Genomic DNA, 144,179 nt, shown 5'->3' with positions numbered 1-144,179 from the left:
AATTGGATATTCAAAAAAATATATCAAATCTGATATTTTCGGTCGGTAAATAAACAAACATGTAGGAATATTTGTACGATATGAAACTTCAAGGAAGCTTCCTTTAAACTTTAAGCTATACTCCCACCACCTACCCACAGAATATCACATTTATTCTATGTTTTAAAAACCAAACCAGACTGGCTGGTCCAACCGGTTGAACTGAAGTCAGTTCAGTTCGGTTCGCTAAAAATGCCTAAAATCGAGGTTAAATTGGTCAAAACCGAAAATTAGAGGGAAAAACGGTTTTGTCTCTAGTCCAGTTTTAAAAACCATGCATTTATTACTACTCTTTTTTATTTCCAAATCTCATAAGCTATCTTACTTTTTAGTTTCCCATCTCAAATAAGTTTTAGGTGTAGTCGTTGAAGAATAACATTTCAGGCTTAAGCTTCCTCTAACACGCTTGTGAATTTTTGTTATCTTCTTTTTCCTATTTTTCTTTGCATACCATGTAGCTATGCTTCTTTTAATTTCTTGATGGATCTTCCTCTCTTTTTTCATTAGTTTTTAGTGTTAAAGAGTGTTCAAATTTTTTATTTTAGGTGTTCAAAAAAAAAGTTTTAAAATAATATACTTTTTTTTCTTCAGGTTAGGGGGTTCATTTGAAGTTTGGTTTAGCTTTTTGAAATTGGACTTTTTGAAAAAGTGAGGTTTTCAAAAAGTATGATATGAAACTGGGTTTTTTGAAAAAATTGAGTGTTTGGTAAAAGCTGTTAAAAAGTGTTTTTTGAAAAAGATAAATGTTTGGCTAGCACTTATAAAAGTGATGGTTTAAGTGGTAAATTATCAAAAAGAACAATGTATATATAAGAGAGTTTATTTCATTTTTAAATCAACTACTTCATAATACTTACTCAAAAAAAAAAGCTACTTAATAATAATTATAATAATAAATATATTATTGTCATAATTATTTGTTATTACTGTGGGGGGCAAAAAGATCCTGATGAGAATGTGGGCCTTTTGGGCCGTGTTAAGGAAGGCCGACCTGCTCCTGGGTTTAGAATTTGTTAGTACTATGGGTCGGCCCATACGCCGAGGATCCGAGGAAACAGCCGAGGGTGAACTTACCCTCGGATGGACATCGAAGAACTCGGAATTTTGTGGTAAAGATTAGGGGATGACACGGTTAAGGCCAATGGTTAAAAGGGGGAAACCCTAGAATGCCCCAGAAGCACTGGTGTTGAAGAAATGTCAAAGATAAAGGCTGCCACCTCCACATTAAAGACCCTGCACCTACCACCCTGGCCGCATTTATGGGGAAGTGACACCGAACAGGAAAAGAAACTTCTGGTTACTATTCAAAGGCACTGAGAAAAGAAATATCTAGGCTAAGGGGGAGGTGAGGCAACACGTGTACAAATTATTCAAAAGAGTAGTATTTAAAGAGCAATCTAAGACAGAAAAAGGGGATCCCCTCTTGGTAACCTAAAGGAAAGAGAAAAAGAGAGAGAGAAATAATATAAGAACAGTTCTCGGCTTATGTCCGAGCAGATTGACTTGTAGTATTCTTTGTTGTTTTTAAGTGTTTATAATCTTTAGCTTGCCATTTAATCCTCAAACACTTTAACCTGGGTTTCAAGCCCACACTCTATAAATTACATTGTTTAAGGCTTGTTGGGCCTGAGCCCGTAACTGTTCTTGGGGTCAGGTGCAATTGTGCACTTACAATTGGCGCCGTCTGTGGGGAATCTAGTCTAGAAGTGGTAGGAATATTATGGCAGGCTTAGGCTCTCACCATGCAGAGTCACAGGGATCACAACCGGAAGACCATTTCGAACGCCTTGAACGTCGAAGGGATCGTGAAGGGAGTGTCCATACAGAATACCCTGGTGCTAGCCATACTCATGGCGGGGGTAGCACCACCCACGAGGAGGGATCTAAATCCATGCAGAGGGAAATCAATCGTTTGAAGAGGAAGTTACGTCGTGCTAAACGCAAGTTTTCACTGTCCTCGTCTAGTTCTTCTTCGGAGAAGGATAGGGGAGTTGGCTACGGCTCAAGGTCGCGCTCCCCCACCAGTGTAACGTCCTCCGGTGAGGAGGGCGACCAGCCAACCCGTAGACGTAAGAAGCTTCGTTCTAGGGGCTTAGGCAACGATACTATGAGTAGGGCGTTGCACCAACTCTCTAAATCTCCGTTTTCGCGGAGGATTGAGAAGGGGAGGCTTCCCAGGAGGTTCACCCAGCCCACCTTCACCATTTATAATGGCCGGACTGATCCGGTGGAGCACGTGAGTCACTTCAACCAGAGGATGGCGGTGCACTCTCACAATGAGACTCTGATGTGTAAAGTTTTCCCATCCAGCTTGGGACCTGTGGCTATGAGATGGTTTAACGGTCTCAAATCTGGGTCCGTAGGCTCGTTTGGGGAGCCGACTAGGCACTCGCCTCGCGGTTCATTACGTGTAGCAGAGTACCTCGGCCATTGGATTCGCCGCTATCCATGGCCATGAAGGAAGGGGAGACACTCGAAAGCATACTCCGACCGATACCGTGGAGATGTTTAACGAGATAGATGGTGACTTTGACGAGGTGGCGCTTAATACCTTTAAGGTAGGTCTCCCTACCGACCACGACCTAAGAAAGTCTTTGACGAAAAAGCCCGTCCGTTAGCAGTACGCCGCCTTATGGATCGTATTGATGAGTACAAGAGGGTAGAAGAAGACCAAAGAAGAAGGGAAGGGAAAGGAAAAGGTTATCCCGCCAGAGAGAAGGGATTTCAGTCGGATAGATACCACAACAACAAGCCGACGAGGGATTACTTCGGCAATCCGGCTCGCGACCTCAGGCCGTAAATATCGTGTTCCGAGAACCGTGCATCGTACTAGAGAAAGTTCGTAAAGAGCCTTTCTTCGATGGCCAGGCAAGATGGCAGGGACCCCGCGAAGAGAAACCAAAATCTCTTTTGTCAGGCACCATCAGATGTAGGCCACACTACCGAGAACCGTCGGACTGTGGAACCATCTAGAGTAGCTCGTCGTTGAGGGAAAGTTGAAGCAGCACTTGTGTCACCATCAAGTGTGCTAAGTTGGTTCAAACAACCAGAGGAACAATACATCTCGGCCAGCCTGGGAACAATTAATGTTATCTTCGCTCGGCCCCCGGCAGACCGGCTCAGTCCCACTAGGGTGATGGCAGCTTCCCATCCTCGGTCGAGGATGTGGGTAGTAGGCCGAAGAGGATGAAGGGCACCTTGCCCGTCCTAGGTTTCTCCGAGGAGGATAAGGTAGGGACCATCCAGCCCCATGACGATGCTCTCGTGGTTACCCCAACCGGGGAACTACGACGTGAGAAGGGTGATGATAGATCGTGCGGCGGTGCGTATATCATGTACCCCCGATCTATTTAAGGGGTTAAGGTTGAAGTTGGAAGACCTTACTCCTTATGACTCGCCACTTATAAGCTTTGAAGGGAGAGCCGTTGTGCCGAAGGGACAGATCCGTTTTGCCCGTTGATTCCGGCTCGAAACGGTGGATGTGGACTTCATAGTGGTTGATGCGTACTCTCCATAGACGGCCATCCTCGCCAGTGCCTTGGCCGCATGCGCTTGGAGCCGTCTCCCCTACCTTACATGTTAAAGTTAAATTCCCCTCGGGGAATGTGTGGAGGAAATCCTGCAGCCAATCAGGAGCAGTGCAAGGCATATCGGCCGCAGACGCATCGGTAGACAGCGAGTCTTCGGCTTTGATCAACAAGGATTTATAGCAGCTTAACGGCTCCCGATTCATCTGGAGTGGTGACAGGAGATGAGACACAGTGCGAGGGATTAGAGAAGTTTCCAGTGGCCGATGACCCGGAGAGATTCTTCCAAGTCGGTGTACTTTTACCACACCAAGAGAAAATGGAGTTGTTAGAGTTCTTGAAGGATAATGTTGATATTTTTGCGTGGGATCCTTATGAAGCTCCAGGCCTGGATCCGGGCTTCATTTGTCATCACCTCAATGTCAACCCGGCTATCATTCCGAGAAGGCAGCCACCTCGGCGATCTTCCAGGGAACATTCCGAGGCTGTGAAGGAAGAGGTGCTTAAACTCAAAAGGGCTGGGGCTATCAAAGAAGTTTTCTACCTTGAGTGGTTAGCCCATACAGTCGTCATTAAAAAGAAAAATGGAACGTGGAGGGTATGTGTGGACTTTACTGATCTGAACAAGGCCTGTCCCAAAGATTCGTTCCCAATGCCACGTATTGATCAACTGGTGGATGCCACTGTCGACATCCTCGACGAGTTTCTTAGACGCCTTCCAGGGTTATCACCCGCATTCCTTGGCACCTGAGGATCGAGAAGACCGCATTCATTACACCGACGGGGAATTACCATTATAAGGTCATGCCGTTCGGTCCGAAGAATGCTTGGGGCTACTTATCAAAGGATGATGACCAGAATGTTCGAACAAATGGGGAAAACCATTGAAGTATACGTTGACGATATGGTGGTGAAAAGCAAAACAATCCCCTCACATGTGAAAGATTTGGCCGACACTTTTCGACATCGAGAAGGTACAAGTTGCGCCTCAACGCCTCAAAATGTTCTTTCGGCGTGGGATCTCGGGAAGTTCTTGGGATACATGATTACTCATAGAGGCATAGAGGTAAACCCTGCGGTGCCAAGGCTATTCAGGACTGGCCTCCTCGAACCCAAAAGAAATTCAAAAGTTGACGGGAATGATTGCCGCTTTGAACATGTTCATATCTCGGTCGGCCGACCGTGTCGTCCTTTCTTCCAACTCGCCTGAATAGGTGGAAAGGGTTTCAATGGACCGATGACCGCGAGTTATCCTTTCAACAGCCTTAAGCAATATCTATCTCGGCCACCCATTCTTTCTCGTCCGTAGGCACATGAGATTTTGTTTGCTTATCTGGCAAAGGTGGCCGTCCACGCGGCCAGCCGGTCCCGATAAGAGATGATAGCGGGGTGCAAAGACCGGTATATTATGTTAGTAAGTCTTTGGGTGATGCCGAGGTGCGTTATCAACCCTTAGAGAAAGCGCTCCCGGCCGTGGTTCATGCCACGCGAAAGCTTCCCCATTACTTTTCCTACCCACAGTGGTTGTTCGACCCAATTGCCCCTCAAGGGCTTGCGTAGCGCCGACTACTCAGAAGGATAGCAAAGCGGGGGACCATCCTGGGGCTTTTGATGTAAAGTATAAGCCTCGCACCTCGGTGAAGGGCCGTGTCCTTGCCGACTTGGTGGCGGAATTTGCCGAGCCATTGCTGGAAGAAACTCTAAAAGAATCACACATGGATGAAAAATCAGTTGGTGTGATTACAGCTGCCATGCCTCCGATTTGGAAAGTGTATGTGGATGGAGCGGCTAATCAGAGAGGATCTGGTGTCGGACTTGTTCTTGTGTCCCCAGAGGGAATTGTCTTCGAAAAATCTTTGAGATTGGCGTTCTCGGCTACTAACAATGAGGCCGAATACGAAGCGGTCTTGGTAGGCATGAAAATGGTGCATAGGATGGGTGGAAGGGAAATCCACATCTTCTCGGATTCTCAACCGGTGGTCGGCCGTGTCACGGGGACCATTGAGGCCGAGATCCAAGGATGCAGGAATATTTGGCCCAGGTTAAGCGTCGCAGGAAACTCAATTTGGCTCCTTCGCCTTAACTCATATCTCTCGGAGCGTAAACACCCATGCGTACCCTTAGCCACGCCTGGCAACGTCCTCGGCTCAAGGTTTACCTAGGGTTATTCTCGTTGAGGATTTGCTAGAGCCCTCTCTTGTCATTACCAACGCGCCTCGTATCCATCTAATAAGGCCGGACCTAGTCGGGATCGACCTGTCGTATCCTTTCTTAGGGATGATGTCCTTCCCGAGGACAAATCCGAAGCGTAAGATACGCCGAAAGGCGCCACGTTTCCGTCTGTCCGAGGATCAAAAATCGTACAAACGATCCTTTTCGGGACCGTACTTGTCAGTGTGTACACCTCGATTTAACCCAGGGGCTTCTAGAAGAATTGCATGAAGTGGATTTGTGGCAGCCACACCGGGGGAAAATCCTTGGCCCAGAGCTCGACTCGTGTTGGTTATTGGTGGCCCAATATGCAAAGAGAGGCCCAAGACTATGCCAGGAAATGTGATCGTGTCGAGGTTCGCTCCTAATATTCACCAACCTGGTGGGTTCTTAACCTCTTTCCACTCTGGCCTTTCGCACGAACGGGGCTTGGACATTGTAGGGCCATTTCCGAGAGCCGCCGGCAATAAAAGATGGCTTTTTGTGGGAAACGACTATTTCACTAAATGGGTTGAGGCCGAGCCCTTAGCAAATATAAGTGATATTGACTCCAAGAAGTTTGTCCGGAAAAACATCGTTACCGTATTCGGTATACCACACACACTCATCTCGGACAATGGTGTTCAGTTCGACAGTAAGGCTTTTAGGAAGTATTGTGGTAACATGGGTATTATAAACAGGTATTCCACCCCAGCTTATCCTCGAGGAAACGGGCAGGCCGAGGCCGTTAATAAAGTCATTGTCAGTGGGCTAAAGAAAAGGTTGGATGATGCGAAAGGCAGATGGGTAGAAGAGCTCCCTCATGTTCTGTGGACGTATCGGACCACACCGCGCAGGTCCACTAGAGAAACTCCATTCTCTATGACTTATGGAGCCGAGGCGGTGATACCTCTGGAATCTGGTTTTCCCACCCTAAAGACTAGCTCCTTTAGCCCTGAGAATAACAATGGACTCCTGGAAAAAGGCCTAGATTTGCTTGAGGAACGGCGCGAGGCAGCGATGGTCCAGATGGCTTACTATCAACAGAAGCTAAAACAGGGTTACAACGCCCACGTGAGGCTAAGGCCACTTGCACCTGGTGATCTCGTACTAAGAAAGGTTGTGGGTACCTCTAAGAACCAAGCTTGGGGTAAGTTAGGACCCAACTGGGAAGGCCCCTACCGCATTGTATCAGTAGCAGGCATAGGGTCATATCGGCTAGCTGACCTAGATGAAAGAATTGTACCACGCCCATGGAATGTAAACAATCTTAGAAGATATTATTATTAATAAAATGTGCTTTTATCGGTGAACATTTCAAAGCTATGACTACTTCTGATGCATGAAGTTACTGTTCTTAAGAATCAAACAGAAACTTGGTTAAGTGCAGTCCTCGGACCAAAAACCTTGTGGAAATTGATGTCTTGTCATTTGTTAAACAGAACCTTAGCTATGTCGGGTCTTCGAACCTCCTGCTTTGGGAAAATTAACGTTTGAAGTTATCATTTTTAAGAATCAAACAGAAACTTGGTTAAGTGTAGTCCTCGGACCAAAAACCTTGTGGAAATTGATGTCTTGTCATTTGTTAAACAGAACCTTAGCTATGTCGGGTCTTCGAACCTCCTGCTTTGGGAAAATTAACGTTTGAAGTTATCATTTTTAAGAATCAAACAGAAACTTGGTTAAGTGCAGTCCTCGGACCAAAAACCTTATGAAAATTGATGTCTTGTCATTTGTTAAACAGAACCTTAGCTATGTCGGGTTCTCGGACCTCCTGCTTTGGAAAATTTTACATTTGAAGTTATAATTTTTAAGAATCAAACAGAAACTTGGTTAAGTGTAGTCCTCGGACCAAAAACCTTGTGGAAATTGATGTCTTGTCATTTGTTAAACAGAACCTTAGCTATGTCGGGTCTTCGGACCTCCTCCTTTGGGAAAATTAACGTTTGAAGTTATCATTTTTAAGAATCAAACAGAAACTTGGTTAAGTGCAATCCTCGGGCCAAAAACCTTGTGGAAATTGATGTCTTGTCATTTGTTAAACAAAACCTTAGCTATGTCGGGTCTTCGGACCTCCTGCTTTGGGAAAATTAACGTTTGAAGTTATCATTTTTAAGAATCAAACAGAAACTTGGTTAAGTGCAGTCCTCGGACCAAAAACCTTGTGGAAATTGATGTCTTGTCATTTGTTAAACAGAACCTTAGCTATGCCGGGTTCTCGGACCTCCTGCTTTGGGAAATTTTACATTTGAAGTTATAATTTTTAAGAATCAAACAGAAACTTGGTTAAGTGCAGTCCTCGGACCAAAAACCTTGTGAAAATTGATGTCTTGTCATTTGTTAAATGTGAACCTTAGCTATGCCGGGTTCTCGGACCTCCCCGTTTTGGGAAATTTTACATTTGAAGTTATAATTTTCAAGGATCAAACGGAGAATTGGTTAAGTCTTATCTTCGGACCATAACTTTGATCAAAGTTATCTCCTTATTATGTCTGGATGTTAATGCGTTACTGTTTATTAACTCGGATCTTAAGTTCTATATCTTTAAGTGTTAAGTAAGTTTGTGTAAGGAATGGTCCTCGGATCTTACATCTTACTAGAAACAGTGCTATGCATTACAAGGGTTTAATCGTTATATGAGGTCCTCTCTTCTTTTTAATCGAGGCATTGTTCAAATATATTAACCATGTCACCTTTTATTAAATCTTTAGTAATATGCGCATGATTATGTGGAAGTTATGATTGTGCAATCCTTGGAGTTAGATTTGTGTACTCTGAGAAACTTTTGTTATGACTTAAGGGGAAACTTTTGTAATAAGTACAAAAAGAATAAAGTAAAAACAGATACAACCCGAGTGGAAAGCAAATGAAATTGTTCTTCATTAATCACCAAATATACATTACGATATAATTCAAATATGGAAAAAGAGAAGTCCTAAAGATAAGTCCAAAGCCAGTGGAGGCGGGTCTTGCTGAGAGGTACTTTTTGGTGCCTCGGTCTTTTCAACCTGACCAAAAGGAGTCAAAACTTGCTTTCCTTTATCTCGCTCGTCTTCGTGGGAAGGACGTCGGGTTCAATTGTTCGGCTCAAGTCCTTTCTCGCATCCCCTCCTCCTTCCTTCTCTTTGTTGGAACCAGAAGGCTCTGTAGGATCAGGAATTTGCTCGTGGGACCACCGGAGGTAGAGCAGAAGAGTTGTCTCGGGGGTAGGAGGAGCAACAGGAGCCTCTTCAATCTCCCCCGTATTTCTAGGGGAAGCCAAACATTCTCGGACTTTCTCGGACATCCGAAGATTGGGAACTCCCGCTACGTTTAAAGCTTCCCCCCATACTTTTTGACAGGATTCCCGCACAAAGCCGCGAACTCCTCAGCCTCCTCGGTAGTTGCTACCCCTTCATCGAAACTTGCCTGTGCAGCTTGGAGAGAGAGTTGGAAGGAGCCGGGCTTCTTCCTTCATCGCCGATGTCCTTTTTCGATCCGAGCACTCCCTTTGAGCTTGGGAGAGCTCTTCATCTCTTTCGCGAGGAGCTTGCGCTCCTTCTATCCGGGTCTTCATGGTCTTTAAGTTTCGACTCGACCCCATTTTTCTCTCTCCTCGCATCAGCCACCTCTCAGGTCAGCTTCTCATTTCCGCAAGGGCTGTGCCCAAGGACTCTCTTCAGCTCGATTTCGAGCTCGCCCGGCTATCTTCCGAGTGTCTTCTATAAACTTCTCGGCTACAAAGACCTCCTGAATAGCCTGTAACAGAGTATGATGGAATTAGGAATAGTAAAAACAAAAACTTACTTATAAATGTTGTTAAAAGCGGAATCTTCTTAAAAAGGGAAAAGAACTTACCAGCGCTAAGTCTCTTTTTAGTGAGAGGAATAGTTGTGGCTGGCCCATCTTTTCCAAGGTCTCCATGTCCTTGGGCAGCAGGAGAGGGCGTTCCAACACTTTGGCCAAGTGGTGGGCATGGCCTTGTTGAACCGCCCTTATACTGGACTGGCAAGAGATGGGTGCGCCGTCTAGTCTTAGATCGGGGGACCAGGTGGTCGGTGCTCGGCGCACTTCAGCCTCGTCCCTGATTTCCCCGATTTCAACCGAGCGGGCCCTACCCTTGCCTTTGTCCAGCTTCTTCTGCTGAACCGGTAGGAGTTGTTGCCTTGGTTTCTTGGGGTCTTTACTGATCGTCCCCTCAGTATCCCCCTTTCTCTTCTTCTTGGGGTCCTCGGCTGGAGGTTTTGGTTCAGCTGGAGGAGGGGGAGGTGGTAAGGATGGGGGAACTTGGGACGTCCCCGTCTTTTTCTCTCGCAACCTAGCAGCCTCTATCGTGAGGAGACCCTCCATTCTTCCCATATTTTCTTCGGATTCGTCCTCGGGTAGGGCAACCACCAGCCCTTCAATTCCAGAGGCCTCGGTGGCTTCTTCCTCCTCGTCGGAGAGTACAACAAACTGATTCCCGCAAGGTCTCTCGGTGTCTTCGAGATGGAATTGATCTATCTCGTCGTCAAGAGTATGCGCTTGTGAGTGCACAGTTAGGGGAATGGCTGCTATAGGCCGGTTGTATAGAACGGTATTAGGAGCATCCGGGAGGTCGCGGTCGTCCAGAAAGTGGGGCCGAGCTACGTTTATCCTCCTTCGTCTTCGGTCACCCGCAACTATGGCGTTTTCTATCTCCTAGAAGTCCGAGGAAATGGGAGTGTACCCTAGAATGAGATGAGCAGCCCGGAGTTGTAAGTCTTCGCTAACGAACACCTCAGAGCGAAGTACTCGGTTTAGATCTGCGACGTTACAGTGACTCAAACAAGGACGCACGTGTTGTTTATCTGCAAAAAAGACATCAAAACAAACAAACCTGGTCAGATTCACACAGATATTTAACAAGTTTAAGTATGAATATGCATTTCTGGGTGTGTTATAAGAAGTTGTGTTGTGGGGAGATTAATCCTACGGCATCGCACCTGGATTCCCCCACTCAATTGGGCAGTGGAAGCCGTCGTGCCAATTCCCAGAGACGATCAGGTGGTCGTCCTTCATGCCTTTGTTGGATTTGGGCAGACAGGAGATTAACCTAACGACACTAGAACGGGACTTGATGTAGTAACCTACGTTGGAAAGTTTATGGGACTCATATAGAAACACGACATCGTGCCATGTGAGGTTTAAACCCATCTGCTCGTTCAGAGCATCTACGCTACCCAAAACTCTAAAAACGTTTGGGAGGCACTGATCGGGACACAACCGGTGGTTGCGAAGGTACTCCCTAGTTACAGGTTTCATTGGAAGGGTCATCCCACCCTCTATAAAGGCTATCATTGGGATGATAACCTCTCCCTCTTTCCTAGAACCGGCCACGGCTTCTGCCGGGCAATATTTTAACCCCACATCACTGGGAATATAGTATTTGGCCCTAAAGCCTTCCATCCCAGCGGCGGTATCAACTAAACACTTAAACCTACCCATTAGAAAGGAACGAAAGGCTAAACTCTAAAAGGGAGAATATTTACGAAGACAGCCGAGGACTGTATCCGAGGAGAAAATGTTAAAAGTAGAGAGAGCAAGAACTTACAAAATTGAAGGTACAGGTTTCCACGGTTTTCTGCAGGTAAAGTATGATTGTTGGTGTTTTGATGGGATTAGTCCCTGATGAATTAAATGAAGGCGCAGGTTCCCGAAGCGTCACGACGTGCGAAAAGGCGGGCTCGAAATTATATTTGTCCCGCCTAAAATTTCGTGGAGTAACGAGGACCGTTGGATGCCCATCTCACCGTTGAACGTGGGAGACAAAATGTAACTTACAGTAATAAATACACGCGTTGTTGAAAATAAAACCGCCAAGTGGCATCTTCTGGGACGCGAAACGATTTCCACACGTGCCATCACTCACAAAGTGTGTGAAGTAGGTTCTTGTCGGATCAAAACCCTATTTTTCTCATCGGACGTTGAAAATTAGAGTTTTGAGGGGCTATTGTGGGGGGCAAAAAGATCCTTATGAGAATGTGGGCCTTTTGGGCCGTGTTAAGGAAGGCCGACCTGCTCCTGGGTTTAGAATTTGTTAGTACTATGGGTCGGCCCATATGCCGAGGATCCGAGGATCTAGCCGAGGGTGAACTTACCCTCGGATGGACACCGAAGAACTCGGAATTTTGTAGTAAAGATTAGGGGATGACACGGTTAAGGCCAATGGTTAAAAGGGGGAAACCCTAGAATGCCCCAGAAGCACTGGTGTTGAAGAAATGTCAAAGATAAAGGCTGCCACCTCCACATTAAAGACCCTGCACCTACCACCCTGGCCGCATTTATGGGGAAGTGACACCTGAACAGTGGAAGAGAAACTTCTGGTTACTATTCAAAGGCACCGAGAAAAGAAATATCTAGGCTAAGGGGAGGTGCGAGGCAACACGTGTACAAATTATTCAAAAGAGTAGTATTTAAAGAGCAATCTAAGACATTTAAAAAGAGGATCCCCTCTTTGTAACCTAAAGGAAAGAGAAAAAGAGAGAGAAATAATATAAGAACAAGCTTTTCTTATGTCCGAGCAGATTGACTTATAGTATTCTTTGTTGTTTTTAAGTGTTTATAATCTTTAGCTTGCCATTTAATCCTCAAACACTTCTAACCTGGGTTTCAAGCCCACACTCTACAAATTACATTGTTTAAGGCTTGTTGGGCCTAAGCCCGTAACTGTTCTTGGGGCCAGGTGCAATTATGCACTTACAATTACTATTACTATTATTGGTATTATTTTAAAAAAATTAGTTTTTTTAGCATAAATGATTTGTTATTCTAAAATTTTTGAATCATGTATGTTATCTGTCTTACTTTAATAATGTTATCTATTTTTAATAATATTAATATCACTATTTTAATAATGTTTTTGTCTTATTGAATATGGTGTTATCTGTTCTGGCATGATGGTCTGAAGGAGTTTTAAAGGGTAAAGTTGGGTTTTAATGAAACAAGTGAACAATTTAGTAATTGAACCAACAATTCTTGAAAGTTGAAGTGGTTTTTTTGCAAAAACTGGCCGAATGTCCTTTGGGTTTTTGGGGTTTTGCACTTTTTAAAAAAACAACTTTATTGCTAAAGTAGTTTTTTAATACCCACCAAACATCTAGCATTTTAAACTTTGAAGTAAAAACTGCCTTTTGCCATCTGAAAGTGCAAACAAACGGGCACTAAACTACTGCCTCCACCACTTTAGTCAGTATCAATGTATTGTATTAAGCTTAACGTGATTATATATATATATATATATATGTATGTATAAATAAAAGGTGAAAAACCCCTGATAAAATACAACCACCCCTTAAACAAGTCTTTTTTTTTTTTTTTTTCTTTTGGGAAAAATGCATGAGAGCGATGAAAGCATTATTTTTTTTATGAGAAATTTATTGATATATAAATATATAGCTGTAAAATAATGTTAACGTCAGTTAGTACAATCTATACACTTACTGTCATAGACTTAGAGTTAAGTCATTTCTTAAACCCATTGTTAAATACTAGAAGACAAAAATACAATTAAGAAACAAAAACAAACAGTAGACCAAAAAAGAAGAAAGAAACAAAGAGCATTGTTAGGAATTCCATTCCGTTCGGGCCAAAATGACTAGAATTTTTCATTCAAATTAATTAACCGGTACAAATCACTCCTATATTTCATTTCGTTTTAAATTCTGGTTCATTCTGCTCAAATACACCCGTTTCAGTCCATTCTACTAAATTCCACATGGTATGGCGATAGTCGGTATATAAATGAATTATTAATTTTTTCCTAAACCCCACATATGAAATTTTATTGTTATTTTTCTTAATAATGTGTTTTTTTTTTTTTGAGAAAGTTTCAACCTATGACGTCTACTTCTAATGATAGTTCTTTATCATCAAACTAAGACACCAATCAGTTTTTGGTGTAGGCGGAGATTGAACTTTAAATCTCTTATACAACTATCAGAGACTTTACTAGCTAGTTGAGCCAACTGGAACCTACACTAATGTGTTTTTCTTATTTACTATGACATGTTTTTTTCTTTATTAATATATTTTTTTCTTTACTTATTTATGATATGTTATATATTTATATTATGTAATGGTGATATTAAGAATATGCATTAATTTATTTTCAATTAATAATTTGGTATGGTATAATATCATATGATCCACGTAGACTTAGGCATATAAATTTTTCTATATATATATATATATATAAAAGTTGAGTTCAAATTGCACATAGTGTAATTTTATGCAATGTTGTGCCACTTAATATCTTTAAATTGGATGCGAATTTTAGCAAATTTACTATTAGATTATATTATTTTTGTATATTCTCCATACTTGCAAAATTTCAAGATTATCAAATATCAATAGTGATGTCTTCAATTAATTGTTTACATTCCAGTTTTGATAGTTTAAAATAATGCATCAAAGATGAGCTCATTAATCGAATAATAAATAACATCCAATTTACATGAAAATTGAAAAGCATGGTAAGAAATAAAATAGAAGAGCTAATCCAATAGTAGAATTTTCAAAATATAAATTCATAAGTTATTAGATGAAGTAACATATCTTAGAGTTACATTTAGTGTAACTAGAACCCAAATTATATATAACTTTAGCGGTAACCTTGAAATGGTATATAAAAATAGGTCGATATCAAAATATTTCGTTCTAATATACAAACTAAAATGGAGTTTGAAACAGTATTTAGAGCATGTCAAAGAGGGAGCAATAGAAATAAGAAGAAGAACAAGAGAGTGTTTGAGAGAGCAGTTTAAGATAGGTTGTTTAAGTATTCTTGATATATATGTAAGTAAAAAAATATGTGAAAAAATGTATAATATTGTTTAAAATGTATTAAAATGTGTTAAAATAATGGTGCCAAACACCTCAAAAAGTCGTTACGATGATGGTAAGTTCAACATCTAAGTCTGACAAGATTCTCACGGACGATGGTTGAAACTTCAAGAATGCAGACTAACTGTTGCAAGTACCAAAATTTTTAACAAAAAAAGAAAAGAAAAAAACTCATTTGAATCTGGTACAGTTCAGTATTTAGGACGGTAAAAATCAGCTTTGTTATGTACCATTTCAGGTATCAACACGACAAATTCCAGTTGTACTAGCCTATACAGTACGAATTTGAATTCCTTACTTCGATTTGAATAGGTAGATTAAAATAATGGTAAACAAAAATGCCTCAAGTAGAGGACAAGTTGTAGTAGGATCTTTTTCATTTGAAATAGATCCATTTTATGATTTAGATTATAGAGATATTATTCCACAAATTTTAAGAAATATTCAATGTCATTTTATTTACAATTTTAAATAAAGTGATAATGCATCGTTAGATTTAGGATATAAAATCTTAATCGTGAAATGGAAATGATCTATTCATTCAAGTCGAAGTTTTGTTTATAGGTAGTCTTGTGAAGAGTTTATTGTTTTTGTCAATGGAGAAATGACAAAATTAAACTCTAACAAATAACATGGATTAAGTTTCTTTGTAGAGTAATTTGATTTTTTTTTTTTTTTTTGGCAGGTAAAAGACACTCATATGTAAAAGAGAGAGAGAGAGAGAGAGAGAGGGAAAAACATTATCATTTGGGAGATAGCACGAAAAGAGAAATGTCGAGTGCTGAGTTTTAGCAGTGTGCAAAAATGAAGAAACATTTATGAGAGCTTGTTTATTATGTTAGCAGAAGATTACCATTTGGTGTTTTATATAGGGTCTTAGACTTTAGCTAAGAGTGTGTGGTAGAGCAAATAAAAATAAGAGTTTTCTCTTTGGGTGAGAGACACATGAGGGTCACAAATTGAGTTTTTCTCTAGAATGAATTAATTTTTTGATTCTATTACTAGAGAAAGTTCAAGAATTTAGACTAGAGATCCCACTTTGAAGTTGATATTCTTGTATTTATTGTGAAACTCGGCTTTTGACTCCAACTTTAGAGTACATTGTAATTAATTTTTTCATAATGGATTTGTTCGGAGCTGATTCCATACTTTTTCCCTTCAAGTGAAAGGATTTCTCATGCAAATTTTGGTGTTTATTTTGTGAGTGGTTTATTTGCTTTGTAGGTAAATTGCAAATAAACTACTTAGGTTGAAACTACTTATTATATATTTTTAATCAAAATTAGACTTAGGTTGCATGAACATAATCTTCAAAAGCAGCCTTAAAAGATTGGAAGAATTAGAGTGTTTAGAGAGGATTGTTGCTATCAAGCTTGATATGTTAATAATCAAATGAAGTGATCAATAAACGTAAATGTAACAACAACAACAACGAAGATTTAGTCTCAAATATTTGAGGTTAACTTTGGATCTTCAATATGGAATAGTATTTGATAAGAAAAGCAAAGTTCATAAAAGTGATGATAATTAAAAAAAATTAATAGCTATTGAATATGATCCTAACTTCAAAATATATTAATATACCCAAATGACGATAAATGTACTATTAATTTTATTATAAATTACAACCAAGTTTAATTGATGTAGTAATTTTTTAAATGATTTAATTAATATTTACAAATATTTATAGCCATATCTTGATTTAAAATATTTAGTATTATTTACAAATCAATGCGAAAATTTGTTTAAGATGCCCAATTAACAACATAGTGAACATACTAAACAAAATTTTTAATACGCAAATAGGACAGAAATGGGTGACAAAAGAATCACATATTTAGAAACTTTTGAAAGATACAATCATGTTTATTTCCTTTATGTAAAAAAAAAAAAAAAAACCCCTTCCTATAATAGGAGTTTACGTTTGCACTGATGGTTCAGTTGTAAGGCCAAATCCAAATGGGAAGAGTGGATCATATTTTGGATCCCCAAGATTCATTGGGAGTTGATCAACTCGTCTAAACCAAGTTCTAGCCAACTTGCCGGTGAATCCATAATCACCAAAAAGAACCTCAGCCACACCTTTGCCTTCAGTGCCTGGGAGCCATGCAGCCACAAGACCATCCATTGATTCAACATATGGTTCAATCACAAGGGGACGCCCTGAGATGAGAACTACAACACACCTGATATTGCTGCATGTATTGTTTATTATACTTGGTCCGGGTTCTGGGAGAGTGAGGTCCATATTATCACCATTAGTCTCTGCATATGGTGTCTCACCTACTACCACAATGGCATATGAGAAGCGACCGAAACGTATTTTGGTAGGGTCTGGGTTCTCAATGAAGACCACCTCGGTGCTTGGGTCAACAGTTTCTTGAATGCCTTTGAGGATGGTGGTTCCTGTCATAAAACAAGTAGTTCTTTCAAAGAGATAGATTACTGAATTATTGGAGGATAACCAAATGTAATTGCAAAGGGATATAATTTTATAAACTTGAAAATCATCCATTTTTATTAATGGCACTTTTTAAAGTGAGCACTTTTTCTTTTATGGTGAACAATGAAAGCACCCCCAAAAGAACCAACTAGTTCCCACTTTCCAATATGGATGAATATATAGAGTTAGGGTGTTTCATGTAAAAATGTTGTGTTGTAACTTAATGGCAAGTTCATAACTACATCAAACACCTACTACCAAGTGATAGACAGTATATTTGAAATTATATGGGTATAGAGGGTTTTAAAAAAGAAAATTTCACAAAATAAAAATAATAAATAAAAAACAGTAACTATCAAATGATGGGATTAATTGGGAGAATTGAACATTTGGTAATTCATATGAAAGAGAGGGTGAAAAGTAAAATTTGCTCCTTTTTTTTATATTTCTCCGTATGAACTTAGCTACAAACACAACAGTCACGAAGCACACATCTAAGACCGCATGCTAATGAGTATAGTTCGTATAACCTTTTTCTTTTTTTTGGTTTTTGAGTAAACAGTTCATGTACTTATAATTTGCACACAAACCTAATTGAAAAGAATATAGTAAGAAAGTAGATCATTGGGGAAAAAAAATTGTATAGCATTGGTAGTATATACGTACCAGGTGTGAGGTCATTGCCACTGAGTCCTTGCCATTCGATTGTCCATCCACCGCATTGGTAGCCCAAGTTGTCTGCATGAGTTCCAACAACAAGAATCCTTGGCTGTTTCTTGAGGAGGGGCACAACAAACCCAGCATATGTAGGCTTTCCATTTTTTAATAAAACGAGTGATTTTCTCACAGCTTCCCTAGCAATATCTCTATTTTCCTAATGCAGTCATGGAATGTGATCAAGAGTTGGCCAATACAAAATATAACAAGACATTTATGTCAAAACTATAGACTATATGAATTGGACAGTGAATTATAACTTAAAGCTTTATATCTCAACTAAGCATGTTCTTGTATTTCTAATAAAAATATTCAGATTCAAATACCTTCTGTCCAACTATCAAATTATAAAAACCAAAAAAATAATGAACTATATATTTTAGTAGTTATTATATAAAGAAAAAAAAAAGGAAATAAAAACTCATGAAAACATTAACCAGGTTAAATAAAGAAATTATAAAGCCCACCGGAAGTTATTCATTTTTAATATATTTTGTCACAAAAAATATATTTTGTTGTAGTGCATTCCTAGCTCAAATGACACAATTTCTTAAGGTAGAGGACAAGATTAGGGTCGAAGACCCTCTAAAATTAGGTATATGATTACCAAAAAAGAAAATATATGAAAAACAAAGATTAGTTTGGGATATTAAGTAGCTAACCTGGGCTCCAAGCATATCAGCTAGACTGGTATCAGCCATAGGGTTCTCAAAGAGACCCAAGGTGAACTTAACTAGCAAGATCCTACTTACGGCATCATCTATTCGGCTCATGGGAATGACATTCTTATTAACCAGATCGGTCAAGCCATCAATAAATTCTGGGTAATTGTAAGGAGCCATGACCTGCAACAAATATGAAATCAGGCATCTCTCTCAACCACAGCAATTTTTAAGACAAATTTCGGTATATATGTGAAAATAACGTTTCTAGATTTTCATGCTACTTTTTAGGGTAGTGAAAATAGATGTAAGAAGAAGGCCTAAGGGGGTTTTTGAATGATTCTAATATTCTTCTTAATTACATCAATTTGACAGTATCCTCTACTCGGGACTGGTATTTGGTGTCGCCGTTAGACATTTATCAGCGCTCACAAGATAGAAGGTCCTACATGTGAGTGCCGCCATTACATATCATATGTAACGATGACCCATAAAATCCTTTTTTCTCTTCTCTCCAAAAACTTTAAAAAAAAAAAAAAAAAAATCCTTTCATTGTCATAAACGGATAAGGAAAAAGAATTCTCATAATGGTGTACCTAAATTTTGAAGACTCATTGTCATAAATTTGTAAAAAATTAGAAAATATTTGCAAGACTACCCAAAGGTTTCCAATGATATAGGGATAATTGTAGGCACTCAGTTTAACCCCCAAAAAAAAGGGTAACCATGCATATGACTTGATGAAATCTTTAGCTGAGTTTTGTAACTGACCATGTCAATTCCAGCTAGAATTGCAGCTTGAATAGAATATGTGTAGTTTGCATGTGGTGGAGAGGTAATCCTGTCAATTCCTTGCGAATCTGAGATGACGAAACCCTGAAAGGTTCGACCCATAATTCAATTAAATATTCTCATGAACACGAGAAATAAAGGAAACTTATTTATTATGTTATTGAGGTGTCAATAATCTATTCATAGCCATGTCAGTTTATAAGATTTATGAATTAAAATTGACAATAATTTAATAAAAACTACTAATAATAAATTAGAAATTACCCTGAAATGGAGTCTTTTCTTAAGAAACCGAGTCACCAACGCTTGGTTTGCATGCATCTTCACTCCGTTCACACTCGAGCGGGATACCATGATAGTAGAAACACCCTTAATGATTGAATGATAGTAAGGAGGCATGTGGATGCCGTACAATACTCGCGGGGTAACAGCGGTGTCATTTTCATTAATGCCATTCACTGTGCCTCCATCACCAACGTAGTGCTTTGCACAAGCTGCCACCTTTTTACTGTTTGCAATGCAATCATAAACATTGGTGTGGATTTCACATATATTTGACACTAGTGGCTATTGATTTCTCTTTTTGTAATTTTTTTTTTTTTTTTGAATTTACCATCTTTGAAACAAAGATCAAATAAAGTAATGTAAAGGAGACATTGATTCTTACTTTCCTTCAATATATGGATGGGACACATAAGAATTATTAGGGAGTTCTCCTTGCAACCCTGAGATGATCTCAGTCATCATTTTGACAATCTTGGGGTCCTCACTGTAGCTCTCGTAGCATCGACCCCACCTCGGATCTCTGCAGACCTGCATTATTCAACAGAGAATACAGCATTAATGAAAAAAGCATTGCTCATTTACCAAAATAAAATAAAATAAAAGTTTAGCACACGAGTGATTTTAGTAAAATTATTTCATTTAGTCTAACGTAAAGCGATCAACTTTAGTTCCTAAAAGACTGTTAAAAACCCATTTTCCTCCTCTCTTGTTTGGGTGTGTATTTGTTTTTTTTTTTTATGGAGTGATGTTATGTCAATTTTTTATTTGATGATGTCATGAAAGGGACTAAACCGATCAATTTAAATTTCAGAGACAAAAATTGTTCATGTACTAAACTTTAAGGAAAGATATTATGTTTAAGAAAGTCGAAAAAAAAGAGCGAAATTCAGTTATTGAGGTTTTCTTCTATATATAGTCCATTTCTATATGAAGAAATTTTTACTTACCGCAACACATGGAGCAAATGCATAAGGAATTCCAGTGGCTCGAAGTTCACGTGCAGTTGCACTCCCGATCCTCCTTATAAGGTCAGGATCTCTACAGTAGATCACAGAATGTGCATAACAAGTTTAATTCATGCACTGTGGAGTGCCACAGAATAGTGGATTGATCTTATTATCAGTTTACATGTTGAATACAAAACAGAAACACTGTATCTAAAAACTAAAAGCAATGCATTTCTTATAAGGCTAAATTACTCATATTTTAAAAAATAAAAAATAAAATTAACTGTGAACCTCAATCAATATAGGATACATAGCTAGCAGAATAACAATAATTAAATGCAAAATCAGTATCTGATGAGTCAGAAAGGGGAAGAGTTGTTCTAATATCTAAGTCATCCTAAAAGAAAATTACAATTAATATTATACAAGCAGACTTATAATAAAATTTTGAAAAATAAGAAATGAAATATAATAAAATACATTGGCTTCAGCACACGAGCTCTACACATACGATGAGGCTATTTTTTATTTATTTATTTTGAGTTTAATATCATAATTTTTCAATTTGAATATGTTTATTGTTAGTGAAGTTACACAAGAAAGGGTTTTTAAAAAAGCTAAAATTTAGGATTTTGAAAATGAGTAAACCGATGGATTTAGTATGTACTAATATTTAGAGGAACATGTATTAAACGTGTGTGAGATATATTTAAATAGAGAGTGTGTTCTAACTTTTAGGAAAAGTATTTCCAGTAGTTTTCTGTTTTTGAATTTTGTTGAGTTATAATTTTAACCACATTTTTTTTTAGGAATAAGGATTATCTAATTAGATTAGAAGAATTTTAAACATTTTTTGAAGTCATAACTAACTTTTTGAATCATATTAATATTTATACTATTTATAAGAGGATTCCCCTTTTTAGATTGGACTTTTATGTAGTTTAAAAATACCCCTAAACCTTAGCTTTACGAGGGAAAAAATATGATCAGGACAACTCGGTAAAAATATATCTCTAACTCCACTTAAAATGCCTACAAAATAGAACACTTTCTTACTAATCCATGTTTTCAAAACAAACTTATCCAATTTTTTAAAAAGGAAATTATGACACTAAACCGAAAAAAAAATAAAGCCTCATTGTACGTGTAAAATGCGTGTGATGAGGCTAGTATAGAGATAATATGTAGAGATATAAATGAAATGTATCCCTGGTTTTACCCAATATTGATTATATATGCATTTTGAAATTTTCAATGTAGTTACATGGGAAAAGATTTTTAAAAAACTAAAATTTAAGATTTTGAAATTGAGTAAACTGATGGGTTTAGTGTGTGCTAATATTTAAGGGAAAATGTATTAAACGTGCGTGAGATATATTTCAATAGAGAGTATGTTGTAATTTTTAGGAAAAAGTATTTCTAGTAGTTTTCTGTTTTTGAATTTCGTTGAGTTACAATTTTAACCACATTTTTTTATCTTTTAGGAATAAGAATTATCTAATTAGATTAAAAGCATTTTAAACATTTTTTGAAGTCATAACTAGCTTTTTGAATCATATTAATATCTATACTATTTATAAGAGGATTTCCCTTTTTAAACTGGACTTTTATGTGGTTTAAAAATAACCATAAACCTTAGCTATATGAGAGAAAAAATATGAGGACAAACTTATCCAATTTTTTTTAAAAGGAAATTATGACACTAGACCGAAAAAATATAAAGCCTCATTGTACGCATAAAATGTGTGTAATGAGGCTAGTATAGAGATAATATGTAGAAATATAAATGAAATATATACCTGGTTTTATCCAATAGTGATTATATATGCATTTTGAAATTTTCAATGAGGTTACATGGGAAAGGATTTTTAAAAAACTAAAATTTAAGATTTTGAAATTGAGTAAACTGTTGGATTTAGTGTCTGCTAATATTTAAAGAAAAATGTATCAAACGTGTGTGAAATATATTTAAATAGAAATTGTGTGCTAATTAGAGGCATTTTTAACCTTTTTTTGAAGTCATAACTAACTTTTTGAATCATCTTACTATATAGAAATATAAATGAAATGCATACCTAGTTTTATCCAATATTGATTATATATTTATTTTGAAATTTTCAAGTGAGTTTGTATTAGCTTTTTTATTTATTTATTTATTTATTTTAATTTATAATTTATTTTTTTGTGTAAAGCATTCAAAACTTCATTTTTTAGGTATAATTATATTTTTGTTAACTTCTAGCAAATATACTTTCAGTGAAAAAAACTAATAAAAAAATTCATGTTAATCATGCACTTGCCTGGTCACTCCAAGGCCCACATTATGAGGGAAAATGGTTGCCTTGTACACATTGTTGTGGCCATGAACAGCATCAATTCCATATATCATAGGGATTCCAAGACGGGTGGAAATAGCCCCTTTCTGAAGATCGTTCACTGCATCAATCCATTGCTGTGCAGTAGCTTTAGGAGCAGGGACACTCCCTACACCACTTAATACACTTCCTATAGCAATGCCAATTTTTTCATTTTATTAAATCTCAAAAACACAATTCCTGAAATTATTGCTCACACAATTCAAGCAATGCAATAATAGAAGTCATTCAATCACCAATAAAGAATTTATTCATGATTTCAGCAGAGGCATTGGCACGTTCAATTTGGACCATCTGACCAATCTTTTCTTGAAGAGTCATTCTCATCATGAGATCCCTGATCCTAATACGAATTGGCTGGTTCGGGTCTGTGTATGCCGTGTATCCTGTCACTTTTGCCATGTTGGATGCATAGCAACATGATACTAAAATCAAAAATCCCAGGAAGGGGTTTGAAATTCTTGCCATTTTGTCTCCCTACAAGTCCTGCAAAAATAAAGAATGAAAGATGATATAGGAGTCCAACAATAAATCAAGAACCATTAACATTGTATCCAAATGTGTTGTGGTTACCATCACGCTAAAGATGCGCGATGGTAATTCTACAAGTAAATAGTTCTTGGGGATGGAAAGAGTTGAAATTTAAGTTTTAAGAATGGAGTTTCACGCATATATACGCTTAGATTAAGTTATAGTAGAATTTCTATTTTGTTTAAAATAAAAAAAAGTGTTGTGGTTGTTGATCTGTTTGATGAGAAAATTAACGCACAAGAAGTCTGGTTGAGAAAAAAGAACCTTCTAAAACAATGGATGTATAATGTATATGTGGATATAAAAAGTCATTGAAAAATCATGGTTTTGTTTCTAAGTTCTACATTTTATGGAAGCTAAAGAAGAATATGATTATGAAAACCCAAGAAGTATATATGTGGAAAATAAAACTACCAGCAAAAGTCACAGGAAAAGAGGGACAAATAAAAAAGCAATAAGAGAAAGAACTTACAGAAAAAACTAACTGCAGTTTAGAAGATTAAAGCTGGGTATAAATAAGGAAGCATAGTGGCGTAGTGCTTGAAATAGACTGGAATAGGATTAGTACAGTGTAAATATGGAAGGCATCATTTGCTAATATTTTCACAGGGTTACGTATTGTCTGTTTGAAGCTGGGTGTCTACTATAATATAGCGGGAGGTTAATGCATTTGTTGAATTTTGAATCGCAACTCTGTCATGACTAAGTAAAGCTGGTCTTCTTTGCGAAAATGTATTTAGTATCAAATGATACCTTGTCAATGGTATCAAAATCCAAAAAATGAGACATGTCTACAAAAATAGCAAAATTATTAACAAATAAAATATATATGTTAGTGGATAGTTATTTTTGTACCCATTTTTCTCGTTAATTTCATTTCAATGCGAATAATATGGTATCATTCGATACAAGATTCTTTTTCCTTCTCTATCCACAAGCTCAACCTGCTAAGTTTGGTTGTTGGCTAAAGATTTTTTTTTTTTTGATACAAGATAAAATTCTACTCTAGCCTAATTTAAGTGTATATGTGTGTGAAGCTCCTTCTTGGAGACTTAAACCATGTCCCTTGCCCCCACACTCTACAAGAACTTATACTTGTGGAATGACCATCGCACCAATGATGTGCGGTGGTTGGCTAAAGATTTTGGTTTTAGAGAATGTTTGTATTGCTTTAATGAGTCATTTATGTTGACAAGTGTGTTCTAAAAGTAAAAGTTAAAATGCATATAATATTTTATTAAATACATTTTTTATATATTTTAAAAAATAAAAAATTTTCTAGAAAACAAAAAAACACACAATCTCTCTCAAAAAAAGAAAAAAGAAAAAAGGACACACAATCACAATAAAGTTACGTGTTCAAACTAATAATTTATTTCCAAGATTCTTTTAATAAATGTTCAATAACAAGGTTATAATGCCCTTTTATTTATTTTTCAGAGATAAAAATCTTATTTTAGTTTAATTTAAGTGTATATAAGTCATGTGTGTAAAGTTTCCCTTTTGGAGGCTTAAACTCCGACTCTTATCTCTTCCACAAGAACTTATAGTTGTAGAGTAACCATCATGCCAAGAGTTCAAAGTGATAGTGCCAATTTTCAAAAAATAAAAATAAAATTCATTTATAGATAATTTACTGGTTTACATGTGCAAATTTATTATGGTTGTTTGTTCTTCTCTTAAATAGACGCATTAGATGCATCTTAATTGTGCCCTTAATTAATTGATTGTCCTATTTGGGTTTACAATTGTTTAATTTTTTTTTTTTTTTTTTTTTCAAATAGTATAACTTTTAGGGCATGTTTGGTAAACTGTAATAGATATTGTAATATAATAACTATTCTTATGGTTTAAATGTTTAATAGTTTAGTTATGTTTTTATTATAGAGAATAGTTATTCTTTATGAATAGCTATTCTTTAAAATCAGGAATAACAATTTCTCTCTAAAAGTAGGTGTAATAATTTCTAACATTAATATATTTTAAATAAACAAACTTTCCATATCCACGAAACAATTATGGAAACAAATAAAAAAACATAAAAAATAACTCATCTCTCTCAAATTTAAAATATATTATTTTATAAGAAATATAATTGTATGAGTGATCCTAAAATAAATCTTAAATTTTATTCTAATGTTACAACTCACAACCAAACTAATGAATAAGTTTAGTTATTCCATTACAGCACATATTATTTCTAGTAATAAATACTACCATTCCTGTTGTAATTCACATTCAGTGTACCAAATGTGCCTTTATTTATTTTTATTTTATTTTTTGGAAATAACTAATAAGCTAGTTTCTAGATTTTTGTCACACATTTAACATAAAAGTTACAAAAAACTATGTCTATTGATAAACATTGAATGAGGATTATGACATGAATAATAATCTTTATTACTAAGAATTAAATGTGTTATAATTGAATAATTAAAGAACGAAATTTAATTACAAAATTGGTTATATCCTTACTCAATATCTTTCTATTGGAAGTGAATTTTGACAAATCCACCATTAGATTACATCTTCTTCTTATATCCTTCATCTTGGCAAAATTTTTAGAAAATTAAAGATCAATAGCAATGTCATCAATAAATTGTTTAAATTGCAAGTTTTTGTAGTTTAAAATTATGCATAAAATTTAAGTTTATAGATTATATAGTAAATAATATTCAATTAACACAGAATTTGACCTGTGTATTAAGAGTATAAAGAACATACAATTCAATAGTTAGATTTTCAAAATATGTAATAATATTTATTTTTATTGAGTAAGTTTACAGCTTTAGGTTATAATCAATTTTGTACATGGGCGACTCTAGGAATAGTTTAGGCGGTTCAAATGAACCCCCTGAGCTGGCCAAAATAAAACTTGACCCTCCAAAAATTTTATTTTGACCCTCCTAAAATAAATTTTTCAACCCCCTAGACCTAAAGTTTTTTAAATCCTAGCTGAAATGAACTTGATTATGATTATCTTGACAATATCTTGATCTTAAAAAAAAAAAAAAACTCAATATCAAACCAAATTTACCTAAAATATGAGGGAAACAATAAGCCTAACAACAAAAGTATAAATTTATTCCTCTTATTTTTTTTAAATCATTTAGATCTTAAAAAATTTGAAATAAACTAATACATAAAAGTTTATTATATTTAGATCTTGCTTGGAGTTTCTTAACAACAATAATTCATATGTTTATTGTATTTAAAAACGATAGATGATTTCCAAGATTTAATCTTAGCAACAATAATTAGTATCATCATCATATTAATAAACTATTATAAAAAAATTGTATTAGTAAACAATATGCATTAAACTTATAGTTTATCTTATATGAGAAACGCTATGTTTATAATACTTTCATAACAAATCTTAAGTAACCAATTGTTACTGATGGAAAAAAAAAAAGTAATTTTAGTAGTGAGTTTAAATTAGAACTAATAATAACTTATCACCTAAAATTGTTAAAAAAGTGTTATGGAAATTTTGTAAATATAGCACTTTGTAATAAAGAAGTCACGTAGATTAATTGCAAGATTCATTTTTTACCCAAAATGCATCTTCTTCCTGACCTCCCCTAAAAATATATCCTGAAGCCGCCATTGGTTTGGTAATCAAACTTTGTCCATAACTAAACCTATCGATAAGTTTGGTTGTGAGTTGTAATTAATATTAGAATCAAACTTAAGATATATATTTTAGGAAATATCGTACTTATACAATTATATTTACTAAAAAAAATCATATTTTTTAAATTTGAGAGAGAGATTAATTGTTTTTAGATATATATTTTTTTAGCTATAATTCTATTCCCCTATTTAGAATCCTCATTTTAAATTCCCAAAGTACCCTCAAATTCATATACATAGAAAATTTAAATAATATGTTTAGACATATAAAATTGCAAATTTTAAAATTCCTAAAATTTAGCTAAATTAAAATATAAAAAAATCAGTTTTTTCACTCTCTCATGTTAGCCCCACTCTCTGAACATTGAATAGCTACGCCATTGGAAAACTATTACATTAACATGTCTATTACAGCCTACCAAATGTACTCTAAGTAATAAACTACCAAAAACTATGGGTTACCCAAATTGAATTTGAATGTTTGTTGTTGTTTAACTTGTCACGCACTTCAACACAACTTGGACATTTATCAATGTGTGATTGGATTATATTACTCACATATAGGGACCACCATTGATACTTGTGAAAATTTATTCAATCATCACTTGACATTTGTATTAGGTGTGACAAGGTATGTGCAGGAGCATGTGCTTCCAAACTTTTTGAATTTTTAAATCTACTAAGACTATTATTGTTTGGAAAGAATTTGTATTTTATACCTCATATACTCGTATCCAGCCTGATTATCCATTCAAAATTATTAAAATTTCCCTATTGATTATTTTATTTACACACATAAAAAATAAAAAATAAAAAACTAGGGTTTCTACCACAAAATACATGTGATACTCTTTTTCTTTTCAAGAATCTACAAAAAAAAAAGTACAATGGAGTAGCGGAGGACAAATCTTTAAATGCTTTTGTTCTCCTTCAAATTTTTTTTTTTCTTCTGAATAAGAGGGGGGGAGGGGGTGGGGGTGACCATGTGTGACTTACCCTTTGGGCGTGACCATAGGGGCACCCCCGTTAGGGAATGTTGGATTGAACCATAGCTATTGTGAATGGGGTGCCACAGACCTCACCTTAGCACCCTAAGAGAGCTAGCAGTACAGGACGTGATGCATGAGTGTTCCGACCTCCCATCCTCGGTACTCACTAGTGTTCAAATGAGGGATCATTGCGCATGCGCGTGGGAACTTTACCGCTAGGCCACCCTTCTTAGGATTGTTCTCCTTCATTCTTGTAATGCTCTTTTATTGGAAAATGTATCATATGAGATCTCTCTATCAATACATGTGAGATCCAGGTATATGTGGTTCTTTTACTGAGAGATTTATTGTTCTTTGTCAAATTGTGTTTATTGGTTTTATTTTATTTTTTTAGTTAGGATTTGAAGGTTGGTAACTTGGCATGCTTTAAGTTGCCAAAGAAATTTTTTGGTCTAAAGAGTAGAAAACAACTCTTAAAATTGGAAAATTTAAGGCGGGAAAAAGTTAATAAACTTACCCTAAGTCTTTCTATATCGTTGTTTCCTATAAAACCAATTGGACCCAACCCATGGTAAGATAAATCATAAAGGATAAAGTTTGGTTACAAACTTAGTTGTAGTTAATAACTACAATTCTACTCACTTTCTTTTTAGTATATGTAAATTTGGAAAAATCTACTATTAGATTACATTTTCTTCTTATAGGCTCTATTGTAAGGACACAATTCAAATTCCCAAACTATGACTGGTGGGACATGGGCTTGAAAGGCCTTTCTTTACAATAAATTTGTAGAGGATGGGTTTGTAATCTAGATTTCAAGGATGGTTTAGACAAATAAGGGAAAGAACGGGCTTTGGGCCCAATGGGGCGAATTAAAGAGTTGTTTGCAAAAGTAAGACTGAGAATTCCTCCTCGGACGAAATCCGAGAATAGTTTATAATAATATTTCCTTAAGTTTGGATATAAATATTGATTATCATATGCTATTAGCTCTTTTTCTTCCTGAAAAAGCCCCCCCTCTCCTCGTATGTCTTCACATCTATTTATACTCATTTCCTTCTCTTCATCATCTTCCACTTCATGGTTGCAATCCTGATTTCGGATACTTGTCCCATCCATTCTTCCCTAAAGCCTGCTGGGGTTAGGGACCAAGTTTCAAACTCCATACTCAGGTTTCATCCTTCCATCTATGCAGTCAGCGTATCAATTACAGAGCTTTTAATGTATGGGCGGTGGTAGCAGCTTTACTTTAGATATTCCACCGCTCTTTCTATTATCCTCCACGTGTACTGTGTATTCCCGTAGTCGTAGGATTCTTTATAACATAACCCGGGGACACTAAACTTCTCTTCCTATGTCCTCGGCTTAACAATCCGATGACAAATCTACTCCTCGGACGTATTTGGACATTTAGATACTCCAAGATCATTTTGATGTCTTCGGATTTGGGTTTCTAGCCCAAAAGACTTCATTGTTCCATCCTTTATAATTTACTGGGCCCAATACCCCTACAATAGCCCCTCGAGATTCTTTATTTTTTTCACCTCGGGAGGAAAATAGGATCTCGATTTAAAAGACCATTTTACCCTGCAAAATCTTGGCAATATTGATGACGGAAATAACTTCTGAATTACTCATCATGTGTTCCCGATGCTTCGGTATGCGAAACGCCCCCGAATTAATTATTGGCGCCTCTATGTCCCCCACGTTTCAATGATGTGACACATATCCAACGGTTGAGAGCGATTCCTGTGTTGAGGCGGGAATTCGCCCGCTTCAAAACTCCTTCTGATATATAAGTACTAACTTCCTTCAAAATTCTTCACACTACAGTAACCTTATAACGTACCTGCCACACTTGCCATCTTCCCGTACCTTCTCTTTTTATCAAATACCCTGTCCGAGGTGACCGTGCCTTCTTCTTTTTTAAAGTAAGTTCTTCAATACTCTCTCCCCTCCTTATCAGCTCTTTGTTTCTTTTGTTTCTTTCCCTCCCCATCTTTTTCTTTTTTCTCTGTATCTTTCATCCTCGGCGTAGTTCTTTTTAGTTTTCTTCACACCCCCCTTTTCAAAGATGGGTAGATTTGCGTCCCTGGTGAATTCAAACAAAAAAATAGAGCAGTTCAAGGTTATGTACAAAATCCCCTCGGACGTATCTATTAGGTACTGTAACGAGGAGGAATATTATGTAAAAAGAAAAACGGGGGAAGTTGTAATTCCGATGATTGCGTTCATTGAAGGGGGAATGAAAATCCCCATGGGAACCGTGACTAGGGACTATCTTAGGGCTTTTAGACTAGCTCCCACCCAGTGCGCCCCAAATGTCTTTAGGATCCTAGGTTCCGTAGATGCTTTAAATGAGAAGATGGACCTAGGGCTCACTCACCACGATGTGAACTGGGTTTATAACCTCCATTACCTAAGCAAAAAAGACGAATATTACCTAAAATCTAGATACCCAGAAGTTAGGCTAATTCAGTGTCTGCCTGAATCTAATAAGGGCCTAAAAAACGACTTCCTGATCGTATCAGGAAATTGGCACGACGACCTCCCCTGTCCGACAAGGGAAGGGACTCCAGGTGAAGTTTTTTGGCTTCTACATAGAACCCTCAAAACCATTGTACTATTAAATACATACTACTATTTTTTTGTCTTTTTACTTGTTCTTACCCTCCTCTATTTGGATAACTCTACAGATCCACACGCAGCAGATCGTCACCCTAATCTGGTCGATTTCGGACGGTTGGACAGGATCCTTCAAGCCGAGGTATTCGTGCATACAGACGGCCAACTCCGAGCGGCTCATCTGATCCTCGGCTACAATCCGATATCAAAAGCCTTTCAAGCGCCGAAGTGCGTGATCAAAGCCCACGACCCTCGCCTTCCTCGGATTTGCGTTGCCGTTGAAGGTTTTCTGCTACCGAAGGGGACTCCTATTCCTCAAGGCATTTTGGTCACCTAACCAATTCAACCACAACAACTTGTCCCAGTTGGGATTCCCATAGTCCCTTTCCCCACACAATCAGTCCCAGGTGAAGCTGCGTCTTCCCATACTACCATAAAGGAAGAAGAAGAAGTAGTTGAGGTACCTAATTCCGAGGACGAGTTTGAAGTTTTTAATCAATCTCGCTCCCCTGAAGAACCTGACAATGTGGGCATTCAACGTAAGATTAAGCCCAGCCTAAAAGATGTCCTCGAGGGCGCTGACAAAGGCCCTAGAGTCCAAGAACCTCCTAAAGAGGTGCGCCCTCGGACTCAAGAAAAGGGTGCTGACAAAGGCCCTGAAACTAGGCTCCCTCCTCCTCCCCCTCATTCCCAGACCCAACGCACTAACACTGCTGACCTTAAAAGGAAAAGAGATCAGTCAAAAGGAAAAGAAGTGGTGGAGGCAGGGAAGGGCTCTCTTCCCAAGGAGCCCGAGATTGAGAGGGGTAGTAAGCAGGCCCAGGCCATGCAGACCAGGTCGGAAAAGAGGATCGAACAACAGATGGCCGTGCGCGCCCCTTTGTGGCTTCTGGATATGTCCATGGATGACCAGGCTATCACCTTGGATGCGTCCATCAGAAATTCCGATGAGGGGACAGCTGCATGCGTCGCAGACGCATTGGAGCAGGCGCTTTTGCTCCCTGAGGACATGGGTGAACTTAGAAGAAAAAGGGACCATAACGTTTTCATGATTTTGAAGAAGGAGCTTGCAATGGTAAGTTTTGTTCTCTAAACTTTTACTCTATTTTGTTGTTGTTTTTTTTTTTTTTTTTTTTATATGTATGTATAAGTCTTGTATCTTCGTTCTCAGACCGTTCAATCTGCCCATAGGGCAGAAGAGATTGCCATCAACTCCTATAAATCCCTGAAGGTCGAGGAGTCAAGGCGTGAAACCGCCCAGAAGATTTCGGACCTTCAGAAGAAGAAGTTACAGGAGGTCTCAGCCAAGTTGGTTAAGGCAGAGAGTGAGAAGGCAGGTTTAGAGGCTGACTTAAAAACGACAACTAAACAGGCCGAGGACCAGAGATTAATGCTCCGCCAAGCCGACGACAACCTCTCTGCAGCACGGAGGCTAATTGAGGACCTCAAGAAAGACTTGATCGAGTCTGAGAGGATCAAAGAGGAGGCCATTAAGGGCAAAGAGGAAGCCCTTGAGGAGAAGGAAAGAGCTGAAAAAGCAAAGGAAGAGGCCGAGGTCTCAAGGGACCGAGCTGAACAGGAAGGTTACGATATAGGTGTGAAGGAGATAACGGAAACCTTCTAGGCTCAGGTTCCCGAGGTGTGTAGGCACTACTGCCTTCAAGTGTGGAACGAGGCACTTTCCCAAGCTGGGGTTGAAGCCTCTTCCACTCTTTGGAAAGCAGAAAATGTCTACTATCCTCCTGCAATTCGAGCTTCTACCATTCCTGAAACTGCCCAAGAAGCTGCCTAGGGATCATCTGAGGATAAGGGAGGTGATTTGGCTGAAGACTTAACTCTTCCTGAAGATGCTCTTAAACAAGTTGATATAGCACAAGAAAAGGCACTTGAAGACGTACAGCCCTCAAGTGACCTTCAGGAATCTTCAAAGGATGAGTTGGGTGATCAAGCTAATCCAATAACTTTGATAGATGATCCCAAAGGCAAAGGAATCGCCGTTGAGTCCTCGGTTCAGCTTCCATCTCCTCAAGACCCCAAAGGCCCTCTGAAGATTAAGCTGAAACAGTGACTGCTTCTCTATAGCTTTTGCTTGTTGCCTTTCTCTTTTTTTTTTTTTTCTTTTTTTTTTTTTATTTGTAAGTGTAATTTCTAAGTGTAATTGCAAAAGTACTATTGGAATCTAATATAAGCACGAATGTTGTTTTCCTTGTTTAGATGATTCTTACTTTTTTTTTTGCTTTGTTTTGATCATATTACTCCAAAAGTACCATCTTTTTGCTCTTTACTAAAGTTAATAGCCATAACCTGAATTGAAATTGATACTCCAGGAAGGTTTAACATGCCAGGAACTGCATTAAGTGATGCATTTAAGTAATTGATTCTTCATTTTGGATCTCTAGTTGAACTATGTAAAAATAAGGCATATGGTCTTTTGACTTAGGTATGCAAAGATTTGATGTTTTGACAAAAAGAAAAGAAATGTTAATTCTTCCCAAGTAAATGATCCGAGGACCAGGCCTAACTAAGGTTTTGTTTAACACTTGGTAAAGAATATCAATTTAGACGAGGTATGTGGTCCGAGGATCCAGGCGTACCAAGCTTCAGTTTGATACTTAGACGAACAAACTGAAATGTTAATTTTTCCAAAGTAGATGATCCGAGGACCAGACGTAACTTAGGTTCTGTTTAACACTTAGTAAAGAATATCAATTTAGATGAGGTATGTGGTCTGAGGATCCAAGCATACCAAGCTTCAGCTTGATACTTAGATGAACAAATTGAAATGTTAATTTTCCCAAAGTAGATGATCCGAGGACCAGACGTAACTTAGGTTCTGTTTAACACTTAGTAAAGAATATCAATTTAGACGAGGTATGTGGTCCGAGGATCCAGGCATACCAAGCTTCAGCTTGACACTTAGACGAACAAATTGAAATGTTAATTTTTCCAAAGTAGATGATCCGAGGACTAGACGTAACTTAGGTTCTGTTTAACACTTAGTAAAGAATATCAATTTAGACGAAGTATGTGGTCCGAGGATCCAGGCATACCAAGCTTCAGCTTGATACTTAGACGAACAAATTGAAATGTTAATTTTCCCAAAGTAGATGATCCGAGGACCAGACGTAACTTAGGTTCTGTTTAACACTTAGTAAAGAATATCAATTTAGACGAGGTATGTGGTCCGAGGATCCAGGCATACCAAGCTTCAGTTTGATACTTAGACGAACGAAGATAATGAATGTAATGTAGTTTACACCAAAAAACGGCCGAAGTGCCTTTTATTTAGTAATAGTACCTTCGTAGATTATTTACATTCCAGGGACGTTGTACAACACGTTCGTCCAAATCTTCCAGATTGTAGGCCCTTATTCCTGCGACCGAAGTAATACGATAAGGTCCTTCCCAGTTAGGCCCCAATTTTCCCCACGCAGGATTCTTCGTCGTGCCCAAAACTTTCCTTAATACTAAGTCACCAGGTCCAAGAGGTCGAAGTTTCACATGAGAATCATACCCCTGCTTGAGCTTATGTTGATAATAAGCTAGTTGAACCATGGCGTTTTCTCGTCGTTCCTCAACTAAGTCTAAGTTTCTCATTAATAGATCATCATTGCTATCTGGAATGAAGGAGCTTTTCTTCAGGGTTGGGAACCCAGTTTCTAAGGGTATTACTGCCTCGGCTCCATAAGTTATGGCGAAGGGTGTTTCACCTGTGGATCTTCGTGGTGTAGTTCGATATGTCCACAAGACATGTGGCAGTTCTTCCACCCACCCCCCATTGGCGTCACCCAACCTCTTTTTGAGTCCGCTCACTATTACTTTGTTGACAACCTCGGCTTGCCCATTTCCTTGGGGATAAGCCGGAGTGGAATATCTATTCGTGATGCCCAGATCACAGCAGTATTTCCGAAAGGCTTTGCTATCAAATTGTAAACCATTATCTGAAATGAGAGTATGAGGGATGCCGAACCTGGTAACGATATTCTTCCATACAAACTTTTTTGCTTCCATATCTCTGATATTTGATAATGGCTCGGCTTCAACCCATTTGGTGAAATAATATGTTCCCACGAGGAGCTATCGTCTGTTTCCTGTTGCTTTGGGAAAGGGTCCAACAATGTCCAAGCCCCATTGAGCAAAAGGCCAAGGGCTAGATAGAGGATTCAGGACTCCCCCTGGTTGATGTATATTTGGAGTGAATCTTTGACATTAGTCACACTTCTTTGCATAATCTTGCGCCTCCCTCTGCATATTTGGCCACCAATAGCCCTGAGTAAGGGCTCTGTGAGCTAAAGACCTTCCCCCTGTGTGACTTCCGCAAATCCCTTCGTGTAACTCTTCCAAAAGTAGTTTCGTTGCCTCGGGGTGCATACATAACAAATATGGTCCCGAAAAGGAACGTTTGTACAATTTCTGGTCCTCGGATAACCAGAAACGAGTGGCTTTCCTGCGAACTTTATCTACTTCAGCTTTTTCTCCAGGCAGGATGTCATTTCTGAGAAATGTTACTATTTGATCCATCCAACTAGGCCCTGTCCTAATTTGAAGAATTTGAGTGGAGTTACCATCCGTCCCAGTGGGTTTCAACAGATCTTCAACAAGGATAACTCGTGGTAGACTTTGTGCCGAGGACGTTGCGAGCGTGGCTAATGAGTCGGCATGGGTATTGCCACATCTGGATACATGTAATAGTAAAAAAGACTCAAATTTAGATTGCATATACCTGACCTGGGTTAGGTATTCTCGCATTCTGGAATCCCTTGCTTCTAGCTTCCCTTCTACTTGGCCTACCACCAATAGTGAATCTGAGAACATTTGCACCGTTTTTCCTCCCATTTTATGAACCATGTTCATCCCTGCGAGGACGGCCTCATACTCTGCTTCGTTGTTGGTGGCCGAGAATCATAATCTCAAAGATTTCTCAAAAGTAATTCCCTCTGGGGATATCAAAACTAGTCCTATACCAGATCCCCTCTGATTTACTGCTCCATCAACATGGACTTTCCATAATGGAGGCCCTTCGCACGAAATCATGCCTACTGACTTTTTACCCATGCCTTCTTGATAGTCTTCTAATGAAGGCTCGGTAAATTCCGCCACAAGGTCCGTGATGACCTGTCCCTTTATTGAGGTGCAAGGCATATATTTGATATCGAAAGCTCCTAGGACAATTCCCCATTTGGCAATTCTTCCCATATAATCTACACTTCGCAGAATCGATTTAAGAGGGAGTTGTGTAAGAACAACAACCGTATGAGACTGGAAGTAATGGGGAAGTCTTCGTGTAGCATGTACCACCGCCAAGATAGCTTTCTCCAGTGGTAAATAACTCAGCTCGGCCTCATGCAAAGATTTGCTTACATAATAAACCGGTCTCTAGATATTATTGTCATCTCGGATAAGAACCAAACTAACTGCATGGTTAGCCACTGCAATATATGCAAACAGAACTTCATCAACTTCTGGTCGAGACATAACTGGCGGTCGCGAGAGATATTCTTTAAGCTGTTGGAAAGCCACCGCGCACTCCTCGGTCCATTCAAAACCCTTCAATTTATTCAATAATTGAAAGAAAGGTCTGCATTTGTCCGCGGACCGAGATATAAATCGGTTGAGAGCAGCAGTCATACCTGTTAGCCTCTGCACTTCTTTAGGATTCCGAGGTGGGTGTAAGCTGTTTATTGCCTTAACCTGAGCAGGATTCATTTCAATTCCCCGGTGAGTCACCATATATCCTAGAAACTTGCCCGATCCCACACCAAAAGAGCATTTAGAGGCATTGAGCCGCAATTTATACTCTCTTAGCTTCTGAAAAGTGTTGCTCAGATCTTCCAGATGTGCAGAAACTTCTTTACTCTTTACCACCATATCGTCCACGTATACCTCAATAGTTTTTCCTAGCTGTGCCTCAAACATTCTCGTCATCATCCTTTGGTAGGTAGCCCCTGCGTTTTTCAAACCAAAGGGCATTACCTTATAATGATAATTTCCCGTAGGAGTGACAAATGCAGTCTTCTCCTGGTCCTCAACGGCCAAAGGTATCTGATGATAACCTTGGAAAGCATCAAGAAAACTCATCCGAGGATGTCCAACAGTAGCGTCAACCAATTGATCAATCCGAGGCATTGGAAACGAGTCCTTCGGGCAAGCCTTGTTTAAATCTGTGAAGTCTACACAAACTCTCCACTTCCCATTCTTCTTTTTCACCACCACCGTATGGGCTAACCATTCAGGATAAAACACTTCTTTGATAGCACCTGCCTTTTTGAGTTTGAGCACTTCCTCTTTTACGGCTTCGGAATGTTCTTTGGAGGACCTCCGAGGTGGTTGCCTCCTCGGTACCACAGTTGGATTGACCTTTAAATGATGACATATGAAGCTCGGATCAACCCCAGGGGCCTCATACGCATTCCAAGAAAATACATCCGTATTTTTCCTTAAAAATAAAATCAGCTCCGTCTTCTCTTCCTATGGCAATTGAACTCAAACCTGAAAGAACTTCTCAGGGTCATTGTCTATGAGAATTTTCTCCAATTCTTCACATACCGCTTCATCTATCTCGGCTGCAGCAAGAGACTTTGATTGCTATGCTTCTCCGTTAGCCGAGGCCGAGGAATCTGGCTCTGGTCGACGCAGAATTGCAGCCGTGACACACTGTCGAGCCACAGATTGACTCCCAAGTAACTCCACCACCTGGTCTCCAGAATGAAATTTGACTTTGACATGCAAGGTTGAGGAAACAGCCCCTAACGCATGCAGCCAAGGTCTCGCTACAATAGCCGTATAGTGAGAATAAGCATCGACCACGATGAAATCTACGTCTACCACCTCCGGACCTGATTGCACAGGCAGTCTAATTTGTCCCTTCGGAACGACAGCTCTCCCTTCGAAGCTTATCAAGGGTGAGTCATATGCCATAAGATCTTCAACTCTTAAATTCAAGCCTCTAAATAGGTCAGGGTACATGATATCTGCGTCACTGCCTTGATCAACCATTACCCTCTTTACATCATAGTTCCCTATTCTGAGGGGTTACCACTAAGGCATCATCATGAGGCTGGATGGTCCCCATCCTGTCCTCTTTAGAGAAACTTAGGACTGGCAGGATGCTTGCCTTAATCCTCTTCGGCTGATCCCGTGACTCTTCGGCCAATGTTCGAGCCACTGACATTACCTTGAAAGGAGCTGAGCCAGTCCTTCCAGGTGCTGCAAAAATGACATTGATAGTACCTAGAGGAGGTCTCGACGAAGGGCCCTCGTGGTTTGCTACTCCTGATTGGTTTCCTCGCCCATTAGGTTGGTACAGGAACTGCTTCAGCTTTCCCTCCTTAACCAATTGTTCCAAATGATTCCACAAAGTGCAACAATCCTCGGTGGTATGACCCCTCTCCTAGTGATAATGGCAATGGAGATTTTGGTTGCGTCTCAAAGGGTCCCCTGCCATTTTATTTGGCCATTTGAAAAAAGGCTCATGCCTTATTTTCTCCAACAGCTGCTGCACCGGCTCCCTGAAGACGGTGTTGACCACTTGTGGGGATATGTGACCAGCCTGCCTGGAAAAATCCCGTGCAGGCCTATTGTTGTTGTATCTGTCCGACCTGAAATCCCTCCTTTCTTGTGGGATAACCTTCGCCTTGCCTTTTCCCTGCTGCTGATCTTCCTCAACCCTTTTGTACTCGTCGATGCGATCCATTAGTCGACGTACGCTTCTGACAGGTTTCTTTGTTAAGGACTTCCTCAAGTCATGCTCCGTTGGTAGGCCGACCTTGAAGGTCCTTATTGCCACATCATCGAAGTCTCCGTCAATCTCGTTGAACATTTCCCAATACCTGTCCGAATATGTTTTCAGGGTTTCTCCTTCTCTCATAGCCATGGATAATAAAGAATCCAATGGACGAGGAACTCTACTGCACGTGATAAAGCGAGAACCAAATGCTCTAGTAAGCTCTTTGAAAGAATCAAAGCCTGCCCTTAAGCCTTCAAACCATCTCATGGCCACGGGCCCCAGGCTAGAAGGAAAGATCTTGCATATCAAAGTTTCATTCCTGGAATGCACTGCCATTCTCTGGCTGAAATGGCTTACGTGCTCCACAGGATCCGTCCGACCATTGTAAATAGTGAAGGCCGGTTGTGTGAAGCGCCGAGGTAACCTCCCTTCCTCCAATCTGCGCGTGAAGGGTGACCTGGAGATTTGGTGTAACGCTCTTCCCATTGCGTCATTTCCTAAGCCCCTAGAGGGGTAGTCTCTACCACGCCTCCCATGCAGATTGTCTTCTTCGGAAGAGAAATATTCACCTGGGGGAGTCCTGGATCTCTGCCCGTAATTGTCATCCTCGGATCCTTCCAAAGAGGGGTCAGAGACCGGAGGAGTTCCCCTTCGCCTTTCGTGACGCAATCTCCTCTTTAGGCCATCAATCTCCTTCTGCATGGCCCTGGCATTTCTTTCATAAGGAACTCTGCTTCCTCCTTGCGAATGACTTGCACTTCTGATGGTGTGTGTAGTATGTACACTTCCTTCTCGGTTCTCTCCGTGATCAGGATGCAAGGAGTGATCCTCACGCTGGGAGCCCACGGACTCCGCGCTACGTTGTTGTCCTGATCCTACCATGATGTCCTAAACTTCCTTAAAGACGAAATTCCCACAGACGGCGCCAATTGTAAGGACACAATTCAAATTCTCAAACTATGACTGGAGGGAGATGGGCTTGAAAGGCCTTTCTTTACAATAAATTTGTAGATGATGGGTTTGTAATCTAGATTTCAAGGATGGTTTAGACAAATAAGGGAAAGAACGGGCTTTGGGCCCAATGGGATGAATTAAAGAGTTGTTTGCAAAAGTAAGACTGAGAATTCCTCCTCGGACGAAATCCGAGGATAGTTTATAATAGTATTTCCTTAAGTTTGGATATAAATATTGATTATCATATACTATTAGCTCTTTTTCTTCCTGAAAAAGCCTCTCCCTTTCCTCGTATGTCTTCACATCTATTTATACTCCTTTCCTTCTCTTCATCATCTTCCACTTCATGGTTGCAATCCTGATTCCGGATACTTGTCCCATCCATTCTTCCCTAAAGCCTGCTGGGGTTAGGGACCAAGTTCCAATCTCCATGCTCAAGTCCCATCCTTCCATCTATACAGTCAGCGTATCAATTACAGAGCTTTTAATGTATGGGCGGTGGTAGCAGCTTTACTTTAGATATTCCACCGCTCTTTCTATTGTCCTCCACGTGTACTGTGTATTCCCATAGTCGTAGGATTCTTTATAACATAACCCGGGGACACTAAACTTCTCTTCCTATGTCCTCGGCTTAACAATCCGAGGATAAATCTACTCCTCGGACGTATTTGGACATTTAGATACTCCAAGATCATTTTGATGTCTTCGAATTTGAGTTTCTAGCCCAAAAGACTTCGTTAGGCCATCCTTCATAAATTACTGGGCCCAATACCCCTACATCTATCTTTTCAAAACTTCAAAAAAATCAAAGATCAATAACTATGTCATCAATCAAATATTTAAATTTTAAGTATTTGTAATATAAAATTATGCATAAATATTAAGTTTATGTATCGAATAGTAGATAATATTCGGTTAGCACGAAATTTGACATACTTTTTAAGAATATAAAAAACATGCAATTCGACTGTTAGATTTTCAAAATATGTAGTCATATTAATTTTTTTAATGTAAGAGTGATACTATTCAAACCCTCATTTGACCATAAACCCACATTTAATTTGGAGGTGATGGCTACCAAGTCAATGCGCCACTATCTCCTATTCTTTTGATGCAATCAACATTCTTGAATCTTGATACAAAGGCTATCTATTTCCCCTTTTTACTTATTTGGGGAAGGCTATCGGCTGGCGATCGAGGAGTTGGTGTGGTCCTCGGCTGGCCTCTCCAAGGGTGTGTCCACTCCTAATTGACCTCCTTTGGTGGACCTCATGTTATCTTGGACATCTCGAGCTCCTGGCCTTTCACTTTGGTTCCATTGGACAGAGCTCACTCTCTTCTTTCCTTCCATATTTTTGCCCCAACCCTGTTCCTTTATCTCTGGCTTATGGGCTCGTACTTATTAGAGACCATTAAACTTCAAATATTCCCTTGCAATTTATACATATATATTTGGCTAAAAATATTCCTTGCAAGTTGGAACAATGGACTAGCTACGTATAACAATCAACCACACACATGGAGAAAGAAGAAAATGTAAATGATTTAAATTTACAAGCATGACCTAATCTATAGTTATACCATTTGATGGACACACGATATTGGTTAACAACTCAATCCCAACTTTTTTTTAGAGAGTTTCAACCTATGACATCTGCTCTTGATGATAACTCTTAATCATCAGACCAAGGCATCAATTAGTTTTTGGTGTAGGCGAGGATTGAATCCCAAATCACTTATACAACTATCAGAGACTTTACCAGAGACTTAATCATCAATCCCAACTTGATTTATAGGGTTGATGTCTATTATACTAATTACACTGAAAATGTTAAGAGTTTTGTAACTGAATTGACACCTTTTTATGCACAAAGTGCTGTAATTATCTCTCAAAAAAAATTTTACTTCAAAAATCTTATAAATTAACATGATAATGAATGCAATTACCACAATAACATAATAAATATTTTTCCAATATTTTTTAATGCTATATTTAAAAATCCACACATAAATGTACTTCAATTCGTAAGACATATAGTAAAATTCATAATTTATAATATCACCCCTTACATGTATCACTCATCGTTTTGGTTTTGCCTAATCCTCTCACAGATCTAGAATTCTTTATTTGCTTGAAAAAGCTTGCATTTCCTCAATGACATAGAGTCAAGATGCAATAGTGTCACCTCCCGCATCTATCAAGTCAATTGTACAAGTAGATTATAATCATAGCAGGATAGATATCTCCGAAAATGATGACAACAAATAAGAAAACCCTGACAAGCATGTACCTAGGATGCGGCAAAATTTGACACAACATGACATGAAGTTAAAAGGTTATGGGTTGAGAATAGGTTAGTATCATATTTAAGTTGACACGACTGACCCATTTAATAAACTTGTTATGTTAGGGTCCAACTCACGGAACCCGTCTGACCCATTTAAATGTCATTTTACTAATATTCACTTCAAAACTTTAGTTATATAAATTTATTAGTTGTTGTGGCTTATTTTGTTTGACATATTATGATTAATTATTTGTAATATTTAGATATATGCTTTAGTTTTGAATGATTATTTGTAATGCACTTACTCATTAGTTCTAAATTTTATATTAAAAAATATATTTATTTGGTTTTTCATAGTTTAGATTAATTGGATTGATACTAAAATTTGTAATTTTTTTTTTTTGCTTTAGCAAAATCCAATAAACGAGTTGACACAATTAACCTGTTTAATAAACGTGTCATGTTAGAGTTTGAGAAATCTTGACTTGTTTAATAAATATGTCGGGTTAGGGTTGACCCATGTAGTTGAATAGTTATGAGTCAACACAACATGAACTCAACACATGAACACAAATTGTCACCCCTACATGTGCCTACAAAACAAATGAAATCTACCACAGAAAAAATTATTTACCAATTACCGTGTATTCAAAAAGCAATCTAAAACATTTGCCAAATTGTTGAGAAGAAAATGAATTAGAAAAGAAAAAAATTTTATACATTGGTCAACCATAACACAATCCATCTTTTTTATTGTGGACTATTATGTCCTGCGCCACGTATCTGGTTTCTTCATTTCTTTTCTTCTCACTTTTATTATTATTATTATTTTGAAAAAAATTGGTGGTTTAAAAAAGTACTGAAATTGAGTTTTTTTTTTTTTTTTTTTAAGTAGAGCTTTGGTAAAAATTGTTAAAATGTGCTTTCTGAAAAACATTGAGTGTTTTCTCCACAAAAAATAAAAATAAAATAAAATAAAAGGCTGAATGTTTGGTTAACACTTATCAAAATTGCAATGTCAAGTTAAATTATTAAAAATGAAAAAATATATATGAGTGAATTCTTTCATACTAATGGTTTCGCCTTCTGTTTTTCCAAAAAAAAAAAAAAGTTTCAACTTCTTAATTATTATTATTATTATTATAGTTTTTTTTCTTATTTATTATTTTTATTAGTGTTATAGTTATTTGCTATTACGGTTAATGACTTCTTATCAATAGTAATTAATTATTTAAATTTTCATCATTATGGAGCACAAAATGATAATACAAAAAAGTTTTTTTTTTTTTTTTGAGAAACACATACACACACACACACATATATATAAAATACATACCAATAATCTAAATTTAAATTGTATTACATAATATAAAAAAACCAGAAAGACAACTACTAATAATCATTCCCCAAAATGAAATAAGCAATGCAATCACGAAGAACTACCATATGAAGTCTGTTAAATACTATTATCATAAAAAGACTACATAATAAACATGTTTATACTAATACCTTAATCTATTTGCTTAAATTATTATCACACAATTTCATAACATGCTTGAGTATCAACTTGCGATTTGATTTCAATACTTACATGAGGGACAACCATGGATACTTGTTGGAAAAAAAAGAAATAGATGTACCAATTACAATGTAACACTTAAACATGTTGTAGATTTGGGTCTGTCCTAAGCATTATTCTTATCAAATTTAAATATAAATTATCATATCATATCTATAAAAAAAATCATAATTTCCTTTCAGAGGGAAAAAATTAAGTGCTATAAACCACTCATGCCAAGGATGGATCCAAGATTTCCAGTTGGGGGGGAGGGGGGCAGAGTATAAATAAATAAAAACCCATGAAATTTCAAATAAGCATCTATTTAGTATTAAAAAAATATCAACAAAAACAAATACACAAAATCATTGTTTCGTAAATGCAATCACCTACTAATAACAAAGACACAAAATACAGTTGTTTCTTTCCACATTAGAGTATTTGCATTAGTTTATGCAAAAATTTATGTCTATTTTAGTATAATAATCTACATTTTTTATTTATTTTATATACTCACTTTTCAAAATACTCTACATCATTATTTGTTTTACACTACATTTCATCAAAATACTATTTCCTTATCAATTTTTTATTAATATCTCAAATCATCTCCCTCTTCCTCAACAAAAAACAACTGCCCAAAATCTAAATAATTTCTAAAACATTCATTTGCATAGCTACAGTAATTGTGTAAATTTTCTCAATCAACCCCAAAATACACTCACATTAGTCTATGTATTATTGAACAAAAATACACTCGTGCTATAGTAATTGTATAAATTTGCAAGAATACATTTGTGCTATAGTAATTGAGTAAATTTTTACAATTACTGTAGCACAAATATATTTTTTCACAATGATATATAGACAGATGTAGGTGTATTATGAGGTTGATTGGACAAATTCGAGGCCTTATGCTATTTTACAATTGATGTAAATGTTATTACAATAAAATCAATGTAAAATTGTAGGGGAGGGGGCCCAAATATAAAATTGTAAAAAAATATACCTCCCTCTCTCTCTCTCTCTCTCTCTCTCTCTCTCTCTCTCTCTCTCTCTCTCTCTCTCTCTCTCTATATATATATATATATATATATATATTTTTCCCCCCTTAAGACTAAAGGGGGCCCAGGTCCCTTGGGCCTCCAGCTAGTTCTGTCCCTGACTCACGCAATGCACAGTTAAAGGTGTAATGATTTAGAAGAGATTTTTTTAATAAAAAAATTGTGATAATTTGGAATTTCTTAAAATTAATTTGTTGTTTGTATTTGGAGGAACCATTAGTTTTTATGAACTAATTGTAAGATTTGAGGACGACAAAGACAGATTAAAACAGTAGAATTTTGTGTTTTGTTGTTAGAGAGTAAGGGTAAAATTGGGTTTTTAGAAAAGATGTAAGGGTAGTTTAAGAAGAAGATAGAAACTTTCCAACAATAACCATATTGTGTTTTTACTTTTTACGCATTTTGGTATTGCAGCTCCAAAGGACCAATGCGAAAACACAATAAAACTCGATTAGGGATCCAAAACACACAACCCAATTTGAAAATGCCAAAGTGAAAATTTTCCACAAATTAATGAACCAAATGGGTAGTAACTTAATTTGATAAAATTTCAACTTATGGCATCCGCTTCATAATGATTTCTCTTTATCATCTTATACTAGTCAATTTTAAGTAGGCTGAGATTCGAACTTTAGATCTCTTATTTGACAACAAGAAATTTTACTAGTTGAGCTAATTCAAACTCACACATATAACATTATTTAATGTATACGAAAGAGATATATTTGGCATTTTGAAGATCTTATCAACACAATGTCTTGAGTAATTTTATAAAATGTTTTAATCAAGCAATATATATATATATATATATATATATATATATATATATATATATATATATATATTCTTCAAGAGTGCAATAATATTGTACTCCTTCCCTCCTCTCATTGTCTCACATAATAGTGGTTTTACTAATTGATTTTTTTTTATGGTACTCCATTTATGTGAGAAGAGAGAGTACAACTTTTTTATACTCTTGAAATATTGTATTATTTTTCCAATGTCTTTGGGTGAGAAATGAAACCAAGTTGGGTTTATGAAAAAAAATATAGATTACGTAAGCTAAAAAAATTATTTTTCTATTTTAACTATCCCAACATTTCACACTAGCCTCACCACACGTGCTTCACGCATGTGATGAGGCTTTTTTATTTTCTGACAAATTTTTCTAGAAAAATAAAAGAGAAAGAAGCAGCTAAAAATCATATAGAACAAAAAAATCATATGAGCTATAAAAAGAATTTTAAAATAAAAAATAAAAGCACTAAAAGAATTACCTTGTAGGAAATGACTACTTCCCATGAGAGAAAAAGAAACAGGTTTTTTTATTTTTTTATTTTTAAATATTAAACAAAGGAAGATGAGCATTTATTTATGTTTGATTTTAGTAAATGACTTACTGTTCAAAAGGAATAAGGAGAAATGGAATTGCCTAATTTTAAGGGATATGGATAAGGGGTTATCACTAAATTAAAATAAGTTAGCTACACTTACATGAGAGAGGGATAGAGTGAAAAAATTACATTTTTTAAATTTATCATAAATTTAGTGTCGACGCCCGGCCTCGAGACGGCAGAACCGTCGTCGGGCCTTAGTTCGACCACCCGCCGTGGCGATGCTCCCGTGCGCGTGGGGCCCCGTGGGAGGGCCTCTCTCGATGATGGTATGCGTGTGTTCGTGTAAAGCTTCGGGTGCTTTCTCTTTTGATGGAGGAAGGTAGGTCCACCTTTGGCGTTATGGCAAGAATCTGGGCCAAATTTTAAGGAATTACCAAAGGTGAGTGAAGTCACCACCAATCATTAGGTTTTTTTAAGGTGTGATCGGTCACCAGTTTCTAGTTGATTTTATTACCAATCCTGGGCTAAAAAAAATGTCTTTTTTCCTAATCTAATGTGGATGGCAAAATCTTGATTCTTGAGTTCGGAAGTTTGGTTACGTGTGGGAAAGGTGTTAGGCACCCCACAACGCCTATCCAAGGACAGTCTTTTATTTTGATAAAACCTTAATTTTTGGAGATTGACAGTAAAAACAAGATTTTGGCATCGGCTTTCGGGGCTTTGCATGAATAGGGCTTTGAGGTTTGCCTTTTGAATGGATGTGGTCATAATCTATGCTTTCCTAAGGCATTTAGGCAAAATACCAGATTTCCACGTCAAAAACCCGGCGACATGTCACCTTGCTATCATTGCGGAAATTAGGAATCGCTTTTCCTTTTCTTAGGTGACATGGGCTGTGACAATCACACTGAAAAGGGCGAGCAGGCATTGGAAAGGGACAAGCTTTGTTCAAATCTATGAAGTCTACACACACTCGCCATGTCCCATTCTTCTTTTTCACTACCACTGTATTAGCCAACCATTCAGGTTAAAATACCTCCTTGATAGCCCCTGCTTGCTTGAGCTTGATCACTTCCTCCTTGACAACCTTGGAATGCTTTTTAGATGATTGCTAAGGTGGTTGTTTCCTTGGTATGACAGTTGGCCTAACATTCAAATGATAACAAATGAAGCTCGGATCCACCCTTAGGGCCTTATAAACATTACAAACAAACACATCAATGTTCTCCCTAAGAAACATCATCAACTTGTCCCTCTCCCGAGGAGGCAGTTGAGCTCCGACTTGAAAGTATTTCTCCTTATCATTACTTATAACAATCTTTTCTAACCCTTCACACTCTACCTCCTCCATTGGATCCTCAGATAACACCGGCTCCTTTGGTTGCTACAAACATTACTCACTACAAACTTTACTCATTTGATGCTGAGGACTCTCCCTCAACTTAATGTCTAAATGTGGCCACCAAGCATTGCCTAGCCATAGACAGACTCCCTATTAGCTCTTCAACCTGATCACCAGATGGATATTTCACTTTCAAATGCGAGGTGGAGGAAATAACCCCCATGGCATGAAGCCAAGGTCTTGCCACTACGGCTGTGTAGGGAGAATACGCATCCACCACTATGAAGCTAACCTCCACCACCTCCGACCCAGTTTATACTGGTAGTTTGATCTGCCCCATTGGTATGACTACCTTTCCATCAAAACCTACCAAGGGTGAATCATAACTAGTTAAATCCTCAAGTTTCAGCCCCAACCCCTTATACAAGTCAAGGTACATAATTTTCGCCCCACTACCTTGATCAACCAATACTCCCTTCACATCATATCCACCTAACCTAAGGGTAACCACCAATGCATCATCATGTGGTTGCAAGGTTCCAACCTTATCTTCATTAGAGAAACTCAGAGCTGGTCGGACCTTCATCTTACTCCTCTTGGGCTCAAGGTTGGATGCCCCCTTAGGTGACTAGGTTACGGATAGTACCCTGGAGTGGTGAGAACCAACTCTTCTCGAGGTAGCAAGAATAACATTGATTGTGCCCAGAGGTGGTTTTGAAGAAGCATCCCTCTGAGATCCTGACCCTGCTTAGCCTTCATGCCTATTGGGATGATAAAAGAATTGCTTTAACTTGCCACTTCGGACTAGCTGCTCCAGGTGGCTCCATAGAGTTCAACAATCCTCGGTAGTATGTCCTCGCTCTTGGTGGTACTAACAATGAAGGCTCTAGTTGCGCCTTGTGGGATCTCCTCCTAGTTTATTTGGCCATTGAAAAAAGGGTTCATTCTTGATTTTTTCTAAGATTTGATGCATTGGTTCTTGAAACAACACATTAACCACTTGTGGTGCAACAATAGCTCCGGACTGCCTAGAAAAATCCCACCGAGGACGATTATTGTTGTACTTATCCGACCTGAAGTCCCTCCTATCCTGAGAGACCAACTTTGCTTTGCCTTTACCCAACTGCTAGTCCTCCTCGACCTGCTTATACTTGTCAATGCGGTCCATGAGCTGACGTACATTACAAACAGGTTTCCTTGTTAACGATTTCCTTAGACCATGCTCGGCAGGTAGGCTGACCTTGAAAGTCCTTATGGCCACATTGTCAAAGTCTCCATTAATCTCATTGAACATCTCCCTATACTTGTCTGAGTATGTCTTTAAGGTTTTCCATTCTCGCATAGTCATAGACAACAGGGAATCCAAGGGTTGAGAAACCTTACTGCACGTAATAAAGTGAGATCCAAATGCCCGGGTGAGCTCCTTAAAGGAATCAATAGAACCTTCCCCTAAGCCGCCAAACCACCTTATTGCCACAGGTCCTAAGCTGGATGGGAAAACTTTACACATCAAAGCCTTATTCTTAGAATGCACAGCCATCCTCTGGTTGAAGTGGCTCACATGCTCTACAGGGTCTGTTCGACCATTGTACATGGTAAATGTTGGCTGAGTGAATCGCCAAGGAAGCCTTCCTGCTTCAATTCTTAGCGTGAAGGGTGATTTAGAAATCTAATTCAACGCTCTACTCATAACGTCATTCCCTAGGCCTCTGCAAGATGAATTCCTATTCCTGTGGCCACGAGGGTTGTCCTCTTCGTACGAGAATAATTACTAAAGGGAGTCCTTGACCTGGGCCTATAACTTCTATCCCCACCATCATCAGAAAAAGGGTCAGAAATGGAAGGAGTTTGCTTTCATTGTTCGTGACGCAACTTTCTCCTTAAACGATCAATCTCCAACTGCATGGCCTTAGCACTATCCTCATGAGAGACGTGGCTTCCCACCCCGAGACTGACTCACACCAGTATGGGTGGTGTGCACACTCCCCTCCCGGTCCCTTCTTTGTTCAAGACTAAAAAAATGATCTTGACGTTGGGACCTCGTAGACTCTGCCTGGTGTGGACCTGAACTTACCATAGCTAGACGTTAAACTCACTAAACACAAGGATCCTCACAGACGACGCCAATTGTAGTGACACAATTTATACCTAAGCCCAAAAGAGGGAAGGGAATAGGCTCAAAGAGCCCAATACAATGAATTTGTAGAGAGTGAGTTTGAAATTTAGATTCTAATAAGTTTGTACGTCAATTTTTGTGGGCCAAGATGACCATAGAATAAAGATGAAACTGTTTTATATAACGAATATCGTCCTTAGACTCAATCTGAGGCTGGTTCTTCTATATATCTTACTTAATGACAGCTTACAAATATTGTTCTTCAGTCTACAATGTTTTTCTCTCCTTCTTCCTTGATCCCCCCATTGGAATGTCTCCTCTCCTTTTTATAACATCCTTCCTCCTCTCTCTAGCCTCCACGTATGGATCAGATTGTTGGTTTGGATACTTGTCACATCAGCACCTTCCTGAGGCCTTTGGAAGTAGTTGTAAGGCTGAACACTGCTACTCAGACATCACTTCCTCATTAACGCGACCAAAGAGTTAGCTGCAGAGCATTCAATGCGGTGGTAGCAGCTTTTTCTTAAATATTCCGTAGCCTTTCCTTGTCCTGTGCTTTCACGATGTATATCCTTACCTACAGGATCTCTTAGAACATTACTTTTAGGTGGCAGACCGCACCTTCCTACCTCGGCTTTGCTCAGCTAAGGAAGTATTTCTCCTTGGACCACCTTCTCAAATGATCTTGATCAGACTTTACCTCTTCACTTACCAACACGAATTCTTAAGAATATATTTTCTTGTCCTCGGACTACTTAATGTCCTCGGATTGGGCCTTTGACCCAATAAATACATAGATATGTACTCCTAAGCCTATCACCCCCACACTAATCATGATTCTCACAACCAAATGAATTGAATTTTTTTTTTTTTGCATAGAATAAGATGCAGATCTAAGATTGTAGAATGGCATTTTAATAACCCTAGATCTAGGAAAATTAATATAGCATTTTTTACATCTCATTATCTATTGCATATGGGTACTTAGATGGTCGTTTAAAGTCTAAAAGACCAAACTCAGTTTGGTCAAGATGAGTGCCTAACACCTTCCCATCCTGTAACTTAGCCCTGAGTCTAGATTTTTGGTTTATAGATAGTGTTTTGTCTTTCTTTTTTTGATAGATTGTAAATTAGGACCAAAGCCATGTATAGTTTCTTTCTATCAATTGTAAGTGTTTAAATCAATAAGAATTCATAATTATTCATGTATTCTATATATATATATATATATATATATATATATATATATATATTTTTTTTTTTTTTCTTATTTTTGTAATATAAAAATAAGTGATGACTTAACAAAACCCCAAAAAGAAGTATCAATACACTTTTTTTTAAGAGCTGGTCTCTCATAACTATTTATTAGATTTTTTTTAATCCACATTAGAATTTTTTTTATTTTTTTTTATACCAAACAAATGAAGAGTTCATACATGGTTACATAGAGCAGGATTATGCCACCTGTAATAAAAAGGTGTGTTCACAGCCTGTTTAGCAAAACACCACACAGCCTTAACTATTACATGAGGGACAACTATAGTATTACAAAATAAACCATTTTGAGAAAGAAAGTTCAGGTCAGCTATCCTACTACTATCTAGCCAATCTGTGCTTTTCCTCAATTTGAAAATTTGATGGAGATTGACCCTGTCAGTTAAGAACAAAACATGCTGAATGCCATAGTTTTTAGCTATGATACCAGCTTCCACCATTGCTTCAAGTAGTGCTCAAATTGCTGTGTTGGCGAGACTGCAATTAACCCCTGAAAACACTTCTGCTCCCTACATATTAACAGCTACAAAAGCGTATGCTCTCCTTTGTGGCTTTGTTCTTCTTGCTTCAGCTAATTTGATGATGAGCTGATATTGCCATACAACTGTGAGATGGGTTGTCTTAGCTGCTCTAAACTCTCTGGTAGGATGGAAGGGACTTGCATAAGCCTTCCTATACCCGCAAGATAGAGTTTTGGCTGTTAGTATAACCTCTAAGGGATTCAAGTTCAAGCCTTGGTGGAGCACTCTGTCTCTGTGATTTCAAATTAACCACAAAACAGTAAACATGGATTGAAGGATGTCCAGGCTTTGATCTTCATTAGTTAAGCAAGAGTTGATAGAGTCCTTTAGCCAAGATTGAATAGACACATTGGTGATCTCAAAAGTATGCAGACCAAGATCAGATCCAAACTAGCAAGCTCTAGAAAAGCTGCATAGGAGAAACAGACGTGTAGGAGTCTCTTCTTCAGAGGTACATAAGGGGCAAGTGTCATCAATACTGATTCCTCTGTTATGTATAGTGGCCTTGGTAGGTAAGTTGCCATGGAGAAGGTTCCACACAAAATTGATAATTCTTAAGGGTACATGGGCTTTCCATATTGCAGTCCATATCTTCCTCTCCTGCTAGAATTGTTGTGACCCTAAACAGTGTTCAGTTAGCAACTCATAAGCTTTCTTGGTACTATAATCCCCATCCATTGAGTATTTCCATATAAGCCTACCCTTAGAATCATTGATTTTGGAAATGGACATTTGCAAAATGTTGACAGCTTTATGGTGATGATATAAGCTCCTAATTAAATCCACTTTCCAACTTCTAGAATTATGATCAATAAGATCTCCTATTGTGCTTGTCTGCAACAAAGTAAGGAAAGAACTATCCCTTAAGTTTGGTGACCAATTAGGATGTGTAAGGGGTATATCAAAACATTCACCAACCAACCATCTGCCTTCTCTAAGAATAGAGTCACCTTGCTGAACAATGTTTTTCCAAACCCACAAATGGTGTGCTTTAGGTGTGTGGCCTTGCAAGGATTCTTTAGGATGGTACTTAGCTTTAAAAGACCTAGCTAAAAGGGATTAGGGGCTGTTAATAAGTCTCCAATACTGTTTTGCCAATAATGCTTGATTCATAAGGCTGAACTTCTTTATGCCAAGACCTCCCCATCTTTTAGGCTTGCAGATTTTATTCCAGTTGATCAAATGAAGTTTTTTCTCTCCAATTTCATGACCCCACCAAAAAGATCTCACAATAGAATCCATCTTATTGCAAATAGATTTAGGAACCTTAAAACAAGAAAATGTGTATAAAGGAAGAGATTAAAAGACAGAAGAGATAAGGATAGTTCTACCAGCCTGTGAAAAAAGCCTAGCTTTCCAACCCTACAGCTTGAAATTGAGTTTATCAATCAGAAATTGAAAATCAACAATACAATTCCCTTTCAACTTAAAATTGATACCAAGGTATTTGCTTGGGTGTTCGACAAGGTTCACATTCAAACTTCTAGCTATGGATACCTGACATTCCTTGTTCATGTTTGGGGAGCAAAAAAGGTCAGATTTGGCTAAATTTATTTTCTGGCCCGAGATAGAGCAGTACCAGTTTAGGATGGATTGGATATTACCTAGGGAGTTCCTGTCATTTTTGAAGAAGAGAAGAGAGTCATCAGCAAAAAAGAGATGAGTGAAAGAAATACCACTCCTTCCTACTTTCACTCATTTGATCTTATTAGAGTATTCAACCTGTAGCAAAGAAATAGAGAGAATGTTAGCACACAAAAGAAAGAGATAAGGAGATAAAGGATCTCCTTGCCTTAGGCCCTGTATTGGATGAAAGGTTGAAGTTAAACTCCCATTAACTAGAAGAGTGTATGACACAAAAGAAACACATTCCATAATCCATCTAATCCGTTTGGGATCAAACTTCATGGTTGTTAGGACAACTTTCAAAAAATTCTAGTTGACTCTGTCGTAGGCTTTAAACATGTCTATTTTTAGAGCTCCAAATGAGAATTGCTTACCTTTCTTTTTCTTTAGGGTGTCCATGATCTCATGAGACAGAAGAATGTTATCAGAAATGTTTCTCCCCTATATGAAAGCGTTTTGGTATGGAGTTATCAAATTATCCATTTCAGGTTTCAACCTATTAACCATCACTTTGGATATCACCTTATAGATCACATTGCAGAGCCTAATAGGTTTGGAGTGAGAAACTTCATCAGGGAAGGGTTTTTTGGGAATAAGAACAATGTAGGAGTGGTTTAGAGGTTTAAACAAGGAACCTGAATGGAAGAAAGCTTGGACAGTTCTTGTAACATCCTCTTTCACAATGTCCCAGAAAGAATGGAAAAAGAAGGCAGGGATGCCATCAGGACTTGGTGCTTTATGGGCTCCGATTTGAAACACAGCACTCTCAATTTCAAAGTCTGATATTGGTTTGTTGAGAGATAAGTTTTGCTCATTTGTTAAAGTAGGGATGTTGAGATTTTGGAGCTCCTCTAGCATGTTATCCACACTTCTAAAAGTACAATCTTCATAATTTGACTTAAAGTGAGAGTGAAGAATATTTTCAATCTCATTAAGATTGTCAATAATATTGTCATCCCTATCTTTTAACTGAAGAATTCTGTTTTTTGCTCTTCTTTGTTTCACTATAGTTTGAAAGTACTTTGTATTTCTATCACCGTAGAGGATCCAATTAATCCTACCACTTAAGTTCCTCCTTATCAAGTAAGTTCTCTAGCTCTTCCCTTAGCTACCTCTCCTTTCTAATGTCCTCAAGAGAGTTAATGGAAATTTGCAATTGCTGTAGTTGATCCATTTTTTATTTAATATCAATCTCTACTCTACCAAACACTTCTCTATTCCATTTTTTGGCTGCGGTTTTGATGTTGTTAAGTTTATTCCTCAATTTTGCAGCTCTAGACCTAGTAGACTGCCATTCCCAAGCCTTACTAACCATGTCCCTACAACTGGGGTGGGTGATCCACATTTACTCATATCTAAATGGTCTATTTCTGAAGGATGTTTGATGTTCAAAATCCAAGATTATAGGTCCATGATCAGACTTGATAATGGGGAGATTCCTTAGGTAATATAAATGGTATTGGTTGATCCACTCAGTGCTAGCAAAAGCTCTATCTAATTTCTCTATAACAAATGATTCCTCCTCCCTTTTATTCATCCAGGTGAATTGTCGCCCAGTGGTCATCAAGTCACAAAGTTAAAGATCATTCAATGCTTGCTGAAATAACTTAGCACCAACAATGGGGTTTTGGTTAAAAGATAATTTTTCCTCTCTTGAGAGCACTTGGTTGAAGTCTCCAATACAAAGCCAACTAGGTAGAGCTATATCTTTAAGAGTTTTTAATTGTTGCCAAACCTCATTCCTCTTGGCTAGTTTAGGATGGCCATAAGCAAAGGTAATAGGTAAAGGTTTGCCCTTGTTATCTGTAACATCAATATGAATAAGGTGTTGAGATTCATGAACCACCCTGAGAAAACTCCTTTGCATCCAAGCGAGGATAAGACCTCCACCTAAACCCAATCTAGGAACCTCACAGCCATAAAAAAAACCACATTTATTCCAAATATCCTTACCCTTATTACTAGCTAGATGGGTTTCCATTAAGAACATGACATCAGGATTAAAATCATGGGCAATTTTTTGAACTTGCAGAACTGCAGAGGATTTGCCAAACCTCTACAATTCCAACTTAGAATCCTTATGGTTGCTGGGAAAGTTGTGTAGGGCCAGCTTCCCAACACCCATTTGGATTAAGAGGGACATGATCATCAATAGGATAAGCATAGTGTAAAACAATACAACATGTATAACCCTTAAGGAAAGAAGGGTTACCTTAATTGTCGAGGCAACTGCGGAGTAGTTTTTGATGGATGTATTAGAATAGGTTATGGCAGTACAATATTGTATCACATATTAAACTCCAACATATAGACATAGGTTGCATGAACATAATCTTCAAAAGTCATCTTCAAATATTGGAAGAATTAGAGTGTTTAGAGATGATTGTTGCTATCAAGCTAGATATGTTAAGAATCAAATGAAGTTATCAACAAACATAAATGTAACAGTAACACTCAAGTTTTAGTCACAATATTTTGGGTTAGTTATTAATCCTCAGCGTGGAATTTTATTTGATAAGGAAAAAAAAATAGGATTTCATAAAAGGGGGCAGAGTATAAAGCCTTAATCCTCATTGAAGAAGTGTAAAGCGTTGATAATTAAAAAATTTATTAAGTATTGAATATGATCCTAACTTCAAAATAGTATGAGCCACATATATATTATCCAATTGACAAAATGATCATAAGGGTGCTATTAATTTTATGATAAACCAGTTTTTGGCCTATGCATATGCATAAGTACAATAAAAAACAATTGCAGTTAACACAGACACACATATTATATATATGTTTCCACCTAGTTAGTAAATAACCGTACATATTCATTGTATTACATAAATGACTTATAAAATTGAATTATTTAATTTATTTTTAGTTACACAAAAAAGTGGCTCATAAAAGTAAAACCATTCAAACTCTCTTCTTCTAATTTTATATACAGAGTTAGATATATGATTAGGTTTTTTATTGTTTATTTATATTGGACTCTTCATTTTCTATATTAACTTGGCACCAAAATTTAAAATTTAGATAGTACACATGATGCAAAATTAGACTCTAATTAAAATTCAATTTGAAATTAATTGACATGGAAATTTTTTTAATTAATTAAATTGATATTTGCAAATACTTACAACCATGTTTTAGTGTCAAATATTTACAAATTAACGCAATACATTATTTAATTGATGCCCAATTACACTATAAGAAAAAGGACTATTGTGGTAGGCCAAAAGCGCCGCTAAAGCCCAAAAAAGCGCCGCTAAAGGTACATTTGACCTTTAGCGGCAAGTGCTATTTGCCAATAACCTAGGTTTCAATTGGGTTTTAAAACCACTATTTGCCAATAACCTGTTCAAAGACCTGTTTCAAAGAACCTATAATAATTTTGGCTCTATTAACTTAATACCACAAACTTAACTAATTAACAACACCACAAATGTTTTCAAACTAACATAATATTAACATAGAAATATATTATCAAATACATAACATTGTCTATTACCATCATCATAAGATTAACAAAAAAAGATGTGGCCCTTTGAATAAAACAACCACTCAATATAAGCTAATACCATAATCAAAGTTCCAAAGTGTTTAAAAATATCCTCGAACACTTGAAAATATGCAGTTGTAGCAATGTTCTTTGTACACAAAAGAGTCCTCGAACACCAAGATAAAATCTATAAGCTTCTTTGGTGATGGGATGCAGCTGATGATTTTTGGATAGGTGGAGATTGTTGGACCGGAGGAACATCCTCCCTACAAATTATGACTACTTAATAAGTGCATATAAATGGAATAGAATGACAAGAAAATATTATCTAGGCAAAAAATGGGAACAAGTTCAAATAGTGTCCTATATATATATTTGATCTAACTGATTTGGATAGAATTGTAGTGCTACTTAACTAAGGGCTCTTGCAAAAGTCATATCAGCTAATAGCTAGCATCGAATCTATTTTCAGCATTGTACAGAACTTTTTATTTCAAATGGCTAACTAAAGAAATTAAGTGCACCTGGTAAATATGTATCAAATGGCTAACTAACGAAATTAGCATAGTGAAAAATATAGTCAACAAACTAGAGGGGCATGCATAAAAAATAAACAAGTACAGCCATCATAAAATTTGAATATTGAGACATGTTAAGGTCTCTATTATGGAAAACAGAGTTCCACCATTTCTAAGAATTGAATTACTTTGAACTAAATGTTGGAAGGTCCAATATTTGGGGCATGCTATTATGTGAAACTAAAAATCTCAAACCAATTAAAGTTGTGGTTTTTCAAACTAAAATGGCATGACTGGCTGCTTGGTTTCAAAACAATTTGAAATGGGATAAATGCTACTAGCCAACTACATGCCATGCATGCTAGCTGCTATAATTAGAGTGGAATGTAACTTATCAAAATAAAATAGGGTGTTCTAAAGACAAAAAAGCAAAGAAACTAGCATACTACAAACTGCTACTATCATTTAATAGCATCCAAAACTATAAAAATACTATAAGTATGTCCATCACATTCCAAAGTAAGCTAAGGAGAGTAGTATCATGTCTATGATGGCCTAATTGACTAGTCAAGTGACCCAACAACCAACTATGTTCCTAAGAAAATAATGAATTTAAACGCATACAAAAGTTATCAACACATTTGGTAACTATAACATCATTACTAGCAATATAGGAATGGACATCTCTTTAAATATCCCATTTCATTTTAGTGTTCCTCATGTGTGAAAAAGATAGAGAGAAGCCCCTAAAATGAATTAATTGAATAAAAATAACTCAACAAGAATCATCCAATATTACACAAAACAATCAAAACTCGCAATATCATCTAAAACCATCTTATATCTCCATGCAAGCCACCTGCTTGCCCCAATTCAACAGCCCACCACAAATATATATATATATATATATATATATATAGAGAGAGAGAGATAGAGAGAGAGAGAGAGAGAGAGAGAGTACCTTATGTCTAACACAAACAAGCTCACTTGCTTTGTTCACATGAACTTGTAATGCCTTTTCTTTTTGCAATCTGCCAACAGCTTCAAAATTGTGATAATGTGAGAGCTTACACTTTAGTTTACCATTATATAGTTATAGAATACAAAATACTAAAACAAGATTTCAATACTCCAAATTAATCAAAAGGTAAAAACAATTACTACAAATTATCCATAAGCACAGAGATTAAAAAAAAAAACACCGTGTTTACCATCAAACATTTAAAATGTGGATAAATATGAATACCTTTACAAGTGGATGGTGTAGTGTAATCTCCAGAAATAGAATCATGAAATGTAGCAATTGAGCGAACCACATGTCTTTGCACCTCAATATTCATGCACATCCATTTCCTCGTCTTGTCATCATAAGATCTGCCAATGCACAGAGGATTGCAGAAGTAGACAAATGTCATTAAGAATGTCATTCAGAATTACATAGATATTTTGAAAGGGGAAAAAATTAAAAATTGAAAACTGGAAATGAAAAAATCAACCAAAGCTAAGATGGTAAAATGACCATCTATAACCATGAAAGTCAAGCTCGATATCATAAACTAACTATTGCAGATTTCATATCTTAGTAATGTTAGTGAACAAAAGAGAGAAAATTAATACAGATATTTACATGATTTGGCACTATGCCTACATCCACAGGAGTGAGCAGTGTAGTGCCTCCAAGCTCCACTCCGCTCTGCCCATAAGGCATCTAGGCTTGAGACCATTGTTACTTCCACATTCAGAGCATGACCCATTATCTCTAACACAAACTATCAATTGGTGAACTACAATAGAAACATATCAGTAAACCCCACAACAAATACTTTGCTATACTTCAACCTTATTTGTTGTCATATTCCTTTGAGCTCACAAACGAAAGCAAAATATTGTTTACAGTTATAGACTCCTTGAAACTTCTAAAGACTACAACTTTGGAAATAACAAATACCCATCTGAGCTAATCACTCAATTTTGCAACAAATTAATGAAATTCATGGAATTAAAAAAAATAGTCATAAAGATTTAAAACGTAATTTCCACAAATTTCTTTCTTTTTTTTTTTTCTTTTTTTACAATTCAAACAGTGTAACTTTTTTCAATTATTAATAGTTTCTTCTACATATCAAAATTCTTGAAGCTGCGAGAATAGGAAACAGACACAAAACAATGCACACTGACCCATTTGCAAAAGAAAGCTTAAAATGGGTATTCTAAAAAAGGAAAGAAGAACACAAAAAAGAAAATTGAAGGGGGTTGAGCACTTGGTACCAAGATTGAGAGCTTAAGAGGTTACCCACTACTCCCCTACGAACTTTCATCTTTGAAGACAAGATTGATATTTTCAAAGTCTCACAACAACTCATTTGTCTCAACTTCTTGAATTAAATATTAATGTGTAACTTTGATCATAGTTAAAATGAATCAAAAATAATTCTTTTTTTAATTAACAATTTTCTATAGTACGTTCTTCGACTACACATTACTAAAGGAAAATCAAAGACCCAAGAAAGCATAACCATTACTTTTCTACCATAAATGAAAATCTATTAAAAAAAAAAAAACCCCCCAATGAGAAGAGTAGATGAAAACCTGCAAAATTTAAGGAGGAAAGAGTTTTCTGACAGGAAAGGGCACAGTTCAAGCAGTTGTACACCATGGGTCCTAAGAACATGAAAAATGTTTTAAAAAAAAAAAAACCACAAATTTATAAAAAGAGAGAAACAAAGTGGGTTGTGAAGAAAAAAGGTGAAACCTAAAACAAGGCCTCGTTCAGCTTCGTCGATGCCCATAATGCTAGGCTTTGATGCCCATTTCGGCAGACTAGCTCACTCTTTCTCAGAAAACAAAACAAAAGTAGTTAAAATGTTCTGGCTTTGGCTTTGGGTGCTTAGATTGGCAGGAACTTTCATGTGAAATTAATTTATATATAAGAAGAAGATTAAAGAAAGAAGGAGAAAGAAGATGGGGTTAGTGTTGATGGAAGATGGTGGCAGTTGGCAATGGTGGCTGGTAAGGATGGTCGGTGAGGATGGAGAGAAAGAGAGAAGAAGAGTGACGACTTAGGGTCCGTTTGGATAGAACTTATTGCTGAAAACTGAAAACTGAAAACTGAAAACACTGTAGCAAAATAATTTTAAAATGTGTGAATAGTACCGTGAGACCCATTTTTAATAAAAAAGTTGCTGAAAAATGAAAATTGTGGGTCCGTGAACAGTGCACGAATGCACTGTTCACAGAAGAATTAGTCAACACTTGCGGCTTGAGGAAAAAAAAAAAAAACTTAAACGCAGACGCAGGAATAAGTTTATCCAAACGCCCTCTTAGAGAGAGAGAGAGAGAGAAACAAATTTTGGGGGATAAAAACCTAAGTAGAAAGTCAAATTTTGGCTTTTGGGGGGGGGGGGGGGGTGGGTTGGGGGAAAAGCTAAGTGAAACACGTTAGGAGGGAAACAAATTTTTGGGAAATTTTGGGTGGGAAAAAAAGAAGATAATTTTAATTAATTACCATTTTTGACTAGCAATTACCATTTTGTCATGCATTTTGTAATTGTACATGAATCAAACACATCTATATATCTTAGTGAGTTAATGAGTGCAAAATATTAATAACCTAATATTAATGAGCTATGAAATAAAATTTAAAAATGAAAAACAATCACATATACTCAATAAAAATCACCACACAACTTTCTCAAAATAAAAAAATAAAAAATATTGCACAACAAAAATTATCACACATTCTATCTTATTAAAATTTTTTAAAAAATGATCATAGCTATTATTAAATTTATGTAAGAATTTTAATTTGTGACTAATTCGTCTACTTTTTTTTATAAAAAAAATATGACTAATTGGATGGTCAGATTGAAGAGTGTAATGAAAGATTAATTCTGGTAAATTATGGTCACAATCAAATGGTTGGATTTAGATAAAGGCACAGTCAAAGTTGGTCAAACCCAGTCAAACTTAATAGATAGTCCCGAGACCATTGGACTTGGTGAAATTCATATTCTAATCTTGATCAATAAAATTGAAGAGTATGGTGACATACTGGTATTGGTGAAATTTGAGATCAATTGGATAGTCAGATTGAGTAAACATAACCATACAAGTACACAGCATATGTCCATCATGCTCCATACGTAGATTTGAAATCTAACCGTTAAATTTGAAGAGTATAATGAAAGGTAAATTCTAGTAAATTATGGTCACAATCAAGAAATTGGATTTAGAGAAATGTGTTGTCAAAGTTTAGTCAAAGTTGGTCAAACCAGATTAAACTTAATAGATGGTCCCGATACCACTAGACTTGGTAAATTTCATATTCAAATTTTGATCATTAGGATTGAAGAGTATGGTGACATATTGATGTTGGTGAAATTTGAGACTAATTGGATGATCAGATTGAGAGAATATATATAGCCATAAAGGTACACAACACATGTCCATCACATGCCATATTTAGATTTGAAATATAACCGTTGGATTTGAAAAGTGTAATGAAAGGTTCATTCTGGTAAATTATGGTCACAATTAAACGGTTGGATTTTGAGAAAGGGGCGGTTAAAGTTTAGACAAAGTTGATCAAACCCGATCAAACCTAATAGATGGTTCCAATACCACTAGACTTGGTGAATTTCATATTCAAATCTTTATCATTAGGATTGAAGAATATGGTGACATATTAGTGTTGGTAAAATTTGAGACTAATTGGATGGTCAGATTGAGAGAACATAGTCATATAGGTACACAATACATGTCCATCACGCGTCATTCTTAGATTTAAAATATAACTGTTGGATTTAAAGAGTGTAATGAAATTATGGTCATAATTAAACGGTTGGATTTAGAGAAAGGAACGGTAAAAGTTTAGTCAAAGTTGGTCAAACCCAGTTAAACTTAATAGATGATCTTGAGACCACTGGATTTGGTGAAAATCATATTCAAATCTTGATCATCGGGATTGAAGAGTATGGTGAAATATTAGTGTTGGTGAAATTTGAGACCAATTGGATGGTCAGATTGAGAAAACATAACCATACAGGTACACAACACATGTCTATCACGCGCTAGACTTAGATTTAAAATCTAATCGTTGGATGTAAAGAGTGTATTGAAAATTTAATTTTGGTAAATTATGGTCACAATCAACTGGTTGGATTTAGAGAAAGGCACGGTCAAAGTTTAGTTTAAATGGGTCAAACTTGGTCAAATTTAATATATAATATCGATACCACTAGACTTGGTGAAATTAATATTCAAATATTGATCACTAGGGGCTTCAATCGGCTAGCGGCGACAGTGAGTGCTAATAGAGAGAGAGGTCCAATGAAGATCGATCCTTGGGTATTGAGATCAACAATGTGAGATTTTAATTTGAGAGAGAGAGAGAGAGAGAGAGAGAGAGTGTGTGTGTGTGTGTGTTTTTTAGAAGGATACAATTAGATGAGAAATGAAACAGTTAGGGTCTAAATTGATATATTTAGGTGGGGGGAAAAAAAGGAAAAATATTGGACTAATTATGGGCAATTCAAAGGTCTATTGCGGCGGTCACAAAATCTCAGCTATAGACCGAAACAAACGCCGGTAAATCTTAGCTATAGCAGCGGGTTTATGGGGTGCCACTATAGCTAGGTATAACGCCACAAAATATACATATTGCTGTGCTCCATCAACCTGCCGCTGTAGTACGCCGCAAAAGACCAGATTTATAGCGGTGGTCCACTTGAACGCCACAATAGAGCTGATGTATAGCAGCGGTCCACAAAAACACCGCAATAGGTGACATATAGCGGCATTTTCTGCACTCGCCACAAAAAGTCCACCGCAATGGATCAGTTTTCTTGTAGTGTTAACAACATACTCAATTAAAATTTTAACGCGCAAGTAGGACAGAAATGGCTGACAAGAAAATTGCAACGTCACAAATATTTAGAAGCTTTTGAAAGATACAATCATGTATACTTCTTAATTTCTTATATGAAAACAAAAAAACCTTTTCTATAGGAGATGGTTGTTTAAATTTGCTTTATTGGCTGAGTTGTAAGGCCAAATCCAAATGGGAAGAGTGGATCATAGTGTGCATCCCCAACATTCATTGGGAGTTGATCGACTCGTTTAAACCAAGTTCTAGCCAACTTGCCAGTAAATCCATAATCACCAAAAAGAACATCAGCCACACCTTGACCTTCAGTGCCTGGGAGCCATGCAGCCACAAGAGCATCCATTGATTCAAGATATGGTTCAATCACAAGGGGACGCCCGGAGACGACAACTACAACACACTTGATATGGCTGCATACATTCTTGATTGTATCTGGTCCGGGAGCAGGGAGAGTGAGGTTCAAATTATCACCATTAGTCTCTGCATATGATTGCTCGCCTACTACCACAACGGCATATGCGAAGTCATTGGAATTGATAAAGGCAGTGTCTGGGTTCTCATTGAAGACCACTTGGGTGCTTGGATCAACAGTGTCTTTAATGGCTTTGAGGATGGTTGTTCCTGTCATAAAATAGTAATTCTTTCAATGAGATAGATTGCTGAATTTAAATGATAAATGGAAAGCTGATGCATTATTGGAGAATAACCAAATGTAATTGCAAAGGGAGATAATTTGGAAAACATGAAAATCATCCATTTTTATTAATGGCACTTAAAACTTAAAAGTGAGCACTTTTTCTTTATGGTGAACAATGAAAGCACCCCCAAAGGAACCAACTAGTTCCCAATATGGATGGATAGATTTAGGATGTTTCAAGTTAAAATGTCATGTTGTAACCTAATGGCATGGCCATAACAACATCAAACACCTACTACCAAGCAATAGATAGTAAATTGAAGTTGTACGGCTATATAGGGTTTAAAAAAAAAAATCACTATATTCTCTTTAAAGTAAACAAAGAAGATAAACAAAGTAACTAATTGAAATGAATCTAGTCAGAAAGTAGACCATTGGGGAAAAAAATGTACCCGAAGTGAGGTTATTCCCACTGAGTCCTTGCCATTCGATTGTCCATCCACCGCATTGATAGCCCAAGTTATCTGCATTAGTTCCAGCAACAAGAATCTTTGGCACTTTCTTGGGGAGGGGCAATATAGACCCAATATATGCAGACTTTCCATTTTTCAATAAAACAAGTGATTTCCTCACAGCTTCCCTAGCAATTTCTCTATGTTCCTAATGAGAAAACAAGGAATTTGATCAAGAGTTGACCAATATAAAATATAACAAGCCATTTATGTCAATCTATAGACTACATATGGATTAGATAGTGGATAGAACTAAGAGTCTTGTAACTCAACTAGTTGGCACTTATAGTATTTTTAATTCAGACATCCAGAGTTTAAATTTCCACTCTTCTAACTATCAAATTATAAAATAAAATAAAAAATCATTGAATTATATATTTAAAAATATTTTAGAAGCTATTATATATTTAAAAAAGGAAATAAAAGCTCATGGAAAGATTAACTAGGTTAAATAAAGAGATTATAAAGTTCACCAATGAGTTGTAGCTCAAATGGCACATTTTTTTAAGGTAGAGGATAAGGTCACCCTCTAAAATTAGGTATATAATTACCAAAAAAAAATGAAAAACAAAGATTAGTTTGGGATATTAAGTAGCTAACCTTGGCTCCAAGCATATCAGCTAGACTGTTATCAGCCAGAGGGTTTTCAAAGAGACCCATGGAGAACTTAACACGCAAGATCCTCCTTACAGCATCATCTACTCGGCTCAAGGGAATGACATTCTTGTTAATCATATTGGTCAAGTCATCAACAAATTCTGTGACATTGTAAGGACCCATGACCTGTAACAAATATGAAATCAGGCATCTCTGTCAACTATAGCAACTTTAGACAAATACCAACCAAGCTGCAGGTAGAATTATGAAAAAATTATATTGAAAAATAACAATTCTAGATTTTCATACTATCATTTAGGGTGGTGAAATTAGATGTAAGAAGAAGGTCTCAAGGGGTTTTTGAATGATTCTAATATAAGCAAAAATGCGCTTTTCTACTTCCCAACCATTAACAGATGAGGAAAAAGAATTCTCATAAGGGTGCACCTAAAATTTTGAAGACTCATTGCCATAAATTTGTAAAAAGTAGGAAATCTTTGCAAAACCAAACAAAGGTTCAAAATGATATAGGAATAATGCAGGCACTCAGTTTAACAAAAAATAAATTTGGGGAACCATGTATGAGTTGAAGAAATCTTTAGCTGAGTTTCGTAACCAACCATGTCAACACCAGCTTGAATTGAAGCTTGAATAGAATATTTGTAGTTTGAATGTGGTGGAGAGGTAATCTTGTCAATTCCTTGCCAATCTGAGATGATGAAACCCTGAAAGGTTCAACCCATAATTCAATTAGAAATATTCTCATGAACAAAAGAGAATAAGGAAACTTATTTATTATGTTGTTGAGGTGTCAATAATCTATTCATAGTCCTGTCAGTTTATAAGATTTATGTATTAAAATTGACAATAACTTTATAAAAACTACTAATACCAAATTAGAAATTACCCTGAACTTGAGTCTATTCTTAAGAAACCCAGTCAACAGCTCTTGGTTTGTATGCATCTTCACCCCATTCAAACTTGAGTAGGATGCCATGATAGTAGAAACACCTCTAATGATTGAATTATAGTAAGCAGGCATGTGGATGCTGTACAATTCGTGCTGGCTAACTATAGTGTCATTTTCATTAATGCCCTTGACTGTGCCTCCATCACCAACATAGTGCTTTGCACAGGCTGCCACCTTATCCCTGTATGCAATGTAATCATAAACATTGGTATGGATTTCACATATATTTGGCACTAGTGTATAATAAAGGTTTTGTACATACATACTAGTAGAATAAATTGCGGCTATTGATTTCTTAAAGAAAAAAAAAAAAAAAATTTAAATTTACCATCTTTGAAACAAAGATCAAATAAAGTAAAGGGGACACTGATTCTTACTTTCCTCCAACATATGGTCTGCCCAACCAAGATTTATCAGGGAGATCTCCTTGCAGCCCTGAGATGATCTCAGTCATCATTTGGACAATCTTGGGGTCCTCGCTGTAGCTCTCGTAGCATCGACCCCACCTTGGATCTCTGCAGACCTGCATTATTCAAAAAGAATATAGGATTAATGAAAAAGAAGAAGATAAAACTAAAGTTTAGCACATGAGTGATTTTAGTATCTAAATTTTAAAATGATTTCATTTAGTTTAATGTGAAGTGATCAACTTTAGCCCTTCAAAGACTTCATGATCAATTTATTCCCTAACAAATGTAAAAATGATTACTTTTAGATATCCATATAGAGTGATGTCATGTTAATTTTTCGGTTGACCATATCATGGAAGGGACTAAAGCAATCAATTCAAATTTCAGAGACTAAAATTGCTTATGTGCTAAACTTTAAGGACAAATACAGGTGTTCAGGTTATCTTTTATATATAGTTCATTCCTATGAAGAAATTTTTACTCACCGCAATACATGGAGCAAAAGCATAACGAATTCCAGTGGCTCGAACTTCATGTGCAGTTGCAATCCCAATCTTCTTTATAAGTTGAGGATCCCTATAGTAGATCACAGAATGTCACAGAAGAATGGATTGATCTTATCAGTTTACTTGTTGAATGCAGAACAGAAACACTGTATTCAAAAAAACTAAAAGCAATGCATTTCTTATAAGGCTAAAATAAACATATTTGAAAAAAATAATCAAATTAACTGTGAACTTCAATAAATCTAGGATACATAGCTAGCAGAATAACAATAATTAAATGCAAAATCAACATCCGATGTGTCTCAAAAGGGTAGAGTTGTTATAATATTGATCTCAAGTGGATGAGCAGATATCTAAGTCATCCTATTTATTGTCAAAAGAAAATCACAACTTAATATTATTCAAGCAAATTTATAATAAAATTTTGTAAAACAAGAATTAAGTATAATAAAATACATATACACGAAACGCATATATACCGGGTTTTATCCAATGTTGATTATATATGCATTTAGAAATTTTCAGGTGAGTTTGGATTAGCTTTACTCTTTTAATTTTTATTTATTTGTTTGTGTAAAGCATTCAAAACTTCATTTTTTGTAGGTATAATTATATTTTTGTTAACTTCTAGCAAATAAACTCAGTAAAAATGCTAATTCCAAACGCACAAAAAATCATGTTAATTATGCACTTGCCTGGTGACTCCAAGGCCCACATTGTGAGGGAAAATGGTTGCATTGTACACATTGTTGTGGCCATGAACAGCATCAATTCCATATATCATAGGGATTCCAAGACGAGTGGCAAGAGCCCCTTTCTGAATATTGTTCACCGTATCAATCCATTGCTGTGGAGTAGCCTTAGGAGCAGGGACACTCCCTCCACCACTTAATACACTTCCTATAGCAATGCCCATATTGTTTTAACTTCAAAAAACACACAATTAGAAGTTATTCAATCCATTTGCATAGCATACCAATATAAAATTGCTTCATGATTTGTGCAGTGGCATTAACACGTTCAATTTGGACCATCTGACCAATCTTTTCTTCGAGTGTCATTCGCTTCATGAGGTCCCTGATCCTAGCACCAATGGGCCGCTTCGGGTCTTTGTATGCCGTGTATCCTGTCGCTTGTACCATGTTGGATGCATAGCAACATAATACTAAAAGAAAAAATCCCAGGAAGGAGGTTGAAATTCTTGCCATTTTGTCCCCCCTAAAAGTCCTGCAAAAAATAAACCAAGAACCATTAACATTGTATCCAAATGTGTTGGGGTTGTTAATTAGAAGTGAAAAAAAAAAAAAAAAAAAGCAAGAAGAGAAAGAGCTTACAGGACAAAAATAAATGCAGTTGAGAAGATTTTGAAGGTGGGTATAAATAAGGAAGCATAGTGGCATAGTGCTTGAAATAGCTACTGGAAAAGGATTAGAACAATGAAATATGAAAGAGAAAGGAAAGTGACAACCAGCTTTGGTGACATCATTTGCTAATTTTGAATGCATTTTTTTGAATTTTGAAAGGCAGCTCTGCCATCGACAATTGAAGCTGGTCTTCTCTGTCCACAAGCTCAACTGGAGAAACTTTTTGTCGATTGCGATAATGAATGGTTTATGTTAACGAGTTTAAATGCATTTAATATTTTATTAAATAAAATTTTTTATGTATTTTTAAGAATAAAGCGTTTAAAAAAAAAAACACAATTACAATAAATTTATGTGTTCAAACTAATGATTTATTTACCAGATTTTTTTTCTTCTGTTTTTTTCTTCCCAAAAGAGACCTGGCATGTTAAAAAATAATAGATATTGAGATTTTTTTTTTTTTGCAAAAATAAAAAATAGATACTCAACCACAAGCTTTTAATGTTTTTTTTTTTTTTGGTATAATTGAAATAAAGTTCTTATTTAAACATAATCTATATATATATATATATATATATATATATATATATATATATAAAAAGTTTTATTTTGAAAACTTAAGTCATGACCCGACATAAGTTCTCTGACTTAGGGTAAGATGCGCCGACCCCTATCAGTCAGGAGATTAGCTAGTACCTACTTTGGAGTGAGAAAGTTGTATTCTCCTTTCACAGTAAGAAAGTCTTGGTTAGGAGTGGAGTGTGTTTTCTTTCTTGGGTGCCTGTCATGGAGAAGCTGATGGGTTCATGGGAAAAATTGTCTCTTTCAAAGTCAAAAGGGAGTAAGTTTGCAATTAAGGATGATCCAGATGTGGAGGAACATGTTTTGGCAGCAAAATTCCTCACTAGAAGAGCTCTTAATATGGAGGTGATTGCCAAGACCAGAAAAGGGTTTGAAATCAAAGACATGGGTGACCATCGAGTTTTATTTGTATTCTCAGATGCTACGGACGTTGATAGGGGATTGATGGGGGAGCCTTGGACTTTTGATAGGCATCTAGTGGTACTTGAAAAAATGAACAGTGATGATGCCATTGAAGAGATGAGTTTCAATCATACAAGTTTTTGGGTGCAAGTCCATGATTTACCAGTTCGATGCTTATCGTTGGAGGTTGCTTTGGAGATTGTTTTGGTGGTGGGAAAAGTTTATGTGAATGCATCGCAGGGAGGAGGTAGCAATAACTTTAACTTCTTCAGAACCAAAATCAAAATGGATATAAAGAAACCCCTCTGTCGAGGACGTAGGATTACTATGGTCAGTGGAAAGGAGGGGTGGGTAAGTTTTAAGTACGAGAGACTACCCAACATTTGTTATTGGTGTGGGAGATTAACACACAGTGACAGAGAATGTCCGATGTGGGTAAAGAGCAGAGGAACTTTGAAGGTTGAAGACCAGCAATTTGGTGCATGGTTGCGCGCTGTCACACTGAGCATGTCTCATCGAACGGTAATTCGGGTGCCAGGTATGGATGAAGAGGAAAATGGGTATGAGGAGGTCCAACAGAATGGTAGGGAGGGAGTGGATGAAGGAATAGGATCGAGGAGGAGGACAAGTGCTGCGGCGGAGGGTGCAGGTGTTGCTTGGCATGGTGAAGAGAGCAGTGATGTGGCTGACAAAATTAATGAGGATGCAATTATCACGGAAATCCCATTGAATTCGGATCCCATTAAAGATGACTATCCAATCACAGACATTACACTCAACAGCCTAGCTCACTTAAATTCGGGTACAAAAAGTCAGAGGGCAGATTTTTCGGAGCAGTTGAAGGATATTGATAATGAGCTTTTAAAATATGATAACGTGCATGCCAGAGAGGAAGTACCTAGGGAGAGAGTTTCCAAAGAGGATTCAGGCTTACAAAGAGAGTCAATCATTATTGGGCCTGAAGTTTTGGGCCTACATTTTAATTATGAGGTTGCAAACGAGAAAGGCATGACACAAAAAATGGGCTGGATTTGTAGGGAACAGAGCAGAGGTAAGCCCAGTGGCCAAACTTCCTCATTATTAAAAAAAGAATGTCCAGGGAAGATGATACAGAAGCTGGGATTACAGAAGGGTGTAGGAAAAGGTCGACAATGGAGAATATATTATCATCGGCGGAGGCTGGATCCCAACCCCGCCGGGACCAATGAACTTTTTAGCTTGGAACTACCGGGGGCTTGGGAACCGCCGTGCAGTTTAAGAGCTTGTAGACATAGTACAAGCTAAACGTCCCATGATCGTGTTTTTATCGAAAACATGGTCAAACTGAGAAAGAATGGAATGGATTAAAGGTCAGTTAAAATTTGATGGTTGCTTCACTATTCCTAGCACATGTTGGGAGGTGGCCTAGCACTTTTATGGAAGGAAGAAGATATGGTGTGGGTGGATAGTTTCTCAAACTATCACATAGATGCAATTATGCATGAAGGATCGGAAAGAGCGTGGCGGTTAACGGGATTTTATGGTGAACCAGAGACAAGTCGCCGTAATGAGGCTGGAACATGTTAAGGATGTTGTGCACAAAGCCGAAATTACCATGGTGTTGTCTTGGTGACTTTAATGAACTATTGGAGGTGGCTGACAAAAAAGGAGGTGCACCACGATCCCACAATTTAATGCAATCATTTCAGGATGTATTGGACGATTGTGGATTCATTGATTTGGGCTTCTCAGGACCGGAATTTACTTGGCATGGGAAGAGAAGAGGAGAGTTGGTTTGGGAGAGGTTGGATAGAGGAGTTGCAAATTATGAGTGGCTGAACAAGTTTCCCATAGGTAGAGTTCAACATCTGCACCGTTTTACGTCTAACCACAAACCCTTGTTACTTGCTCTTGATCCGAATGGGGAGAGTAACAAGTGGAAGCGAAAACCATTTAGGTTCGAAGCAATGTGGTTGATGGACCGGGGTTGCAGTGACACGGTGACAAGAGCATGGGTTTATAGACCTGAAGGTACTCCAATGTTTCAAGCTACAGAAAAATTAAGGAAATGCAAGAAAATGTTAAAGAAGTGGAGTAGGGAACATTTTGGTAATGTAAAACAGCAAATAGAGAAGACCAAGAAAAAGTTATGGCAAGCAGAGGTGGTTTCAGCCAGGGAAGGGAAGGATGAAGATGTTGTGAGGTTGAAGGCTGAATTAAATATGTTGTGTGAGAAAGAAGAGCAAATGTGGCATCAAAGATCAAGATTGCAATGGATCAAAAATGGAGATAGAAACACTCAATTCTTTCATGGGACAACAACTCAAAGGAAGAGGAGGAACTTTATTAAAGGGCTTAGAGATAGTGACGGGAGGTGGCAGTCAGAGGAGGGTATTTACACGAAAATTCTTGTGGATTTTTACAAAGACCTGTTCACCACATCAAATCCTCACAACCTTGACAGCAGCTTGGATGGAATCCAGAAGGTAGTCACGAAGGAGATGAATGCAAAACTTACAACCACATATACAATGGAGGAGGTGGAATTGGCAATCAAGGAGATGGCACCAATCAAGGAGATGGACCGGACGGTATGCCACCACTTTTTTATCAGACTTATTGGAGTGATGTGGGTATGGATATCTCTCAAGCTGTAATATCCTGTCTTAATTTGGGCTCTCTTTTGAAATCCATAAATCATACTTTTATCACTTTAATTCCAAAAGTAAAAAATCCGGAAAAAGTTTCTAAGTTCAAACCAAAAAGCCTATGCAATATAATTTATAAAATTGTCAGCAAGGTTATTGCTAATAGGCTTAAACCTTTCCTTAATAGTATCATTTCTGAAACACAAAGTGCTTTCATTGCTGGTAGACAGATCATTGACAATATTTTAATTGCATTTGAATCCTTGCATCACATGAAGACTAATTGTACAAGAAAATCAGATTATATGGCGGTGAAGTTAGACATGAGTAAAGCTTATGATAGGGTGGAGTGGATTTTTTTGGAGAAAATTCTTTTGAAATTGGGATTCCAAAATTCATGGGTGTCTTTGATTATGGAGTGCATAACCACGGTGACTTATTCTATCATGGTTAACGGAGAGCCACAGGGTATGATTACTCCAACTAGGGGAATTAGACAAGGAGATCCATTATCTCCTTATATTTTTCTCTTTTGTGTGGAGGGTCTTGATGCTTTACTTCCGAAAGCAGCTAATGATGGGGACATCAATGGGTTTTCACTTTGTAGAAAAGGGCTGAAACTAACTCATATTTTTTTCGCAGATGATTGTCTATTATTTTGCAGGGTCACTTTGGCAAAGGGGGGAAAAATAGAAAGTATTTTGAATATATATGAAGCTGCTTCCGGTCAAATGGTGAATAAGGATAAGACTACTCTATTCTTTAGTAGAAATATAGATAATGCTACAAAAGAAGCGATAAAAGCTCCCTTGGTCTCCTGGCTATCCAACATTACGAGAAGTATTTGGGCTTACCGTCCTTTGTTGGTAGAAACAAGAAGGCGTTTACTTATATCAAGGAGAGGATTTTGGCGAAAATGCAAGGATGGAAGGAGAAATTGCTCTCTCAAGCGGGCAAAGAAGTGATGATAAAAGCAGTGATCCAATCGATTTCGGCCTATTCTATGAATGTGTTTAAATTACCAGATAGATTATGCAAGGACATTGAGGCTATGATTCGGAAATTTTGGTGGGGAAGTGGTGAAGGGAAGAAGATTCATTGGGTAAAATGGAGTACACTATGTTCTTCAAAATCTATTAGAGGTATGGGGTTTCGTGACATAAATTTTTTTAATGATGCTATGCTTGCGAAACAGATTTGGAGGCTCCTCCATCAAAAGAACACATTGTTGTACAAGGTATTCAGTGCTAAATACTTTCCAGATGGAAACATTTTGGATGCCCCAATTCCTACTAAATGCTCTTACGCTTGGAAGAGCATCTTACAATCTAGGAAGGTAATACAAAAAGGAGTTGCTTGGAGGGTAGGGGATGGGCGAAGCAGAAGTATATGGGAGCACAACTGGCTGCCTGAACCTGGTATGAGTAGAGTGGTGTTGCCAAGAATTGATATGGGGCTGAACCGGGTGTGTGACCTTTTTTATCCTGGTACGAAAATTGGAATGTGGAGGTGCTGCAGAATAACTTTTACCCGTGGGAAGCTGAAGTGATAAGAAGAATTTACATTAGTGAAGCATGTAACACGGATTGCCTTGTATGGCCTAAGTCATCGGATGGGTGTTACACGGTCAAGTCCGCTTACCAGATGCTTGCAACTGAGACAATTAATAGAGAGCCATCTTTATCTAATGAAGGAGATTCTAAGGTATGGAAGAATATTTGGAAGATCAGAGTACCACCAAAAATTAGACACTTTATGTGGAGAGCTGCAAAGGACTCCCTACCAACGAAGCAAAACATAGCGGCTGAAAAATTCCCATAGACGAGACCTGCTCCCTGTGCGAAGATCAGATAGAATCGGTAATGCATACGCTTTGGTTGTGCGACCAAGCAAAGGCCATTTGGAAATCCATCCCCAGCTTCTCACGCGTGTATCAGACAAAGTATTAGTCTTTCTTTGATCTCATAGAGGTGGTATTTGATCAGGGATCAGCCTTCACAATTGCTTTATTTTCAACCATAGCATGGAGTATTTGGCAAAGGCGAAACAGAGTCCTGGTGCAACAGCCTTCATGGCCTTTACATGAGATTAGTAGAAGGGCAAAGGACTTGGTGGTGGAATTTTTTGACGCACACCAGCAACCCCTTCGATCAGTGGAGCAAGGCTCTCGGGTGAGATGGACAAAACCTCCAGAGGACTTTTACAAGGCCAACTTTGATGCAGCTCTTTTTGATTCCAGCAATATGGCAGGTATAGGAGTGGTAATCAGAGATTGCAATGGGAATGTTATTGGTGCTCTGAGTCAAAGAATAGCTCTGTCCAAATCTATAAATCACGCTGAAGCTTTAGTGGCATCTCAGGTTATGGCATTTGCAAGGGAGCTTAGTTTATTCAGAGTAATTTTTGAGGGAGATTGTCTACGGATTATCAAAGCTATTAATGCAAAGGAGCCATGCCATACTCTGTTCGGTCACATTATTGAAGAACAAGGGAGTCTTACATCTTCTTTAACATCTTGTAACTTCCAACATGTTAAAAGGGAGGGGAATAACTTGGCACACGCTTTGGCTAGAAGAGTAGTTGTATCTGCAGACACTGATGTATGGGTAGAAGAACTTCCTTGGGACTTGGAGGATGTATTCAATTTTGATTTAGAGTAATAAAATTCACTTACTTGTTCCTCAAAAAAAAAAAAAAAGTCATGACCCTTAACCCTCTTATTAAAATTTGTATATGCGGAGTGACCATCACGCTAAAAGTGCATAGTAGTATAACAACCCAAAACAAATATTAAAAAAAAAAGAAGCTATTCTATTATAATTTAAGTGAGGGTAGTTTTGTAGTCCCCTTCCCAAGATATTTCTAACAAGTGGCATGTATTGCTCCACTGGAAGGATTGCTAAAGTGGTCTTTCCAACCAATAAAATGATGTCACCTATACAAATATATGAGTCAGCTTCCTAATTAAGACAAGAAATGAAAAATAAAAGGCCAAAATGCTAAACCCACCTTCTAAGTTTTACCATTTTTCATTTCAATCCTTTGTCATTTTAGTTCTTTAAGTTTTCTTCATTCCCAATTGAGTCATCCATTAGTGTTTTGTTAGTTGTTGTCGCCAACTTACCAAAATGATGCAATTTTGGTCTTTAGTTAATATTTATTTTTTATTTCTTGATTTCACAAAAACGTTAATTAAAAAAAGAAACAAAAACTAAATTTGAGGGGAACGCCGTCATTCCCTCCCCCACGCCCTTGAAGAGCAAAATTAATCCCCACCCCTCTCACCCGATGTCTAAGAAACTGAGATGAGAAAGAGGGGGAAAGAGAGATCGAGAGAGGGAGATCAAGAGGGGGAAAGAGGGAGAAGAGAGATCAAGAAGAAGAAGAGAGATAGAGAATTGGTGTTTACGGCGGCTCGGTTCAGGGATACTCAGTGGCTTTGCTCCGGTCCAAGAGGTGTAGTCAACGGCTCCTAAATTGTTTGGGTAAGTTGAGCTGGGTTTTTAGTTTCTGTTTCTGTTCTTGTGGATATTAACTTAATTGTGGGAGCATTACTTATTTTGAAGCACATATTCTAAGAACGATTTTGCTCTCCTAAAATGATTCAAACATAACCCACTATATTTTATGTCCTAAATCAGTGAGCCATTGATTACTATCATTTTTATTATTAACTATTGTGGGAATAGTTACTTGTATACTTGTTTTATATCTTTTGAGGATAAGTGCCTTGGGATAGGCAAGTTAGGCTCTAGGCCCTCAATTTGATTTTAGGGGATCATTTTCGATCTATGGAGACAAGTTCGATGGTACTTGGTAAAAGGCCTTGTTATTGATAGGCTTGATCATTGTGCTTCTAGGTTTCAAGATTCTTGGTGATGGACCTCATTATTGGAATGCTTGATTAGGTGGTGCTCGGTTGACATAAAATTAGTTGGCTTTTTGAGGTAAGTGGCTTCTTAATGGGATTTTTGAAAAATAATCATATTGCATAGAACATTGTTTTTGGTTAAACACATTTTGGGAAATTGTTTGTGGAAACTATATTTTTCTAAAAAGTGTCATGTTGTGTGTGTGTGTGTGTGTGTGTATGTATATATGTATGTATGTATGTATGTATATTGTAGGAGGACAAAAGTCTGGCCCATACTGGGCCCAAGTCGAGTATCTCTAAGTGTGGGTTCGGCCCAAACTTAATGAACACCGAGCTATAACACAGACTTAGATGTCCTCGGTAAGCAAATCTGAACAAACCCCACTATCGCCGAGGATGGAAGGTAGTGTCTTGGGGGAATCCACCTGCCGAACACAAGATAAGGTTTCAAGCACAAGAAATATAATTACAATAAATTTATGCATTCAAACTAGTGATTTATTTCCAAGATTTTGTTTTTCCAAAAGAGTCCTTTTAAGGACACATGTTAAGAAAAATTAATATTCAACCACAAGCTATTAATGCCCTTTTTTGTATTTCTGAGATAGAAATATTACTTTAGCCTAATCTAAGAGTATGTTTGGAAACAGTTTATTTAACTTTTGCTGAAAACGTTTTAATAAAAGTATGCTAAAGTATATTTGTACCTTGAAAAAGAATTGAAAAAGTGAGAAAATGCGGGAAAATATATGAGGTTTTAAAAAATTGTACATAAAAGCTAAAAAAAGTTAAAAGTTAAGCTTATAAGCTGATGCCAAACAAGTGTATATATATGCAGAAAGCTCTCTCCTGAATACTCAAGCATTTACTCTTACTCCTCCCACAAGAACTTGTACTTGTAAAGTGTATATGCCAAACACAATTTTTTTTTTTTAGGAAATAACTAGTAAGCTAGTTTTTAGTTTTTTATCACGCGCACAATTAGTAAATACATGTAAGATAATCTTACACGTACTTCTGTAATAATTAAAAAAACTTGTGTCTCTTGAACTTTTGTCAAATGTATGGAATCTTACAAGTGATTTTGAGATTGGAAGTACCATACACCAATTTAAGAGCATTAGTATTGGGGGATGTAAACACCCCCAGTTGCTATTTTACAACCAAAACCCCAAAAAACATGCTCAATCCTTGTTGGCATATGTAAAAAATTTATGCCATCCATGGACAATAAGTTTCTACATATACAACCCACTGTTCAAAGGTTGTAAACTTAAAATCTAATATTTTATTCTCTCTCCCTCTCTTCTCTCTTCTCTGACTCTTCCTCTTTTCTATCTCCACTTTTCTCTGTCTATCTCTCTTCCTCTATCTCTCACCTCTTCACTCTATATTTGATTTTTTTTTTCCTTTTCTCTATTTCTTTCTCAGCTCTTTTTGGATCGTTTGAATTGGTGGTTATTGGGTTTAAAGTGGTGGGTTATTTCACTGGTTGCTGGGTTCGAATTTGTGGTGGGTTTCTGTGGTGGTCATTTGGGTGTTAGCTAGGTTTCACAGTGGAGATTAGGTTTGGTTATAGGTCACAGTGGAGATCAAGTTTGAGATTGGGTTTGGATTTCAGTTATCTCTCCCTTTTTAGTCGTTTGGGTCTCAGTTCCTGTGGTGGTCAATATGGAGAGGGGTGGAGCTGTGGCTTGAATCTATTAGGGCCGGGTTGAATCGGTTGCACGCGATGGGTATTTTGGCTTGGGTTGAATCAGCATAGAGATTGGGTATTTTGTCTTGGTTTTTGATGGTGTGGTTGGGTTTTTGGTTGGTTTTGTGTTTCAGTTGTGTGGATTGGCGGTTGGTTTTGTTGGTTGATTTTGGTGTTTTAGTGGTGGCTAAGTTTTAGTTCAAGTGGTTGTTGGCGGCGTTGGGTTTGTCGTGGTGGTGCCGCGGCGGCAGGTTCAGTGGTTTTGGGTTATCTAATTTGGGTTTTTTTTGTATTTTTTTTTTTGTTGGTTTTGGGTAATTTTGGAATGGGTTTGTTGGGATTTTGCTGTGTTTATTTTGGGTTTGGATTCTTGTTGATTTTGGTATCGATTTAATTAGTTGATTTTGGTAGGGATGGATTTGGTTGCTAGGCTTGTGGTATAGATGGGTTTGGTTGCTGGATGCACGTAGAGGAGAGGAAGACTCTCTGGTAAGCAGTAGCAGAGTGTTAACTATTGCCCTAAGGGCACTCGTTAGCATGACCCTAGATAAAATAGGTTTTGAGGGTGTAAAATAGGAACTTTTTTGCACCCTGGATGCTAATGCTCTAATGGATTAGATAAAATTTAGTTTGTAAAAACAGCTTTTTAAATGTTTAAAAGATAAAACTTGATGGCTGTTAACTTGGCATTAACCTAAAAGTTCAAAATTCAAACACGTGTATAATACATCTGAACATATTCCTATTTATAATTAGTAAAATATGGTATGCGTTTAATATACAGAGTTATATATTGGTATATTTTTTAAAATTATATTTCAAAAATTAGGCATAAAAATACGAAAATGGAAAAAAAATAGTACGTGTATAATACGAACATGTTATGTTTATTTTTTAAAAAATCGTAAGAATAAAATGGAGACATTTACCCCTTTTTTGTCAAATAAATAGAATAATCTTTGTATCATGACCTTTACTTTTAGTCATATGTGATTAAATCCAACATCTCAAACCGATTTCTTTTAGAGTGATACTATAAATACTACAAATTTTACTATATGTCTTACATTAATGTGTCATTCATAAAAGATAATTTCAACACTCGTTTTTTGTGTTAAGAGATTTGAGGTTTAATCCCCACCTATACTAAAAAAAAATTGGTGTCTTGATTTGATGATAAAGAACAAATATCACAAAAGCGAACACTGTATATTGAAACTCTATGAAAAAAAATTATAATTTATATATAGTAAAATTTGTAGTAATTTAAGCATTTTTTATAAATTAAAAATGATTCTTTTAGCATTGGGAGCATAAAGCATAGACTCTAAAGCAACAAACAAAATTGGGATGTGTGTTTTGGCAAATTTTTATATATTTTTTGGTTTATAATATTAGCAAAAGATTACAATTGGGTATTTTAGGGTCTTTGAGTATCTTCAGCAGCTTCTCCAAATTTTTGTATTATTTGGAGAGTGAATAGCTACATTTATTCTTTACCTACTTATTTTTTCAAATGCACTCTATATCATTTCTTTATCTCATTTAAATATTATTTCTTTATTTGTTCTTTATTCTTTTTTTAATATTTCTTTATTCATTTCAAACAACTATATTTTTCTAAATGTCCCAATGTAGTGAGTTGTTAGCATTTATTGTAATTTAAAATTTATCAAATTTACGTTGCTCTCGAGCAAATTTTTTTTTTTTTAATTCTTTGTGTGGGGATAAAAGAACCGAGTAGGGGTATTGGGCCATGGGCTGCGCCCGAGGATATCAAAGAGCCCGATGACATCAAAGAGCCGGAGGACAAACAAGTGTCAGTAAGGACAAGTAGGTTATCGGGTCGAGGATGAGAGTTGGTCGCGACAGGTGAGGTTGTCTGAGGAGACAACCTTCTCGAGAAAAAGAGTGGAAACCTAAAGTCCAAATACTCATCAAATACTGGGCAGTGGGCAACCATGCTTGGGAGGATAAGTTTTAGAGAGAGGTGAGTCAACGGAAAATTGAGAAATATCTGGGAAGAAAGCTGCTACCACCGCATTGAATGCTCTGCACCTGAACAACTAACTGCATTAATGTGAAAGTGATACCTGAACAGTGGCTTCTAGCCTCACAGCTACCTACAAAGACTTCAAGAAGGTACTGATGGGACAAGTTTCAAGGAGATTATCAGTCTGATCTACACGTGGAAGGCTAAAATGAAAGAAGGGAAGGAAGTATAAAAGGGAAAGGATTCCATTACAGAAAGGGGATTAGAAAAAGAGAGAGAGAAAACTCTGTAATCAAGAACTTGAATATCTGTATAAGTTTGAGAGATATTTATACAAGAACATACCATCCTTAGACTTAACCGATGAGTGTTTTTCTTTTCAATCCGCTTTAGTCAATCATTCTTGTAGTAAGCTAATCTACTGTGACTCACACCTAACCTGTTTAACGTTCAATTTCAAACCCACTCTCCATCAAATTTATTGTTTTGGGCTTATTGGGCTATAGTCCCAACATCTTGGATTGTGGATCAATTTGTGTCCTTACATTATGTATTTTGAAATATATCAAATCTATCTTAGTCTTGAAATTTATCAAATTTATGTGATTTAAAATGAATTTAGCTCATTAACTTAATTTTCTCTAAAAAAAATTCATTAATTTTACCTGTTTTGGGATTATTATTATTATTTTTTTAGGAATTTTATTATTATTATTCATTAATTTATCATTAGCCTTTTTATCAGTTTTTCTAAAATGGAGAAAAAAGTATGGGGCAATAATTTTTCTAATTTATCATTAACCCATTTTTTCCACCACACACGAACACACCCGTTTCATATATACAACCCATTTTTCCACCACACACTCCTTTAAAATTATAATTTGCAACCCCATTCTTCACTGCATACCAAAAGTTTAGAATAGAAAATATCTCATCCCCAGGGATGGAGCCAGACTTGTAGTTAGGAGGGAGACTTTGCTGCTAGTTATATGTGGTGGCTTAGCCACTAAGGGGTGTGTGTGTGTGTGTGTGTGTGTGTGTGTGTGTGTGTTTATTGACTTTGATGCGTGTTTTTGGGTAAAATTGGTTGAATAGATTTAATTTTTTTTAGCTTCATTATGAGTAATTTTTGTTGTTGGGCTAATTTTTTTTGGGATTGAATATTTTGTTATAAATTTTAAATTTATAGATTTTTTTATGGTTTTAAAAAAGAAAATGTTAGAGCTAAAAATGTTTTTACAAATTACTGATGTGGTAAGTGGTTATTAGTAAGCAAAAAAGCAGTGTAAGGGATAGGCTTAGATAAAAACTAATAAAAATTTGCTATCTCAATAGTTTGTAAAATATATTGTAGAAACATTTGTGGCTATAATATCACTCTTAAAAGAATTAATGATATTATTGAAGGGGCAAAGTGTAATTTTATAGAAAAAATTTCTAAAATTAATACCTAGTATATTCTAAGACTACCTCCATCCCTGCTCATCCCAAAACAAAAACACAAACTCAAAGAATCAAATAGAGAGAGGAAACCGGTGGAGAACAAAGACCCATAGAGATCCTTCACACTAGAGAGACAATCAAGTCATCTTCGTCTTCTCATGATGTCTTTCACACCATACAAAGCCTTGTTGTCGATCTGCTCCGCCTGCACAGCAACTTGTGCTCCTCCCCACAGCTAACAACATGCAGCCTAGATGGGTCTTTCTCTTTTTTCTTTTATTCTTTTATTATTCTAATTTCATTAGGCTTACGAGAAAGATTGTTTTTGTTTTCGAATATTTTGATTGTGTTTTTGTTCTAATTGTGGTATGTTGTATTTTGTAACCATTGAGAAAAAGAAGCAAGAAAGTGTGAAGAACGAAAGAGAAAAGTGATGAGAGAGAAAGAATAATTTTTATTCAACTAGGGATTATTTTAAGAGAGAAAAACATTTGAAGTTGCTATCGGAATTGCTATAGTGCTCTCTATTATTCAAGAGAGCTACTGTAGCAACTTTTAGCCCCCATTTGAGAAGAGGGAATAGAATGGAATGGAATGAAATGGAAGTGAATGAAAAGAATAATTTTATAATATTCTTCCCTTCCCTTGTTTAAGAGTTTTAACGGAGGGAATGAAAGGAACACTCATTTTTCTCTATTCCCTTAACCTCAAATTTTCATTCCTTCAAAATTGTGAGAAATGGGGGGGAATAAAATTATATTTAATGAATTTTTTTTTACTAAATCTCTCAAAATACCCCTATATATTCAACTATTTATTTTAAAATAGGGATCTAATAGTAATATTGTCATAAAATAATTTCATTCCGTTCCTTTGTTTGGGAGTTTTAATATAGAGAATGAAAAATTTATTCCCTTATTTGAGAGTTTAAGTAGGAGAAAATGGAATGGGTAGAAAGGAACACTCATTTTTCTCTATTCCCTTAAAATCTCAAATTTTAATTCCTTCAAAATTGTGAGAAATAGGAGGGAATAAAACTATATTTAATGAAATTTTTTTTTACCAAATCTCTTAAAATACCCCTGTATATTCAACTATTTATTTTAAAATAGAGGTCTAATAGTAATATTGTCATAAAATAATTCCATTTCATTCCCTCTATGTTAGTCCCAAATAAGATTACTTATATTCCATATATTTTCATTACTTTCCATTCCTTTATTTTAAAACGTTCAATCAAGGTCATTTAATTCCATTTCATTTTTTTTATTTTTATTCCTTCCCCTTGCTTAAATACGTTCTATTCCATTCCATTCTGTTCCCTTATGATCATTTTATTCCATTCCCTTTTGAATTCCCAAACAAAGCCTTACTCTTGTGATACTATATATACAATGGGAATGGCCCATTGTTCCCTTTTGTGTGACTTGAGAGAAATTTCTTTGAAGTTTCTTGTAAAAATGTTTCTTTTCTTATGTTTTCTTGGAAATTAATGGAGTATTAGCTATATCTTTAAGCAATTTTATAATCAATTTGTTAACTCATCATTAAGCCAATATAATATAAGCAATTGGGCAAAAAAGTGCAATATTCTAGCTGCAATGATGTGTTGATCCTGTAGCTCATGTAACAAAGTACTTCCTAAGGCTTGCACTCCAAAAGGAAAGCAAATACAACATCAATGTCATAGACTCATAGTGGTGACTCTAGAGAGGCACTATGAAGAAATTGCAATATTCAAACGTAAAGTTTGATGCATTTGCAACTCTAGAAGCAAACAAATTTTGTCAGATTAGAAGCTTTTGACAAGAAAATTTCAACATCTCAAATATTTAGAAGCTTTTGAAAGGTACAATCATGTATACACAGAAATGGCAGAAAAGAAAATTTCAACATCTTACATATTTAGAAGCTTTTGAAAGATACAGTCATGTGTACCTCTTATATGGAAACAAAAAATACCTCTTCCTGTAGGAGATGGTTGTTTACGTTTGTTTTATTGGCTGAGTTGTCAGTCCAAATTCAAATGGGAAGAGTGGATCGTAGTGTGCATCCCCAACATTCATTGGGAGTTGATCAACTCGTTTAAACCAAGTTCTAGCCAACTTGCCAGTGAATCCATAATCACCAAAAAGAACATCAGCCACACCTTGACCTTCAGTACCTGGGAGCCATGCAGCCACAAGAGCATCCATTGATTGAAGATATGGTTCAATCACAAGGGGACGCCCGGAGACGACAACTACAACGCACTTGATATGGCTGCATACATTCTTGATTATATCTGGTCCCGGAGCTGGGAGAGTGAGGTTCAAATTATCACCATTAGTCTCTGCATATGGTTGCTCTCCCACTACAACAATGGCATATGCGAAGTCATCGGAATTGATAAAGGCAGGGTCTGGGTTCTCATTGAAGACCACTAGGGTGCTTCGGTCAACAGTGTCTTTAATGGCTTTGAGGATGGTGGTTCCTGTCATAAAATAGTGGTTCTTTCAATGAGATAGATTGCTGAATTTGAATGGTAAATGGAAGGCAGATGCATTATTGGAGAATAACCAAAATGTAATTTTCCAAAAGGAGATAATTTGGAAAACACGAAAATCATCCATTTTTATTAATGGCACTTAAAGTGAGCACTTTTTCTTTATGGTGAACAATGAAAGCACCCCCAAAAGAACCAACTAGTTCCCAATATGGATGTTAAAAAAAAAAAAAAAAGTGGTTCCCAATATGGATGAATAGAGTTAGGATGTTTCATGTTAAAATTTCATGTTGTAACTTAATGGCAGGGTCATAACTACATCAACTATCAAGCACCTAATACCAAGTGATAGATAGTAAATTGAAGTTAGATGGGTATAGAGCATAGAGGGTTTTAAAAAAATCACTATAATCTCACTAAAAAATAAAGAAGATGAACAATAACTATCAAAAGGCTCATCATACATGGATATATCATCGCCGGCATAAACCAGATCAAACAATCTCTCGAATATTTACCCAACAAATGTACGACAAACACAAAGCAGCAAGGCATGCACATGCAACCCAACTCTACTAATTATTCGTTTACATACACAAAATACCATATTATACGTAGCATACATTGTCATCATATCTTAGTAAATTCAATCGAAAAATAATCATGCAATGCATACCCTAATCATGAACATATTCCAAAAAAACAATCCTTATTAGAACAATCACAATAGATATTTAAAAATAGAGCAAAATTGATCATCTCATATATAAATCACACAAATACAAATACAACAACTCAAATAGAGACACAACACACACACCACATAGATACAAGCCCTATCAACTCAGATTGAGAACCAGCACAAACATGTATACATCATACAAATAAGACCTACTAATCTCAGCCGAAGCAAAACAGACATACCTCAAGATGCAAAAATGCTTTTCTCCAACCTAAAATCTTGCAAATTGGTCAAGTCTTACAATCATGCTTGATTTGTGTTGGAAATTTACTCTAGGGTTTCAATTTATTGGTCTGATGGTGGATTCTCATATGCAGGAAATTTAGTTATTTTAATTCTTTTACACAGTGAGTAGACCTAGAATTCATGTATTGTTCACTAGTGCAATTTTCTGTCCAAGATAACCCTTAATTTAGAGTGGACATCTGTCATCACATCAATTCTCAAGCTATGGGATTAATTCCAAGAAAAATTAGGATGAAAAGTAAAATTTGCCTCTTTGGTTTTTCTCCCGTATGAACTTAGCTACTGTGCACGCACACACACATCACATGGAATTCATTATAATTTGCACACAAACCTAATTGACAAGGAAATAGTCAGAAGGTAGACCATTATTGGGGGGAAAAATACAATGTTCATTGGTAGAGTATATGTACCAGAAGTGAGGTTATTGCCACTGAGTCCTTGCCATTCGATAGTCCAACCACCGCATTGATAGCCCAAGTTGTCTGCATGAGTTCCAGCAACAAGAATCCTTTGCGCTTTCCTGGGGAGGGGCAAAACAGGCCCATCATATGCAGACTTTCCATTTTTCAATAAAACAAGTGATTTCCTCACAGCTTCCCTGGCAAGTTCTCTATGTTCCTATTGAAATAACATGGAATTTGATGAAGAGTTGACCAATACAAAATATAACAAGCCATTTATGTCAAAATCTATAGACTATATATGAATTAGATAGTGGATTATAATCAAGAGCCTTGTAGATAAACTAGTTGGTACTTTCTTGTATTTACAATAGAGACAATTAGGGTTCAAATTTTCCCTTCCCAAGTCCACAACTATCAAATTATCAACAAAAAAAAAAAAAAAAGAAAACAATAGTGGATTTTATATTTTAGTAGTTATTATATAAATAAAAAAAGGAAATAAAAACTCATGGAAAAATTAACCATGATAAATAAAAAGATTATAAAGTTAAAAAATTAGTCCCAAAAAAAGAGATTAGTTTGGGATATTAAGTAGCTGACCTGGGCTCCAAGAAAATCAGCTTGACTGTCATCAGCCAGAGGATTCTCAAAGAGACCCATGGCGAACTTAACCCGCAAGATCCTCTTTACGGCATCATCTATTCGGCTCACGGGAATGACATTCTTATTAACCAGATTGGTCAAGCCATCAATAAATTCTGGGTAATCGTAAGGAACCATGACCTGCAACAAATATGAAATCAGGCATCTATGATCTATCTCAACTATAGCAATATTTTAGACAAATATCAACCAAACTGGTAGAACTATGAATAAGCTATATCAGTATGTGAAAAATAACATTTCAAGATTTTCATACTGCAATTTAGGATTTTATGTAACAGTGACATAAAATCCTTTTCTCTTTGCTCTCAAAAAAAATTCCTTGCAGCATGAAAACAAAGCAAAAACGCGCTTTATTGGATAAGGAAATAGAATTCTCATAAGGGAACATATCTGAATTTTGAAGATTCATTGTCATAAATTTTTACAAAATTAGAAAATCTTTGCAAGACTACACAAAGGTTTCCAATGATATAGGAATAATTGTAGAAACTCAGTTTATATAAAAAAAATAAAAATAAAAAAAAACAAAAACAAAAACAAAAAAGGGAACCATGCAAATGACTTGAAGAAATCTTTAGCTGAGTTTTGTGACTGACCATGTCAATTCCAGCTAGAATTGAAGCTTGAATAGAATATGTGTAGTTTGCATGTGGTGGAGAGGTAATCCTGTCAATTCCTTGCCAATCTGAGATGATGAAACCCTGAAATATTCTCATGCATATATTTTGTAAGAGAGTGATGGGATTTTACAAAATTTACTACATGAACTTTACAAATTGAAACGCCAACTTCTAAATACAAAACAAAAGAGAAATTAAGAATTTTTTTTTTTATGTTGTTGAGGTATCAATAATATATTCATTGTCATGTCAGTTTATAATATTTGTGTACTAAAATTGACAATGAATTTATAAAAACTACTAAAACTAAATTAGAAATTACCCTGAAGTTGAGTCTATTCTTAAGAAACCCAGTCAACAGCTCTTGGTTTGCATGCATCTTCACTCCATTCAAACTTGAGTAGGATGCCATGATAGTAGAAACACCCCTAATGATTGAATTATAGTAAGCAGGCATGTGGATGCTGAACAATTCGTGCGGGCTAACTATAGTGTTGTTTTCATTAATGCCATTGACTGTGCCTCCATCACCAACATAGTGCTTTGCACAAGCTGCCACCTTATCCCTGTATGCAATGTAATCATTAACATTGGTATGGATTTCACATATATTTGGCACTAGTTTATAATAAAGGTTTTGTACATACAGAGTGCAAAACTTTGGAAATTTACCAATCTTTGAAACAAATATCAAATAAAGTAAAGTAAAGGAGACACTAATTCTTACTTTCCTCCAACATATGGTCTGCCCAACCAAGATTTATCAGGGAGATCTCCTTGCAACCCGGAGATGATCTCAGTCATTGCCCGGACAATTTTGGGGTCCTCACTGTAGCTCTCATAGCATCGACCCCATCTTGGATCTCTGCAGACCTGCATTATTTAACAGAGAATATACGATTAATGAAAAAAAAAAAAAAAGAAGATAAAAGTCTAGCACACAAGCGATTTTAGTATCTAAATTTTAAAATGATTTCATTTAGTCTAATGTAAAGCGATCAACTTTAGTATCTAAAAGACTTTGTGATCGATTTATTCCCTATCGAATTTCAAAATAATTACTTTTAGATGTCCTATGGAGTGATGTCATGTCAATTTTTCATTTTACATTGTCATTAAGGGACTAAGCAATCAATTTAAATGTCAGAGACTAAAATTACTCGTGCTAAACTTTTAAGAACAAATACAGGTGTTCAGGTTATTTTTTATATACAGTTCATTCCTATGAAGAAATTTTTACTTACCGCAATACATGGAGCAAAAGCATAAGGAATTCCAGTGGCTCGAACTTCACGTGCAGTTGCAATCCCAATCTTCTTTATAAGTTGAGGATCCCTATAGTAGATCACAGAATGTGTATAGCAAGTTTAATTTATGCATCATGGAGTATCACAGAATAATGGATTGATCGTATTAGTTTACATGTTGAATACAAAACAGAAATATTGTATTCAGAATCTAAAAGCATTGCATTTCTTATAAGGCTAAAATACTTATATAAAAAAACATCATATTTTCTGTGAATTTCAATCAATATAGGATACATAAAAATGATTAAAGGCAAGATCAGCATTAGATGTGCCTAAAAGGGGTAGAGTTGTTATAATATTGATCTTAAGTGGTCGAACCCGTATCTAAGTCGTTCTATTTATTGTCAAAGGAAAATTACAAATAATATTATTCAGGCAAATTTATAATAAAATTTTGTAAACAAGAATTAAATACAATAAAATACACATACATGAAATGCATACCTGGTTTTATCTAATATTGACTATATATGCATTTAGAAATTTTTCAGGTGAGTTTGGATTAGCTTTTTTCTTCTAACTTTTAATTCATTTGTTTGTGTAAAGCATTCAAAACTTCCTTTTTTAGGTACAATTATATTTCTGATAACTTTCAGAAAATGAAGTTTCAGTAAAAATGCTAATTCAAACCTCATGCACTTGCCTGGTGACTCCAAGGCCCACGTTATGAGGAAAAATGGTTGCATTGTACACATTGTTGTGGCCATGAACAGCATCAATTCCATATATCATAGGGATTCCAAGACGAGTGGAAAGAGCCCCTTCCTGAATTTTGTTCACCGTATCAATCCATTGCCGTGGGGTAGCCTGAGGAGCAGGGACACTCCCTCCCCCACTTAAAACACTTCCTATAGCAATAACCATTTTTTCAATTTATTAAAACCTCAAAACCACAATTCCTGAAATTATTGCTCAAAAAATTCAGGCAATGCAATATATAATCGAAGTCATTCAATCTATATGCATACCAATATAGAATTTATTCACGATTTCAGCAGTGGCATTGGCACGTTCAATTTGGACCATCTGACCAATCTTTTCTTCAATGGTCATTCTCTTCATGAGATCCTTGATTCTAGCACCAAGAGGCCGCTTCGGGTCTTTGTATACCGCATATTCTGTTGCTTGTACCATGTTGGATGCACAGCAACATAAAACTAAAATAAAAAATCCCAGGAAGGAGCTTGAAATTCCTGCCATTTTGTTTCCGTACAAATCCTGCTAAAATTAAGAATGAAAGGTGATATAAGAGTCCAACAATAAACCAAGAATCCAAATGTATCATGTATATTGGAAAACTTGTAAGAATCCTAAACTAAGGCTTTGTGTTATATGAGAAAACTAATGCACTAAATGTCTAGTTGAGAACAAAGAAGCTTCTAAAACAAGTCATTGATCATGGTGCATTTCTGGGTTCTACTTCCATGGAAGCTAAAGAAGAATAAGATTATGAAAATGAAACTAGCAGCAAAAGTAGCTGGAAAAGAAGGGGTAAATTTATATAATAATAAAAATAAAAATAAAACAATAAGAGAAAGAACTTACGGGAAAAAATAAATGCAGTTGAGAAGATTGAAGTTGGGTATAAATAAGGAAGCCTAGTGCTTGAAATAGACTCGAAAAGGATTAGAACAATATAGTACGTATGAAAGACAAGAAAAGTAACAACCAGTTTTAGAGACATTATTTGGGTATTGTCTGTTTAAAATCGAAGGTGGGTTTCTCCTGTAATGTAGGGGGAGGTTAATGCATTTGTTAAATATTGAAACGCAACTCTGTCATCACCAATTAAAGCTGGTCTTCTCTGCCCACAAGCACAACTAGCTAAGTTTGGTTGTTGGCTAAAGATTTTGGTTGTGGAGAGAGTTTTTTTTTTTTTTGATGTGGTTGTGGAGGGAGTTTGTTGATTGCTTTAATGAATGGTTTATTCATTTTAAAAATATCTTTAGACCCTATCTTAAGTAGAAACAAAACTTAGGATAACTTAGTAAAAATATATCTCAAATTCTACTTAAAATACTTACAAAATAGGACACTTTCTTACTAATCTATGTTTTCAAAACAAACTTATCAAAAAATTTGATAAAAAAAAAAAATCCCCAATTCACTTTGAAAAATAGTCTAAACAGATTAATCTCTCTAAATGAGAGCTTTAAAGCTTTTTTTTTTTGGTTGGTATATCATAATCTAAAAATTTAAATGAATGGAAAATTATGACACTAGACCAAAAAAAAAAAAGCTTCATGCGTGTGATGAGACTAGCACAACCTATAAGAGGATTCTCCTTTATAAACTAAGCTTTTATATAATTCAAAAATACATTTATTAATGAAGGTTAACTTCTCTTAGAAATAGGGTCATAAATGTTAAAAAGAGAACTCCTAAAATTTAGAATTTTTTTTCCTTCACGTTCATCTTTTTATTCCCTAAAATATAGCTTTTTTATTCATTTTTCATCTGAATAAAAGTAAAAAACCCCAATTTAAAAAATTTAAAACTAAAAACTAAGAGAACTCATAAAATTTAGCATTTTTTCCCCTCATGTAGTGACATTCATCTTATTTTTCCTACACCACTTTCAAACACACGTTCAAAAAAAAAAAAAAATTACAGTTACAGTATATTTTTAAATTTATCCTTTTCATTTGTTTGAAAATTAAAAAAAATATATTTTTATATTATAATAGATGTAAATTATTAACCTATACCTAAAAAATAGAAGAGCCTCCGAGCACGACCAACACGCGTGCTTAGAGACTAGTACTATCTATAAGAAGATTCCCCCTCTTTGAACTAAACTTTTATTTGGTTCAAAAATACCTGTACACCTTAGGTTTAAAAAGGAAAAAAAAAAAAAACTTGAGGACAATTTGGTAAAAATATATCTCTAACTCTACTTAAAATGCCTACAAAATAGGACACTCTCCTAGTAATCCATGTCTTCAAAGCAAACTTATTCTAAACTTCCTTTCAAAAAAAAAAAATTATCCAATTTTTTTTAAAGGAATATTATGACACTAGACCAAAAAAAAAAAAGCTTCATCGCACACGCAAAACACTTATTGTGATAAGACTAGTTTTATTTAACAATATTGTTTATTTTTTGGGGAAAAAAAAAAAAACACAATCACAATAAATATATGTGCTCAAAGTAATGATTCATTTCCAAGATTTTTTAAAAAGAGTCTTCTTAAAGGCGCATTTTAAAAAATAATAAATATCCAACCACAAGTTCTTGATGCATTTTTTATATTTAATTTGAGATAAAAATTCTACTCTTGTGACTCTGGTGCACTTTTTTTTTTTGAGAAAATATTCTAGCTTAATTTAAGAGTATTTTCTATTTTAGCATCTAAATTTTGAGATGATCTTAAATTCCCTCCCATACTACAATGGCAGCTCAAGGCCTAGGCAACTTAGAACTAGGCCTAAGGCCCCGAATTTTTTAAAGATTTTTCCCTTTATAAAAAACCCAAAATGATTGAATGATATTAGAGATATTACAAATTTTTGGTGTTAACAATCACAAAAAAATTTAAATATTCATTTATTAAGTGGTTGAAGTCCACTAATTACATTCTTGGCCCATTAATTTGTGCACTTTATGTAGTAAAGTTTGTAGTACCCTTAGCATTTTTAAGGTGTTATGTACTATTTTTCTCACCTTCAAAAAGGTTTCTAATATATTATACCAACAAGAACTCAACCCAATTGAAAACTATAAGTTTTTCCCATATGTTTTTTGGGGGGGAAAGGGGGGGAGGATTTGTTTTGATGCTATAATTTTTGTAAGCCAATATCCTACACGATAGATTGTCAACAATGCCCACCTAATCTTTCACTTGGTCACACACCAAAAAATATCTATCTATTTCTTAACAACAAAATCAAAATTTATTAGGATGCATTATCTTATTTAAGATAAAATAAACCTCTATTCTAACAGAATAATAAATTTTCATTTATTTGTTAAATTTCTATGCTTGAACCAAGATATTTGATTCTTTATATGAAATTAAATTTAGTTTGGTTCTTCTAAAAAAAGGAAACTTTAATTTGGTCAATATTAATTTGTAAAATTATTATTTTTAACTCATCAAATTAACCTTCGTTATGTAAGTATTAAATAAATAAATTAATAAATATTAAATACAATGGTCCCACTTAACATTATTACCTTAGGCTCCAATTATATTTTGTCAGCCTGCCATAAAACTCACTAGATCTTTAAAAAAATTGAACAATGGGATCAAATAAATCAAATTTCTAATTTTCAAGATTCAAAATCTTAAGTTTTTTCTCTATATATTTCTAAAAATAGCCAATTAAAAACTCTCTGATACATATCTTTTTTGGCAGGAATTGCGTATTAAACACTCTACAAAAAATTTAAAATTACAATTTTTTTTTTTTTTTTAAAAATAACCCCAAAAATGCTAAATGAATTGATTTAACTTTACCATGCGTTTAGAATCTTTAGATTAAGTAGATGGAGTTCGGATTTGAGATGGAGAAATTATCATTTATATTTTGGTAAATAAGTGTCCATTTGGGAACCTCATAGTTTCCAAGACCTTATTTGCATTGTGTTTACCAAAAAAAAAAAATGGTAGCTTTTTTTTTTGTTTGACTCCTCAAAAAAAAAAAAAATGGTGTCTTTTCTATCTAAATGTTCGGATAAATAAGTGTGCATTTGGGAACCTCATAGTTTTCATGAGCTTATTTGCGTTGTGTTTACCAAAAAAATATATTTTTGGTAGCTTTTCTATTTAAATATATTTTTGGTAGCTTATTTTGAATTAAAATATTTTTGACATTATTATTATTATTATTATTTTATAAAAAAATAAGCTAAGATAAAAACCAAAAAGCTAAACACTAAATTTTTATTTTGCCAAAGCTAGGAAAAAATCCAATTAAATTCTAAATTAAATTTCAGTTATTATCTAATTTTACCCTACGTAAAAGTTTTTTAATTCTTGTACCAAGTGAGTTAATGTAGTGCAAAAGACAAGAAGTCTAATATAAATCAACCGTCAAAAAAAAAAAAAAAAAGAAGAGTAAATTCATATATATAGCCAAAACTGAGAGAAAATCTAATTAAAAATCTAAATTGGAGTTTAATTTTGCGCCATGTGTCTCATCTAATTTTTAAATTTATGTGTCAAGTAAATTATTAGATGCAAAAATCAAAGAGTCTAAATTCAATTAGATTCTAAATTGAATTTTAATTAGAATTCAACTTTGCGCCATATGTATCGTCTATTTTTTAAAATTTTTGTGGCAAGTGAATTATTGAGTGCAAAAATCAAAGAGTCTAGATCAAATTTGATTTTAAATCATATCTATGTGTGTGTGTGTTTGTGTGTGTGTGTGTGTGATTGTTTTTAAATTTACCCGTGCATATGCATGGGATGACACACTAGTATTATATATATATATATATATATATATATATATATATAGGCGAAGCTTAGAAAAAGTTCAATTAGAATTTCAAACTAGAGTCCAATTTTGCATCGTGTTCTAAATTATTTATTTTTTGAGAGTTTTATTTCTTACTTTTAGAATCAAATGTGAGACTACATCATAAATATTCATTCAAATGAGTTGTTGAGTACAAAAACCAAAGAGTCTAGAATAAATGAATTGAAAAAAAAGTGCTTCACAATAACAATAATTAAGAAGTAATAAAAAAAAATAGACATAGACAATTTACATTTTATACCTAATAATATTCTTACAAGACTTTGTAAAAAGTTAAAAAAATACAAGAATGTCTATCAATAGTTTTTAAATTATATATATATATATATATATAGGAATTATAATATGTATCTTATTTTATATCTTAAAGTGTATTCATGCATATACATGAGGTAACAAGCTAGTATATATAAAGTCAACGGTTTGAGAAAATCCAATTAGAATCCTTAATTAGTATCTAATTTTTGCGTCTTGTGTCTCCAATTTCATCTTAATTTTGGTGCCAAATGAGTTATTCAACACAAAATATGAGGAGTTAATTTTTTTTAATTTAATTTTAATGCATGAATTTACACCATTGTGAGATCTGAGGGGTTCAACACATTAAAACTTAAAGAGAACGACACACACACACACACACACACACACATAAAATTAAGAGAAAATCCAATTAGAATCCTCAATCAGTGTTCGATTTTGTGTCACGTGTCTCTAATTTCTTTTTTATTTTGGTCCAAATGACTTATTTAACACAAAATACAATGAGTCCAACATGATTTTTTTTTTAATACAAGATAGAATTTATACTCTAGCTAGCCTAATCTAAGTATTTATGTGTGTGAAGCTCTCTCCTGGAAACTTTTAACATGTTGGACTCATTGTGGGGTCAATGAATCCAACATGTTAAAACTTAAAGAGAAATATATATAGGAGGAATTTGTAGTCATCTATTGGAGTTTGTGGTCTTAACAAAATTCTATTCTTTATGAAAGAACTTACAAGATCCAGTAGTATTTCTGAAATCAATTTAATAATTCTCTTGATGATTATTTTTACCTCTTATTATGCTTTTAATTTAATATTTTTTGTTATTGTATAAATTTGGATCGTGCTTATATGTAATAGCATATTGTATCTTGAATACTTTGCCAAATTTTGGACTGTGCTTATATGCAGTTGTAAATCAAAAGTTTGTTCTCATAATATTGCACATAGCGCGTTGGTGATTGATAAAACTAGAATTGATTCCCAAAAAAAAAAAAAAAAAAATTGAACTTAATTTCTACGAACAAATACCTATAACCTCAATCTCAATTACGTGCCATCATTTTTATATCTTTCACATTTTCCTGTCGATATCATTCGTTTTTGGTTAAAAACTCTATCAATTGTGTTTTGTCACTTAGTGGAATTATTGGCATGATTTATTTTAAAAAGAATTCTCTAAATTAAAATATTATTTATTAAAACTTATTAATTAAATATGGGCCAAAATGGGCAAATGCCCTTTTGCACAAAAAAAAAAAAAAAAAAAAACAGTATTATGCCCCATTTCCCAAACTAATTAGGGAAATGCCCCTCTTTTAAAATTTGATTTTTTCAAAATCGAGTTAAGCCCTATAGCAACGTTTTAAGGAATCTATAGTGATGTTTTTAAAGACCTATAATGGCGTTTTGTAACTCGAGCTCCATGAACTCAAGTTATATGTAAAAAAAAAAAAAAACTTGCATGGAACTTGAGTTCGTGGAGCTCGAGTTACAAAACGCCGCTATAGGTTTTTAAAACATCACTATAGGCCCCTTAAAATGTCGCTATAGGGCTCCAAAATTTTTTTTTTTTGAAACTCAATTTTGAGAAAATCGAGTTTCAAAAGAGGGGCATTTCCCTAATTAGTTTAGAAAATTGGGCATTTGCCCTTTTCTTTGCGCAAAATGGACATTTGCCCATTTTTGCCATCAAATATGTATTATAGATCAATATATTCATTGAACTTTCCTATGTATTTTGCCAAGTGTTCATTTAAATTTTCTTAATTGTAATGTCAAATAAGTCATTCACTCATCTAAGTAAATCATCTCATTATCACTATTATTGAATGTTTTAGTGTGTAAAGCATTGACTACAACCTAGTGTATATATAAGTTTGTAACAACGTTTCGTTTATATTGGTTTTTAAGGCCAAAATGGGCTTTTGCCCTTTTCGCAAAAAAAATCAGCATATTGCCTCCTTTTCCAAACTAATTAGGGAAATGTCATTCTTTTGAAACTCGATTTTCTCAAAATCGAGTTAAGCCCTATAGCAACATTTTAAGGAGCCTATAGTGACATTTTTAAGGACCTATAGCGGCATTTTGTAACTCGAGCTCCATGAAGTCGAGCTATAGGTAAAAAAAAAAAAAAAAAAAAAAAAACTTGTATGTAACTCGATTTCATAGAGATCAAGTTACAAAACGCCGCTATAGGTCCTTAAAACGTCACTATAGGCTCCTTAAAACGCGCTATAGGGCTCCAGAATTTTTTTTTTTTTTGAAATTCGATTTTGACAAATCTAGTTTCAAAAGAGGGGCATTTCCCTAATTAGTTTGGAAAATGGGATATTTGCCCATTTTTTTTGTGCGAAATGGGCATTTGCCCATTTACGCCTGGTTTTTAAGGAACCTACTTCACGTGGATTAATATGGAAGACGGTAAGTCGGTGAGGATGTTATTTTTGAATAGTTAGATTGTGGGTTGGAAACCATTGAGTGGCTCTTATGTTTTCAAAAATGTTGGTTATCACCATTTTGAATCATCTAGGTCTCCTAATTGATACACACGTATGGTTGTGCAAAGAACCATGTTGGGAATGAAGATAGGTTTCATTTGGAAGCAACATGGACGACGTATGTACAGTGTGACGAGATCATTGCAGTGAAACATGATGTTTTCTACAACTTGATGGTTTAAAATTGCCAAACTTGATGGAAATGACCTATAGGTGTAGATTTTGTTGTTTGTTGAATTGTTGACTCTCTCGCAATGAATGTTAGGATAGTTATAATTTGTAAATCTAATTATCAATGAGAGCAAAAAAAATGGGAATGTTATTAATGAGGTAAGTGTTTAGTGAGGATATGGATAATGCCATTTTTTTTAAAAATCATTAGAAATTTGAGAAATATATGGCTTAAAAAGAATATAATTTTTACACAAGATGTAATTTGAACCTGTATATATTTGTGTAATTATTACTGTTTTTAATTGTACATGTGCATAAGCACAGATTATACACTAGTTTCAAATTTAAGGGTTCATTTTATAGGCCAAATTTTAGTCTCCCAAATGCCGGCTTCAAATCCTAAACAAATAGGTAGAATTTCACATTTTCAGGCAAAGCGTTCTATTTCACTACAAAAAACGCGAGCTATAGCCGCGTTTTTTGGCCGCGTTTATAAAAAAAAGCAGCTATAGCTGATCTATAGCCGCGTTTTCGAAAAACGCGGCTATAGGTCCCCTCTAGCTGCGTTTGAAAACGCAGCTCCAGCCGAATAAATTTTTTTTTAAAGTGGGGCCTGGAGCTGCGTTTGAAAACGCAGCCAGAGGGGGACCTATAGCCGCGTTTTTAAAAACGCGGCTATAGGTCCCCCTCTGGCCCAACTGAATGAATTTTAGGTCCCCCTCAGTCGAATAAATTTTCTTAAAATAAAGACGCAGTTTGCAACAGAGGGGGGCCTATAGCCGCGTTTTCCAAAAACGCGGCTATAGGTCCCCCTCTGGCTGTGTTTTCGTAAACGTGGCTCACAAAAAAAAAAAAAAAAAAATTAAACTTCTCACGTGCCCCCCTTTCCCACCTACAGCCTCACCTACCCCCACACTTTCAATATAAGTTCTTCTCTTTTTTTTTTTTTGTTTCTTTCTTCATTCTTCGCTCTTAAGCTTCAGGTTCTCTCTTTCCTTTTTTTTTTTTTTTCTTTCCTTCTTCACTAAGTCTTCAGGTTTTTTTGTTTTTTTTTTACTTTTCTTTCTTCCTTCTTCACTAACTCTTCAGGTTCTTCTTCCCTTTTTTTTTTTTTTTTTTTTTTCTTCCTTCACTTTTCCAACGTAGCTCTTTTTTTTTTTTTTCTTTGTTTCTTTGAAGTTCCTACATCTTTTTTCTTTTTCTTTTTTTTTGTTCCTTTCTTTTGCAAGTCACGGCATTTTTTTTTCCTTCTTCACTCCAACACAACTCTTTTTTTTTTTCCTTTGTTTCCAGCTACTTCTTCTTTTTTTCTTCATCTCGCTCACTAATTTTTCTATAGATCTAGTTTTTTTTTTTTTGTTATTTTATGTTTAGTTAGTAAGAAAATGGAGAAAATGCTAAAATTTTGAATTTGTGCTATTGTGTCCCCGATATTGTGTTTATGTTTAAATGGGTTTGTGTTTATGAGCTTGTACTTGAATGGTTTTAGTGTTAGATTTGGGTTGGCTTTGTTGAAGGAGAGGAGATTCATGGGTTTGTGTTCTTATATTTTGGAGCAAATTGTGGTTGTGTTGTTAGTATGTTGTGTTTGATTTTGAATTTTTTGGGTGTGTTTATATTGTGAGTATGTTGTGTTTGATTTTGAAATTTTTGGGTTTGTATTTGATTTTGAATTTTCTGGGTTTCCGTTTAATTTTGAATTTTATTTTTGGTTTGAATTTTGAATTTCTTGGAGAAAAAAACACCCAGTAAATTTTAATTTTTTTGTTTTTAAAAAACCTATAGCCGCGTTTTTGAAAAACGCGGCTATAGGTCTCGCACTATAGCCGTGGTTAAACAACGCGGCTTTAGGTCCAATCTTAGCCGCGGTTGTAAAAACGCGGCTATAGACCCATTGTGGGCCGTTGCTGGCGCTTAGGCCGCGTTTACAAACGCGGCTCTAGAAAACGCGGCTATAGGCTATAGCCGCGTTTTTGGGGTCTATAGCCGCGTTTTTGAAACGCTGCTTTAGACCCCGTTTTTTGTAGTGTTTCTCTTTGTTGCGCAATATCTTATAAACCCATCACAACAAAAAATGACACATCATCAACATAAACAAAAATAGCCCATACTACCTTTTTTTCCCCCTTTGCAAAAGGGTTTCGAAACCCAAAATTGACATTTTTCCATGAATCAAAAACTTTTAGTTGGATAACTACATATTTAGTTCCTAAGCTTTATACTATATGTTAATTTGATCATTGACCTTTTAAATGTCTTAATTTGGTACCTAACCTTTTGGTATTGTGTCAATATGGTCTCTATCATTAAGTGTTGGATGGAAAATGTTAACGTGGCTAGCGGTAAAATTAATATATTGTTTTTATGCTACCTAGATTTCCACGTAAGCTGCCACATGGAATTAATTTAAAAAATCAAAGGTTTTTCTATCTCAATCTAACACTTTCTCTATCTCTGATATATCCCTCTCTCTATGCTTATTGCTCAACTTCCATAACCGAAGCTTACTCAAGGCCAAGCAAATACAAAAATACCCATTCCATCCAAATCTATTTTGATGGAGCTCCTATTGTCTCATACCATGTAATTTTTTGGCTCCTTCAAAGCTCCAATGATTGAACTCCATGAAAGAAGTCGATAAAATACAATCTATTCACATTGTAGGTGTGTAATTTGTATCCTTCATTCTCTTTAAATAATTTTTATAAAATATATTCTTTTTTAAACCCTTCATTTCTATTCCATCAAATGGAAAGAGGAAAGAAGGGGTAGTATTGGGAAACTTAATTTTAGAAGATAGAAATAGAATAGAAGTTAAAATACCCAAACCTTTGCAAAAATAATTTCTTTTTTATTTTGTAAAGCTAAGTTTTTTTTTTTTTTTTTTTTTTTTTTTTTTTTTTTTTTTTTTTTTTTTTGAGAAACAAACACACACACAAGGGAGAGGGAAAGGGGTTCTAACATAAAGGCACACCACAACTCCACTCAAAAGCCATGGTAACTTTTATAAAGCTAAGTTGAAAATACCCAAACATTTATACCAAAACAAAATTTTTTTTATTCAAATCACATAAAGCACTTACTCATATCAATACCCATTTACAAATCAACTTAGAATCGGAAACATCCAAGCCCATGAATCCATTTTGAAAATAAACCAAAATCCAAACCAAATCATACCATCTATATGGCTTGCAAAAATGAACAATACCCATGAATGCAAAGAGCTTCATCTACTTGAAACATACCCATCTGAAATAACCAAACCCATTTCCTTTTAGATTCTCCTTACACACAGTTCAAAGACAGATAGAGGCTTAGAGCTACGATCTTGGTAGATTGATGAGAGAGAGCAAGTAAGAGTGAGAGAGCGAGAGGTTGGTTTGGATTTGGCAACCACTGGTGTGATGGTGGTGGCAAGCAGCGGAGAATAGCAATGACATTATAGGAAATCAAAGAGTGAGCTTCGGTCATGCTGTCATGGAGGCTGAGCATAGAAGAGCGAGAGTGAGTCTGAGTTAAATCAAAAAGACAGAGAGAGTTAGAGGGAGTGAATTAGAAAATTGTTGATTTTTTTTTTGATAATGCCACATGGAAGCTTATGTGGAAATTGTCGTGGCATAAAAGATAATATATTAATTTTACCGTTAGCCATGTCAGCATATTCCATTTAGCACTTAATGATAGGGACTATTTTGACACAATACCAAAATGTTAGGAATCAAATTGACACATTTGAAATGCTAAGGATCAAATTGACATTTAGTGTAAAAGTTAGGGACCAAATATGTAATTTACCCCTTTTAGTTTTATTTTTCCCTTGATGGCCATGAAACCCAAAATAGCCCAACCCCACCTCATTGTAGATGAAGCCAACGAGGCTTAACCTCTATGAGATCGACAACATCCATATCTCCCTAGTAGCTTCTTGTAAAGAAAATTATGGGGATTATGATTTATATTTATATGTGGTAGTGGGCTTGGCATTGGCAGATAGAGTCAAGATGATTTAGATGAACAACCAATGCCCACTCCCTAGCTCGTAAGGCAAAGTCTCTACACTTAATGACTGTCTGGCTGGATACTGTACCACCAGACCTTGTTTCAATTTTTCAGGCAGATTTACCTAGCCTGCCTTAATAAAACGTATTTAACTGGATTCTCAAAAAAAAAAAAAAAAAAAGGCCAGTGTTTGCGTAAACAAACCAAAAGAGAAAAGAGTGGTTTTTTTTAATGATTATAAAAAAGAACTTTAAAAAAAAAAGTTTTTTTTTTTTTAAAGATAAAAGAGGATAACTGGAATTAAATAGCAATAAGTATATTACAATAAAGCTCCCTCTTTATCAAGGGTACATAACTTATCCACCATAGGCGGTAGATTTGGAAACAAAATAAAGGCATCAATATATACTAGTACTGCCTATTCACTACAAAAGAAAGAAAGAAAAAAAAAAAAAGTTTCGGCAGTTTGTAAAATGTTGCCAAAAAAAAAAAAAAAAATCACTGTAGACACAAATGGTCTATTGTGTTTTTTATTTTTATTTTTTTTACCACATTCAAAAATCTTGCTATAGCACCGTCGTTGTAGGTCTATTGTGACATTTTTCAAAACATTGTCATATATAAGTAATTAACTGCCTTAAAAAACTTTAGTGACGTTTTCAAGAACGTCAATAAATAATATAACATTTTTGCTTTTTATGTAGGAAAATACATTTAGCGACATTCCTAAAACACCGCAAATAATAAATCCTATAGCGACATTTTAAAAACATCGCTAAAGGGTTTATCTCATGCTTTTTAGTGACATTTTAAAAACATTGCTAAAAAATTGCTCATTATTACTCTTTTTTTTTCATTTTATCATATTAAAATACTATAAAAACCTACTTAAAATACCACAATAACTAACACAAGCTTGTAATAGATCAAATAGATCTATTGATCATCAATATTCTACAATAACAAATGTCCAAACTAACACATTAACCATAGATTCAAATAGATATATATATATATATATATATATATATATATATATATATAATACCAATACATAACATATGCTTAAAGTATCATCTTGAATTTAACAAAACACTTGTCTACCTACCAAAAAAAAAAAAATCCAAACTATGACAATAATATAAACGAAGTACAATACTTCCAAAATAAATGCGGTTGCTCAAAACAATTATGTAATAGCCCATAGAGTCTTTAAAACACTATAGATATTGCGAGAAGCTAGTTTCTTGATGGGATGAAACTTGCAATCTATGAGGAGTTGGAGACAGGGGTGGAGCCACATAGCCCCTTGGGGGGGGCGTGGCTCCTACAAAAAAAAAAAAAAATTCACTAGTGTATATAGAAAATATAATTGGGCCCGCCTATGATGAACATCCCCCCCCCCCCCATATTTCTTCTATTCTCCCAAGTTTGCTTTAGTCTTAGGCCTCTTTTGTACTCCAATAAAACAAAACTTGGCCCACCTTACATTTAAATACTCAAAAGTCCAAACACTTCACAACAAAAATTTCACTTTATCAACCCATTCTTAATCTCAAAATACCTTTGGAAACCCTTTCTTTCTTAACTTTTTTTTTTTTCTCTTCTGTGGTACGCTACCACTGGTATCACTACCAGCCCCCAAAACTCAACTCATTAGTTCAGCAGTCAGCCCTCCTCAGTCCTCATGATTCGAGAAAAAAAAAAAAACCCGACCATTTTTTTCTTTCTTCTTGCTTTCTAAAATAAATCACTCAGTATACTTTATTGTCAAATTTTAGGAGTGGGAACTTGGTGACTGGTGATTTTTCTTCTCTTTTTTCAACACTACACCTTCATCTCTTTTTAGTGTCTTTTTTTTTTTTTTTTTCCCCTCAACTATCTACACCTAAATATTCACATGCTCTTTCATTTTTCATAGATTTTTAGAGAAATACATGATTGAAGGCATGGGGAGGTTGTTTGTGATGAGTCTTGAAGGGAAGATATACAGTTGTAGGCATTACCACACAACCCACACTCATATTTGCACTTTGTGAAGGCAAAGTTTCTAAGGTAAAATTGTTTTGATTTATTACCTATTTTTTATCAGTTAGATATCATGTGGCTATGGGTGTTATTAAATTGTTTGGTTTATGTTGTGTACATGTGTCTTTAATTTTTTTTTTGTTTGAGGTGTTATTATTAATTAAAGTCGTATTAAAAAAATTAAAATACAGGAAAATTTTAATAATAGGAATGATGATGGGTTGTCTGCTTAAATTATAGTGGAAATTTTGTTTTTTTCTTTAGTATGAATAGCATCCATATAATTAAGTAAAAATTTCTAATTAAGATTTTTTTTTTAAAGTTCTTTTTAGGTTAATTTTTGAGTCATATTCTTAAAGCTAAAAGAATTATGAGCAACTAAAAAACAATTGATGCATTCTTTAAGAAAAAAGAGTTAGCAATTTAGAATTTAGGACACCTTTGGCTGTAGAAACAAATGTTGATTCTTCAATGCCTGATGAACACCCTCCAAATGTTCAAAAATTCAATCTGAAGAGATAGATCGTGATCAAGGATCACGTAAACAAATATGTGAATCTCCTATCAACAAACAAGATGAAATCCGACGAGCTTATCTTAAAGAAGGTCCATATCAAACTAAAAATATAGACTATCCATACAACAATGATAATCATCATTGTTGATTTCAATTTTCATGGTTTGAATAACATAGTGATTGGTTGGAATACTCACCTTCAATGGATGCGATATATTGTCTACCTTGCTACCTTTTTGGTAAGAAACCAATAGGTCGTCCTGGATCAAATGCATTCATTTCAACAAGTTTGAATAATTGGAAAAAGGTGAATGATGGAATGAATTGTCCATTAATTCGTCATGTAGGGAAAGATCCAAACTCCCCACATAAAATTGTTGTGAAATGTTGCAAGGATCTAAAGAATTATTCACGACATATTGACAAGCTAATTGAGTAACAAATGTCAAAAGAAATAGAGAATAATTGGTTGCAGCTCAAAACCTCAATAGAGTGTGCTCGATGGCTAGCATTCCAAGCTTGTGCTTTTAGAGGTAATGATAAAAGCCTTGAATAAAAAAATAAAGGTAATTTTATTGAATTGATAAAATTCACATCAACTTTCAATGACAAAGTAGCTAGTGTTGTCCTAGAAAATACTCCACAAAATGCCAAATATACATCACCCACAATTCAATAGAAGATTTTGGATATTCTTGCTAGTAAAGTGTGAAATGCTATTTATGAAGGAATTCGGAATGCAAAATTTTGCCTTCTCGTTGACGAAACCCGGGATAAGTCGAAGAGAGAGCATGGTCATTATTTTGAGGTTTGTTGATAAAAATAGTTTCATTAAAGAGCGTTTCTTTCATATTGTGCATGTTAGAGATACTACTGCATTGACCATAAAGAAGGAGATATGTGTTGTCCTTTCTCGTTACAACCTCCACATTGAGAATATTCGAGGTCAAGGGTATGATGGAGCTAGTCATATGCGTGGTGAATGGAATGTATTAAAAGCTCTATTTCTTAATGAATGTCCATATGCTTATTATGTACATTGCATGGCTCATAAGTTGCAATTGGTTTTAGTTACAGCATCTAGAGAAGTAAAAGTTGTTTATCAATTCTTTGATCATTTGACTAATATTATCAATATTGTCGTTAGTTCTAGTATGCGCAATGATGAATCGCAATATGCTCAGGGGATACAAATTGAGAATATGATTGCTTCTAATGAAATTGAGACTAGAAGAGGAGCAAACCAAATTGGTACTTTGCAACGAGCTGGATATACACATTGGGGATCTCATTTTCAATCTATTTGTAGTTTGATAAAAAATTTTGATGCAACTTGCAAAGTTATTAGTACTATCTTTGAGGACAATGTGGTGATGTCGAGGGAGCTTATCATGTATTAACATCATTTGAATTTGTTTTAATTTTGCATATGATGAAAGAGATTATGGGAATTACTAATATTCTTTGTCAAGCTTTGCAACAACATTCTCAGGATCTTTTAAATGCCATGCATTTAGTTTCAACTACAAAATCACATATTCAAAAGTTGAGAGATGATGGATGGGGGCCTTTACTTGCTAGTGTTACATCATTTTGTGGACAACATGAAATTCATATTCCTAATTTAAATGCTTGTTATACTAATGCTCGAGATAGATACCGTCATCAAGATAAAGCTTTGACAACAATAGAACATCATTTAAGAATTGACATATTTACAATTGCAATAGACTTTCAACTGCAAGAATTGAATAGTAGATTTTGTGAGCTAATAGCAAATCTTCTCACTCTTAATTCAACATTAAATCCTAAGAATGCTTTCAGATCATTCAAAATTGGTGATATTTGCAATTTGGTTGAAAATTATTATCCTCAAGATTTCACTGAGCAGAAAATGTCTTTTGAAGCGTCAATTGCAACATTATGAGCTTGATGTGACAAAGCATCCAGATTTTCAAAATATGGGTACAATATCAGAGCTATGTAGGGGATTAGAAATTTCAGGGAAGTCTAAATCCTGTCATTTAATTGATAGACTGATTCGTCTTGTGTTGACTCCTCCAGTTTCAACAGCAACTACCAAACAAGCTTTTTCAGCTATGAAACTATTAAACACAAGACTTCGCAATGGAATGGAAGATGAACTTTTGGAAAATAATATGATAGGTTATATAGAAAAGAAAATTGCTAGGAATTTCACCATGGAAATGATTATGGATGAATTTCATTACATGAAAAATAGGCATCAAGCATGATTTTGATGTGAAATGTTTTTTTTTTTTTTTTTGTAGATATTCTTGTATATGTCTATAGTGAACTAGACAGTTTTTGTATGTTAATTAATTTTTAAGATATATTAAAATTGAAATTTTGTGTTCAATAGATTTATGAATTATGTTTTTATATCAATACTTCAAATCGGCTCCCATGTAAAAATTCCTAGCTACGGGTTGGAGATTGTTGATCTAAATCAAAACCACCCTGAATACAAATTAAGAGTAGCTAATAATTTTATAAAGAAATCATTTTTAGTAACACAAGTAGCTATAATATCCATAACATCATTCACATGTACAGAACTAAGTCTTGAAGCTCTTAAGAAAAAAAAGCAAAAACCATGGAAATAGGATTAGACATAAACTTAAATATAATACACAACAACTTCACAAACACTTAGTTTAATAAACATGCAAATAAGATTACATATAACCTTAAATATAATAAACAAACCATATCAAGTTTATCCATAACTTCATTCACACAAATGTACCAAAAGCATAACAGACTCTGTGCGACAATAACATATGTCCAAACTAACGCATGTTAAACATAGGTTCAAATATATAGATATCACCAATACATAGCAAATATCAAGTAACTTACTATACTCAAATAGAACCTCCTTGAAAGAAATCCAAAGTTTTAACAAATTGAGAATAATAAGCCTACAAAAAGGAGAGAGTAAGAGTTAAAAATATAAATTGGATTTCAATCATACTTTCGATTCTAAGAAACAAATTTAAAAAATAACTTAAAAATGACATACTTTTTTGATCCTCTTGCTAGTGACAACACTTAGGTCCACTTGCCTCCTTTTTGTGCTTGAAAAAAGAGAGTGTGAGTTAAAAATTATTTATATTTTAATTATTTTTAGGGTTCTAAAAATTAAAATAGAAAAACATAAAAAAAAATATACCTCTTGGATCCTCTTGTCAGTGATAAGAAGCCTTTCTCTAACAATAACAAGCTAAGGCTAACCCAATAATTGATAGGTTTTTTTTCCCTTCAAGAACGGGTACGTATTAGAAGACATTAATTTATTAATTTTAAACACAAATCCACCAAAATCAGAACTTTACCAATAAAAGATTTAATTGCAAACTCATGGAAGCACTAAAGCCAAAAAAAAAAAAATACACTCCCAATATTAATGCAAACTACCTTATAACACCATGTAAGCCACCCGCTTGTTCCAACTTAACAGCCCACCACAAAATCAATTATGAACATCTCAATATGATTATTTTCTAAAAATTCTCATTAAGAAGCCACTTATCTAGGAAGTCCAATCCGAATTTACTTGAACCAGGCATCACATAAGCAATCCAAATCAAGTTTCTAGATCCATCACCAAGTATCTCAAAACCCAGAATCATAGTGATCAAGCCTATTAAGAATAACGCCTATCACAAAGTTCATTATCACGATTTTCTCCTTAAATCGAAACAATTATACCCAACTTCATAACTCATTGAGGTAATATATCAACACTTGATGTGCAAAAAGCAAAACCTCTGGCACTTAAACTTTTATGGTTAACACTTCATTACCCATTTGTTTTAAAACAAGTTCATGGCACCCAAACTATCAAAGTATTACATACTCACCTCTCCAAACCACCAAAACCCCCAAAACCCATTACCCAAGACAAAAATAGTGATTGGGTGACCACTAGAGCAAAATAACTTAAGCAAAATTTCAGATTTTACAAACATTATATATATATATATATATATATATATATATATATATATATATATATATATATATTTCACATAGTCCAACTTCATAACTCATTAAGGTAATATATCAAATACTTGATGTGTAAAAAGTAAAACCTCAAGGCACTTAAACTTTTGCACCTACGACTTAATCAAGGAAGATGACTGGAATGACCTTCCATGTTCCCCAAAAATCATTATTGCATTACATGCATTAATTCATTCATTGCATATCATAAACATGATCTTGAGATTCTAAAGGTCACGATGGTATGCTCGGTTTCCAAATCGAACCGTCGGGTCGAAAGATATCACATGATCAAGTTTGCACGGTCAGTATGTATTGTGTTTAGGTAGAGTCAACCATGCATGATTAATTTAAATTAATTCTGATTGGTTAAAAAATTAAAATTAATTAAATAATTTTGTGATTGGTTGATAATTAGTGTTTAACATAGGATTGCTTACATAGGAATAAATGGAATAATTGGATAACAATAAAATTGTGAATCATCTGAACTTTATCAAGATTTATTTTAGAGTATTTATCTACAAGATAATTGTTACTGAAAAGACCTGAATTATCCTGAAAAGAGTTCAAAAATTAGAATACGGATTGAGAACACGTCTAAATGCATGTCCCAACATAGGAAAACCCTAAAAAGGGAGTCCAAAAGGCACCTGAACACGAAAGTGTGTTTTGCATCTAAGAGTGCCATTCGGCACTATTGGAGTGTCGAACGGCACTTTCAAAGTGCCGAATTACACTCTTTATGGCTTTGGTCCAACTTTCTTCGAATGCCGATAAAGCACACCCTTTTCAACTTTTTCGCAAAAAGACGCATCCTGATTTGCATTCTACCCATCGTTGCTCATTTTATAAGCACTCCAGCCTCTATAAATAGGGACTGGATCTCAAAATTTAGCACACTCTTTGACACATTTTTTATGGGGAGAGAGACATGTTTTTACACTCTCAAATTACTCAAATTTCTGATTCCCCTTTCTGGTATTCTCTCTCTCTTAAAGTTAGGGTTTTTAGGTTTCAAAGATAATTGCATAAGTTTCTTTGAATCCTAAAATATCCACATAAAAAGAAGAGTGCTCTAGGCAAGAGGTTGTTTCTGATTACACTTTTCTTTTCTATGTTTCTTTTGTTGTGATGATGCATGTTTGTATATTTCTTTCAATTAAATTGTTTCAAATATCTATAACATGAATTGTCAATTTATATTGTTAAAGCATGTTCTTGTTTTTTTTATTATTATTATTGTTGTGTTCTCTTTCTCAGTTTCAAAAATCTTCATGTTATGAATTTTTCTCAAAATAAAAAATGATCTACATCTTCATTAGATGTAGATCTAAATTTTTCTCAAAATAAAAACGGATCTACATCTTCATTAGATGCATATTTGAATTTTTTTCAAAATAAAAATGAATTTGCATCTTCTTTAGATGTAAATTTGAACTTTTCTCAAAATACAAACGGATCTACATCTTCATTAGATGTAGATCTGAATTTTTCTCAAATCAAAAACTGGTTTGCATCTTCATTAGATGCATATCTGAATTTTTTTACATAAAAACTAATTTGTATCTTCCTTAGGTACAGATCTAATTTTTTTAATATGGCAGATTTTGGAAGTAAAAAAGGATCATGAATGGTTGTGTTTGTAGTATTTGTCTTATTTAATACATGTAGCATGAATTTATTTCATGAATGGAGTCCTCTTCTCAAATCTGATTTCTTTTTTATCATTAAAAAACAGATCTGATTTTTTTATAAATCAAAACCATTTTTCCTAAGTTTTCAAAAACAAATCTAATTTTTTATAAATGAAAATCAAAATTTTCACTCACAACAACAGATCTGATTATTTTTAACAAAGAAGAGGATACATTCATAGATAAATTTGTGTGATTTAGTTTATTTCACATGTACAACATATTATTTATAGCATGCATAAAAGGGGTACATAGGTCACAAGATTTTAGAAGACCATACTTTGTCTGGGCGAAATGGGTGTCTAACACCTTCCCATTCCGTAACCTAGCCTCTGAATTTAGTGTCTTTGGATAGGTAGATCTAGGCCTTGTCTTTATTTTTATTTTGAGTAGTTTGTAACTAGGACCCAAAGCCATGTAATTTTCAATTTTTCAAATATGTATTTTTACTCAATCAATGAAAGGAAACAATTCAATTATGTATTTTTGTATATAGTTTTTCTTTTCATTTTTTGTGTAAAAAAAATAAGTGGCGACTCCACACCACTTATCCAAAAAAAGAGTTGTCTTGAAAAAGCACTCCAAAAACCTCTTTTTTTTTTAGAGGCACTTTTGAGGTCTCTCACAGTTGCGACTCCGCTGGGGGTGTCAAGGGCTAAGCTTTGTATTAGACTTAAGTGACCAAATATGTACCCTTGTTTTTGCATGGTCTTGCATGATATTGTTCTTTGTTTGTTTATTTATGTCTTGAGATGTTGTATGATATTATGTTGTTTGTTGAGATATTGTATAGGAATGACAACGGGTTGGGTTCGGGCCGGGTTTCTTTATGCCCGAAACCGACCCGCGGGCCTAAACCCGTTACTCGAACCCGCCCCGTTTAATAAATGGGTTTTTTTTCAACCTTAAACCCGCCCCATGGGCTCCACGGGCCCCGACCAGTCATGCCCAGCCCCAAATCACAACACAAACACAAACACAAATATCAAAAACACAAGTTTCAGATCTATGAATTTCCCTTTCAAAATCACAAACACAAACACAAATCCTAACACAAATACAAACACAAGTTTCATAAACACAAAAATTTCATATTTTCCCTTTCAAAATCACAAACACAAATACGAATCCTATTATAAACATAAACACAAATTTCACAAACACAAAATTTTCAGATTTTCCCTTCCAAAATCACAATCACAAACACAAATCAAAACACAAACACAAAAATTTCAGATTTTCCCTTTCAAAATAACAAACACAAACACAGATTCCCTAACACAAACACAAAAACAAATACAAAAATCACAAACACAAACAAAGAAAAAAACAATGAAAGACGAAACGAACCCAAAAAGAAAAAAGAAAAATTAAGGGCATGAGGCTGAACGAATAGAGCTAACATTGTGAGGTTGAATGAGGCCATGGGGCCGTGAGGTTGAGCGAGGTTGTGAGAGCTGTGAGAGCTTGAGAGAGAGAGAAAGAAAGAGAGAAAGGTGCTGCTGAGATAGAGATTTGAGAGCTTGAGAGAGAGAGAGAGAGGGGGGGCAGCTGAGTGAAGAGGAAAAATGAAATGAATTAGGTTAGTGTTGGTTTAGAAGTATATAATAAAAGGGTATTTAAGTAATTTTTTATATAACCAGGTCGGGTTTTGATAAAACTCGGGCCCGACCCGGACCCATTTCAGGTTTTTTTTTAAACCCATATCCGACCCTATTTTTTATCGGGTCGGGTAAAATCTAACTCGTTAGGATCAGGTCAGGTCGGGTACCCACGGGTCGGGCTTAAATTGCCATCCCTAATATATGTATGATATTTTGTTGTTTGTATTGTTTGTTAAAAGCTTTCCCTAATTGTTATAGTGTGTGCCATCCAAACAAATATGTATGCGCCCCTTTCAACAACAATGTGGTGGTAGTAACCAAGGATCACTGGTCTTCATTATATTCGGGTACCTAGTGGTGAACTCACCAACTCATAGCCCGATGTCATTGGATCATTTCCTATTGACTGTAAAGGACAAACCACGCCGTTTGAACCAACGCAATGTTCATTACATTACAAGTTGGGAGGTGTAACATCCTAGCTATGGGAAACAATGAAACAACAAACCCACCCTACAACGTAATGACTTAGGACCTACCCTTAGGCCAGTCCTTGTTAAAATTGCATTGCATGTTGTGTGTGTTTGTTTTGGTTGATTGATTGATTGATGTGGAGGGGGTCTTAGCTTTGATTAACCTGACCAAGCATGTCATTAGGGGAGAATTTTGTCAAGATCTGAAGGAAGGTTGCAAAGAGAACCTAAGCCCGACACTCAAGCCAGTATCTCTAGTTCCAAGCCTGTCACTCCCATTACGGTACTGAAGCCCGTAAGCATAGAAGAACCTCCGCTGCTACAACATCAAATCCCATCTTCGACCTACAAGACAGTTCAAGCCACAAGAAGTCTGAACCACCCAACACTATGACAGAAGAGGGAGAACACCCAAACATCGAGGAACCCATGAACACTCAAGAGCTACTGAGCACCATGGTAGCTAGTCAATTCTAGCTGAGAGAAGACCTCATGGACTACAATTCCCTCTCACTTTTCCCTAATGTGAGACTACCTCCCAAGTTCAAGATGCCAACCTTGGACAAGTTTGACGGGACCAGTTGCCCGAAGTCTTGTCTAAAGATGTATATGAGGGCTATGCAGCCCCTAGGCACAACTGAAGAAATACTTGCTCAGATGTTTCAAAATACACTAACCGGAGCCACTCTTAGGCGGTTCCTCAACCTAGACGATGCAAGAGCAAGAAGTTGGGAAGATATCTGCTTAGAGTTTCACAAGCAATACAAGTACAATATAGAAGTGGACATAACAAGGAGAGAACTCAAGACCACGAAGCAAGAGCCAAAAGAATCCTTTTGTACCTTCATTACCAAGTGGAGAGCCAAGTCAGTATAGATGATGAATAGGCCAAGTGAAGAAGAACAGTTAGCTATGGTTGTAAAGAATTTATTACTTGTATACCATAAGTACTTGTTTGCCCAATACTCTCCTAATTTTAAAGTTTTGATTGCTTCTGGAACCCAAATTAAGGATGCAATAAACAATGGCACTATAAAGAATGATGACCCACCGAGGCTTAAAAAGAATGTAGGATCTAATTCTAAGGTTGCAGAAATCTCTAATATTCATAAAAATGATCCTTATCAACTGATTGCACCCATTGCACCTGTGCAAGTATTACAAGGACCTAGACTTATGAGGGAGTTTAATGAGTTGTATATGCCTATAAGCCAAGTGTTTGACAAACTAAAAGCAAAAGGGTTACTGAAACCCTTAAACCAAAGACCAATTCCAAACCCTTTGCCTTCAAAGTTTGATGTGAATAAGAGATATGCTTACCACCAAGGCCCTAGCCTTGATACTAACAATTGTTTTGGCCTTCGTCATGCAATTCGGGACCTAATAGACAACAAGGTGATTGCGCCGCCTACAAGGCCTAGCATCACTAATAATCCCTTGCCCAATCACAATTTTGGGAAATGACCAAGGATTAATGGCCTGATGACCGAAGAGGAAAGTAAAGAAGACCCATTTGACCTGATCTATGACTTACCTGAATGTTTTATGATGACATGGGAAGAATTAATAGATAGGATATCTACCACCACCACAGGATATGATATATGGAATGAAAAAGTACTGGAAACCAAAAACTACTCAACATCCACAAATGGGGGGAGACACTTCAAACCCTAAGTAAACAACCAAACACCCACAAACAGGGAGAGACACTTCGAACCCCAATTCAATAACCTAACATTTACAAATGGGGAGAGATACTTCAAACCCCAAAATACCGACCATAATGACCCAACAAAAATTGCCCACATTACAAGGGGGGGAGACACTTCAAACCCCCACATTTGGAGACCGACAACCCAGTAGAAGCCTTGAACAAATCCACCCACCAAATACCCACCGAGGAAGATGAGGTCCTTAAGCAACTACAAAAGACACAAGCCAACATATCCTTATAGGGTTTACTCATGGCCTCATACAAACACCATCAAAACCTAGTAGACCTTCTCGACCAAATCCAAGTCCCTACAACCACAATCTCCCAAGATCTAAATGCTATGATTGGGTCCATAAATAGGGAACTCACTATTTCCTATTTTGACAAAGATTTGACCAAGAAGAGGAAGCACCACAATGACCCATTGCATATCACTATAGATGCCAAGGGCAAGAGGGTACCAATGGTGTTGATAGATGATGGAAGTGCATTAAACGTGTGTCCTTTAAAGACAAAAAGTTGCTTGGGTCTAAGTGTTGAGGACTTTGTGCCAACTGATTAGCATGTGAGGGCATATGACAATAGTAGAAGAGAGGTCTTGGGAACCATAACATTAGAGCTCAAAATAGGGCCGATAACCAAGAAAGTGGAGTTTCAAGTCCTTAACATAGCCTCATGCTTCAACATGCTCCTTGGGCGACCATGGATCCATGACACAGAGGCCGTACCTTCCTCTCTATACCAAAAGGTTCGGTTTCCACATGAAAGAGCTATTGTGACCATATATGGTGATACTTTGACAGTGCCTAAGCCTATCTTTGGTATCGATTCTGAGAAAGAGCCTTTAACCTTGGATGCCTTTGAGATTGAGCGGCACTTGTATCACATACTCACCTCTCCACACCACCAAGACCTCCAAAATCCATTACCCAAGACAAAAATAGTGATTGGGTGACCACTTGAGCAAAATAACTTAAGCAAAATTTCAGATTTCACAAACATTGGGTTTTCCACTTAAGAATTTCTTATCTTAACCCAATCAATCATGCTCTAGCATAAACCCCATCATAAGATTTTACTTAGATTTATTAGGGAAATAAGAAATTTACCTCAAATTTCCTTGCTTGGCCTAATGGGACAAATCCCTCTCTTCCCAAAATCTTTTCTTCACAACTGGTGGTGATGGTTTGGAAAGAAACTTGGTACTGAAGTATTTTTAGTGGTAAACTATGGAAAGAGAGGGGGATTCAAGTTAGAGAAAGGGAGAAAGGGAGAGGGTGGCAGCGAGAGAGAGAGAGAGAGAGAGAGAGAGAGAGAGAGAGAGAGAGAGAGAGAGAGAGAGAGAGAGAGAAAGAGGGAGGGTGGTGGCGGTGGCAAGGGCGGCGGAGTGGGATCGTGAGAAGAAGAAGAAGAAGAAGAAGAGGAAGAGAGAGAGAGAGAGGAGTGCATGTAAGAGAGAAAGTTGTTGAGTAAATTGAAGAAAAAAGTAAGTTCAGAGAGTAGGACACTTGCTAAAAAGTATTATGTGGGTGGGAAAAACAATTTGGTGAAAATTTGTGTAGGAAAGTTAAAAACATTTACTAAAATTTGGATATTTCATCTTATTACGAATTTTTTGATAAATCACGGTACAATTTTGTTACGAAAGCCTGATGATTTTTAATAGCTATTGGGATGGTTTATAAAAATGTCATTATAATCCGACACACAGTTGCTAAAAATAATACATTTGCGACGTTTTTGATAAATGCTGCTATTGTTTGGGGCTATTGCGGCATTTTTTTAAAACCTCACTATATGCCTACTCTTTAGCTGCACTCAGCAAAAACGTCGCAATATACCTCATATAGTGGCAGATTTGAAAATGTCGCAAAAAAAAAATGCCACTTTAACCCAAATATTTTGTAGTGATTCTTGCCAAAGTATCCGTACACCGATTAGCTTCCCTATATGTATGCTCAATGTGCAAGTTGGAGAACGTCTTCAACAAGTCCCTGCAATCAGTAAGTAAATGTTCTAATGAGAAATTGGCATTGGAGTTTTTCATAAGGTGAACTATGGCTAAGGCATCAAGCTCCACAATCAGATTTGAAATATTTTCATCTCTAACCAGAATAAACTCATCTCTAAGAACTCAAAGCTCTGCCATCATGCTGCTTAAATTTCCACAGTTCCTTGCACACCCTTTGATCCACTCACCATCCTCATCTCTCAAAAGACCTCCGCTACTAGCTTGTCCCAGATTACCCAATGATAATCCATTTATGTTCAACTTCACCCAACCCCTTAGGTGTTTCTGCCAAGACACCACCATCCACTGTTTTACGGATCAATTTTTGCCATCAGTAGCAATTGAGAAAAATTCAGCTACTTTCTTTAAACATTGCTTATGGAAATTTTCATCTATTACACCAATGCGAATGATAAAAACATTCGTGTGTAAAAACCAGTACCAAATAACCATAGGGAAAATAACTTTCCAAGGTAAACCATGCTAGCTTAAGGTAAATTTGGAGGTGGAAGCATGAATCCAATCCATGATAGGTTCAGTAAATGGTCCTTTACAATCATAGTGAACCCCCAACTCCCTCCAAAAGGAATTAGCATAAGAGAGCATTCTTAAAGGATAAGATATAGGGACTCATTTCCCTTTATAGAAGATCGGACAGATGCTATAAGGGTAAAACCCCTTGAACCCGACACTTCGCAAGTAGGAACACTATTATGCCAGCACAGCCATTGAAAAAATATATATAATTCTACTATTCACAAGAATCAGAAATTGGGTTCAAAAGATTTTACCCTTTAGCTAGTAAATATGCAGATTCAAGAGAGAACAACCCATCCTTAGAATAGGCCCAGTAGGAGGCATCCTTAGAGCCTGATTCCAGGAAAAAGAGAACAACTTGAATTGCTTTACGTACATCATCAGGTAGAGCAAAGGAAAGAACATGGTGGAACCAGCTACTCCCTTGATTTCTAATATCAGCCACATATAGACTGTATTATTCTTCTCGGGTCAGAGGCCATTCCATAAGAGACCTTAAAGGTCCAAATGGAAGCCAGAATTCAAACCGAAGATTGGTGGAAGCACCATTTCGAATCACCCATTTGAGCCCACTATTTAAAATATAACCACCCTTTTTTTATTTAGCCCAAATCTTGGAGCAAGAGAGCTTCCTTCCCCTATATGAAATCCTACCATCAGTGAAATATTTGTTCGTCAACATTTTTGCCCAATGGGCCTCTTGCTCATTAGCTAAACTCCAACACAACTTAGCAAGGATAGTCTCATTTCTTGTTCTCGCTTCCAAAATACCAAGTCCCCCAATATGCTTAGGTAGGGAAATAGTACTCCACTTGACCGTATGAAGTTTCTCTTCTCTTGAGTTGACCCTCATAAAAAATCTTTATTTAACTTATCCACTGCTTCACATACTTTTATTGGAGCACAACATTGTACATAGTACTCCATGATTGGTTTAAAGGCAGAATTGATGTGAATTCTTTTGCCTTCTAGTGATAAAATCCTTGCCCTTCCAACTACCTAGCTTGTCTTGGGCTCTCTCAATCACAAAATTGAAGGCATTCCCATTTCTCTCTTGATGATAGATAGGAAACCCCAGATATCTCCCCAGATTGGTAGTGGCTTGAATACCAAGATATTGGCATATGCCTAGTTTCTTCTCAGTGTTTCCATCAAAGGCTTTTAGGCATAGATCATAAATAAGTACTCTTAAAAAAAATTAATTTACGAGCAGGCCTTTCTCAACAAATTACTTGAATAGTTGGCGACTTGGCGGTATATCTTAATTAAATTTATTCTTTTGTTTTCAATATCTTACAAAATACCCTCTATTTGACTTCTCGAAAGCAAAACTTCTCTAATTTTTTAGGAGTGGACCTGTCATTAATAAAAACTATCTTGTTACTCTGTGTAAATTGTTCATATTTTTTTAAAAAATTTATTAATTCTTAATTTTTGATGTTGTGAAACACTTTATTTTTCTTTTTTCTTTTTTTACAATTCATTAATTCTAAACTCTTTATTTTTGGTACTCAATAACTTACTTAAATAAATATTTATAATGTAGTTCCACATTTAGTTCAAAAATGAAAAAAATAAACTCTCTAAAAATAAATAATTTAGAACACACGACGTAAAATTGGATTTTAATTATAGAATTTAATTAAATTTTTTCTAAATTTTATCTATATAGATTATTTTTATATTATTCCTATTGAAAAAATAAGTACCTTGTTAGAAATACTGAATTGAATAGTATTGTATTTCTCACTAAAAGAATATACATGAGTGCCTTTATATAGGAGGCATATGAGTGCAGTACAAGTAAATATGAGTATAGTACAAGTAAGAGTGCTATACAAGTAAGAGTGCTAAACAAGTAAACTAGTTGGGCCTAAAGCCCACAACACTATATATGTTAACAGCCCCCCTCAAACTCAAGGTGGATGTGAGACCAACTTGAGGTTGTCAACCAAAGTACGAAGGCGTCCCTTAGGATGTGACTTGGTGAAGATATCTGCAAGTTGATCTGTAGAGGAGACTGAGATTAGCTTGAGAGCACCATGGACAAGATGATAACGGATAAAATGACAATCGATCTCGATGTGTTTAGTCCGTTCATGGAAGACATCATTGTGAGCAATATGAATGGCACTTTTGTTGTCACAATAAAAAGGAGTAGCAGAGGATGTCGACACACCTAAGTCTTTGAGAAGCCATCGTAGCCAAAGAAACTCAGATGTGGTATCAGCAAGGGCACGATATTCTGCTTCAGTACTAGAACGGGCCACATGAGTTTGTTTCTTGCTTCGCCAAGAAATCAGAGAAGAACCAAGAAGAAAACAATAACCAGTGGTGGACCTGCGATCAGTGGGATCTCCTGCCCAATCAGCATCAGAGAATGCACGGAGAACAAGAGGAGACCGAGCAGAGTAGAAAAGATCATGGAAGAGAGTGCCCTTTAGGTACCGAAGAATGCGCAGAACAGCAGCATAGTGAGTCGATCGTGGAGCAAACAGATATTGGCTCACCTGGTGAACAACATAGGAAATGTCTGGACGAGTAACAGTGAGATAAACTAGGCTACCAACTAAGCGTCTGTAAAGAGAGGGATTAGACAATGGTTTCCCCCCTGAGGGAGTCAGATGCGCATTAAGCTCGACTGGAGTGTCAACAGTCTTGCTATCAGTGAGTCCAGCTCTAGACAAGAGTTCAGAGGCATACTTGGCTTGAGTAATGTAAAGTCCATCTGTAGAATGAGTGATTTCAAGACCCAAGAAGTAGCTGAGATGTCCAAGATCTTTCATCTCAAACTGCTGACTGAGAAAATCTTTGAGTTCTTGAATGCCACTGAGGTCATCACCAGTTATGATCATATCATCCACATACAGGAGAAGTAAAATAGTGCCTTTGTCAGTGCGACGAAGAAATAAGGCAGAATCATAATGACTGGCCATGTAACCCAAACGAGAAATGGTAGAGCTGAACTTGGCAAACCAAGCACGTGGAGCTTGTTTAAGGCCATAAAGTGCACGTCGAAGGTGACAAACCTTGTTTGATTCAACAGAGAGACCAGGAGGAGGTTGCATATAAACTTCTTCACTCAAATCCCCATTAAGGAATGCATTTTTGACATCCATCTGGAAAAGATCCCATTTACCGGGCAAAGAAGAACAGCTAAGAGGGCACGAACAGATGAGATACGAGCAACCGGAGCAAATGTCTCTTCATAATCAATCTCATACTCCTGTGTAAAACCTTTTGCAACAAGACGAGCTTTGTAGCACTCAATGGACCCATCAGAGCGAGTCTTAATCTTGTAGATCCACTCACAACCAACTACAGATTTCCCAGGGGGGAGAGTGACCAAGTCCCCAGTATGGTTTTTAGATAATGCATCAAGTTCCTCTTTCATTGCAATCTGTCATAAATGGTCAGTGGAAGCCTCACGATAGGTGTGAGGCTCGTGCAATGTAGCAAGGGCAGTGTAACAATGATAGTCAAGTAAATGTGCAGGAATGGACCTTACCCGAGTTGAGTGACGAGGTGGAATGTCTTGTACATGATCTTCAGGCGGAGCAGGAGCAGGGGAACCAGGATCAAGGTTGGGTAGCTCGTCTTCGACCTGTTCATCTTCCACCTGTTCATTAAAAGGGGAACTAGGAAAGGGATCAAGGATTTCTGGTGGTTGGACAGAGAAGTTAATAGGAGAATCAGGAGCAGCTACAGGAGGATCAGGATCAGCTATAGGAGGGTCAGGAGCAACTACAGAAGGAATTTGCGTCTCATCTGGAAATAGATCTAAGACAGAAGAGGAAGATAAAGAAGCACGGAAGTGAGAGAGCTCGACAAAGAGGCGATGTTCCCAAAAGACAACATTGCGGGAGACACGAAGACGATGAGAAATAGGATCATAACACCGATACCCCTTTTGAGTTTCTCCATAACCAAGAAAACAACAAAGTCTTGACCTAGGCTCAAGTTTGTTATGCTCATGTGGCTGAAGAAGAACGAAACAAGCAAAGCCGAATGAGCGTAGGTGGTGATAGTCTGGAGGTGACCCAAAAAGGCGCTCATATGGAGTTTGATTTTGGATGACAGGACTGGGAATGCGATTAATAGTATGAACAGCATAAAGAGCAGCTTCGCCCCAAAAAGGAGCAGGAACTTTGGCAGAGAGAAGAAGAGCACGAACAGTGTCAAGAATATGACGAAGTTTTCGTTCGGGTCTACCATTTTGCTGAGAGGTACCTGGACAAGTTAGTTGATGAACAGTGCCATAGGAATGCAAAACAGCTTGGAAAGCATATTAAGTGTACTCAAGAGCATTATCAGATCGAAAAATTTTGATACGTTTAGAAAATTGAGTTTCAACCATTTTTGCAAAATTAGAATACACTTGCAATAATTCAGAACGATGTTTCATATTAAAGATCCAGCTATAGCGAGAGTAATCATCAACAAAGATAAAAAAATATCGAGATCCACCAATACTAGAGACAGAGGAAGGTCCCCAAACATCAGAATGAATAAGGTCAAAGATATCAGTGGATATAGATTCACTAGAATTGAAAGGCAAAGCTGGTTGTTTTCCTAATTGACATGAAACACAATCAAAATTTTCTGTAGACACTGAACCTAGCAAACCTCTAGAAGCCAATTGTTGTACACGGGAAGAAGATGCGTGACCAAGTCGAGCATGCCAAAGAGCAAGAGAAGGAATAGAGGAAACTGCAGCAGCTGCGGCAATAGAAATAGGAGTAACAAGTGGAAGACGAAGGTTGTCCACGGGAAACATACGCCCAACTCTGGGACCGGTCCCTAGCTCTTGTCCCGTCCTTGGATCCTGCACAATACACCCAGAATAATCAAATATGATTCGATAACCCAACTCAGCTAATTGTCCCACAGAAAACAAATTGTAAGAAAGGCCAGGAACATTAAAGACCCCAGAAACGGAGAAGTTGGAGGTTGAAACGGAACCTATATTATGACCAGACATTGTGGAACCATTTGCTGTGCGAATAGTAAGAGGGTGTGGTGCAGGTTTAAGTTCAGAAAATAAGGACGAGTGAGGTGTCATGTGATTGCAACAAGCAGAATCCATAAGCCAAGAGGAAGGAGACATACCGGACAAAGCTGAGAGAGAAGAGGAATAAGATGCATTACCAACCATATGAATGACATTGGCGATGATGTTTTTAAGGTCATCTGTGGTCATGGTGAAAGTGCGACCTGAAGACTTAGACTGTGCAAAGACGGGAGCCATTGGTTGGACACTCTCAATGTTAGCAATAGTGGCAGAAGAACCTGAAACAGCTGATTTATTGCGCTGAAAACAAGTCTCAATATTATGGCCAAAACGTTTGCAAAAATTGCAAAAGCGTTTACTAGATTGTCTGGGCCGCAAAAAGTCAACTCCAGAAAAAGTCAACGGTCAAAGTCAACGGTCAAAGGTGACGTCAGCAGCGCGTTGGAAGGTGACGTCAGTGATGACGTGGCAGGCTGACGTGGCAAGATGACGTGGCAAGCTGACGTGAGCAGGATCAATCTGGCGCGTGGCAGCGCATGAGGGCGCGTGGAGACTCCGATGACTGTGAGGTTTTCACGAACAGGTAGATCTGAGCAAGACAATCTTCTTGGTACCTTTGGAAAATTTTTCGAAGCAATATTCACGGCGGTGCCGGAAAAGGCAGTGGTCTTTGCAGTGTTCGAACTCCCCAACGGCGGTTGCTACAGGTCCGGAACCTGAGGACGATGTCTGGAAGACTCGAAGGTTCAACGGCGAAAGGCTGTGGCAGTTGTTGTGACAGCGGAAGCAATATTAAGAATGGAGTTACACCAATAAAGACAAGACTGCGAAGAAAAGGTCAGAGCAGTGGCTCTGATACCATGTTAGAAATACTGAATTGAATAGTATTGTATTTCTCACTAAAAGAATATACATGAGTGCCTTTATATAGGAGGCATATGAGTGCAGTACAAGTAAATATGAGTGTAGTACAAGTAAGAGTGCTAAACAAGTAAACTAGTTGGGCCTAAAGCCCACAACACTATATATGTTAACATACCTGAAGGCTCAAACTGTATATAAGAGGAATTAAAATTCCAATAGGCTATGAATCATTGATTTTTGTTTCTTTCTACTCAATGTTGAATGTTATATCTTTAAACATATTTTATGTTGGCTGTGTGTGACCCTTCAGTTAAATTGAAAATTATTTTTTTTACTTTTAATTTGTTGAGAGAAACGTAATAGTTTTGAACTCGAATAAAATTTGAGTCAGCGTAAGCAACTTTCTTCTTTCTTTTTTTTGGGGGGGGGGGGGGGGGGGTGTGGATGTAAAATTTTAAATAAATAACCTCCTAATGCACGCATTGAAAGAGTGTGGACCAAACAAAGAACCGACTTTTTGCTGGGTACACGAGGAACTCTGATCTTTATTTGTAGAAGAAGTTATACCACGACTTGTTGGAAACAATTGAAGCTCATAAAACATCACAATCCCAAAAGGCAACCCAAAAAGTAAGTCTCAAAAGCCCGTAATATCATGCATCACAAAACCAATGTAATCAAAAAGGAATAGTCTCATTGATAGGAAAACTCAACCGTCATGCAACTTCAAAAGTATCACTTATAAAAAGGTATGCACAACTCGTAAAGCTTTACCAATCAAAAGCATCGATCATCATCACAGTTTATCTGTAATAGAGAAAGGCATAGAATTCAAACATAAAAGCAACAAAAATGGCTATGAAACAACGATCTGGAGGGATTTCGGCCACCCTTCCAGGACAATCTGTCCGTTCGGTATATGAGAATTTCCAGCCAATTTCAGAAAGGAAGGAAGATGAAGGATCTACAATCTTGCTTGTTCATCTTCCTGGTCTGTTTAATACCTGATTACTCATCTTATTCATTTACTAATTTACGTTTTAGCATGCCATCATGCAATTGTTTAAATATAAGTTTTCTATTAGTGGTTGTACTTTAACTAAAAGAATTTGGTCTATAAAATAAATAAATAAATATATTAGAAAAGTAGATTCATGATTCAAAATGTTTCAATTATTATTAGGAGTTTGGAAGAAAAATCTTCCGTTTCATCACATGAAAATTTAAATTAATATACACCTACACATTTAATTGTATGGAGTGTTTTAATAGTTATATGATTTGTTTAAATTATTCAAATGATGTATCAAAAACCATTTAACTTAACCTCAAGAGGCTCCAAGCTGAGGGATAAAGATCTTCTACAATTTAAGTTTGGTTCATTTTGTCCACTTATTGGTTTAATTTTTTTTTTTTTTTAATAGGGTTCAATTTCAAATCAGCCCCTTTGAATTGATGTTTTGCTTTTTCAGGTTTTGTGAAAGATCGAATAAGAATCATATATCAGACCGTCGCTCGTAATGTAAGGGTTCAAGGAGAACGACCACTTGGAGATAACAGATGGAGCCGTTTCAATGAAACTTTTCCGGTTCCAGAGAATTGTGACGTAGATAAAATTCATGGCAAGTTTTATCAAGGAATTCTAACCGTTAAAATGCCCAAGCAGGTCATAGCAAAAGTAGGTCCTAGTAAAGAACAAGCTAAAGCAACTGAAAAAGCTCCACACCCTCCAAAATCTAGTGCTGAGACAAAGCCTCAAAAGGTCCAAGAAGTCATCCCTCCTAAACCTACTTCATCTATGTGGGATGAAAAGCAAAGGGAAAACAAAGCTTCCGTTGAGCCAAAGGTGCAAAAGGGTGTGGAAGACGTTCCTCCAAAAGCAACTTCAACTGCCATAGACTCAAAAAGGAGGGAAGTGAAGATTGGTCAATCTGAGAGCCCTGAGAAAGCACAGAAGGGTCAGGATGTAACTCCTCCAAAAGCTAGTTCATCCTCAGATACCAAAAGGCAAATGAAGGAAAAGAATGTGGAGTTAAGAGATTATAATATTGTTGAAAAAAAGCACTTTGAATGGAATGAAGCAAAAGAGAATGAAAAAGGTGTAGAAAAGCATATGGTCATCAAGGGAAAGGAAAGTGGTGAGACAAGTGCAAAGTTAGAGATGGGTGAAAGCAGTACTGCCTCAAAAGTTTCAGTGGAAAAGGAAAAGGAAAAGAAAGAGATATATGGTGGTGTTAATAAAGATAAGCCTGAGTCTAATGGAGTTTATTATGATGCGGAGGATGAGGGATTCAAGGGTGTAGCAGTTTCTGCTATGAAGAGAGTGAAGAATCTAACCAAAAGTGTCAATGAAGACGAGAGGCAGATGCTGGTAAATGTGGGTGCAGCAGTTCTTGTGATTGTAGCACTTGGAGCTTATGTCTCCTACAGCTATATCTCCTCTGGAAGAGCCAAAAACTAGTTCTTATAGTACTTTCCTGTGCTAACATAAGTTCCAATTTGTAAAAATAAACTGCCTATGAATCCCATTGTGTAATATTTGGCAAGCATCAACTCTTATATTGCAATACATACCGATTACAAGTTACAAGTTTATAGTGCTCTATGTTTGCGATTCAAAATTTGAATCCCATCTACTCTTCCCCCACTATCAATCTATCTCAAAAAAAAAAAAGGAAAAGAAAATAAAATTACGATAAATACTGGTAACAAGGTACAACCAAAGTAAGAGATGGTTTTTTTTCTTTTCTTCCTTTTTCTTTATTTTTTTAAATTTTTTTTATAATTTTTTTTATAGAAGGGATGGATAATAATTTAATATTGGTTACATAGCATGTCTTAACCGGAAAGGATGAGTTCATTATTAAAATTTTAATATATACCAAACGATTTGGGCAAGCAACTAGCTGCTGTTGTCTTATTGAGAGCATAGGACCAAAGATGCTCTACGTAATTTCTCCCCTTCAATGATTCTGTCTGCTACAATTCCAAATTTAAGGTTGTCTTGGTCACCTAATACAAAGTAGTTTCTCTTATTCATTAACATCAAAGAAGTAAACAAAAAACCTTTTCTAGCACAAGTTGTGTTAAAGCCCAATGCTAAGACATCTTACTCTAATTCTATTTTAAATTATTAATTGTCCCCAAAACTTAAACTATTGGAATTTGATAACTTTAATCATTTAACGACATACTTCTAATAAATTGATAAGCTAATTTATGCAACAATGTTATCGAATCATACACCTTGAATATTATTTTGCTATCCCATCTTAAGCTCTAAGATTCATGCCCATCATGTATATAATTAAACCTGTTAAATATTAGCATTGATACACCATGTTGAATATGCTATTATGGATGCGGAAGCGAAAACATAAAGTATAGAACACAATAACACAAGAGGATTATGTGGTTCAGCCTAACGGCCTACATCCACAGAAGAAATCCTAAAGGGCTACATCAATAATATATTAGAGTGTATAACAAATCCTATGTTACAATGAACCATAATATGTGTATATATAGTAGACTAAACCCTAGACTAATAGACTTCTAGTACAAGTAGGAAACTTGGCTTGCACACAAAATAGAATTAGGCTTAGGCTTAGGCTTGAGCTTATGCTAATGGGCTAATATATCTCTAACACCCCCTCTTAAATTCAAGGTGGAAGCTTGATGAAGCCTTGAGATTTGATAAGGTTGAGAAGATCCCTTGAATAAAGTTTGGCTCTGTGACGGTGGCTTGAGAAAGACAATGGTCTTGCAGTGTTGATGCAACTTCTAACGGTGACATGACTATACCGGAAAATTTGACGGCAGCAGTAGAAAACCAAAGAAGATGAACGCAGCGAAGAAACACCAAGGAAGATAAAGATTGCTCTTAATATACCGCAAGGACAGAAAATCATGGCCATAGGAAGGCAGCTCTGATACCATGTTAAATATTAGCATTAATACACCATGTTGAATATGCTATTATGGATGCGGAAGCGAAAACATAAAGTGTAGAACACAATAACACAAGAGGATTATGTGGTTCAGCCTAACGGCTTACATCCACAGAGGAAACCCTAAAGGGCTACATCAATAATATATTAGAGTGTATAACAAATCCTGTGTTACAATGAACCATAATATGTGTATATATAGTAGACTAAACCCTAGACTAATAGACTTCTAGTACAAATAGGAAACTTGGCTTGCACACAAAGTAGAATTAGGCTTAGGCTTGGGCTTATGCTAATGAGCTAATATATTTCTAACAAAACCTATCACTTCTTCCATTATCTATTGACCTATAAGATTCAAATACACACTTGCATTCCAACTCACATGTACAATAGTAGGAAATCATATTCTCCAATCCGGCTTTTTCTCCAGAGGGCATTAATGTGGTGAAAAGATAGGTGTGCCCAGCATCTTCTTCCTCAAGACCGTGATCATCAGCTTTTGGTCCGAGTAATCGCAATGCCATTGACATATGTAATATTTCTTTCCCGGAGTGGTCAAGCTTATCCTGTCATTGCCACTGTCAAAGGCTCCTAAGTTTGGAGATGCGAGGCACTTATTGTATCCAGTAGTATTGACTACTATGACATTGTGCTCTTCCTTGTCATAGTTGAAATCTAGTAAACATGAAAGCAAAGTTGTAAATCATACAAACATTTTAGACTAAAATTAGTATGTGGTCGAATTTGTTAACTAGATTAATGTTGCCTATCGAAAAAATAAAAAGTTAACAAGATTAATGTTCCGTTATTGGATTGACTAACATACAACATTTTAAGCTATTAACGAAATCACCCGAGTTCAAATATTTCAGAATTTTAAGCTAAATATATATATAACTAGTGAATTAAACAATGCTTATCTTGTTTCCTGAAGAAAACCAAGTGTGAGAAGGGGGATTTTTTTTTGGTTCCAGTACATGCTGCATATATAATAAACATTCATTAAATTCTGTTGAAAATTGTTTGAGAAAATGAACAAAAAATGTATAGTTCTAAAAGTAATTGTCACTGAAATTCTGTGTAAAATTGTTCCCATTTCGAGAATCTTGTTTAAAAATTTGAAATCTATAAACCTTGAGAAATGTTTATCATTGACCAAGAGTCTATAACTCAACTAACATCTTTTACTCTGCTAATATTTCTAACCTAAACATTCAAAATTCAAATTCCCATTATAAATATCGAATTATCGAAAAAAATGAAAATAAAATAAAATAAAATAAACTATCCTTGAGAGTCAATAAGTACTAGCACAATTAATTACCTAATACGTCTCCAACATAAAATGTCTTGCCATCTGCCCATGCACGGTAATCAAGTTCATAATTCCAGCCATTCTCATCTCCAACAACATATTCTTTTGCAAACACCAATTCTGGAAGAACCAGCAATCCAATCCCAATAGTAAGAGCAAATTATTGGCAACATGTTAATTATGCTAGTTCTTGTTAATTTGTCCCTAGAAATTAATTCAGCTATACCCTATAAAATTCATTTAAGTACAGGAACAAGCTAGTAGTATTTTGTACTTTTATGTGAAAAGCTGGCTGCTAGATAATTAGTAAAGCGTAAGACAGGCTAATAGCTATTAATTAGTGCTTTGGTGACATCGTTTTGATAAAAGTTAATTTCTTTGCCATAATCTTCTAGGAAACATAGTCATACTGTGTCGTGTTTTCCTTTTGTTCTGTTTTCTCTATGGTAAATGTTGTTGTTGTTCTGTGCGCGTTTTCTGAGTTCCTTTTATTTTATTTATTTATTTATTTTTTAGAGTTTTGAAAGAATATTAAACAGATAGTTTTTGTATCAAAACAAGTAATGGAATACCCTACTTCAACATGAGATGAACATAACATGTCTAACACAAATTGTCACCCCTAGAATCCATTGCACCATTTTCTTATTTTACCATGATTGGTCATGATTAATTAGTTTACAGTATTGCAGTAGTAGAGCCACGATCAATTAATTAGGTTCAATTTGTAAAGAATTTATGTTTATATACAAAAATGGAGAGATTTAAAGTTTTTTTTTTGGCAATATTACACCCACTAAAAATTATAGGATTATTTTTGAGAACTTTGATTAAACAAATTGGTAATCCATGTTATTTTAAACATATTAGCATATATTAGAATAAAATTAATTACACAATATTTTTACAACAAAAATTAAATAGCAAGTTTTAAATAGTATTTAAAAAAGTAATGTCAATAGTGGTCTCAAATAACAACTCACATAAAAAAATGAAAAATAAAAACTAGTAAAACTTTTCCACTAAGACTTTGTTGTGCAGTTGTGATCATAATACTTGTTGAGCTTTGTGAAACCTAGTTGTATTTGATCACGATTATAACTTGACCCGAAATAATATTGTTATGGTTTTTAATGGGACTAAGCCTCCATGGGGGACCGAGAACAAAGCTCTTGGGAAAAAACTTTTGCTCATTTTATAACCCATTGTGAATCATGTGCGCATGATAGAAAAACTTTTATTTTAGAGATTATGATTTTGGTATTGTTTTTTAGGGTAAATTGCAAATTATACCCCTAAAGTTTAGGGTTGACTGGATTTTACACCCCAAAGTTTCAAAAACTTAATTTTACACCTTTGTAGTTTGATTCCATTAGTAATTTACACCTCACGGTTAGTTTTTGTTGTTAAGTGACACATATGCATGCTAACGTGTTTTATTTTTGCCAAATTAGCCCAAAAATAAAAACTTACCTGACACTATACAAATAGTACCGTTTTCCCTAAGCTTAAAAAAAATCCAATCCTAAAACTACACCGTTTCAGCCTAATTCTAAAATAATTGAATCCCTATTCCCGTTCATCTGAGCAAGCCTCATCTGAGCGGCCACAACAACTTAAAGATTGTGAACCCAAGCAGCAGCAGCTCTTGTGAACCCAAGCAGCGGCGGCAGCTCTAGGCAGCCACATCCATGGTAAAACCAAATAAACCAGAGCTGCTCTTCTCGTGTGATTGATTTGTTAATTGGGTTTGGTGGGGGGATTTGTATAAATGTTTGGGTGATTGATTTGTTACTAGAACTGTCTATATGTGTATGATTTAAACTCATTATACAACTTGCATCTTTATTGAAACTATGTGTTTATGGTGAAGTTTGTTTTTCTTTTCTTTTTTTTTTCTTTTTTTTTGGTTTCTGTATCACTTGAATATTGTTGATTGGGATTAGTTTTGTATTATTTTTTTGTCAATAGATTATGATATAGTTGGTTGTATTTTGTCTTGTTCTGGTTACTTTATTGATCTTTATTTTTGGTGGGTCACCTTGTTGGATGATGATTAATTGTATGTATTGTCTGGTTTAAAATAATGTGTACTTTTTATTGGTAAATTGATCGAGTGCAATGGCTGTGGTCCAAGTGAGCAATACATGTGTTGTGCTTTGTGCCTCATATATACATGTATGTTTTGTTGCATTTATGTGTGTATTATATTTTAGTAATATATTAATTAAAGGTTATATTTTAGTAATGCATTTATATGTGTGTGCAAGGCATTGAATATAGATCAACTATTTGATATGTGTATACATCATGGAGGGGTATTCATTACGCATAGTGATACACATGTTGAATATGTTAGAGGGACTGAATCAAGGGTCTCTAATGTTGATATTGACACTCTTGCTATTTTTGATATGCCTAAGTATGCCAAAAATCTTGGTATTACGAATGTAAAAGATTTTCTTTACTAGATTCCTCAAATGGAACTTCATAATGGCTTATGTTCATTGAATAAAGATGGTGATGTTAGGGCTCTACGTGACTAATTAGAATTTGCACCTAAAAAGTTAATACACATATATGTGAAGCAAGACTTAAAGTAGTCAAATTAATGCTTGATAATTTTACCCCAACATAAGGATGCTGCCTCTGAATTATGCATGTTTCATTTGTCTTATTCTTTAAACTTTTTTGTTTGATTCAAACGTAGGCATATACAAGAATGGTGAACAATTAGGAATTAACTCAGCTTAGTTATGTGAGAAAGTGATAAAATGATTTAGACTATTATATCTCATAATAATCCACAACTTCTATAGAATGCCAAAAGATCTCAAGTAAAATAGTAGCCCAAATCACCATAGGAATATAAGATAACAGTGATATGTACAATATTCAAGATCAAGAATTTCTACTGTGTTCCTAAGAAATAATACTAATTTAATTGCATTGTAAGGGGCCATTGATATTACACTTTCCAATAATTTCTAGAAATAGGATTTTAGAAAGGGAGCAAGGTGTGTCTGTAAGTAGAGGTTTGTATTTTTCATGGATCAATAGGTACCTAAAAGATTTATAGAGTTTCTAATGTTGTGGCTTCTGATCTGATCTTGCAATTTGTATTGCTTTTATTATTATTGTTGGACCTCAACCGTTCATCTGCATATCTTGAATACATACAATTCTGCAACTCTAATCACTGGAGTAACTGAAGCCTTGACCTATTGCATATGTTCTTAATCATTTGTGGGACCTAACTCTAATTTCTGTGCGTAGTGTAAGCCAATGCATCAGAAAGAAGTACAATCATGAAATATACCCGAATAATAATCTACAATTTCTAACAATTAAATTATCAAAAAAAAATTGCATAATCAATAAAAACTTTGTTATTCCAAAAATTATATAAATCCAGAAGCAATAACCCTAAGAGAGAGAGAGAGAGAGAGAGAGAGAGAGAGAGAGAGAGAGCCAATAGTTTTACCATCAATGTGGCTGTCGTCGTGGTCGTCGTGGCTACCGAGGCTGCTAGAGCCGATGGGTTTGTGGGGTTTAGGTTCGGTCTGTTTGGGTTCACACGTGCAATTGTAGCTAGGGGGTCTAGACGTCGCCACCGAGGCAGCCTAGAGCCTTCAACGCTGCCGCCGCCGCTGCTGCCACGTGGGATGAAAGGTTTGGGTTCGTGAGATCCCTGAGTTGTTCGTGAGTCCTTGTTTTAGATTTTGCAAATTTGCTTGAAATTGTGTCGTTTATGGAGATGTGCAAGAAGTTCAGTTTAGGCTTGAAACTACATAGTTTTGATGCATGCTAACTCTTTGCTTGGTCATCATTAAAACGACGTAGTTTTGAAGCTGATTTGGCAAAAACACTACAACAAAATGTATTTTCAGTGATGAAAAAATTCGTCACTAAAAGTCCAGTTTTTCGTCACTAAGAACCTTTAGTGACGAAATCGGACTTTTAGTGACGAAATTCATTTCGTCGCTGAAACCCCATCACTAAAAGTCCCGATGACGAAAAATTTCGTCACTAAAAGTCCGATTTGATTTTTAAAAAAAAAAACTTTTAGAGACGAAAACGTTTCGTCACTAAATGTTTTCCTCACTAAAAACACCATTTAGTGATGAAAATATTTTGTCACTAAAAACATTTTAGTTTATTAAATCATATTTAGTGACGAATAATTTCGTCATTAAAACTATTTTCGAATACATATAGTGACGAAAAAGTTTGTCACTAAAACTATTTTTAAGAAAATCCATGCACATATAGTGACGAAAATTTTCGTCACTAAAACCATTTCTTACAAAATTTTGCTACATTTAGTGACGAAATATTTCGTCACTCAAACTTATTTTTTGTTTTTATTTTTTTCATGGCTTTGATATTAACCTGTAACCTGTTATTACATTACTAAAACCTCACATTTGAATAATACATTTATTTCAACACATTTATAAAAAAAAAGATCCATACATTCCACAAGTAAAAAATAAAACAAATATCCAATTCAAACTCCTTCCATACAATAATTGTTTGCAATACATACAATAATTCATCATATTTTATAACAATACAAAAATTTTAGCATAATATAATTAAAACTAACGGAAGATGTCCTCATATGTCTTCAAGTAATGCCAAAAGTAAATCCCTTAAAAGCCACCAATAAGAAATCTGCACAAATATAAAAACAATACTACATTAAAATTGTAAAGTAAAAACATTAAATATGTTATAAGAAACATTTCTAACAATGTATTAAGAGTAGCCACACTAATAAATTAAAATCACAACTCCTAATGTATAAGTTGTAGAAAGCAAATATAGATTTTCATGTGTAATATAATACAATTAGTTGACAACACTAGCTCTATTCCCCCATAGCTCTATTTTCATGTGCAAATATAGATTTTGGCTAAGCTTTGGTCTTTGACTTTCACAGATCTAAGCCTCTTTCTATTCCCCCACAGCAACCCAAACAATCACTCACCTTGTCATCACATTCAACCAAAAACCTTGTCACCAATACTAAAAAAAAAAAAAAGCCCTCAGATTATGTCACCAATGGGCATTCATCAAAAGCCTTTACAAACTATATACAAAGAAAATTCAATTGATGGGTCTCCTATTAACCAAACCCATATAGCCAACAAACTAATAATATCAACAAAGTGCACAGAGAGATAAACTCGAAAAACAATTCATTTATGTCACCATGTCCATTCCTAAAGTATTAAGCATTATTTTGACTTAAAAAAGGTTCCTATCAGAAACGCATTTCCTATAAAATTAAAAAAAAAAAAAAAAAAAGAAGAAGAAGAAGAAGAAGAAGAAGAAGAAGAAGAAGAAGAAAGCAGCCAGTTTAGCTCAAACATTAAAAAAATTTCAACATGCATATCGCCCAAGCAAGATGGAATCAATTTAATAAAAGCTCTTAATCATATATGACAATGAACACCCACATGGGGGTGTATGTATATTACCTAAATCTATAACTTTTCATTTATCTAGATAAATTTTAGACCGTAACCAAATCTCATAGTACCTTTCAATCAAGATGGAAAGGTCAAATTACACCTATTATGCATCAATTTTAAACTTTTATGTTAAGTACATATATACCAAAATCCTTAAACTTCTACCTTAAAGTGCCTTGACAGTATTTAAAGTAACATTAAAGTGCTTCTGTTTAAACTAACCAGTGCCATCATGATCCTCATCAATACTAGTGTTAAATTCTAATTCCACAAAATCATTCACTTCACCTTTCACTTCACCTGTAATGTCATCCATATATCTCTATAGTCTATATCCTCATTCTATGCTAATCCCAAAAGATTTGAATTTAATCTTATGATAATTGATAACAAAGGACCCCACCCCCAAAAAAAAACAACCTTCATCAACCTGGTTTTAGAGACAATGCCATCCTAATATTCCTTTCTCAGATTGAACACTCATTTTATCATCAAAATGGATGATAGAAAAAACTAGCAATTAGGGAAAAAAATCTCATCATTTGTCTTGCAAGAAATATTAATAGAGTAGCACAACGTATCTAAAACATAATCTAGAGAACAATCCCCCTTTAAATCAAGTCAAATAACAATCAAAGGACACAATCCCATTGTGAAATCAGAGTATCATTACCTAAGCAATAATCAACATAAGAAAATTTAGAAGTTGGGTAATCTCATTTTGAGTTCATACATTACACCTAATGTATAGGAACTTGTACACTACATATATCTAACACTGGTATCAATGTGGAAACCAAACCAAGAGAGTGAGGATCCAAAACTAGAATCATCCAAACAATAAGAACCATAGAAATAAAAAAGAATTACAGCAATTGATAAGTACATATATAAGAAACTTTCTTCACAACCATTACACAATAAATATCAAATACCCAAACTAAGCAAAAATGCATATACCCATTACTGTATCAAACAAAGAAATACCCAAAGGAACTAGAATCATTAAACAAAAATTAACAAAAAAATTAACTCAAAAGGGGAAAAAAAAATACCCAGGCTTGGGGGTAGGAGGCGAAAGGTCGCCGGCTAGGTGGAAGGTGAAAGGTCGCCGGAAGCGTCACAAATTGAAGCGTCGCTGGATGAAGGATGAAGCGTCGCCGGCGAGCAGAAGCGTCACCAACGATCGTTGGCGACGCTTCAGCATCGCGATCGGCAACGCTTCAGGTCGCAGATCGCGACGCTTCAGGTTGCTGATTGTTGGCGACGCTTTAGCGTCGCGATCTGCGACCTGAAGTGTCACGATTGCAACGCTGAAGCGTCGCCGATCGCGACGTTGAAGGTCACCAACGATTCGCGACCTAAAGCGTCGCGATCGGCGACCTGAAGCGTCGCGATCTGTGACCTGAAGCTTCGCCGATCGCGACGCTGAAGCATCGCCGATCGCCGGCGACCTGAAGCGTCGCTGTTGAGCTTGATCGGCGACGGTGGCTTCACATGTGATTTGTTTGATTTTTGACTAAAATGGCTCTTGGTTTTTTTTTTTTTTTTGACAGAAATGGCTCTTGGGTAGTGAAATGTTTTGTGGTTTAGCTGGGTTTTGAAATTAGGCTTTTAAGGTTTTAGTGACAAATTTCAGTTTCGTCACTAAACACCGGGCTTTGTTAAGATTTTTAGAGACAAATTGTGATTTCGTCACTAAAAACATATAAGTGCAAAACTATTATTATTTTTAGTGACGAATATTTTTCGTCGCTAATTCTTCTTTATAGTGACGAAAAGATGTTCGTCACTAATACTATCCACAGCAATACCTACAGTGACGAAATATTTCGTCACTAAAAATTTCAACTTTTAGCGACGAAATATTTCGTCACTATAAACTAATTAAACTCGCGCCAAAGTTTCCCTCCATTAGCGCCCATTTTTCAGATCACAATAGTGACGAAATTCATTTTTCGTCACTAAATGTTATAATTTTTTTCATTATTAGTGACGAAATTTATATTTCATCACTAAAGCTATATTTTTAGTGACGAAAAATATTTCCTCACTAATTTTCATCACTAAAAATACATTTTGTTGTAGTGAAATAAAACATGTCAGCATGCATATGTGTCACTTAACAGCAAAAACTAACCGTGGGGTGTAAATTGCTAACAGAATCAAACTATAGGGTGTAAAATTAAGTTTTTAAAACTTTGGGGTGTAAAATCCAGTCAACCCCAAACTTCAGGGGTGTAATTTGCAATTTACCCTAGTTTTTAAAGAGAAAATTATACTGCCGCATTTTGTATTTTTTCTAAAAATAGTGAAATCCTTGCAACTCCGTGGACGTAAACAAATTGTCAAACCACGTAAATATTGTCTAGTATGATTTTTTTTTTTTATGCATATTTTTCTCTATTTTTGCATCTCACAAATTTAGGAATTTTGTGAATATTCCCTTTCAGTACTGGTCTAAAAAATACTTTTCTAAGTATGGTTACTTAAACAATAAACAAATTTCCTATATTTTATTTAAAAAACATGTTTTGCATCCTTTATATTCCAATTTTTACGCTAGCTGGAAAATTTAATTGTTTGATCAAAGAAAAGAAAAGCATAAAGAAGAAATGGATAATCCTATGTTTAAGATCTATTTTTTAACAATTATGGAAGTATATAAGTAACAAAAATGTGGTCCATAATAGAAGCAACCATGCTAATCTCGCCCATGAAAACTGTATCAAAGAGACCAATATAATAATGATTGAGATGGGACCTATAATCAAAGAATTTGCACTAACATGCTTATAAATCCAGGATTTCTCTAAGCCTAGGAAATGTACAAAAGCTAATTACACAACGTATCATAATGATTCTTAGTGAGATCATTACTGTCTTAGCCATCTGAGTGCTAAAATCGATGCCACACCAGTCCAACAATCTTTGTTTTTTTCTCTGCAAGGTATCCCATTAAAACGTTGGCCATCTTACCGCTAGTGATTAGTTCATCATCATTGAATATAATAATAAGTTACGGTTTTCCTCTCATTATTTATTAGTTTAATTATATAAGTCATTATTTTACAAATTCTATTATTTAGTTTTAGAATAAGGATTCTCTTAAGTAGTTATAATATTGGTACATATATATAATAGTTGGTAACTTTATTAAAATATTTCTTAATTATTATGAAATACATATTTTATTATTCTTTAAACAAAATATGAATTTATATTCTATATAAGCGTAGAGTAGAAATCCCAACCTTATCTTTAGTGAAAGTCTTTGAATTTTTTTTGACTTCTTTTAATGTTGCCATAAAAGTTTTGAGAGCTAAATTTTTTATGTCATTATTGTAATATATATTTTTACTGATATAAGGAGTTTCTATAAAACTTTTTATATTTACAACTTTATTTTGTATCGTGTCACACTATATTTTCTTTAAATGGTTGAATAAATAGTTTTATATACAAAGTTACAAACACAATCAATAAATAAATATCTACTAATAAATATCATAATTAGTAAATGGTGACTTTAGGAAATATTTTAAATAAAGAGAATTTCATATTTTATTAAATTTTCAAATGCACTAGCATACTGACTAGTTATATTAATTAAAAAATAAAAATAAAAAAGGGAGACTAAGATAATGTGGTGCCACCAATTTTCCATGAGGACATGCAAATGTCATTTTGGATTAGCTAAAATGCAAAATTGACCCTCTAATTTTCTTCATATTTCATTTCAGTTCTTTAATTTTACTTCTGTTCATTTAGTCCTCTAAATTTCAGATTTATTCAATTAAAGTCTTTCCGTTAACTTTTGTTAAAATTTTTTGAAAAAAAAAAATCTGAAAAATATTTTTCAATCATTAATTGGATTTTTTTAATTTAAAAAATTTGAAGAAAAATTTATAAAATTTAAAAATTAACCACAACATATAACAAAAATTGATGGAAAAACCTTGATTGAATAAACTTAAAAATTAGAGGACCGAAATGAATAAAAGCAAAATTGGAGGACTGAAATGAAACCTGAAAAAATTTAGAGAGTCAGTTTTGCATTTCACCCTTTTGAATTTTTCTATAGATAATAATGTCATACTTGCATATTACCCCTTACAAGCTTCATAAATAAAAATTGTTTAGTAGAGTCATTCACACAAAATTAATGTTGTTTGTGAGATTCAAAAAAGGTTAATAACAATATAGAAATTGGGTTCGCATTTAAAAGCAACATAAAAGGGTTTCCTAAAATAAGTAAGCTTTATTGCTAGTATGCAAAGACCACCATCAATAAATTAGTTCTAAAATAGGATTTATATCCCAGATAAAATTAAAAAATAAACTAGTTCTAGAAAAATAAAAAAACATAGAGCAACAGTCTCATGCTACATAGGCCAAACACCTGTCCTTTATTAATTATTATTACTTGAGTAACAAAAGGGCAAAATGCCTAAACAACAACCAAAAAAAAAACATAGAGCAAAAGTCTCATGCCATGTAGGCCGAGCACCTGTCTTTTATTCATTATTATTTGACTATCAAAGGCAAAATTCCTGAACTTTATTCGCCATTACTTAGTACTACTATTATTGAAATGGTGAATGGTCTATTACATGATATGCTCTTCATTTCCCACTACTAGTTGATCCTTTGCTTGGAGGATCAGATGACTGTTCAGGTACAATATGTGGAAGTAGCTGTAGAATGAACAGAAAACAAATCAACATGTCACTCATTTAGCTTGAGCTTAAGCAAGAAAATTAATTTAGAGAGAGATAGAGAGGGAGTGAGAGGAACCTCAAAATAGGCTTCCAATTTGTTCTCCAGATTGTTATATTCTTGTTTCATGGTAGGAAGTATGGTCTTAGTCCTGCTCATAGTTATTGACAAGACCATAATTGGCAACAATGCTTTAGCACTTATATACTAATACTTAATGTGGCCTTTAAATTCAATATGTTTATGAAATAACATAAACTTCTAACAATGGCAGTAATAGCATTCTCCCAATAATTTTCTATGAGATATTTCATATGATACTCTAAGCTCATTTGTAAATTGTAAGACCTATATATTTCAATCCTACAATTGTATAACATATGGTGGAAGTCTTACTTTGATTTCAGATTTCAACATGATAATAATTAACTATTAGATTCTTGTCTAAAATCATAGATGAGAACACAAATTAAAGATAAATAGATAAGTTTATATCTAATACTCCAACTTATCATGACATGAGGAAACAGAATAAGTATATAAGTACTCACCCTTCCATGTCGCCTGCTTCGTGACATTGCAGCATTTTCTCAACTTCAATAAGCACCTTTTTAGCACCGATTCTGCAGATAACAAAAAAATTAGAGGTCATGTCCAGTGCAAAATAAAGGAAAGAAAACAAATCTTAAAAAGAAGAGTTTTTCTTTGTACCCGAGGCAGTTGCCTTTCAATTGTTGAAGAAATTTTCCCAGTTCAGTGATATTGAAGGGTTCATCGGCCTTCAAATATTGCCTAATATTATTTAATCATAATCCAATCACAAGGGGTGTAAGTTTAGAATTTGAAGGTAATATTATTACTGTTATCATTGTTGTTACATCATTGTTTTGTTAAAATTCATAAAATTTGCTCAGAAAATATAGTAACTAATGTGATTCAAACTAAATAGAAAAACATCTTAAGAAAATTTATACTATGCAACTCACAGAGATTCTTCTATGCCAATGACATTTTTCAGTGAGTCAGTTAGAAATAAATTTATTAAATCCTTAACAAAGTTTGGGTCGCTCGCATCCTCCAATTTCTCTAATTCAATGAACTGTTCATTTAGGAGTCCCTGCAAAACATTGGTACTTTATTAGCACAATTTGATTATTAGTACTATATCTTAGCATCTGAGATTCTGAATCAAATTTGAACTTTCTTATTAAAAAGTTTATGAAAAACATTGGGATTTCCGGTTTTCACACTTCCACCATAAATTTTGGCAAACATTATAATATGCAACATATATTCTGTCTAGTATTATAATTTATACAAATTAAATAAAATGGCTGAAAGCATAATACAACATTTTAACACAACACCCCCCTCCCCCAAAAAAGAAAAAGAAAAAGAGAATGATATAAATAGACATAACTGAAGATATATTTTCATGGTAAGATGGAAAGTGCATAATTAAGTTTTATTTTGCTACTCATTTGTTCTATTTTTAATAAAATATTCCCCCGTAAAGATTTCAACAATAAGCTGCTAGGGAAAAAAGGAGAGGGGGTTGCATATTCAAATAACTTTCATGAAGGGAACTAAAACTGTGGTATAAATAACCATGCAGAATATTACAGTATATGGTATTGAAAATGAAGTGAAAACAACTACAACGTTTTTTCAGCAAAAAACTAAAGAAGAGAAAAACCTCGTCAAACAAGGATTGCCTCATGGAGGCAATCTGTTGTTGCAAGGAGCTGCCAGCCATTCTCACAGAAAACAGTGAAATCAAAACAACAATTAAACCAAGATCAAATTTTTGAGGCTTGAATGACAAATGGAAAGCCACTTGGGCGAATATATAGGCATAAAATAAATTAGAGGAAAACACATGTTTAGTGTGCATTACTTAATTGATTCTAAAAGGTAAAATTACAAAATCTAAGAGGAAAACGGCTTTTATTTTTGACATAATTACTGCTTAGTAATATTAACCAAGAGGCAACAATCAGAATATGTAAACATAAAAAAACAATGTGTACAACATAAAAACTATGTGATAAAAAATCATTTAGAAAATATGACACAATAATTATGTGAAAAGGAGTCATCTAAGAAATGTGTGAATATGTGAGACTGACAGTTTGCCATGTTTGCAAGACAATTAGTGGGCTCGAAGAATTGAAGTGTCAAGGGCCTTAAGGCATTATTTTGATTATTGAATTAACATTTTAATATCTTTTTTTATCTTCTTTCACCGAAGATGAAACAAATGAATGGATTTATTACACTTTTATGTTTATAGAATTTGTTTTTTCCTTTTTTTTTTAATCCATTAGTTAACTACCCAATGAAAGCTAACGATAAAGATTTGTTGGGAATACACGTGAATGAAGTTCCATATGAAAAAAAAAATGACAAAAGAGAGAGGTTAATAATTTTTTTTTTACGAAAAGAGTAGTTATTAATTAATATAATATAGTTGGGTCCAAGTGGCATAAGTTTTATGATTGTACCGTTGTACATTCCAACTAAATGTAATAAAATTGGTAGTATTGAAATCTTGAATTGGAGACACAATTTCAATTGAGTAATAACATGTGTGTAACATTTTTTATCCTAAGTTCTACAATTATAAGAGCATATGCCACTAAGGGTAATTTTATAAATAACTTTTTGTATAAGCATTGAGAAGTGTATCAAAGATAGGAGAGTCCACCATGAAGATATTATAATTTCTCCGAAAGTAGACAAATAAGATTTACAAAGATAAATATCTTTAGCTCTTCTTAATGTTATCAGGTTAATCTAAGATACACATCTTATATAAAATTACCATTCAGCTAAAGGAAAATGAGATTTTGCTATACTCCTTTTGCAAATATACAAGTCACTATAACTTATACAATTTTTTTTTCCTTTATGTTATCCAAGAATGAAGGGAAAAAGTGGATGATGATAGTTGTCTGAAGAGAGAGAAACAATTACAAAAGTTATAAATAAAATTTATATTTTAATAAAATAGAGTATATAATACATAACCAAATGTGGATGTTTTGAAAAATGGCTAGCTATAATAAAAGTACTTTTTTATAATAAAAGTACTTTTTTATTTTGAGTGGACAATAATTTCTGCATAAATTAATGTGAATGCTCTAGCTATTTAGAATTATCTGCTACAACAAACTATTCACTTGTCTTTTCATGGTTTTTTTGAAAACCAATTGATAATTTAATTAAGAAGCAAAATGCGCTAAATCTTTCATGACAATTAGGCATAAAATGAACGAACTAACTAAAATGAACTCCTAAAGGGCAGCCATGAATACAATACGGAAAGCATGGGATGCATATTGATTTGTAGATTGTGGAAGTTGGGTCGAATCTTTTTCAGTTCAAGTTCCAAACTGAATTTGATTTGACCTGAGTCTTAAAAGGAGGGCCTTGGAGTTTTGATAAACGATTGCTTATGCTTAAGAGATAGCATAAAGGGATGAATGCGAGTAATGTCAAACTAGATCACGCTTCTTTATGGATTCAAATTTGGGGGCTCCATTTGATATGGTCTCTCCCCAAGTAGCAACTGAAGTAGGTAGTTGATTGGCATTGCGAAATAAGTTGAAAGGAGAAGGAAGCAAGATATTCGAAATTTCGTTATGAAGGTTTGTGTTGCACTACCTATCTCGAAACCACTGAGACATGGAGGTTTTATTGCAGATTCAGATGGGGAACGTACATGGGTGAAATTCAAATATGAAAGACTGCCTATCTTTTGTCATTTTTGTGGACTTCTTGGTCATGATTTACGTCCCTGTGCAAGTCATTTTGCAATTGAGAAGAATGGGGGAGACGTAGACTATCAATATGGCGATTGGTTGAAAGCTTCCGGCAATCACCAAAGATCACCAACACAGGATGTTACACCGGATCCCAATGAACAATCATGGATGTAGATTATGCCCGAAAATCTTGGAGTGGATATCCCCCAAAGAGATCTGTGTGGGCCTCTTTTCAATGTCAGGCTGGGCCGCCTGCTGCTATACTGGGCCCAAAATTTTCTTCTGAGTTAGAGAGTTGGGACCAGTCCGGGGACAAACCTTCCTGGTCCGGCTTGTGCACAAACAATGCCTTTTGGTAATCAGATCTTTACGGCAGGCAGAACTGTCACGTTAGCTACAGCAGGCAGATATAGTAAAAGAGGACAGGAAACAATAGAGATTTAAACAACATGGTCAGTGGGCCTTAATGCAGGGTGGCTGCTTTACAATATAATATCAGAATAATGAATGTCAGATGGAGAGTTAAGAGCGTATTAAGGAAACAAACATTAGCCCGCCGCGGTGGGCTGTTTTATAGAGCTTGTGTCAGGAAAGGGAACCACTCCCTCAACGCGACTAATTTCTCTAAGGGAAAATTAGCTGCTTTGAAGGAACGGGCCTAAGTGACTTTGGTTGATCAAGATTCTTTGTTTGGTTAACAGAGAGCATGAGTTAGAAGGGGAGAGGGAGATTAATCCATTCGGTGTATGACAATCACTCCATTCACTCAGTTTCGTTCTTGTTTCTATTTTCTTTTTCTTTTACTCTTTTTCTTTCTTTCTTTTGTCTTTTCTCTCCTTTCTTCTCTGCGCCCTCTAATTCCCCTGTTTTCTATAATTTTTGCTACTATTTTACAGAGGTTCCCTTTCTCCCATTTTTCGTTCCCCTTCCCGTCCTCTCTAGCCGTTCACTGTAGGATTTCTTATATAGCCTCAGCAGTGCTTGGCTTTTTACCCTTTTAGCCCTTAACCATTTTTGTCTGGCATGGGCTCCTTTGTCGACCGTCACTGACTGGTCAGTCACCCAGCCAGTGCTACCCTGCCTCAGTCAAAGAAGACTTTTTTTGTTTTTCTCACTCCCTGCGGCATTCCTACCTGCCACGAGATGAATACTCTCCTTCCCTTTACCCCTTACGGCATGCACCTGGTGGTTCCCACTCATCCTTGCCTTTTTTGGTTCGCATGACTCCCCAGCAAGACATTGCTTCCAAAAGGAATTGAGCAGGAAATACAAAAATGGATTTTTCCCCCTCCCCACCGCCAAACCATACCCCCTTACCTCTGACCCATGACCTCACCATTTCCTATATTGGCTAGGTACAGGCTAGTGATATCTGGGCTTTGCGCATGTCTTACCTCCATGCTTGTTAAAATCTTGCCCGCTGCTCATCTGTTTGCCGCGGTCTGAACGTAAAACTGCTCAGCCTACTGCTCATTTTTGGCTTCTTTTGGCGTGGGTTATTTCGCCCGACCTTTCTTTTGTGGCTTGCTTCTTCTGAGGACTGGGCCATGCTTGTTCGTGGGCCGTTCCAAGCCTTTTATTCTCGGCCCTTGTTACTTGCTTCCTGCCATGCAATTCTGTCATGCCTGCTATGAGGCCTTCTTGACCCCAAGCCTGCTGGGCCACTTTGGACCTTTTCTGTTCATTCTTTCTCCGAAGGCCCAATGATCCCTCTAGGCCCTTTGCTACTTGCGGCTCCTATTGTCCCACCTACTTCCATTTGGGCATCCTTGACCCACTTACTCTCTCGGGCGTCCTCGACCCTTTCTCAATTCTACGTCTCCCATGGGCTTTTACTAACTTTTTGGGCTTCTTCGGCCCAAACATTTCTCACTTTTCCTTTAGGGCTTATAGATTTTCCACAGTCCCCTACTTTCTTTACTTGCACTACTGTGGGCCTGCTGTAGCGGCTATGACCCATTCTCACTTTTCTACATCTATACAACCCATGGATTCGTGGTTACTTTCTTTCGGGCCTTTTTAGGCCTACTTACTTCCTCAGGATCCATTTATTTGTCTATTAGACTCACTATTCGTTGTTCCTACCACTTGCTTAGTGGTACTTCCACAATACTTTCGTCAACCCATGACTTTGGGCCTTCCTCTCTTCTGGGCTTGTCAAAAAATGAGCATCTACAAAATGATAATCTCGACATTCATGGGAAAGGCTCGAAATCCAGCAAGTTTGTCTCGAGAATAAAGGAGTAAAGGATGCTGATAAGCGAAACTCTATCCCTATAATTGTGAATTGTGATTCTGGGAATTCAAATTCAAATTCTAAGGACTTACAAGCAAAACATGGTGATGGACCGAGTGGGCTAACTCCTAAGCCAAAATCTACTTAGACCAGGATTATAAGGATGGATTATAGGCTTGGAAGTATCACTAAGGCAACTAATGTATCACTTCTAGGGAAAAGAGTTAGTACACATAACACTAACCTTTACACATCGTGAGAAGAGGAGGAAGCACAAAGGGTGAAGCGAGAGAAAGTGATTCCAATTTCTGATGATGTATCGACAAGGGTGGATTGTCACCCTTGCTAGAAGCAATGAGGCTCCTAAGTCAGAACTGTCAAGGGCTTGAAAACCCTTGGACAGGTCGTAGCCTTCGCAAAGTTGGGAGGGAGAAAGCTCCAAATGTGTGTTTTCTGATGGAAACATGGTTAGATAGTGATGGATTTGAAAACTTTTATGGCGAATTACCTTTCCCGAATAAGATCGTAGTCAAAAAGCCTGATTCGGGTGGAGGCTTGGCATTAATATGGAAGAATGACGTGATGCTAGATTTAGTTAATTTCACAGCTAATCACATTCTTGCAAAAGTGAAGGAGGATGATGGGTTTGAATGGTTGCTGATAGGTTTTTAGGGATGGCCAAAAGCGAATCAGCAAAACAAGTCTTGGGAATTATTATCCCACATTAAATCCTTTGTGTATGGTCATTGGCAGTGCATTGGGGATTTCAACGCCATACTCCAGTCTTCTGAGAAGCTTAACAAAAGGCCACCCCAAATGAGCCAAATTGATTCATTCTGTACTGCATTGGAGGTTTGTCAACTTGAGGACTTACGATTCAAGGGATATCCTTCTACCCGGAACAACGACAGGCCTAGAAATGCAAACACAAAAATTCAACTAGAAAGAGCAGTAGCAACAAAGGATTGGAGAGAAAAATTTCAACTTAGTTCAATGACAAATCTCTCTACCCATGCTTCAGACCATCTCCCTATAGTTCTTCAAACACAATATTATAGGAAGACTAGATCATGAGGCAGAAAAGGTTTTAAATTTTAGGAAGCTTGGTTGTAATGGGAGGAGTGAAAAAATATAGTTCGTGAAGCATGGACTGATGGTGAGAGTGGGGTGCATGGGCTGGCACTTATTAAGCAGAAAATTGAAGCTTGTGGGGTGGTGTTAAGGGCTTGAAGATCTTCCAAAGCCAATCCAAATGATGAAAAGATTAAGCAACTTGAAATAAGAATGGATAAGTTGAATACTAAAGAGATTATTGAAGACTTGAGAGCAAAATGTTTTGGGGTAAGCAAGACTTTGGATGACCTACTGCTGAAACAAGAGATATTTTTGGCCCAAAGATCTAGAATTTTTTGGCTAAAACGTGGGGACAAAAACACAAATTTTTTTCATTCCACAGCATCACAACAAAGAAGGCGAAATGACATACAGGGTGTTAAAACCAAGGAAGTCAATACCATACCGGAGACTGTACCGATTTGGCCAGCGGTACGATATATTTCGGGTACCGGTCAATACCGGTGTACCGTTTCGGATTTACTGCAATTTATATATATATGAATTTATATAAATAATTAGAACTTATTATCTTAAAACATAACTTAATATATTTAATTAAAACTTAAATTCCTATTTATTTTGTTTATGCTACTAACCCATGTCCAAGCTATTTTAAACCTCTATCCAAGCCCAATATTTTATTTGACTACCCAATAAAAATTTCAGAGCACAGCATTGATATTGAATGATAAACAATTTCCCATGAAACAAGAGTGGCTGACAGCTATTGGAGTAATGTTTGACTATTTGTACAATTTCTTATAGTTCCAAGAAAGCTTTTTAAGTATTCACTTCAATTTAAAAATAATTACCCATCACGTGAGGGGTTCGTGAGTCTGCTAGTCACCCACTCACACAGCAACCAGCACTTAAATTAAGACCCGTGTAAAACAAAAATAAAGAAGAAAATAAACCAGAGGAGCAGAGCAAATGAATAAGAAAAAGACGATGACGAAGAAGAGAGATGGATCAACAAGGTGAGGGTGACAAAGAAGCATGTTTACTGCGTAGGCAACGTGATCGGCGCTAATCTAGTAAGTTATTGAGAGGAGGGAGAGCGACTTTTAGTTTTAGATCTGATAGTTAACTCTTTTTTGTTTCAGTCCGGTATGCATTTATCGGCCGGAATCCGGTATTTGCTCCGGTATGACCGGATCAACCCGGTAAGACCGGTATTTAATCCGGCACGAAACAGAGGCAGTTCTGTACCGGAGTAGGTGCCGGTATGAAAATTACCGTTCATACCGGCCGGTACGGTACGAGATTCACTACCTTGGTTAAAACCTCTTATGAAAACTGGGTAGAAGAAGTGGAAGATATAGCTAAGGTGGTAGCCAATTATTTTGAGAGCTTGTTTAATGCAGGTACATGTCATCAGATTGATGATTGTCTCAACATGGTGACCCACAAGGTGAATCCAAACATGCAACAGTTATTTTCTAGTGATTTTACAATTGATGACTTAACATTTTTAGGATTCAGATCCTCTAGAGTTCCTAGGGTACTCTACCAGTAGAGTTCATTAAATCCTAACCACTCTTTAATGATTTAATGGTTTAGATTCTGTCATGTCAGCATTTCATTAATAATATTCTTGAAATAATAAAATAATGTTGTAAACAAAACAATTAAGATGATTGTTAATGAAATGCTGACATGACAGAATCTAGACCATTAAATCATTAAAGAGTGGTTAGGATTTAATGAACTCTACTTGGTAGAGTACCCTAGGAACTCTAGAGGATCTGAATCCACATTTTTACAAGACAAATGGTATGTCCACAACATTTTTATTACAAATCATAAATAGTAGGTTGTTACAGTTTGTTATTGATAAGTAAAAAAATAATTTCATTGGTAAGTTTAAATTAGAACTTATAACAATTTACCACATATGATTTGTAACGAAAGTATTGTGAAAAATGTTGTGGATGTAATACTTTTTTTTTACAATACTTTTATTTTTAGTTGTAATTGGTTCTAATATAATATTTTATTTTAACCTATTAAGGAACTAACACTTCTATAATTGTGAAAATATTGTAACAATTTGTTATGTTGTTATATATAAACAAGGTAACTAACAGTTCATATGTATATAATAAATAAATAAAAAGAGTTCAACGGGTGATATTACCAAAAAAAAAAAAAAAACTGATGAACAGCACGAATTGAACAAACCAAAACATTCTAGCTACTATTATAGCTTTAAGCATTCACACTTTTATATATAGACTAGAATCTAGATGCAAAGTCGCAAAATGCTCGCCACACAAATTGA

The 144,179-nt window shown here is 35.7% G+C and overlaps 11 protein-coding genes and 1 long non-coding RNA gene across 12 annotated transcripts; 6 read left to right on the top strand and 6 right to left on the bottom strand.

The window, feature by feature from the left end:
• Nucleotides 1-16,515: 16,515 nt before the first annotated feature.
• LOC142617515 (uncharacterized) lies at nucleotides 16,516-23,286 on the bottom strand. Its single transcript, XM_075790403.1, has 9 exons — nucleotides 23,055-23,286; nucleotides 22,744-22,948; nucleotides 20,444-20,534; nucleotides 19,879-20,024; nucleotides 19,476-19,719; nucleotides 19,191-19,295; nucleotides 18,420-18,602; nucleotides 17,707-17,914; nucleotides 16,516-17,003 (listed from the first exon to the last, which is right to left on the bottom strand). The coding sequence occupies exons 1-9, from the start codon at nucleotides 23,284-23,286 to the stop codon at nucleotides 16,516-16,518; spliced, it is 1,902 nt and encodes a 633-aa protein (XP_075646518.1).
• Nucleotides 23,287-47,994: 24,708 nt separating this feature from the next.
• LOC142616430 (uncharacterized) lies at nucleotides 47,995-48,462 on the bottom strand. Its single transcript, XM_075789289.1, has one exon. It carries the CDS (start codon nucleotides 48,460-48,462, stop codon nucleotides 47,995-47,997), a length of 468 nt encoding a protein of 155 aa, XP_075645404.1.
• A 13,845-nt stretch (nucleotides 48,463-62,307) lies between these two features.
• Nucleotides 62,308-67,514, bottom strand: LOC142615077 (uncharacterized). The gene is made up of 10 exons (XM_075787766.1): nucleotides 67,271-67,514; nucleotides 66,913-67,163; nucleotides 66,632-66,836; nucleotides 65,916-66,006; nucleotides 65,398-65,543; nucleotides 64,958-65,201; nucleotides 64,671-64,775; nucleotides 64,054-64,236; nucleotides 63,394-63,601; nucleotides 62,308-62,925 (listed from the first exon to the last, which is right to left on the bottom strand). Exons 2-10 carry the CDS (start codon nucleotides 67,142-67,144, stop codon nucleotides 62,438-62,440), a joined length of 1,902 nt encoding a protein of 633 aa, XP_075643881.1. The 5' UTR covers nucleotides 67,145-67,163; nucleotides 67,271-67,514; the 3' UTR covers nucleotides 62,308-62,437.
• Nucleotides 67,515-68,086: 572 nt separating this feature from the next.
• On the top strand, nucleotides 68,087-73,571 carry LOC142616429 (uncharacterized). Its single transcript, XM_075789288.1, has 7 exons — nucleotides 68,087-69,335; nucleotides 70,016-70,854; nucleotides 71,064-71,503; nucleotides 71,782-72,013; nucleotides 72,107-72,376; nucleotides 72,430-72,615; nucleotides 72,897-73,571. Exons 1-7 carry the CDS (start codon nucleotides 68,087-68,089, stop codon nucleotides 73,569-73,571), a joined length of 3,891 nt encoding a protein of 1,296 aa, XP_075645403.1.
• A 1,200-nt stretch (nucleotides 73,572-74,771) lies between these two features.
• On the top strand, nucleotides 74,772-78,932 carry LOC142617964 (uncharacterized). The gene is made up of 2 exons (XR_012841118.1): nucleotides 74,772-74,858; nucleotides 78,216-78,932. It is a non-coding gene; the product is annotated as an uncharacterized LOC142617964 (long non-coding RNA).
• Nucleotides 78,933-81,841: 2,909 nt separating this feature from the next.
• Nucleotides 81,842-87,596, bottom strand: LOC142617431 (uncharacterized). The gene is made up of 9 exons (XM_075790304.1): nucleotides 87,365-87,596; nucleotides 87,040-87,244; nucleotides 86,331-86,421; nucleotides 85,814-85,959; nucleotides 85,409-85,652; nucleotides 85,063-85,167; nucleotides 84,401-84,583; nucleotides 83,807-84,014; nucleotides 81,842-82,393 (listed from the first exon to the last, which is right to left on the bottom strand). Exons 1-9 carry the CDS (start codon nucleotides 87,594-87,596, stop codon nucleotides 81,906-81,908), a joined length of 1,902 nt encoding a protein of 633 aa, XP_075646419.1. The 3' UTR covers nucleotides 81,842-81,905.
• Nucleotides 87,597-102,106: 14,510 nt separating this feature from the next.
• On the top strand, nucleotides 102,107-102,769 carry LOC142616428 (uncharacterized). The gene has a single exon (XM_075789287.1). It carries the CDS (start codon nucleotides 102,107-102,109, stop codon nucleotides 102,767-102,769), a length of 663 nt encoding a protein of 220 aa, XP_075645402.1.
• A 44-nt stretch (nucleotides 102,770-102,813) lies between these two features.
• LOC142616427 (uncharacterized) lies at nucleotides 102,814-103,296 on the top strand. Its single transcript, XM_075789285.1, has one exon. It carries the CDS (start codon nucleotides 102,814-102,816, stop codon nucleotides 103,294-103,296), a length of 483 nt encoding a protein of 160 aa, XP_075645400.1.
• Nucleotides 103,297-120,074: 16,778 nt separating this feature from the next.
• Nucleotides 120,075-121,905, top strand: LOC142615360 (uncharacterized). Its single transcript, XM_075788110.1, has 2 exons — nucleotides 120,075-120,303; nucleotides 120,785-121,905. Exons 1-2 carry the CDS (start codon nucleotides 120,165-120,167, stop codon nucleotides 121,771-121,773), a joined length of 1,128 nt encoding a protein of 375 aa, XP_075644225.1. The 5' UTR covers nucleotides 120,075-120,164; the 3' UTR covers nucleotides 121,774-121,905.
• A 1,796-nt stretch (nucleotides 121,906-123,701) lies between these two features.
• Nucleotides 123,702-130,376, bottom strand: LOC142616426 (stellacyanin-like). Its single transcript, XM_075789284.1, has 3 exons — nucleotides 130,283-130,376; nucleotides 124,590-124,700; nucleotides 123,702-123,940 (listed from the first exon to the last, which is right to left on the bottom strand). The coding sequence occupies exons 1-3, from the start codon at nucleotides 130,374-130,376 to the stop codon at nucleotides 123,702-123,704; spliced, it is 444 nt and encodes a 147-aa protein (XP_075645399.1).
• Nucleotides 130,377-134,485: 4,109 nt separating this feature from the next.
• LOC142615044 (pseudo histidine-containing phosphotransfer protein 2-like) lies at nucleotides 134,486-136,563 on the bottom strand. Its single transcript, XM_075787726.1, has 6 exons — nucleotides 136,476-136,563; nucleotides 135,766-135,896; nucleotides 135,491-135,571; nucleotides 135,331-135,402; nucleotides 134,858-134,930; nucleotides 134,486-134,757 (listed from the first exon to the last, which is right to left on the bottom strand). The coding sequence occupies exons 1-6, from the start codon at nucleotides 136,533-136,535 to the stop codon at nucleotides 134,686-134,688; spliced, it is 489 nt and encodes a 162-aa protein (XP_075643841.1). The 5' UTR covers nucleotides 136,536-136,563; the 3' UTR covers nucleotides 134,486-134,685.
• A 4,573-nt stretch (nucleotides 136,564-141,136) lies between these two features.
• Nucleotides 141,137-141,856, top strand: LOC142616425 (uncharacterized). Its single transcript, XM_075789283.1, has 2 exons — nucleotides 141,137-141,409; nucleotides 141,536-141,856. Exons 1-2 carry the CDS (start codon nucleotides 141,137-141,139, stop codon nucleotides 141,854-141,856), a joined length of 594 nt encoding a protein of 197 aa, XP_075645398.1.
• Nucleotides 141,857-144,179: the final 2,323 nt, after the last annotated feature.

This window comes from Castanea sativa, chromosome 11 (genome assembly GCF_040712315.1).
Source record: "Castanea sativa cultivar Marrone di Chiusa Pesio chromosome 11, ASM4071231v1".
In the NCBI taxonomy this organism is placed as follows: domain Eukaryota; kingdom Viridiplantae; phylum Streptophyta; class Magnoliopsida; order Fagales; family Fagaceae; genus Castanea; species Castanea sativa.
This window is presented reverse-complemented; position numbering and strand designations above follow the sequence as displayed.

What these genes read in the sequence shown, in the direction of transcription:
- LOC142617515 (XM_075790403.1), bottom strand. Translation starts at nt 23,286, where the DNA reads ATGGCAAGAATTTCAAACCCCTTCCTGGGATTTTTGATTTTAGTATCA. An exon ending in CATGAATAAATTCTTTATTG is followed by an intron (nt 22,949 to 23,054) that starts GTGATTGAATGA and finishes GCATTGCTATAG; the next exon opens with GAAGTGTATTAAGTGGTGTA. An exon ending in TGGCAATGACCTCACACCTG is followed by an intron (nt 17,004 to 17,706) that starts GTACGTATATAC and finishes GTTTTATGACAG; the next exon opens with GAACCACCATCCTCAAAGGC.
- LOC142616430 (XM_075789289.1), bottom strand. Translation starts at nt 48,462, where the DNA reads ATGTACAATGGTCGAACAGACCCTGTAGAGCATGTGAGCCACTTCAAC.
- LOC142615077 (XM_075787766.1), bottom strand. Translation starts at nt 67,144, where the DNA reads ATGGCAAGAATTTCAACCTCCTTCCTGGGATTTTTTCTTTTAGTATTA. An exon ending in AGACCATATGTTGGAGGAAA is followed by an intron (nt 65,202 to 65,397) that starts GTAAGAATCAGT and finishes CATTGCATACAG; the next exon opens with GGATAAGGTGGCAGCCTGTG. An exon ending in AGAATAGACTCAAGTTCAGG is followed by an intron (nt 64,776 to 64,957) that starts GTAATTTCTAAT and finishes TGAACCTTTCAG; the next exon opens with GGTTTCATCATCTCAGATTG.
- LOC142616429 (XM_075789288.1), top strand. Translation starts at nt 68,087, where the DNA reads ATGGAGAAGCTGATGGGTTCATGGGAAAAATTGTCTCTTTCAAAGTCA. An exon ending in AATGATGGGGACATCAATGG is followed by an intron (nt 71,504 to 71,781) that starts GTTTTCACTTTG and finishes CTTTGTTGGTAG; the next exon opens with AAACAAGAAGGCGTTTACTT. An exon ending in AAGGGAAGAAGATTCATTGG is followed by an intron (nt 72,014 to 72,106) that starts GTAAAATGGAGT and finishes CTTGCGAAACAG; the next exon opens with ATTTGGAGGCTCCTCCATCA.
- LOC142617431 (XM_075790304.1), bottom strand. Translation starts at nt 87,596, where the DNA reads ATGGCAGGAATTTCAAGCTCCTTCCTGGGATTTTTTATTTTAGTTTTA. An exon ending in CTTTTGCTCCATGTATTGCG is followed by an intron (nt 85,960 to 86,330) that starts GTAAGTAAAAAT and finishes TAAATAATGCAG; the next exon opens with GTCTGCAGAGATCCAAGATG. An exon ending in AGACCATATGTTGGAGGAAA is followed by an intron (nt 85,653 to 85,813) that starts GTAAGAATTAGT and finishes CATTGCATACAG; the next exon opens with GGATAAGGTGGCAGCTTGTG.
- LOC142616428 (XM_075789287.1), top strand. Translation starts at nt 102,107, where the DNA reads ATGCAAAATTTTGCCTTCTCGTTGACGAAACCCGGGATAAGTCGAAGA.
- LOC142616427 (XM_075789285.1), top strand. Translation starts at nt 102,814, where the DNA reads ATGGGAATTACTAATATTCTTTGTCAAGCTTTGCAACAACATTCTCAG.
- LOC142615360 (XM_075788110.1), top strand. Translation starts at nt 120,165, where the DNA reads ATGGCTATGAAACAACGATCTGGAGGGATTTCGGCCACCCTTCCAGGA. An exon ending in CTTGCTTGTTCATCTTCCTG is followed by an intron (nt 120,304 to 120,784) that starts GTCTGTTTAATA and finishes TTGCTTTTTCAG; the next exon opens with GTTTTGTGAAAGATCGAATA.
- LOC142616426 (XM_075789284.1), bottom strand. Translation starts at nt 130,376, where the DNA reads ATGGATGACATTACAGGTGAAGTGAAAGGTGAAGTGAATGATTTTGTG. An exon ending in TGAGGATCATGATGGCACTG is followed by an intron (nt 124,701 to 130,282) that starts GTTAGTTTAAAC and finishes TGGTTCTTCCAG; the next exon opens with AATTGGTGTTTGCAAAAGAA. An exon ending in TTATGTTGGAGACGTATTAG is followed by an intron (nt 123,941 to 124,589) that starts GTAATTAATTGT and finishes CATGTTTACTAG; the next exon opens with ATTTCAACTATGACAAGGAA.
- LOC142615044 (XM_075787726.1), bottom strand. Translation starts at nt 136,535, where the DNA reads ATGGCTGGCAGCTCCTTGCAACAACAGATTGCCTCCATGAGGCAATCC. An exon ending in ATTGGCATAGAAGAATCTCT is followed by an intron (nt 135,572 to 135,765) that starts GTGAGTTGCATA and finishes AAATAATATTAG; the next exon opens with GCAATATTTGAAGGCCGATG. An exon ending in GAAGCAGGCGACATGGAAGG is followed by an intron (nt 134,931 to 135,330) that starts GTGAGTACTTAT and finishes AACTATGAGCAG; the next exon opens with GACTAAGACCATACTTCCTA.
- LOC142616425 (XM_075789283.1), top strand. Translation starts at nt 141,137, where the DNA reads ATGAGGCTCCTAAGTCAGAACTGTCAAGGGCTTGAAAACCCTTGGACA. An exon ending in CTAATCACATTCTTGCAAAA is followed by an intron (nt 141,410 to 141,535) that starts GTGAAGGAGGAT and finishes GGTCATTGGCAG; the next exon opens with TGCATTGGGGATTTCAACGC.